This window comes from Ornithorhynchus anatinus, chromosome 3 (genome assembly GCF_004115215.2).
Source record: "Ornithorhynchus anatinus isolate Pmale09 chromosome 3, mOrnAna1.pri.v4, whole genome shotgun sequence".
NCBI classification, from domain to species: Eukaryota; Metazoa; Chordata; class Mammalia; order Monotremata; family Ornithorhynchidae; genus Ornithorhynchus; species Ornithorhynchus anatinus.
In genome coordinates this window covers 18,392,590-18,516,155 of record NC_041730.1, presented here as the reverse complement: position 1 = coordinate 18,516,155, position 123,566 = coordinate 18,392,590, and the positions used below count along the sequence as shown (strand labels likewise).

The following is a 123,566-nucleotide window of genomic DNA, read 5'->3' as shown; positions in this document are numbered from 1 at the left end:
AGCGTGGGCTTGGGAGTCAGAGGTTATGGGTTCGAATCCCGGCTCTGCCACTTGTCAGCTGGGTGACTGTGGGCAAGTCACTTCACTTCTTGGTGCCTCAGTTCCCTCATCTGTAAAATGGGGATTAACTGTGAGCCTCACGTGGGACAACCTTAGAGAAGCAGCGTGGCTCAGTGGAAAGAGCACGGGCTTTGGAGTCAGGGCTCATGAGTTCGAATCCCAGCTCTGCCACTTGTCGGCTGTGTGACTGTGGGCAAGTCACTTAACTTCTCTGTGCCTCAGTTCCCTCATCTGTAAAATGGGGGTGAAGACTGTGAGCCCCACGTGGGACAACCTGATTCCCCTGTGTCTACCCCAGCGCTTAGAACAGTGCTCGGCACATAGTAAGCGCTTAACAAATACCAACATTATTATTATTATTATTACAACCTGATTACCCTGTGTCTACCCCAGCGCTTAGAACAGTGCTCGGCACGTAGTAAGCGCTTAACAAATACTAACATCATCATCATTACTATATGCCAGGTACTGTGCTAAAAGCTGGGGCCATAATAATAATAATAATTGTGGTGTTTGTTAAGTGCTTACTCTGTGCCAGGCACTGTACTTCCAAGCTCAGGTGTTAACGCCCGGCCTCCCCTTCTAGACTGGGGGCAGGGAACATGTCCGTTAACTCTATTGTCTTGCACTCTCTCAAGCGTCATGGGTTCTAATCCCGGCTCTGCCACTTCTCTGAGCCTGTCCTCATCTGTAAAAGAGGGATTAAGACTGTGATCCCCACGTGGGATCACCTGATAACCTCGCACCTACCCCAGCGCTTAGAAGAGTGCTTGGCACACAGGAAGCGCTTAACAAATACTATTAGCGTGGCTCAGTGGAAAAAGCGCGGGCTTGGGAGTCAGAGGTCGTGGGTTCCAATCCCGACTCTGCCACGTGTCAGCTGGGTGACTTTGGGCAAGTCACTTAACTTCTCTGTACCTCAGTTATCTCATCTGTGTAATAGGGATCAAGACTGTGAGCCCCACGTGGGACCACTTGATTACCTCGTATCTACCCCAGCGCTTAGAACAGTGCTTGGCACATAGTAAACGCAAATACCCTTATCCTTATGATTATTATTGTTATTATTATTAATAAACAGACTTGGAGGTCACCGGGGAGGTTTGCAGTGGCCGCCAGATGGCGGTAAAATCTTCTGGGCAGATGCAGGCTTGGCAAGCAGCTTCAGAGAGAGAGACTGTGAGGCGTTCAGTCAATCAATCGTACTTATTGAGCGCTTACTGTGTGCAGAGCACTGTCCTAAACGCTTGGGAGAATACAACACAACAATATCTATATATCTGTAATTTATTTCTTAATCTATCTATTTACTTATTTATACTAACGTCTGCCTCCCCCTCTAGATCGTCAGCTCGTTACGGGCAGGGAATAGGTCTGTTGGTACATTGTCCTCTCCCGAGCGCTTAGTACAGTGATTTGCACACGCTAAGGGCTCAATGAATACGATTAATAATAACAGTAATAAAAATAACAATGAACGGACACATTCCCGGCCCGCAACAAGCTCAGGCGTGGGGGCTGGAGATGCTAACCTCCCGGAGATCGTATGAGGAAATTCATTCATTCAATCATATTTATGAGGGCTTACCGTGTACAGAACATGGTACTAAGCGCTTGGGAGAGTAGAATATATCAATAAGCAGACACGTTTCCAGCCTATAAAGAACTTACAGTCTAGAGGGGGAGATAGACGTTAATAGAAATAGACGAATTACAGATTTTGACAAAAGTGGTGTGGGGCTGGAGGAAGTGCAAAAATGATCAGGGCGAGGTACTAGGCTAGGTCATTTCCATTTCCTGGCTCCACCAGAACTCTTATAAGGCCACCCATATTTGCTGTCCCTTTGAGGCATCCGGGCAGGTAGATGGACAGACTTCAGATAGACACAATAATTCCCACAGACAGTTACTCTCCTTTCCTTCAAAGCCTTACTGAAGACACAGCTCTTCCAAGAGGCCTTCCCACACTAAGCCCCCCTTTCCTCTTCTCCCCCACCCTTCTGTGTCACCCCCACTTGCTCTCTTGGTTCTTCGGTCCCTCCCAGCCCCACAACACTTACGTACATACCTGTAATTTATTTATTTGCATTGATGTCTGCCTCCCCGCCCCTAGACTGTAAACTCACTGTGGGTAGGGAATCCGTTTATTGTTATATTGTGCTCTCCCAAGAGCTCAGTACAGTCCTCTGTACCTAGTAAGCATTCAATAAATGCAATTGAATGAATTAAATGCCCCAGAAAGGGGAGAGGCCAGCCATTCATTCACACAGCAGCGGCAACCCTGGCTAGACCCAATACCGCCCTCTCTTAATAATATTACTTGAGGCGTGTGTTGAGAGTGCACTGTGTGGTGAGCACTGTGCTAAGCATTAGGGTAGATTGAAGACAGTCAGGTTGGACACGGTCTCTCTTGAGAGGTGAGACTCTCGGCTAATCCTAGTTCCGAGGCAGAGGTTCAGCGGTAACTAAACACTGAGTGTCGAACGCTGAAGCAGATGGCAAATAATGGTGTTAGACACAGTCCCTGCCCCACATGGGGCTCACAGTCTAAGGGGGAGGGAGAACAGGTATCGAATTGCCATTATATAGATGAGGAAACTGAGGCCCAGTGCTGCTAAATCACTTGCCCAAGGTCCCACGGGGGCAAGTGGCAGAGTGAGGATTAGAACCCAGATCTCCTGGCTGCCAGGTCCGGGTTCTTTTGGTCGGACCTTCCTTGGTTCTGCTGGGTGTCTCTGCTCCCTGGGGGATTCCCCCCGCCTTCTCCTACCCAGCACCCTCTCACCTTTGTCCAGGCCAAAGGTCTGATTCTCCAAGGGAGGTCCCTGCCGGGGGGCCCTGGGCTGGGGGCTTCTGAGTTGGGCGATGTCTGGAGTCTGTTGGGCCAGATGGTTGCTGGGGGCTGCTGGACCGGATGGCGGGCTGGGGGCCGCTGGGGACCGAAGCAGTGCGGCCTGGTGGAAAAAAGCCTGGGCCTCGGCCCGGGAGTCAGAGGACGTGGGTTCTAATCCCAGCTCTGCCACATGTCGGCTGTGTGAGACCTTAGGCGAGTCACTTCGCTTGTCTGTACCGCAGTTACCTCATCTGTAAAATGGGGATTAAGATTGTGACCCCCTTGTGGGACCGAGATTGTGTCTGACCTGATCTATCTCAAGACTTAGAACAGTACTTGGCACATAGTTAGCGCTTAACAAATACCCTCCCCACTCCAGTTCATACTTCACTCAGCTGCTCAGATGAGAAACGTTGAGGACATGTCGCCCCCCCACCAACTCAAAAATCTCTAATAGTTGCCTATCCACCTCTGTATCAAACAAAAACTCCTCACTCTTGGCTTCAGAGCTCTCCATCACCTCACCCCCTCCTACCTCACCTCGCTTCTCTCCTTCTACAACTCAGCCGACACACTTCGCTCATCTGGTGCTAACCTTCTCAATGGGCCTTGATCGCGCCTGTCTCGCCAACTACCCCTTGCCCACATCCTGTCTCTGGCCTGGAATGCTCCCCCTCCTCAAATCCGCCAGACAATCACTCTCCCCCCGCTTCAAAAGCCTTACTGAAGGCCCATCTCCTCCAAGAGGCCTTCTCAGACTAAGCCCCACTTTTCCTCATTTCCCACTCTCTTCTTCATCGCCCTGACTCACTCCCTTTGCTCTTTCCCCCCTCCCCACACCACAGAACTTATGTATATATCTGTAATTTTATTTATATTGATGTCTGTCGTCCCCCGTCTACACCCTGAGCTTGTTGTGGGCAGGGATCGTCACTCTTTATCGTTGTATCGTACTTTCCCGAGTGTTTAGTACAGAAGCTGCGGGGACCCTCGGGTCAACCCCTTACCGCAGGGGCTCTCCCAGCCAGGGATCCTGGGCCCTGTTTTCTGGGGCAGAAGGGTTCCTAGGCCCTGGAACTGCCTGGCGGGAGGGCAAATTCAGGGAGCAGGGGCTTGGGAGTCAGAAGGTCATGGGTTCTAATCCTCATCCCACACTTTTCTGCTGTGTAACCTTGGACAAGTCATCTCACTTCTCTGGGCCTCAGTTCCCTCAACTGTAAAATGGGGATCGAGACTGGAGCCCCATGTGGGACAGGGACTGTGTTCGACCCGTTTGGCTGAACCTACCCCAGCGCTTAGTACAGTGCTTGGCACAAAGCAAGCCCTTAAAAAATAACATAATAATTATTATTATTATGAAACAGCACGGCTCAATGGAAAGAGCACGGACTCGGGAGTCACAGGTCATGGGTTCTGATCCCGGCTCCGCCACTTTTCAGCTGTGTGACTTTGGGCAAGTCACTTCACTTCTCTGTGCCTCAGTTCCCTCATCTGTAAAATGGAGCTTAAGACTGAGCCCCACTTGGGACAAACTGATTACACGTATCCCCCTCCAGCGTTTAGAACAGTGCTCGGCACAAAGTAAGTGGTTAACAAATACCATCATCATCATCATCAGTACAGAGCTCTGCACGCAGTAAGTGCTTAATAAATATGATTGAATAAACGAATATTATTATTATAATAGATAGCAACGCGGCGTAAGGGATAGAGCACGGGCCAGGGAGTCAGAAAGTCACGAGTTCTAATCCCCGTTCTGCCACCTGTGTGCCGTGTGACCTAGGGTGAGTCTCTTCATTTCTCTGGGCCTCAGTTCCCCCATCTGTAAAACGGGGATGGAGACTGTAAGCCCCACGTGGGGTAGGGACCGTGTCCGACCCGATTTGCTCGCATCCACTCTAGTGCTTAGTACGGTGCCCGGCACAAAGTAAGTGTTTAACAAATGATGATGATAATAATAATGATGGTGGTGGTATTTGTTAAGCGCGTAACTGTGTGCCGGGAACCGTACTAAGCGCCGGGGTGGATACGAGCAAATCGGGACGGACACGGTCCCCGTCCCACGCGGGGCTCACGGTCTCAGTCCCCATTTTCCAGAGGAGGTCACTGAGGCCCAGAGGAAGTGAAGTTTAGACGGCGAGCCCGTCACTGGGCCGAGACGGTCTCTGTCTGTTGCCGAACTGTCCGTTCCAAGCGCTTCGTCCAGTGCTCTGCACCTAGTGAGCGCTCAATTAATACGATTGAATGAATGAATGAATTGACTGGCCCCAGGTCAGCCAGCAGACAAGGGGCAGAGCTGGGAGGACAACCCGTGACCTTCTGACCCCAGGCCAGGGCTCTAGCCACTAGGGCCATGCCGCTTCTCGGATGATGATGATGCCTTCCCAGACCGAGGGCAGAGGCTTTGGAGTCAGAGATCATGGGTTCAAATCCAGGCTCTGCAGCTTGTCGGCTGGGTGACTGTGGGCAAATCACTTAACTTCTCTGTGACTCAGTTACCTCATCTGTAAAAGGGCGATTAAGAATGTGAGCCCCACGTGGGACAACCTGATTCCCTGTGCTCTGCACATAGTAAGCGCTTACAAATACCAACATAATTATTATTATTGTTATTTTCCCTCTGCTCCCTCTACCCCTCCGCCCTTCACCTCTCCTCAGCTAAGCCCTCTTTTCCCCTCTTTTCCCTCTGCTCCTCCCCTTCTCCCCCTCCCCTCAGCACTGTACTCGGTCCGCTCAACCGTATATATTTTCATCACCCTATTTATTTTGTTAATGAGATGTACATCGCCTCGATTCTATTTATCTGCTGTTGTTTTAATGAGACGTTCATCCCCTCGATTCTATTTATTGCTATTGTTCTTGTCCGTCCGCCTCCCCCGATTAGACCGTAAACCCGTCAAAGGGCAGGGACCGTCTCTATCTGTCGCCGACTTGTTCATTCCAAGCGCTTAGTCCAGTGCTCTGCACCTAGTAAGCGCTCAGTAAATACTATTGAATGGATGAATGAATGATGATGGGAGGCTGGGGGGGTGTGTGTGGGGGGGGGAGGGGGGTGTCCCCACGCTGTCCCTTTAAGGGGACATGTGTGGGCAGGTGAGTGGGCGGCCCCGGGGCAGCCCCTCCCCGGCTGGGCCGGGCCGGGCCGGGCCCGCGGGATTAGGCCTCCGCCCCGCTGCGGGACCGGCTGCGGCGCCCCCGGCATTCGGCCCGGACCCCCCGGGCCCCCCCCCCCCCGAGTCAGGATGAAGGACCGGCTGGAGCAGCTGAAAGCTGTGAGTCCCGGCCCCCCCGCCCCCCTCCCGGGCCTGGGGCGGGGGTCGACCTCCGCCCGCTCCGGCCCGCTGCCCCTCTGCCTCCCGCACCCTGTCTTCCTTGTTCCTCTGGCCCTGTGTGTTCCTCTGGCCCTTTGGCTCTCTGACTCTGTGTTCCTTGGCCCTCTGGCTCTCAAGCCCCGTGTCTCCCCGGCCCTCTGTCGTCCTGGCCCACTGTCTCTCTCACCCTGGGTTCCTTGGCCCTCTGGCCCTCTGGCTCTCTGGCCCTCAAGCCCTGTGTCTCCCTGGCCCTGTGTCTTCCTGGCCCACTGTCTCCCTGGCCCTGTGTCTCTCAGTCTCCCTGGCTCTGTGTCTCTCTGTCTCCCTGGCTCTGTGTCTCTCTGTCTCCCCGGCTCTGTGTCTCTCTATCTCCCCGGTTCTGTGTCTCTCTGTCTCCCCGGCCCTGTGTCCCTCTGTCTCCCTGGCTCTGTGTCTCTCTGTCTCCCTGACTCTGTGTCTCTCTGTCTCCCTGACTCTGTGTCTCTCTGTCTCCCCGGCTCTGTGTCTCTCTATCTCCCCGGCTCTGTGTCTCTCTATCTCCCCGGCTCTGTGTCTCTCTATCTCCCCGGCTCTGTGTCTCTCTGTCTCCCTGGCTCTGTGTCTCTCTGTCTCCGTGTCTCTCTGTCTCCCTGGCTCTGTGTCTCTCTGTCTCCCTGGCCCTCTGTCTCTCTGTCTCCCTGGCCCTCTGTCTCCCTGGCCCTGTGTCCCCCTGTCTTCCTGGCCCTGTGTCCCTCTGTCTCCCTGGCGCTGTGTCCCTGTGTCTCCCTGGCGCTGTGTCTCTCTGTCTCCCTGGCCCTCTGTTTCTCTGTCTCCCTGGCCCTCTGTCTCCCTGGCCCTCTGTCTCTCTGTCTCCCTGGCCCTCTGTCTCTCTGTCTCCCTGGCCCTCTGTCTCCCTGGCCCTCTGTCTCCCTGGCCCTCTGTCTCTCTGTCTCCCTGGCCCTCTGTCTCTCTGTCTCCCTGGCCCTCTGTCTCTCTGTCTCTCTGGCCCTCTGTCTCTCTGTCTCCCTGGCCCTCTGTCTCTCTGTCTCCCTGGCCCTCTGTCTCTCCCTGGCCCTCTGTCTCTCCCTGGCCCTCTGTCTCTCCCTGGCCCTCTGTCTCTCCCTGGCCCTCTGTCTCTCCCTGGCCCTCTGTCTCTCCCTGGCCCTCTGCTTCTCTGTCTCCCTGGCCCTCTGTCTCTCCCTGGCCCTCTGCCTCTCTGTCTCCCTGGCCCTCTGTCTCTCCCTGGCCCTCTGCCTCTCTGTCTCCCTGGCCCTCTGCCTCTCTGTCTCCCTGGCCCTCTGCCTCCCTGGTCCTCTGGCCCTGTGTCCCTCTTTCTCTCTGTGTCTCTGTCGCCGCGTGCCTCTGTCCCTCTGTCCGTGTGTCCCTCCGTCCCCTCTGCGAGGCCGCCTCGAGGTCCCGGGGCCCCGGGGCTCCGGGCTGGGGCTCTGGGGTCCCTGGGGGCTGAGGGACGAGAGGGGCCGCTCGGTCCGTCTGTCCGCTGTCCGTCCGAGGAGAAGGATCCTCGAATTCCCCCGCCGTCGCTTCCCGCCTCCTCCCGCTATTGAGCGCTTACTGAGTGCACAGCCCTACACTAAACGCTTGGAAAGTAGGATTCAGCAGTAAAATGAGACAATCCTCGGCCACACCGGGTTGACACCTACCCCCTCCTGCTTAGACCTTGAGCCCCTTGTGTGACAGGGACTCTGTTCAACCTGACAATTTTGTCTCTACCCCAGCGCCTAGAACAGTGCCTGGCACATAGTTACCACTTTAAAAATACCATCAAACAAAGAAAATAAACAGGCTGGTGGTGACTGGTGCCCCCCTCTCCTCCCCTTATTCCCCTCCTCCACTGATTGCCCCCAGAGTTCGGCCACTGAATCAAAATGTGAGCCAGGTCCAGTGCTAGCCAGCTGCCCTGGTCTATTCAGCCGTGCAATATTATTTAGTACTGTATTTTTCTTCTCCCCCTTTTTCTGATGTATTTCCCTCCCTGACCCCAAATCTTGGATAAGACCCTCGCTGCTTTACTGTCTGGTTCCAGATGGAGCGATGCTAACCAAAATGTTTTAGGGGTTTAGTGAGTGATAGGAGATAGGTGATCTTAAGACTGCAGATTCTTGTCTGGGGAGGGGAACTTCTTCTTATAGCTAATACTTTATGTGCCTATGACCAAATTTACACACACAAAGAGAAAGCAGTTAGCTAAAGGATCCGGACTTGGTAGACTGTAAACTCCTTGAGGGCAGGAATTGGGTCTACTTACTCTTTTGTGCTCTCCCAAGCGCTAATTGTGGTGTCCTGAGCACAGTAAGGACTCTCTAAATTCCATCAATTGAGTACAAGCTCTCAAATTATAACACCAAGGAGATGGGAGGAAACTTAAATAGTGGTTTGATCCAGGCCCTCCCCCACCCCCTTTCCTCAATTAATCAGTAGTATGTGCAGAGCATTCATTCAATCCTATTTAATGAGCCCTTGCTGTGTGCAGAGCACAGTACTGAACGCTTGCGGAAGTACACTAAGAGGGTTGGTAGACACATCTCCTGACCACAAGGAGCTTACAGTCTAGAGGGGATTAAACAAGAGCATTTCAAAAGACCTCCAGGAAAAGAGTTGCCCAATTGCCCTGGTTCTTGGTAATTCAGGACTACACAATAAAGAGTGTTGGGCTGAGGAAAGAGACCGTATTCTTGTATTCTACGTATTCTCTCTGACTCAGTCGTTTAGCCTGTGGCACATCAACCCCGGTCTCCTCCATCTATGAAATGTCGGGATGAGCCCTTGTGGCCTTTCCTTCTTTTGGGGAGTGATGAGAAAATAAAAGTGCTTCTAGATTTGAAGAGGTTTGAGCGCTTCAGAAGATTCAATGCTATTATTTATTAGGAGGCTACTGGTGCTATTGATGCCTGATTACTTGTTTTGATGTCTGTCACCCCCCTTCTACACTGTGAGCTCGTTGTGGGCCGGGGATTGTCTCTCTTTGCTGCTGAATTGTACTTTCCAAGCACTTAGTACAGTGCTCTGCACGCAGTAAGCGCTCAATAAATACGATCAAATGAATGCAACGTTAGGGCAAATCTTACCAGTTTGGCTTGAAGTGGAGCTGTTGATCATGTAAAGATTAGGCCAGGATTGTTCTTTTACCAAAGGGGGCAATCACTCCTGCCAGGGCAAATTATGAAAGGGGAAGTAGGTGGGTTTGTGAGGGATGGGGTGAAACATTCTCATGGCGGGGAAAAGTGGTCAGAGTCTTAGCCCCTAGCCTCTGTTCAACCTGATTAACTCGTATCTACCCCAGTGCTTAGAATGGTACTTGGCACAAAATAAACACTTAACAAGTACCATTATTATTATTTTAAAAATAAAGATCACAGCAATGAAAACCTGGATTTCCTTGCTTTTCCCATCTCTCAACTAAATATTTCCCTTATCTGCAATTTATTTCCCTGTCTGTCTGTCTCCCTCTTTAGACTCTTAAGTTCCTTCTGGGCAGGGATCATGTCTACCAACTCTATTGTATTCTCTCCCAAGCCCTTAGTACAGTGTTCTGCACTCAGTAAATACCATTGATTGCAATATTGAGGGAGGTGAGAGGAATTAGGCAATTCTTAGAATTCCTGTTCTTCCTGATTCTGATTCTTTGCTCTAGTTTTGGCAAGGGAGCTTGCCAAATTTATTTCTTCTGAAGCCCCTGGATTTCCTGGCTCTTCCCAGGAGGTAGGGACCTTACCAAGGCACAGCTGTAAGGTCAAGGGTTAAATTCTCCCCAACCCTCCCTCTCCCCAGCAAAACAAAAATGCCGTTTAATCTTCCTGGGATCCAATCTTTTTCGAGCGGGAAGTGCTGCCTTTCAAGTAATTTGTTAACTATTTTCAGGTAAGGGGGTAGGTGTCCTTTGGGTGGGGGAGAGGGGTCTTCTCTTCCTATCTTTTTACCACCCCCCAGAGACTCCAGAGGAGAGCTGATTTGTCTGAGGTGGGGAGGGAGACAAGAGTAGCCGGGGATTGAAAGGGGATTACAAACCCATCAGGCAGAAGGAGAGGAGATAAAAGGCTTGGATGAGAGAGGGGATTAATTTTATTTTTATTTCTCCTGCTGTGGAAGCCGTAGGCCATCACAGAGGATGGGAAGAGCAAGCTGAAGAACAGAGTTGATCTGCACAGACTGGCCTCAGCGCACTTAGATTTACCCCGTTCCCTCTTCCTCTTTCTTTCCAAAGCCCCAAGGGGACTCCCAGCCTCAACCGGAGACATGGAAAAAGAGTGGACATGACCTAGCAATGTTCCCATGGGCATCTCCTTTTATCCTGCCTCTCAATGAGTCTAGAATAATAATAATAATAATAATAATAATGATAAAAATAATAATAAATGGTATTTGTTAAGTGCTTACTATATGCCAGGCAGAGTACTAAACACTGGGGTGAATACAAGCAAATTGGGTTGAACACAGTCCCTGTCCCAAGTGGGGCTCGCAGTCTCAATCCCAATTTTACAGATGAGGCAACTGAGGCACAGAGAAGTGAATTGACTTGCCCAAGATCACACAGCAGACAAGTGACGGAGCTGGGATTAGAACCGATTAGATTAGAAAACATTAGATTAGAAGAGGGGTGCAGAGAAATGCAGTCCAGAGCACCTTAAAGTATAAGAAGGCAGGTATCATGTAATCTGAAGTAATCGATACACTTAGCGAGTACCAAGCACTATAATAACACTTAGGGTAGTTAAGCCTTTTCCATGTGCTAAGTACTATACAAAGTGCTGGATACAAGCTAATCATCAGATCGGGCACAGTTCTTGTCCCATATGGAGCTCACAGTCTAAGTATGAGGGAGAACAGGTATTGAATCCCCAGTTTACAGATGAGGAAACTGATGCCCAGAGAAGTAAAATGACTTGCCCAAGGTCACTCAGCAGGCAAGTAGCACAGCTAGGATTAGAATCCAGGTCTCTTGGCTCCTAATCCTGTGCCCTTTCCACTAGATCAAGCTACTTCTCACTGGACTAAGCGTTTGGGCGAATACAACAGAAGCAAGACACTGACAGGCCCTTGTGCCTTGTGGGCCCTTAATAAATGTGAAATAAGAAGAATCTCATTATTCTCCTGGGTTGGGTGGAGGCTTGGATAAAACCTACCACTCCTACCCCTCAACACCTTTCCACCAAGAGGAAGGATTGCAGGAGCTCCGTGTCGGCTCATGGTTTTGCCAGCTCTGTCCAAGACCTCACGGTTTGGTAGCGTAGCTCCTCCTTCTATCCTCCCCCCACCTGTCTGTGGGTATTGTCCGTTCACGGGGTCCGGCTGTTCTCGTGGCGATGATCAGCTGCACGTCCCTGGATACAGAATGAAATTTAACCTTCACCTAAAGAGATTAGTTTGGTGCTTAAGGCCAGTTTATGCGATCTCTGAATTAACTGTCCCTCCCGGGAGTTAGCCGTGTCAAGGGCATGGCTGATGTCAGGACTCTTTGCCGCAGCTTGCCGGGCTCTGATTTCTGACTGAGGGCCACCTTGTTTTGCTGAGTTAGGTTGGTAGAACAGTGCTCGGCACATAGTAGGCGCTTAACAAATACCATAATTATGATTATTATCTTTGGCATTGTTTTTAGCCACTGGGTGACACCTGATTCTTTGTAGCCAGTTTAGCAGCAATGTGGGAAGAAAAGTGGTTTGGAAGCCACTCCATTTCAGCATATTAATAGTAAGTGCTTCATAAATACCACTGTTATTAATGCACCGGGCTAGTTACGGGGCAATCGGAACACAGTCACCACCCCACTTGGGGCTCATGATCCAAGAGGGAAGAAAAGGTCTCTCAGTCCCATTTTACAGATGAGGAAATGAAGGCCCAGAAATGTTTTAAGCGGCCAGGCCAGGGTCACCCAGCAGGGTCATTAAATGAAAAATGTCTAATAGAGATCGGTCTCCTTTCCGTTTTACAGATGTTGAAACCGAGTTGCACCAAAATAAGGTACTCAGGGTAGCTGAGCTGGGGTGGTGGATTCACTCAGCCTGGCTTCTGTTTAGTATCCAGTCATTTTGTTGGGACTTTACAAGGCGGTTCCGTTCAGCCAGTGAGTTTCCTCCTCATCAGGCAGAGAGCAGCTCTTCTGGGCGGCCCCGTTTGCCCTTCCTTGGCCTTTTAGGGACCTACAAAACTCCAGGTCTCCAGTTAAAATCTGCTCCTGGGTTGTCAAGTCCGTGGGGTATCCTGTGACCTGAATCTATGACTTAGGCTCTTTCAGTTATTTACTCTCTTCCCTTCCTCCTCTGAGGGGGAATCCTGCAGTAGAGAATTCCTCTCCAAACCCCCTCTCCCCGTAATCCACTCGGGATCATTCATTTATTCATTCATTCATATTTATTGAGCGCTTACTGCGTGCAAAATATTGTACTAAGGGCTTGGGTTTCAAATGATTTTAACCTTGCTGCTCATTGGTTTTTATTTCTAAGGAAGGCCAGAATGGATTCCAAGCTTTCTCTTCCCTTAGAAGACAGAGGGCGGGGAGAGTGCTGTATGTATGTGCGGTTCAAGTAGAGCACACAGTATATTCCAAGTCTTTAACCCCCTCCTGCAACTTGCATGTTACCATAATTGTGGTATTTAAGTGCTCACTATGTGCCAGGAACTGTACCGAGCGCTGGGGTAGATACGAACTATTCAGCTTGGACACGGACCCTGTCCCACATGGGGCTCACGGTCTAAATCATCATTTTGCTGATGAGGTAACTGAGGCCGGAGAGTGAAGTGACTTGTCCAAGGTCACACAGCAGACAAGTGGCGGATCCGGGATTAGAACCCAAGTCCTTCTGACTCCCAGGCCCATGCTCTATCCACTAGGCCACCCTCCTCCCTCAGTGGTATTTATTCGGGGAAGCAGAGTGGTTCAGTGAAAAGAGCCTGGGCTTCGGAGTCAGAGGTCATGGGTTTGACTTCCGGCTCTGCCACTTGTCAGCTGTGTGACTGTGGGCAAGTCACTTCACTTCTCTGTGCCTCAGTTGCCTCATCTGTAAAATGGGGATTAACTGTGAGCCTCACGTGGGACAACCTGATTCCCCTGTGTCTACCCCAGCGCTTAGAACAGTGCTCTGCACCTAGTAAGCGCTTAACAAATACCAACATTATTATTATTATTATTAAATGCTTACTGTGGGCAGAGCACTGTACTAAGCACTTGGGAGAGTTTGGTACCACAGAGTTGGTAGAAACATCCCCTGCCCTCAAGGAGCTTTTACAGTCTAAGGGTCTTCCCCATCATATACTTCCATCCCCATTTTGGTTTCCCCCAGTGAGGGACGTGCAAGTCAACAACACACATCAGGAGACCTGAATTCTCATCCCGATATCACTGCTGACTCTCTTAGAGACGAAGGGCCGGCCCTTTAGCTTCTCAGTTCCCCATCTGAAAATGGACATAAGCCCGTCTCTCCCCACTCCACCGGGATGTAGCGATACTAAAACAAATAGCTGTGCAAACACTTTTGGAAACAAAAGTGCTATATAAAGAGAAAGTATTATTATTCTCGATTCCTGTGCAGGTGGAATTGGGAAGTTGTGATGGATCTAAAGAGGGAAGTCCACCATCTGGCTGGGTTTTCATCAAAAGAGAAATTCATTGGTGGAGAGGAACCATTTGTCCTTTTAAATTGGGAACAGAGCGGTGTGTATATTTAGGGAGAGAATTGACACATACCCACAAGGTATTTCTTGCTCTTTTAAATCAAAGAAGGGGGACCGGAAAAACCAGCTGGCAAGGAACACGAATATGGCAGTACAGGAGGTCAAAATCCTTGTACACGGAATCTATTCGGAAAGAAGTGTGGGGTGAGTGTGGGTGCGTTTGTGTAAGTGTGTAAGCCCCTGAATTGTCAGGGTGGCTAGAAAGAGGGTGTGTGTGTGGTGGTGGGGGAGGGTGTCTACAAAAAGGATAAGAAAAAACAGATGTCTTTGTCCCTCGAGATCAAGATCTTTAGAAGAAAAGGATCTGGGAGAGCCCTATCCATCAAATAGTAAGCATTTTGAGATGTCAGTGTTAGTGTCTTTTGGTGGCTTTTTTATTCTTCTCTCCAGTGTGCTTAGCGCAGTGCTCAAGGCAGTATGGATCCTAATTAAAAATGATTGATTGATGCGTTTGAGGTTTAGGCTAGATATCTGGCTATTAAAAGTGTGCGTGTATGTGTGTGTATGTGTGTGTTTGGGGGTGGAGGGAGGGTTCCTCCTCCCAAATGATCCAACAGTTCTATAAACGCGCCTCACTTTGAGGCTGAGGACCAGATGTCATGTTGGCAACTTCTGCTGATTACAAATGGCTGAAGGACCTTTCACCCCTTATTGACCTTGTACCCTCCCTTTTCAATTCTCCTGCAGGTTTCTCCTCACCAGGAAGTGTTTGTGATAGCACTCTGTCACATGAGGTCAACCTCCCCCTCCCGTGGGAGGAGGGCTTCGGGATCATGGGGCCAAACTGGTGGAGGGAGGGGAGCGGCTTGGTTTCCCTCCCCGGCCACCCCCTGCACCTCTTCACTGAACACTCTCCCCCACCCCCACCCCTTGCTCTTGTTGCTCAGTTATTGGTTAATTATTTGTGAGGAAATGGCGATGATTTCACTGGATGGCAGTGGCCAGAAGCCGTTTTGACAGGGGTATGCCACCCCTTCCCCTCTTTTTACTTGCTCCAGGGTGGCACAGAGCCGGAGTTTCCCACCTCCTCTTGTTCTTGCAGATCGCTCAGACAGCTGGTAATCGTTGGGAGAACGAAAACCTGGAAAACGACCCCTCCCTCATGTCACTTGCGGGAGCCCGGGCCTGGAAGCCAGAGGACCTGTGTTCTGATCGTTCTAATCTAATCGCGGCTCTTTCATGTGCCTGCTTTGTGATCCTGGGCAAGTCACTTGACTTCTCTGTGCCGGTTTCTTCAACTGTAAAATAAGGGTTCAATCCCCGTTCTCCCTCCTATATAGACTGTGAGCCTTATATGGGACAAGGGACTGTGTCCGATCCATCAATCAGTCGTATTTATTGAGCGCTTACCGTATGCGGAGCACTGTGCTAAGTGATGACGATGGTGTTGGTTGAGCGCTTACTATGTGCCAGACACTGTCCTAAGCGCTGGGGTGAATACAAGCAAATTCAGGTTGGACACAGGCCCTGTTCCACGCGGGGCTCGCAGTCTCAATCCCCATTTTTACAGATGAGGTAATGGAGGCCCAGAGAAGTAAAGTGATTTGCCCAAGGTCACGCTGCAGAGCTGGGATTAGAACCCATGACCTTCCGAATGCCAGGCCCGTGCTCTATCCACTATGCCACGTTGCTTCCCAAGTAGTGCTTACTAAGTGCTTAGCCTGACCTGATTGACTTGTATCTACCCCAGTGCTTTGAATAGTGTTTGACACAAAGTAAGCGCTTAACGTATACCATACTAATAGTAATATGATAGCACCCCCCTGGCTCTTTCTGCTGGGTCCAAGAGGCACGAAGGAAGGTCTGATACAGGGCAGATTCTGACTGGTGGCAGGGGACGTGGAGATGGTTGTACTGTACTCTCCCAAATGATTAGTACGTTGCTTCGCACACGGTAAGTGCTCGATAAATATGATTGAATGAATGAATAAAGATGGAAGATATGAGCTCCGATCTAGACTCCGAGCTCCCTGGGGGAAGGGATCGTGCCTACCGTCTCTATTGTTTTGTCTTCCAAGCGCCGAGCGTGGTGCTTTGCACACAGCGTGTGCTCGATAAGTATCGTCGCCGAATACCATGGGCCTTGGACATAACCGACCGTTACGAAATTGATCTGAGATGCTGGCTGACTAGTAAAGTGTTTTGCCTAGACTTCGAGCGTCTCAGCTTGCTCTGCAACTTCCCACTCCGAATGCAGCTGGATTCGCTCTCGAGAGCTCAATCCTTTTTTGAGCCCTCCAGCGTCCTGATGATCGGCGTGAGGCAGGAAGCCCGGCAGAAGGTAGGGAGGCTGTCCGGGCAGGGAACCGGGAGACCTGGATTCGGGTGCTGTGCTTAGTACAGTGCCTTGCACGCCGGAAGCGCTCAATAAATACGACTGAATGAGTGTAGTCATTTTCACCCTCCATTTTGTCACTGGAAGGTAGGGTACTGTGACACCCAGAGAAGTTTGAAGGAAGATTCTTTTGGAAGTTGTAACCCAATCATCTCTCGTTGCAGGTTGGCAGCCGTTAAGGACCAGTGTGATAAGGCAACAGGAAGCTGGGAGGGTGAGGGGGAAGTGGTCTTCTCTGATTAGGCCAGTGGTCCCTGGCAACATTTTTGCTGTGGCTACGTTTGCAACGTTCCGATGGCCACCTGTATTGACTTCACTTCTGATGACATTGTGACAATGCCCTCTGGCTTTCCACCCTTGGACCCCAGCCAGGCCACTTTCAAGCAACGATGAGCAGAGCCAGTTCTAGACGCTCTCCCTCTTCCCTGCCCCTCGCCACTGTGGACTCCAGGCTGTTCCTTTCATGTAGGGAGAAGCGCTGTGGCCTAGTGGATAGAGCACGGGCCCGGGAATCAGAAGGTCATGGGTTCTGGTCCCGGCTCGGCCACGTGACGGGCAAGTCACTGCACTTCTCTGGGCCTCAGTGGCCTCATCTGTAAAGTGGGGATTGAGACCGTGAGCCTCACGTGGGACAGGGACTGCGTCCAACCCGATTTGCTTGTAGCCACCCCAGCACCTATTACAGTGCTTGGCACACGTAAGGGCTTAACAGATGCCATCATCATTATAATAGAGCACGGGCCCGGGAGCCAGAAGGGCCTCAGGTTCTAATGCCGGCTCTGCCAGTTGTCTGCCGTGTGACTTTGGGCAAGTCGCTTCACTTCTTTGTGCTTCACCTGTAAAGTGGAATTAAGACTCTGAGCCTCATGGAGGACATGGGTTGGGTCCAACCTTGTATTTACCTCAACTCTTAGAACAGTGCCTGGCGCATAGTAAGCCCTTAACAAATACCATTTTTTTTAAAAAAGGGAGACGTTTGGAACTTGTACAGTTCCCACTTTCGCCAGCACCAAAACTTCTCAATCAGTAGTTTTTGAGTTCTTAGGGTATGCAGGGCCTTTGGGAGGGTGAAATAAAAAAGACGCAAGCCCTCCAGGAGCTTACGATCTCTTCTAGCCAGGAGCCTGTTGGATGTGAAAACCATTTTATCTTCAGAGCTAATTTCTGGCTGGGCTGTCAGTCAGTGCCTAGCTAGCCTGAACAGGTGATCTTGGAGGAGAAACCTGGATTAGCTGCTTGTCTTGGCAATTAGGCTTTGTCACAACTTGTTTTCAGGTCCCTCGAATAAGGCCCCTGAGAGAACGAAACTCCGTATTCATCTCCCTTTTGCTTCTTGACCATGGTAGTATCTAGGGTGGCCAGTTTTGTAGCAGATAACCTGGTTTTCAGCTGGTCTGTTCCAAACCAGTTACAGCAGCAGACACCTTTATGTCAATGTGTTTATTTTTGGCAGTGAGCCTTCTCCTCAGCTCCTGCTGCCGAGCGCTGCAACCTGAAATCAGAGAGACAGCTTTGGAGGAAGTGGGTGGGTGGGTGTAGGCCCCCCTGGAAAAATGCACTAGGTTTGAGCGAACTTGGGGTTCTTCTGGAAAATGGTATATATACAGTGCTTGCGGGCTTAGAACGGTGCTTTGCACACAGTTAAGTGCTCAATAAATATGAATGAGAGGCATCATCACGCTCTGCTGCATGTCGCCATCACACACGTGACATGTATGTCTTGATTGTAAGCTTCTTATGGGCCGGGAACGTGTCTACCATATCTGTTCTATTGTACTCTCCCAGATGCTTAACAGTTTGGGACAGACCAGCTGAAAACCAGACTGTCTTTTATAAAACTGGGTAGCTGGCCATCCTAGAGACTCAGCACGCAATAACTAACTCAATAAATAGCACTGATTGCCTCAGTATTTGGTATTAAGAGCAATTTGTGGCCCCCTTAATAGTTTATTTTTTTTTAAACAATATTTAAGTGTTTACTTTGTACCAGGTACTGTATTAAGAGCTGGGGTAGCTATAGGCTAATTAGGTTGGACACAATCCCTGTGTTCCGCGAGGGACTCACAGTCTCACTCCCCATTTTACAGATGAGGTAACTGAGGCACAGAGCAGTTAAATGACTGGCCCAAGGGGTCACAACAGACCAGTGGCGGAGTCAGGATTAGAACCCAGGCCTCCTGACTCCCAGGCCCTTGCTCTATCCTCAGAAAACCTGAGCTCCTTCTGCCCTCTAAAGAGAATCGGACTCTTCTGGTGTTAGCGATGAGAGCTCTAAGCCAAGGCCTAGCCCGGGCTCAGCAGATTTTTCCGAGAACCGCACTGCCCGCAGGAGGACCTCGGCCCCGGGAAGTAGCTCCATGTGGCTCAGTGGAAAGAGCCCGGGCTTGGGAGTCAGAGGTCATGGGTTTGAATCCCGGATCTTCCACTTGTCAGCTCTGTGACTTTGGGCAAGTCACTTAAATTCTCTGTGCCTCAGTTCCCTCATCTGTAAAACGGGGATTAACCGTGAGCCTCACGTGGGACAACCTGATTACCCTGTATCTACTCCAGCGCTTAGAACAGTGCTGTGCACACAGTAAGCGCTTAACAAATACCAACATTACTATTATTATGAGGCCCTTGCTCCAAGGCCCCAGCTGTGCTTTGAAAGGAGGCCTGGCCCCTTTCTCCCATGTGAGGGGAGAAAGATAGACTACGGCCATGCAGAAGGTGATGGTGGTAACCTCCGGCTTCGAGGCCATCCCGAGACCCTTGAGTGATAGTAGAACTCCAGAACGGATTGAGCCAGCTGTGGTTTGGGAGCCATTTCCAGAAGGTTTGGAGTTGCTTTGGGCCACCGTGGACCCAGGCCTCTGAGTAATGTTAATTACGCTACTTGTTAAGCGCTTACTGTGGGCCAGGTACCGTTCTAAGCGCTGGGACAGGTACAGGTTAATCAAGTTGGACACAGTCCCCGTCTCACATGGGGCTCACACTCTTAATCCTCATTTTTTACAGATGAGGTAAGTGAGGCCCAGAGAAGTGAAGTGACTTGCCCAAGGTCACCCAGAAGACATATTCAATAGTATTTATTGAGTGCTTACTATGTGCAGAGCACTATACTAAGGGCTTGGAATAGGCAATTCAGCAACAGATAGAGATAATCCCTGCCCAGTGACGGGCTCACAGTTTAAACGTGGGAGACAGCAAAGCAAGACAGAACAAAACGGAACAAGACAATATCATCAAGATAAATAGAATCAAGGAGATATACACCTCATTAACAAAATACATAGGGAAATAAATAATATATACAAATGAGCACAGTGCTGAGGGGAGGGGAAGGGAGAAGAGCAGAGGGTGTTGCGGGGGAGGGGCGGGGGGAGCAGAGGGAAAGGGGGGCTCAGTCTGGGAAGGCCTCCTGGAGGAGGTGTGGCGATCCAGAATTCGAACTCAGGTCCTCTGACTCCCAGGCCCGTGCTCTATCCAACTAAGCCAAGCTGCTTCTCGATATAAGGATAGATACAAGTTAATCAGGTTGGACACAGTCCCGGTCCCACACGGGGCTCAGCCGAGGCCCAGAGAAGTGAAGTGATTTGCCCAAGGTCACAGAGCAGACGTGGCGGAGCCAGAATTAGAACCCAGGGCCTTCTGGCTCCCAGGCCCGTGCTCTATTCACTAGGCCACGCTGCTTCTCGGAATGAGCTCCAACGTTGCCCTCAACTCAGCCAGCTCCCTGAGGGGACATGATAAGGCTGCTGGGAGAAGGCCTGAGAGCTTTGCAGACACCCCTAGAGATAGTTCCTCGAGGGGCTTCACATTCCACTGGGACTTTTCAGATTTCAGCCGAGAGTCACCATTGATCTTGACTGAGAAACAGCGTGGCCTCGTGGGAAGAGCACAGGCCTGCGAGTCGGAGGACCTGGGTTCTAATCCCAGCTCCCCCACTTGGCTGCTGCGTTACCTCAGGCAAGTCATTTCATTCCTCAGTTTCCTCATCTGTAAAATGGAGATTAAATACTCGTTCTCCCTCCTACTTAAACTGTGAGCCCCTTAGGGGACAGGGATTATGTCCGACCTGATTGGTTTGCATCTACTCCAGCCATCGGTAGAGTGCTGGACTCATAGTAAGCGTTTAACAAATAGCACAATTATCCTTGCCCCAGAAAAGGGCGGGAGTGAAGCCTGCTCATTAGTGGAGAGTTGGCTAGTTTTAAGGTCCTAGAAACAGTATCCCTTCATAGCCTAGACATCCGAGGGCTAAGAAGCGCGTTCGATGGTCTCCCCGAAGACTGAAAATCAGCAAGCGTTAGGGGTGGACAGGAGATGAATTTGCTTGTGTCAGGAGGAGCAGAAGGCTGGGTAACCATCTGCTCTGGAATAGCAGCTGGGACGGGAAACATTGTTTAGCGGGAGGTGCATCTTTATCAGTTCCTGATGATTGGAGGAGGAGAGGACTTCCTATTCTTGTTGGACATGGTGTGTCTCCCGCGTTAGGTGTGATCAGTCCACATCTTGGGGTGATGGCTTATGATGCTCTTGTGGAGTTGGGGTGGCCAGGGACAGCTCGGCACCGAACGGGCTCGGTAAATATTACTGATAAATGTTACCTGCTCTCCCTCCCTCTCAAATTGTGGGCAGGGACTGTGTCTGTTATGTTTTTCAATTGTACTCTCCCAAGGACTTAATACAGTGCTGTGCACACAGTAAGCGCTCAATAAATCTGATTGACTGAGAGCCCCTTTTGGGTCAAGGACTGTATCTGATTATATTGTATCTCCTCCAGTGCTCAGTGCAGTGGTTGGCCCAAAGTAAGCTTGCCAAGTGGCCTAGTGGAAGGAGCCTGGGCCTGGGAGTCAGAAGGACCTGAGTTCTAATCCCGGCTCTGCCATTTGTCTGCCGCGTGACCTCGGGCCGGTCACTTCACTTCTCTGTGCCTCAGTTACGTCATCTGTAAGATGGGAATTAAGACTGCGTGCCCCATGTGGGACAGGGTCTGTGTCCAACCTGATTTGCTCGTACCCACCCTGGCGTTTAGTGCACTGTCTGGCGAATAGTAAACCCCTAACAGCTACTGTAATTTTTAGTATTCAATACCGCTATTTATATTATCAGTACCGAAGACGGTGAAGCTGATAGATCTCCCGTGCCTTTTCTCTTGCAGAGACAATTAACAGAAGATGACGATAGCGAAGATGTGGAGATCGCCATCGATAACACTGCTTTTATGGACGAGTTCTTCTCTGAGGTAGGACGCCGGATGGCGTTCCTGTCCCCTCCCTTGAATTGGACTTCTTCAACACTCCTGTGGCGCTTCCTGTTTCTATTTAGTAGTTGGCAGAAGGTTTTTGAAGATCAGAAAGTTCTCTTTGTGGCTGTTGAGAAACCAGGAAAGAGCTGAGGCCTCTAATCTGGGTCAAGAATCTGTCCACTTGTCTCCTGGGGAACTTCCAGGTCCTGTCTCTTAGGGTTGAAGCTGGCCTGGGTATCAGCAGATTTGGCTTCTGGGCAGGGAACTTGAGGGTTGGCAGGCTGAGGAAGTTGGGTGAAACTGCTCTGGAGGTTGTACTTCCCGTTTTTAAGAGAAGCAGCCTCTCCTACAGATCTGCAGGATCTGTCAGAGTCCCAGCTGCTCAGGAGGAGATCACATCAGGGGCCAGAAAAAGCAAGGCCCACCCCAGATCTCCCTCAACACCTGGGGCTCCTCTCAGTCCATGAGAGGGGAAAATTCTTCCATCCTTTGAGAAGGACAGAGATCCAGAATGTGCTGAAGAGACATTTGAGGAGCACCGAGCCAATCTATCCTCTCTTCCAACTAGTCAGACGGGTGCTATCCCTGCTTGGAGAAGAGAACTGTCAGAGCTCTCCCTTCCAAGATTAGGAATTACCTCCACTGGTGGACTGTGAGCTAATAATAATAATAATAATTATGATTCTTGTTAAGTGCTTACTACGTACCAAGCACTGTTCTAAGATCTGGGGTAGATACAAATTAATTAGATTGGAGACACTCTCTGTCCCAAATGGGGCTCACATTCTCCTAGTCCCCATTTTACATGTGATGCAACAGGCGCCCAGAAGTGAAGTGGTTTGCCCAAGGTCACAAAGCAGACGTGGCAGAAGCAGAATTAGAACCCAAGTCCTTCCGACTCCCAGGCCCATGCTCTATCCACTAAGTCATACTGCTTCTCGAGCTGCGAGGAGCTTTACATCTCTGGTCCTAGCCATAGTACCTGTCTTTTTTTTTGATGGTATTTGTAAGTGCTTACTATTCATTCTATTGTATTTATTGAGCACGTACCGTGTACAGAGCACTATACTAAGCACTTGGGAGAGTACGGCACAACAGACACGTTGCCTGCCCCTAACGAGCTTACGGTCTAGGCGGGGAAACAGACATCGATGCAAATAAATAAAATTACAGATATGTATGTAATTGTGTCAAGCACTGTTCTAAGGACTGAGGTAAATATGATATAAGCCCAGTGGACACAGTCCCAGTCCCACATGGGCCTCGCAGTCTAAGTAGAAGGGAAATGAGAGATTGAATCGCCATTGTGTAGTTGAGGGAACTGAGGCACAGAGAGGTGAAGCAACTTGCCCAAAGTCTCTCAGCAGGCACATGGTGGAGTTGGGATTACAACTCAGGTCCTCTGGCACCTAGGCCCATGTTTTATTCACTAGGTCACCCTGCTTAGTGTTTTACTGTGTGTTTTCCTGCTTGTCTTTTGTTGTTTTAGTAGTTCTTTAATTGTTTTAAGTTGGTCACCCATTTCTCTCCTCCACCCTCACAAAGGCTTAGGAAGTGAGCTAGACTTCTCTGGTTTCCTTGGACAGGAGGCCATTCTTTATTATGTTTACTCTTTATTATGTTGGCTTTCTTGGCCAAAACCTTTTTTTTTTAAGGTACTAAAAGCTTGCTATGTGCCTGATACTGTATTAAGCACTGGTTTTGACAGGAGATAGGTAGGACACAATCCCTGTCCCACATGGGGCTTTCGGTCTAAGGGGAGTGAGAATAGGTATTTAATCCCCCTTTTACAGATGAGGAAACGGAGGCACAGAGAAAGTAAATAACTTGCCCAAGGTCACACAACAGGCAAGGGGCTGAGCTGGGATTAGAACCCAGGTCCCCTAACTCTCAGGCCCCTGCTCTTCTCATTTGGCCCAGATGTGGAGTGAAGGATTACACTGTCAAAATCTCCATAATGGCGTTGGAGAAGGTACATTCCAGAGCACACATTTTAAGTCTAAATTATAGTAAATTCCTCCCGCTATCTCTGTAGGCAGGTCCCCTCCGTGACTCTTCTAGGCCACTCCCGGGAAGATTCCTTAGACTCATGGGCCACTGCCAGAAACATTCCCAAGATAACACTTACTCTCTGGACTCAATCCACCAGATTACCCAATGATTTTGCGGAAGGACTGAGTGTTTACCCCAGGTCAGACCGGCAAGGGATTTCACCTGCTCCTGCTCTGCAGGAACAAATCAGGAGGACCTGGAAGTAGAATAGGCTAATGGAAAGAGCACGGGGCTGGGAGCAGAGGACCTGGGTTCCAATTCCGGTTCCGCCACTCGTCTGCTTTGTGACCTTTGGCAAGTCGCTTCACTTCTCTGGGCCTCAGTTGCCACATCTGTAAAGGGGAGATGAAGACACTGAGTCCCGTGTGGGACATGGACTGTGTCCAACCTGATTAGCTTGGATCTGCTCCAGTGCTTAGTACAGTGCCTGGGACATAGCAAGCACTTAACAAATACCATATCAAAAAAGGAGACTGAAGAACTCGACAGATCACTTGGTGTGATGACCTGTACTAGAATAAGAAATAAAGAAATGAACACATTCCCTGCATATTGGGCTTGTAGGCACAAAGACTTGGATCTCTTTGGACCGAGTGTGCTTCTGGTGGAACCCCAGTGTTCTCCATTTTGCAGAGTCCAGTGATGATCTGAGTGCTGCTTTCCAGAATGCTCTAGTCCCATCCTCGTGTCTTACCTTTAAGTGGCTCTTTCCACCCTTCCTTGGGAGCCCTTTCCACCTTGATTTTTGGCAGTATTTATCCTGAATGGGTAGATACTCATTTACTCTCAGCCTCAGAGCTCAGGAGGTTTGGGTGTCGTGGAAAGAAAGCTGGCTTGGAAATAGGGAGGAGATACCGCACGTTGTCATCCTGAGCAGTCACCTGACCTCTCAAGGGGTCTGTTCCCGAGCCCAGTAAATCAATTGCCCTACCCGGGCTGTTCTCTAGTTGCTAGATCGAATCTTTGGCCGAGTTATGACTAAGAATGACCACGAATGAAAGTGTTACTTATATGAAGCCGTCGTATACTGTTTTTGATTCAGTTTGGCTCATCCTGGGCAGCTGGGCTTAATTTAGTATTTTTGTGGCACTTCATTCTTCCCTAAAGAAGAAATATAATGTCTGAACTTGGTCTCAGGGTGTTTGATCAATCAATCAATAGCATCTATGGAGTGCTTTGATGTAATCCAATGTCATCAGAGCAATCTTGTGTCTGGATATGGGACCCAATAATGGTAGTAATTATTAAGGGCTTACTTTATCCCAACTTCAAAGCACTTATGTAGATATCTTTGAACTGTGTATTATAAATGATCTATGTTAATGTCTGTCTCCTTCTCTAGACTGTAAGTTTGTTGTGGGCAGGGAAATTGTCTGCCAATTTTGCTATTTTGTACTCTCCCAAGCACTTAGTCCAGTGTTCTGCACATAGTAAGTGCTCAATAAATGCCATACGTCAAGCACTGGGATAGATCCAAGATAATTAGATTGGACTCAGTCCCTGTCCCACATGGGGCTCACAGTCTGAGAGAGGGAGAACAGTATTTTATCTCCATTTTCCTGATGAGGAGATGGAAGCCCAGAGAGGTTAAGTGACTTGCTCAACGTCATACAAACAGGCAAGTGGCAGAGCTGGCACTGGAACCTGTGTTTGGAACCTGCCCTGAACTTCTTCCACCAGACCACGCTACCTCTTCGGTATATCGGCGTTGTTGATAATAATAGTGTTGCCTGGAAGTCAAAACCCATTCCTCTCACAGCAGGATTTTACATGTTGCTATTTGTGGTCTATTCACTCGGCAGTCCTTAGTTGTAGTGTATCTTTGAAGAGGAAGTCTCCCAGACACTGGGTAAAAGGGGAGAAGACTGGGTAGACACCAGGCCAAATTAGTCAGCCCAACTTGAGGTACAAATTCGAGATCACCCCCGCTCGCTTCCTTGCATTTGGGTAAAGTACATAAGAGTGGATTTCTTTCCCCTTGCCAGAAAATCACTGACGGTGTTTCATCTCTAATTCCCCTCCTGTTGGAAGTTTTCCACAGACTTCTGTTGCTTAGGTCCCTAAGGCCATTTCTTTCCTCCTGTTTTATCAAGCTAGTGTACTAACAAAATAAACGGGGCCGAGATCTAAAGCTTTAAGCTGGGAACACGGTGCTATTTTTGTAAAAAATTAAGTCCTCGGAGAACCGTAATGAGATTTCCCATTGCTTTTTAGTGACCTTCCCAACCCGACTGCATTATTGCTCTGGCTCTTTCCCAGGCCTCCTGTTCTCCCCTGGTTTGGGCTTGGAGCCAGAGGTTGACAGCCGCTTGCCTGGGTGGCCTTTTTTTTCCCCTCTGAAAAAACAACCCAATTCTTCGGGACTCTGGGACCGCGTTAGTACGTATGGGATCTCCTCCTTTCCCAAGGAAAGCAGGTTAAACTATGTATTGCGGCAACAAGCCAAGCCTCTACTGAGCAGACGTATCTGAGCACCTACTGTGTGCATAGCACTGTACCGAGCACTTGGGAGAGTTCAGTTTTCTAGAGTTGGTGAACACAGTCCCTGCCCACAAGGAGTTTACAAAGTAAAGGGGGGAATTGAGGCCGTTGCTCTTGCCTGGCAGGAATTCCTCTTTACACTCGGTATCAAGGCCGCCCACAATGTCTAGCCCACTTCTCTCCACAGAGGAGGCGCTCGCTAAATACCGTTGGCAACGAAAACGTAGGCCAGAAGCACTTTCGGACTGAATCATCTGGGTCACTTCATTGTGCCCAGGATTTCTGCATGAATGACCTCACTTCTGGCTTGTGTTGTGCCCGTAACGACCCGTCCGTGGAACGGAGGAGAGAAATATGACCAGGAGCGCAGTCTGGGATGGCGAGTAGGCTACGATGTGTTTGTAGGGGACCGTGACCCTAGTGGGGGAGAGGGCGGTGACAAACAGGTGGTCCTGAGTGGGGAGGGAGAGGGGTGATTGCCAGCTGGAGCGGGGGCTGGGATTGAGCACTGCACGCCTCCCTGACCCAGGGCGACGTGGGCGGATCCGCTGCTGCCATTTCTGAGAAACCTGGAGCAGGGGCCCACTGCTTTCTGTGTGCCGAACACCGTGCAAAACGCTGAGGTAGATATACTACGATCGGATCGGACACCATCTCGGTCCGCCTTGGTGTGCTCAGTCTAAGGAGGAGGAAAACAGATTTTGAATCCCCATTTTAAAGATGAGACAACCGAGAACCAGAGAAATGAAGTGACTTGCCCGAGGTCCCACAGCGGACAAGCGGTGGGGCCGGGATTAATAATAATAACGTTGGCATTTGTTAAGCGCTTACTATGTGCCGAGCACCGTTCTAAACGCTGGGGTAGACACAGGGGAATCAGGTTGCCCCACGTGGGGCTCACAGTCTTCATCCCCATTTTACAGATGAGGGAACTGAGGCACCGAGAAGTGAAGTGACTTGCCCAAAGTCACACAGCTGACAAGTGGCCGAGCCGGGATTCGAACCCATGACCTCTGACTCCAAAGCCCGTGCTCTTTCCACTGAGCCGCGCTGCTGATCTCTTGACTTCCAGGCCGTACGGCTTCCCTAGGCCACACTTCAACCCACCTTCGCAGTGAAACAATCAGTAATGAAGCCGATGAGCTTCGCGAAGCCACGTGTGATTTGTGAGCCTCGGCTTGGCCACCCCTGGACGCCGTGATCAGGGCGGTGAGAGCCAACACTCCGCATCCAAGTTTTTCCTAGTGGGGCTGAGGCCCCGGGGTCAGGCCCGTGGGAATGCCGAAGAGCTGTTGGGTGGCCCCACCACAGACTGTACAAGTGGCATAGTGTAACGGGTAGAGCACGGGCCCGGGAGTCAGAAGGTCTTGGGTTCTAATCCCGGCCCTGCCATTTGTCTGCTGTGGGAACTTGGGTAAGTCACTTCAATTCTCTGTGCCTCCGTTACCTCATCTGTAAAAGGGGGATTAAGACTATGAGCCCCATGTGGGACAGGGACTGTGTCCATCCCAGTTTGCTTTTACCCACTCCAGTGCTGGCACATAGTAAGCGCTTAAACAATACCATAATTCTTATTGTTGTTATTATTAAGTCACTTCACTTCTCTGGGCCTCAGTTCCCTCAACCATGAAACGGGGATTGAGACCGGGAGCCCCTTAGGGGACAGGGACTATGTCGGATCTGATTACCCTGTATCTACCCCGGCGCTTAGAATAGTGCTCGACGTATAGTAAATGCCCAACAGACGCCATCATCGTCTGTTACCCGCCTCAGCTCTTAGGACATAGTAAGCGCTTCACAAATACCACAATTATTATTATTAGGCTGGAGGAACAGGGTTAGCTGGATTTCACTTCCTGGGCTGACACTTCCTTCCAGCCAAGAGGAAGATGAAAAGTGGGTGTGGATGGATGGTGCAGGGACGTAAGGAAGTTTGAGTCCTTCTGCTCCAACTTGAGGGAGACTTGCAGCAGAGAGAAGAAGACAGACCTTCCCAACTATCTTGAAAGAGCTAGTTTTGGTTTCCTTTAGGCTGTCTTAAGACTTGTGGGATTCTTGCTTGATAACGTTTCTTAAGATCTCACCAGATAATGATCTTAGTCTGTTCGTTTCTTTTTTTCAGTTAAGTAGAAATTTCAGCACGTTCACTTCATTATTTCCAGCCACACCCGTTTTAGAAACATGCTTTATGTGAAAATGCTGCCTGACTTGTGGGAAGGGATCATGTCTAGCAGCTCTCGTATGGTAATGATAATAATAATAATGATATTATTAAGCGCTTACTGTGTGCCAAACACTGTTCTAATAATAATAATAATAATGTTGGTATTTGTTAAGGGCTTACTAAGTGCAGAGCACTGTTCTAAGCGCTGGGGTAGATACAGGGTAATCAGGTCGTCCCACGTGAGGCTCACAGTTAATCCCCATTTTACAGATGAGGGAACCGAGGCCCAGAGAAGTGAAGTGACTTGCCCACAGTCACCCAGCTGACAAGGGGCAGAGCCGGGAGTCGAACTCATGACCTCTGACTCCGAAGCCCGGGCTCTTTCCACTGAGCCACGCTGCTTCCCAGAAGGAGATTGGAAAAAAAAAAAAAGACTACTTATATCTTTTTCCCAATCCTCACTGATTAGTTCAGGGACAGTCTTATGACATGGTTCATTTGCCTGTCGTGAACATCTCGTGACCTATCACTCGTGCACTCGGACGTTGCGGAGCGAGCCAAGACTAAACAGTCAGTTAGACTCTGAACCCCTGGGTGCCAATTTCCTTAGAGAGTCGTCTTGTTAGCAGTTCCATCTTCTGGAAAGATGATCCACCTCCTTACGGGCTCAAGGTTCACCGGGGATGGGGCTGACTTTCCAGAACAAGTCGGGCTATTTTTCTCCCCCTCTGTGGCTGTCACATTTGTCTCTTAAGCACTAGCAGAATTTCCTCCGTGTTGCCCCTCTTCTTAGCTTTCTCTGAATCTTCAATTCCAGCTCGCGAACGCCAACCTGAGTTGGAGTTGGTAAAGAAGTTCAGCTTTGCCCAAATCCCTCTCTTCTAAGCTTGTGGTAGAAGCCTGAGGTTTGCTGAAATTGGCATCGGTGGTGGATCACGGTGATGGATTCGGGAATGACGTTTGAACCTCGGTCGTAAAGCGTCAGGCGTACATATTTTTATTACCCTGTTTATTTTGTTAATGAGGTGTCCATCCCCTTGATTCTATTTATCGTGGTTATGTCGTCTTGTTTTTGTCCGTCCGTCTCCCCCGATTAGACTGCGAGCCCGTCATTGGGCAGGGATGGTCTCTATCTGTTGCCGAATTGTACATTCCAAGCACTTAGTACAGGGCTGTGTGCATAATAATATTAATGTTGGTATTTGTTAAACGCTTACTATGTGCAGAGCACTGTTCTAAGCGCTGGGGTAGATACAGGGGAATCAGGTTGTCACGCTCAATAAATACTATTGAAAGAATTCATGAACGCGTGTGGAGAAATTGATTATAGGGTCAGGGGCTGGTGAAATGCCATCCGTACTCTTATCCCTGTCAGTCATGTTCCCTGGGTGTGCCGTGTGTCAGGAAGCCACTGGGAGATGCTGCGTGAAATTGAGATATTTGAATCAGTGGTATTTATTGAGCGCCTACTGTGTGCAGGGCCCTGTACTAAGTGTTTGGGGGAGTTCAGTAGAGCAGAGTTGGTAGACACATTCCCTGTCCACAAACGAGCTTACAGCCGGGAGCTACGATCTATAGTCATTTCTGCTATACTCTGCTTTACATAATTTTGGTAGTAATGGTGTGTTGTTTGTAGGCACTTACTCTGTGCTAAGCACTGTATCTTGTGTCTGCCTCTGCGCTTAATTAGGTCAGACAAGGTCCCTGCCCCACGTGGTGCTCACGGTCTAGGGGGAAGGGAGAACAGGTATTTTATTCCCATTTTACGGGTGAGGAAACTGAGGCACAAAAAACTCCAATGGGTTGCAAGTGACAGAGCCGGGATTAGAACCCAGACCCGTGATCTTTCCACTAGGCCTATAGTAATACATTGGAAATATTAGGATACATTCTTCAATGTGGCCTAGTGGAAAAACCACGGGCCTGGGAGTCAATGAACCTTGGTCCTAACCTGGCTCAACCACTGATCTGCTGTAGGACCTTGGACAAGTCACTTAACTTCTCTGTGCCTCAGTTCCCGCATCTGCAAAATGGGGACTCAACACCCATTCTCCTTCCTACTTCAACTGTGAGCCCCATGTGGGTCTTGATTACCTTAAATCTATCCCAGCTCTAGTATATTGTCCGGCACGTAGTAAGCGTTTAACGAATGCCACAAATATTCCGATGGACATGAGTCCGTTCAGTCGAAATGCAATTTCCAAATGGCGTTAAGTAGATTCAGTGTTGGAAGAAAGAGGCGGGTGTTTCCTTTTCCTGGGGAAGGAGTCGTCATTTATTAAGGATGTGTGTATAGCTATAATTCTATTTATTTATATTGATACTACTGATGCCCGTTTACTTGTTTTGATGTCCGTCTCCCCCCTTCTAGACCGTGAGCCCGTTGTGGGCAGGGATTGTCTCTATTTGTTGCTGAATTATACTTTCCAAGCGCTTAGTACAGTGCTCTGTACACAGTAAGTTCTCAATAAATACGTATGAATGATTGAATGTTTTGTGCGCAATTTCCTTTCTCCTTGCTTCACGTTCCGTGTAGCCTGACGCGTGTGGTCGGAAGGACGTTCCATAATTCCCCACCAACTTTCTGCTCAAAAACCCGTAGCGAAAACAGTCATTATGGTAGAACTGAGTGTTCTCTATAATTTTTGCAACTTTACAGTAAAATACCATGGTGGCAAGGCTGTAAAACATTCTGCTAGTGGAGAATATAATGATAATATAGGAATTTATATCAGCACCATCTATCGTGGGAGTTTGTTCAACCCACCTACCTACCCCTTAGCGTATTAATTCCCATCGACTCGATGGGTACTCTGACGCAATTTCCCCATAAGAGGGACGCCGCTGTGATACAGTGGAATCGAGCACCAGAAGGCGCACACAGTTTGCCAAGAAGACGGGGGTGTAGACTGTAAGTTCCTTGAGGGCGGGAATCATGTCTACTGACTCTATTGTATTGTTCTCTCCCAAGCGCTTAGTCCAGTGCTCGGCACTCAATAAATAGAATTGACTGACCGAGTTGCCCTCGGAGCAGAAGTTTGGAAGCAGTTGAGAGTGGTGTGGAATAAAGAAAAGCAGATTCCCGTTACTTTCAGCACTCCCAGCTGGGTGGTAGGGTGCTTCCAAAAAATCTCTCTCTCTCTCTCCCCCCCCCCCCCCCTCCCTCTCTCCTCCCTCTCTCTCCCTCTCCCCCCTCATCTCTCTCTCCCCCTCTCTCTCCCCCCTTTCTCTCTCTCTCTTCCCCCCTTTCTCTCTCTCTTCCCCCCTTCTCTCTCTCTTCCCCCCCTTCCTCTCTCTCTTCCCCCCTTTCTCTCTCTCTTCCCCCCTTTCTCTCTCTCTCTTCCCCCTTCTCTCTCTCTTCCCCAGCTTTCTCTCCCTCTTCTCCCTCCTTCTCTCTCCCTCTTCCCCCCTTCTCTCTCTCTCTTCCCCCCTTTCTCTCTCTCTTCCTCCTCCCTCTTCCTCCCCTTTCTCTCTCTCTTCCTCCCCTTTTTCTCTCTCTTCCCCCCTTTCTCTCCCCCTTCCCACCCTTTCTCTCCCCGTTCCCCCCTTTTCTCTCCCCCTTCCCCCCATTCTCTCCCCCTTCCCCCCCTTTCTCTCCCCCTTCCCCTCCCCCTTTCTCTCTCTCTTTCCCCCTTTCTCTCTCTCTCTATCTCTACATCCAGCCCTCCATCCATCCCTGGGGAAAGGAAGGCATGTGCCCCATCATGGGGTGTACATAGGAGGAAGGTCTCTTTGGGCCATTGGGGCAGTTCCCCTTAAAGAAATCAAGCCTTTATTGTAATGATCTCTTGTTATGCACCTAAATTCATTCAGTCGTATATATTGAGTTCTTACTGTATGCAGAACACTGTTCTAATTGCTTGGAAAAGTCTTGTCTTATGCTGCCGAGTTGTCTCCGACCCATAGAGACTCCTTGGACACCTCTCTCCAAGAACGCCCCACTCTCCATCCGCAGTCTTTCTGGTAGCGTATCCGTAGCGTTTTCTTGGTGGAAATATGGAATTGACTTCTTCCCGTTCCCTTCTTCCGCTCAGTAAACCTGAGTTTCCGCCCTTGACGCTCCCATGCCGGCACAGGTGAGTTATGACTTGTAGCAGATTGCCCTCCATTTGCTAGCCACTGCCCAAGCTAGGAATGGAACAGGTAGGCCTCTGCTCGACTCTCCCTCCCGAAGTTGAGATTGGTGGAGTACTGGAAACTCTTCAGCTGCAATCTTGAGAGAGGGTGGGAGAGTACAATATGACAACAGACTGACGCATTCCCTGCCCATGACCGGCTTAAAGTTTTACAAAGGGGTGTCTTTGTCTTGGCCTCAGCAACTCTTTGAATTCTGCGTGGAGACACTGAGTCCCAATATGGATCGTGTTCAACCCGATCCTTGTCTTACGCCGAGTCGTTTCCGACCCGTGGCGACACCGTGGGCACATCTCTCCCATCTGCAATCGTTCTGGCAGTGTCTCTCCCATGCCGCCGCTGCCCGGCGTGGGTGAGTTTTGACTTGTAGCAGATTGTCTGTGTAGCAGGCTAGGAATGGAACGGACGGGCCTCTGCTTGACTCCCCTTCCGAAGCCGAGACTGGTAGATTACTGAAAACTCTCCAGGTGCGACCCTGAGAGGGCTCAACCTGATTAGCTTGTATCGACTATAAGCTCCTCTAGACTGTAAGCTCATTGTGGGCAGGGAATATATCTGTTTATTGACATGTTGTACTCTCCCGAGTGCTTAATACAGCGCTCTGCACACAGTAAGTGCTCAATAAATCTGATTAAATGAATGAAATCACCGTTGTCCCTCTTCCCTCTAGACTGTAAGCTCGGGGGCAGGGAACACGTCTGCCAACTCTGTTGTATTCTCTCAAGGACTTAGAACAGTGCTCTGCACACGGTAAGCGTTATGTGAATACCGATGATGATTATGATGTTGATCCCTCTGTAGATCGAGGAGACCCGGCTCAACATCGACAAGATCTCCTCCAGTGTGGAGGAGGCCAAGAAGCTGTACAGCATCATCCTCTCAGCACCGATCCCCGAATCAAGTGAGTCTTCTGCCCAGGACGGGTGACCGTGGGACTGTAAGCTCCTTGGAGGGCAGGGATCCTATCTACCAACTCTATTGTGTTGTACTCCGATCGATAGGACCTCTAACTCCCAAGCCCGGGCTCTTTCCACTGAGCCTCGCTGCTTCACTTCCCTACTGTGTGAACTTAGGCAAGTCACTACTTCTCTTTACCTCAGTTACCTCATCTGTAAAATGGAGATTGAGACTGTGAGCCCCCTGAGGAACAGCCCCGGTTGCTTGTTTCCACCCTAGCGCTCGGTACAGTGCCTGGCACATAGTGAGCACTTAACAAATAGCGCAGTTATTGCCATTATTATTATTATTATTACAATGCAGTCAGATCAGGCACAGTCTAAGGGGGAAGAAGGCTGAGGGGGAGATTAGTTCCTGCTCCCTCATTATTACCTATCATCAGGTGATGTGTGTCTTCAGGGTTGATGAAGATGGGCTGTTACTTGCCCCATTAGAGCTCAGTGAGGTACCTCGGTATTGATGGATTAATCGGGAGGAAAACTGTTGCCCACACCTTGAGCCGCTTAAATTTTTATTATTCTTGCTATGATTAATAATAACAATTGAGGTATTTGTGAAGCACTTCCTATATACTAAGCACTAGAGTAGATATAAGATAATCAGGTCAGACACAGCCCCCGTCTCAGCTGGGGCTCCCGTTCGAGCGGGGAAGGGAGAACAAATATTTCACCCCGCACCACAATTTACAGATGAAAAAACCGAGGCTCAGAGAATAATAATAATAGTATTTAAGTGCTTACTATGTGCCAAGCACTGTTCTGACCGCTGGGGTAGATACAAGCTAATCAGGTTGAACACAGTCCCTGTCCCACATGGGACTCAGGGTCTTAATTCCCATTTTACAAATGAGGGAACTGAGGCACGGAGCAGTGATACGTCTCGCCCAAGGTCACACCGAAGACAAGTGGCGGAGCCGGGATTAGAACTGAGGTCCTTCTGACCCGTAGGCCCGAACTCCATCTGCCAGGTCATGCCGCTTCTGAATTGGATGCAACGTCTGAGAATCACCCCCCACTTTTTCTGCTGTTGCTTGGCTGCTGTGACTTTCCAACCTCTCTCCCTGCTAAATGGCATCTCTTCATCGCGTTTCCACAGAAACAAAGGATGATCTGGAGAAGCTCACAGCAGAGATCAAGAAAACGGCCAACAGTGTCCGCAACAGGCTGAAGAGTAAGAAGGAGAACACCTCCCGGGTTCAACATCAAGGACTCTTTCTATTCCGGGGTTGAACCTGACCGATCTTTGACTGTACTCTCTCCCCGTCCTCTCCTGGCTTACGTCTTCTCTACTCCTCTGCTCGTTTTTCTCTTCTGTCAATGAGTTGCCTTTTCCCAGCTTGGGGATTCCTTCTTCTCCTGAACTCTTGGCTTGGGAAGCGACTCTTTCCCTCCCAGTGAGTCATTCACCCCCGCTTCCCTTCCTGGGGCAAATTATCCATAATCTCTATGGCCCCTACCAGCCTCCGAATGATGGACCTCGTTTGACATGGAGAGGGACAGGTAGTTTCCGGGACTCTCCTGATGGAAGTGAGCAGGAGTGGGATGTGGACTCTCTCACTTCTAGTGCCCGGTGGGGCCGGTGTTTGGAGAGTGTGGTACTCGATACGGGACTTCCTTGGCCTCTAGGCTGTAAACTCACTGTGGGCGGGGAACTTATCGATCAACTGTGTTGCATTGTTCTCTCCCAAGCGCTTAGTACGGTGGTCTGCACACAATTAATACCATCGATGACGATTCTGACCATTCGCCCCTACAGAAACCTCATCCCTCAGTAGCAGGTGGCTACGGGTGGCTTCCCGGAGTTCCGGGCAGTTAGGAATGGGACAGAGGGAGGATGAAGCGACAGTTAGGGACAGGGAAGTCTGGCTGGGTGGCAGCGGGCCTGGGGAAAACCATCACCGTGTCCATCCCGATGGGGAAAAGTTTCAGGAAACTGCAGTCTTACCTCAATCGCTGCCGTAGGCACCGATCTCATCGCAAGGAGACGCCGCTGAACTTCTGTGCTCTTCCGTGTCCCAGGCCTCCCGTTCCAGACTGCTGCTTTCTCCTCACACCCTGTAACTAGCCCTCATTTCAGTCAGTCGATCAATTCTATTTATGGAGTGCTTACTACGGGCTTGGGAGCGTACAGTACAACGGTATTAGCAGACGTGTTCCCTGTCCGTAACGAGCTTACGGTCTAGAGGTGGAGACGGACCTTACTGTGAATAAATGAGTAATTTATCATATATAATTTAAAGATACATTTCCCGTACACTAAGTCCTCCCTTCCCTTCTCTTTTTGTGCGCGTCTGTGACCTTCCCTTTTAAACCAGTTCTGTCTCAGAAGTGATGTAAGTTGTCCTGGTGACTCAGATGGTCTCATCACTAAAATTTACATGACTACTAGGAGAATTTCCTGATATCCCTATAGAATTTATGCCTACTCCCAAACACCCCAACTATTTGGATTCCCATAACACCTTTAGCTATAAGGAGCAAGTCTATAGTTGAAGGCCCAATAAGGGACCCATCCTTCTAGAATAAACCAGTATATACCCGCAGTCGGTGCTGACCTGGTAAACTCTGGCACCCTCTGAGCTTCACTTTCTCCCACCGATCAACTTATTGAGCGCTTACAGTGTGCAGAGCACTGTACTGAGCGTTTAATAGAGTACAGTACAATAGAGTAAGGAGATTTGCTCCCTTTATTCATCCCCCCTTCCCAGCCCCACAGCACTTATATACGTATCTGTAGTTTATTTATTGATTACTTATATTAATGTCTGTCTCCCCCTCTAGACAATAAGCATGTTGTGGACAAGGTCTGTGTCTGTTTGTTGTTCTGGGGAAGAAGCGTGGCTCAGTGGAAAAGGCACAGGCTTAGGAGTCACAGGCCATGGGTTCTAATTCCGGCTCCGCCACCTGTCAGCCGTGTGACTTTGGGCAAGTCACTTGACTTCTCGGTGCCTCAGTCACCTCATCTGTATATATATGTAATCTGGGGATGAAGACTGTGAGCCTCATATAGGACAACCTGATTGTCCCGTAGCTACCCCGGCGCTTAGAACAGTGCTCGGCACATAGTAAGCGCTTAACAAATAAAGCTCTCCAAAGCTCTTAGTACAGTGCTTTGCACACAGTAAGTGCTCAGTAAATACGATTGAATGGACTCTATCCCTGCCCTCAAGGAAAACGGAGAGACTAAATTGACTGTAAGCTCCCTCTGCATGGGGAACATGTCTATCCAATTCTGTTGTATTATACTCTCCCAGTTGCTTAGTACATTGCTTTGCACACAGTAAGGACTCAAAAAACCATTGATTGATTGACTAAATGTCTTCCCGTGGGATGATTCGAGGAAGTGTGCGGGAGTCTCTGCAGATCTGGGAATTCTGTGATCCGAAAGGGACTAACGGTTCCCCCGATTCCCAGGCATGGAGAGGCACATCGAACAGGACGAGGTCCGGTCATCGGCTGATATGCGGATTCGAAAATCCCAGGTGAGGTTGTCCAGATGGGAGGTGGTCTCTGCTAGCTCCTGGTTTCTTCTTGGGTGGGGCTCTGTTTCCTTCTGGCCAATCTGCTTGGTGGGATTTGTGGGCGTTTCGGGTTCGGCCTGACAGAAAGTGTATGGAGCCACTTTGTAAGTGTCCGAGTTGAAAGGGCCTCTCGGGGGGGAGGGTCCCCTAAGCCGGAGTCTTAAGGGAATATATAAATACTGGGGGGCTGGTGGTTATCAAGGGACCCAGGATAGGCAGAGTTGAAATCTCCCATCCAAAGCGGCGTGGCCTAATGGAAAGAGCATAGCGCCGGGAGTGAGGAGACCTGGGTTCTAATCCCGGTTTTGTCACTTGCCTGCTGGGTCACTTTGGGCAAATGTGCCTTCTATTTCTGAACACAGAACTTGGTGCTTAAATGTATTATTTAAACGAATGCTTGTTGATAAAGAAAAGAAATTCACTGTGCCCCTGGGGCCAATACCTGAGGAAATGACCATTTTTGAGGCGTCAGAACTGTGCGCCCCACTTCCAGTGATGATGATGAATTCTTGAGACAAAAATCCTAGTCTTTAGTTTTTGTATAATTAAGAATCATATTTACCACTTACCTCCCTACCTATTAAAATAGTTAATTTTCATTTATATTGGCTACTAAGTGGTCATGTTTTTATCTGTCTCTCCCGATCAGACCGTAAGCCCGTCAATGGGCAGGGATTGTCTCTATCTGTTGCCGAATTGCACATTCCAAGCGCTTAGTACAGTGCTCTGCACATAGTAAGCGCTCAATAAATACTCTTGAATGAATGAATGAATGAAAAATCATTTAACATCTCTGGGCCTCGGTTTCCCCCCTCCCTAAAATGGGGATGCAATACCTGTTCTCCCTCTTACTCAAGACTGTGAACCTCGTGAGGGACGGGAACTGTGTCCGCCCTGATTGTCTCGGCTTAGTACAGTGCCTGGCACATAGAAAGCACGTAACAATAGCCACTACTATTATTATTTTCTGATTCATTCAATCGTACTTATTGAGCGCTTACTGTGTGCATTCTTAATAAGAAACATGATGGAAAAGCCTCGGTCCTGTCCCTTCTGGTGCATTACAAGATGCTCTGTGAGGTGTGCTTAGAGGCTGGGCCTTGTGGTATATGGCTGACCGTAGGCCGGAAATCCACAGGATGTTAATGTCAGCTGAGTTAGCTTTCTTTCTCAAGCATAAGTGACCGCCCGCTTAAGTTGGGGAAACCAGAAAGGGGATAGAAGAAGTAGAAATGGTATTTATTAAACTCTTACAGTAGGCAGAGCACAGTACTAATAGCTGGGAAAGGATGCGCAGGAAAGAATTAGGATGGTATTTGTTATGCGCTTACTACGTGTCAGGCACTGTTCTAAGCGCTGGGGTAGATACAAGCGATTCAAGTTGGACGCAGTCCCTGTCCCACGTGGGGCTCACAGTCTGAATCCCCATTTTACACATGAGGTAAGTGAGGCACAGGGAAGTGAAGTGCCTTGCCCAAGATCATTCAATAGTATTTATTGAGCGCTCGCTATATGCAGAGCACTGTACTAAGCGCTTGGAGTGTACAATTCGGCAACAGATAGAGACCATCCCTGCCCAGTAACGGGCTCACAGTCTAAACGGGGGAGACGGACAGCAAAGCAAAACAAAACGAGCAGTCTAGCGCAGACATCGTCAAGATAAATAGGATCATAGAGATAAGCACATCATTAACAAATAAATAGGGTAATAAATAATTTATACCAATATGCACAGTGCTGAGGGAGCAGACACGTGGCGGAGCTGGGATTAGAATCCAGGTCCCTCTGACCCCCAGGCCCATGCTTGATCAACTAGGCTGTGCTGCTTCTCTGGACATCAGGGGACCCGCAATCAAAGATATAAGAAAGGGAGAGGGACCGGCAACAGACACATAAGGAGTAATGAAACAAAACACTGACAAATACATAAGAAAAGGATCTCGATCTCCCCTAAACCTCTTAAATTCTTGCCCTAAAATGTAATTTCTCTCATTCGGCTCCCACCCTCTCTCACCCCGTAATGCTGTGCGAGGCACCGGTTTCCACGGTATTTTAACAGCGCGGCGCCGGGCTAAGGAGGCTGGGGACCAGTTGAAGGGAAGTCGGAAGCAGAGAGAGCTTCTCAGAAGAAAGATTGGGAGGAAGCTTCTTTGGCACTAAATGTGTCGAGGAACCCGAAGAAAAGTGACCCAGAGGGGGTGGAACGGGGTCTTCCTGGGGAAGGAAGCGAGGGCCGGTTTGCTGGGATAGTTCTTGGTTGCGGAGGCGGGGGGTGGGGAGAAGCCTGACAGGGCTTTGTTTCCTCCTTCCCCACTCCCACAGTTTCTCAGACTTTTGCTTCTCCCCCACAGCATTCCGTTCTCTCCCGCAAGTTTGTGGAGGTGATGACCAAGTACAACGAGGCGCAGGTGGACTTCCGGGAACGCAGCAAAGGGAGAATCCAGCGACAGCTCGAAATCAGTACGTGCTGGGGCCGGCCCTCATCGCGTGACCTCCCGACCCCGACGGTGCCGGCAAGGCTGGCCCTAGCCGCGCATCCCAGCGTGGCCTAGTGGAAAGAGCCCGGGCTTGGGAGACAGAGGTTGTGGGTCCTAATTCTGGCTCTGCCACTTGTCAGCTCTGTGACTTTGAGCGAGTCACTTAACTTCTCTGTGCCTCAGTTACGTCATCTGTTAAATGGGGATTATTCATTCAATAGTATTTATTGAGCGCTTACTATGTGCAGAGCACTGTACTAAGCGCTTGGAATGTACACATCGGATTAAAACTGTGAGCCCCCCGTGGGACAACCTGATTACCTTGTGTCTGCGAGGTTCAGTGGAAGGAGGCCCGGGCTTAGGAGTCAGAGGTCGTGGGTTCTAATCCCGGCTCTGCCACTTGCCAGCTGGGTGACTTCGGGCAAGTCACTTAACTTCTCTGTGCCTCAGTTACCTCATCTGTAAAATGGGGATTAAAACTGTGAGCCCCACGTGGGACAACCTGATCACCTTGTATCCCCCAGTGCTTAGAACAGAGCTCGGCACATAGTAAGCGCTTAACAAATACCACAGTTATTATTATTAGTGCTTAGAATAGTGCTTGGCACAGAGTAAGCGCTTAATAAATACCATTATTATTATTATTATTATCCTGCTCCGGGCTTTGGCGGGTCCCATTCTCAAGTTCCTGTGAGTCCTCCTCTCCCTTTACCTGGCTGAGGGAGAGGTCAGACCCTGGTTTGTGTCAGTCACCTGGTCTTCATCCTCGGGGATCTCAGTAGCTATCACCCTGTATCTACCCCAGCGCTTAGAACAGTGCTCGGCACATAGTAAGCCCTTAACAAATGCCAACATTATTATTATTAGCTCCTGCAGAGCAGAGGGCAATGGGGCTTTGGTTCTTAAAGTTCCACACCTTGAAGGAAAGGAGACTTCTTGGATTAAGAGACTTGGCACTTTGATTTCATTTTTTCAACCCACCCTTACGGCACATCTGTACAGATCCATCTGAAATTTATTTTAATGTCTGTTCCCTCCCTCCCGCACCGTCTAGTTTGTCAGCTCCTTGTGGGCAGCGATTCTGTCTACCTATTCTACTCTATTAGACTCTCCCAAGAGCTTTGAACAGTGCTCTGCACACAGTAAGTGCTCAAATATTTCCCGGGCAGGGAATACGCCTACCAACTCCGTATTGGACTCTCCCAAGCGATTAGTACAGTGCTCTGCACATAGAAGCAGTATGGCCTAGTAGATAGAGCACGGGCCTGGGTGTCAGAAGGACACGGATTCTAATCCTGACTCTGCCACTTGTCTGCTGTGTGATCCTGGGGAAGTCACTTACTTCACTTCTTTGAGCCTCAGTTCCCTCATCTGGAAAATGGGGATTAAGACCGTGAGCCCCATGTTGGACAGGACTGTGTCCAACCTAATTTGTCTGCCTCCCGCCATTGCTTAGTACAGTGCCCGGGACCTAGTAAGCACTTAGTAAATACCACAACTATTCTTCTTATCATTAGTAAGCGCTCGATAAATACTTCCGATTAAGGGCTTCGCAGCACCCTAGCACTAGCCTCTGGGACTCGTTCGGCAGAGTTGATTCTGATCTCTGTGCTTGACTCTCCTTCTCTGGGGTAAAGCCGGCAAGAACACAACCGATGAGGAGCTGGAGGAGATGTTGGAGAGCGGAAACCCAGCCATTTTCACTTCTGGAGTGAGTGCGGAGTGTCGGGGGGTGGTCCCTGCCAGCACTGAGGGGAGGGGCCTTGCGGGAGAGGACGGATGCCAGGATGTACCGAGGGGAGAGAGACAGGGAAGGCTGGTGCCGATATGGCATTTGGGCATCGGGGCGTGGGTGGGTAGGACGGGGCTGAGGGGAGCGGGGAGATGGAATCGGTTCGATTTGGAGTAAACGTTGTCCATTATGCTACAGATCATCGACTCTCAGATCTCGAAGCAGGCGCTCAGTGAGATCGAGGGGAGGCACAAGGATATCGTGCGGCTCGAGAGCAGCATCAAGGAGCTTCATGATATGTTTGTGGACATAGCCATGCTGGTGGAGAACCAGGTAACCTTAAAGAAGGACAGGGAAAAGAGAAAACATTCCTGGGCGGATGGGGGTGTGTGTGTGTGTGTGTGTGTGGGAACTGAACTATTTGTCAAGTACCGTTTTAAGCACCGGGGTAGATACAAGTTAATCAGGTAGGACACGGTCCCTCTTCCACACCGGGCTGACAGTCTAAGTAAGAGGAAGAACAGGTATCGAATCCCCATTTTACAGTTAAGGAAACCGAGGCACAGAAAAGGTCACATAACAGGCAAGTGGCAGAGCCGGGATTAGAACTCCCAAGCCCGTGCCCTTTCCACCAGCCCACGCCGCTTCCAGTCTATCACGATAGGGTCGGCCCGCAGCCGGGTCGCTCCCTGATCGGTTGTCCGTTTCCCATGGGGTCCCTCCTCGTCACTGGTCAAGATGCTGGGGGTCCAGCCCCATTCCTGCAGTTCCGTTGCCCATCTCTCAAGGCCCCCACTCTCTGTTTTCTACCCCTAATGCCATACCGAGGAGGTGGTGTGCGATGCGGGTATCGGTGAGTACGTGTTTTTTCCTCCCTTTATCGTCTTGACTGGGTATGGTGGGGGTGGGGGCGTGGAAGGACACCCCGAGGGGATTCAGTATCTGTCCTGTGGGCCCAGCGATGTTGACAAAAGGTGCAGGATCTTGAGGAGGGAGGGTCAAGGTATTTATTTGATTTAGTGATCCCTGTCGGGGCATAAAGTCCCAATAGATAAGGGGATGATGGCAAAAGTAGATATTTTTACATCCAGGACAAGTTTTTACCAACATTATATGAGTGAGATGGGTCGCCTCTGCCGCTCAACCATTTCCTCCCCCTCCCCACTCCCCCAGAGCCCATAGACTAGAAGTATTCATCTCCTCGGGCCTGCATTAGCAGGGTGGGTGACCTCTGCTCCGTTTAGGGTGTTTGGATAATAAGGAGACTAAAGATAGAAGTGGAATTCAGCTCCACCCTGGTGGGGTAGGGGGGACCTCCTCAAAACCCCACACGGGGGTCCTGCCCTACTCTTTGTGACGTGAGCTGCAGTCACGGCCACACTGGTCCAGAGTTGGGGTCCTGACACAACCTCCCCCCCCCCCCCCGCCCGATTTTCCTCTCTGTCCCTTGCCAGCGATGGGAGAATTAACTGCAAGTCGACCCAGTCTGGCTTGGCTTGCTCCTCGTCTGCACTAGCTTCCTTTTATGTTTGGGGTGTCTGTGACAGCTCTTGCCCCCTCCAGCTACCCAACTGCCCCCGGGCTTGGGGCTGGACTGAGAGCCCTCCCACCCAAACCCGTCATTCCGAGTCACGGGGTTAGCTTGCTGCCGCTTCTGGGGAGGAGCAGCCCTCGTGGAGCAAAGCCAGCGTTGATGACCCCGGCCCTCCTCTCCCTGCCCACCCGCCGTGTTGAAGTGATTTGTGGCACACTATGGGGACCGCTCGAGGCAGCGGGAGTGTCTCTTCAATAGCTGGCCCTCTCTGGATGGTTCTCGTGGCCATTCTGCACCCTCCCACGGCTACCTGCGGAGCGGATGACCCACCTAGTTTGGGCTCTGAAGGAAACCCGGGTTCGTTCCTCATTTGCGTCACCGGCCTAGTACCGTCATGGCTGGACAAGGTCTTCGTCGGGGGCCGATCGTATTGTCCAAAGCTGAATGAATCGGGGGGACGACGACGCGCGTCAAGGGAAGAGTGGGCCTCGTGTCGGGAGATAGGTATCCTAATGGCCAGGGTGCAAGGTTAGGGGGTCAGGACTGCCGGGTTGATAAATCGGTGGCATTAAGTGCTTACTGTGTGCAGAGCACTGTACTCAACCCTTGGGAGAGTACAGAGCAACGGAGTTGGTAGGAATATTCCCTGCCCACAGTGAGCTTATAGTCTAGCGGGCCAGAATTCCTCTGCTGGACCGGGAGAAGGACGTCGCATGGGTGATCTGACCTTCGTATCCCTCCTTTGCAGGGTGAGATGGTAGATAACATAGAACTGAACATGATGCATACGGTGGATCATGTGGAAAAAGCCAAGGATGAGACCAAGAAAGCTCTAAAATACCAGAGCCAGGCCCGAAAGGTGAGTCCCCCCAGCACCTTTCCGAGGGGTTGCCCGCAGTGCTCGTCCTCTCTTCTCTTCCTTCTCCTGTTTCTACTGCTGCCGCCTCACTCCTCCTCCGAAAGGGAGCCATGATAGACCGCATTGAGAACAACATGGACCAGTCGGTGGGCTTTGTGGAGCGGGCCGTGGCTGACACCAAAAAGGCCGTGAAATACCAGAGCGAAGCCCGAAGGGTGAGACCCTCACGGCCTCTGTTTAGCTGTGGCCCACCGTGCCCCCCCCGCATCTCCCCACCGCCCCGTCTCCATCCCGGCCGCGCTCTCTGGTCAGCCCACGATGGCTCCTCTCGGCCTCCTCGTGTCCTGCCCCGACCTCTGCTTCACCGCTCCCGGTGAACCTTGTCCCGCCCATCCGTACCTTTGTTTCCAATTTGGACTGGTTTAATTTGCCTGCGTCTGAATGCCAAGCACCCCAAAGGACGATTCTTTGTTCCGCATTCTGCGAATACGTGTGTGTGTTTTTATTTCTGTGGTATTCAAGTGCTTACTCTGTGCCAGACACCGTACTAAGCACCGGGGCGGATGCAAGTTAATCAGGTCGGACACCCGAGGCCTTGTCCCGCGTGGGGCGCGCGGTCTTAATCCCCATTTTAGGTACGAAGGAGCCGAGGCAGAGAGAAGTAAAGTGACTCGCTCAAGGTCCCACGGCAGACGAGTGGCAGAGCTGGGATTGGAACCCGAGTCATCTGACTTCCAGGCCCGTGCTCTTTCCACTAGGCTACGCTGCATCTCATGCTAAGTGCCGGGCTAGATAGAAGATTATCTGATTGGTCTCAGACCCTGCCCCCGTGTATATTCCCGTTTCTCAGTCCTGCTTTCTTCACCCACCTACCGTAAGCCCTTCCCCGTTCCGCTGGCCGGGCCCTGCCCCTTTCTTGCCCCCCGACCCAGCTCGTTCAGGACGTTAAACCCTTGGGTTAAACTCGAACTCTGCGTTGTGTTGCCCTCTCTCTGGCAGGCCTGACTCCCACTTCTTGGACTGTCTCTCTCAGCTCTTCTTTGGCTTCTGGTCCGCTTCTGGAGTGGTTTGGTTTTCTTCGAGTTGGAGCAGTTGTATGGGCGGAGATTGAGGTAGCTGGGAGTCTGCACCACAACAAAGCTGCTTTTTTTCTTTGGCGGGGGGTATTTCATTCAATATTATTTACTGAGCGCATACTATGTGCAGAGCACTATACTAAGCGCTTGGAATGTACAAATGGGCAACAGATAGAGACAGTCCCTGCCCTTCGACGGGCGCACGGTCTAATCGAATGTTGGTATTTGCTAAGCGCTTACTACGGGCAGAGCACTGTTCTAAGCGCTGGGGGAGATACAGGGTAACCGGGTTGTCCCACGTGAGGCTCGCAGTCTTCATCCCCGTTTTACGGATGAGGTAAGTGAGGCCCAGAGAAGTGAAGTGACTGGCCCACAGTCACACAGCTGATGGGGGGGGGGGCAGAGTCGGGATTCGAACCCATGACCTCCGACTCCCAAGCCCGGGCTCTTTCCACTGAGCCACGCTGCTTCTTTAATTTAAGCGTTTACCCCGGGCCAAGCACTGTATTAAGTGCCGGGGTAGTTTCAAGGTGATCAGGCTGGACACGGTCCCTGTCCCATCTAGGGCTCACAGTCTTCATCCCTCTTTTACAGATGAGGTAACTGAGGCGCAGAGAAGTTAAGTGACTTATCCAAGCTCTCTCCCTTCCCCCGAAGCCCAAATAGAAATTTGTCGTGGTCTTCTAACACCTCCTGCTGGCAGACAGCGGAGTGTCAGTAATTAATAATGTAACGTTGGTATTCGTTAAGCGCTTCCTATGTGCAGAGCACTGTTCTAAGCGCTGGGGGAGATACAGGGTCATCAGGTGGTCCCACGTGAGGCTCGCAGTCCTCATCCCCATTTTACAGATGAGGGAACTGAGGCACCGAGAAGCTTTTGTTTTTGTCTGTCTCCCCCGATTAGACCGTAAGCCCGTCGAAGGGCCGGGATAGTCTCTATCTGTTATCTTTTTGTACATTCCAAGCGCTTAGTACAGTGCTCTGCACATAGTAAAGCACTCAATGAATACCGTTGAATGAATGAAAGTGACTTGCCCAAAGTCACACAGCTGCCAGGTGGCGGAGCCGGGATTAGAACCCATGACCTCCGACTCCCAACCCCGGGCTCTTTCCACTGAGCCACGCTGCAATAATGCTGGCATGTGTTAAGCGCTTACTATGTGCCGAGCACTGTTCTAAGCCCGCCATATCCATCAATCCATGGTATTTATCGAGGACTTCCCGTGTGCCGAGTACTGAGTGCTTGGGAGAGTGCAATACAACAGACTTGGTAAACATACTCCTCACCCACAACGAGAATATAGGCTAATATGGAAAGAACCCGGGCTTGGGAGTCGGAAGTCGTGGGTTCTAATCCCATCATTTGTCAGCTGGGTGACTTTGGGCAAATCTCTTAACTTCTCTGGGCCTCAGTTCCCTCATCTGTAAAATGGGGATTAAGACTGTGAGCCCCACGTGGGACAACCTGCCTACCTTGTGTCTACCCCAGCGCTTAGAATAGTGTTTGGCACATAGTAAGCGCTTAAATAATGCCGTAATTATTATTACTTTGTTTCAGTGGATGAAAAAAGATTAGAGATCTTATGAATTCCCCTCTAATGTTCCTATTCCCTTCCCCCCGTCCACAGACCTTTACTTCCAGTTGAGATTTGTCTGAAAGGAAGCGGCCGATTAAGACATATAAACCTCCCTTCGTGACCGTTTTTAGGGGTGTGAAAAATGACCAGGGTGGCACCCCCTCAGTAGTTGTGTGAGCAGGGACGTATTTTAGAGTAGAGCAGAACAAGACCTCTGTTGACTTGGCGGGGGGATCTGGCTCCTAATGTTGTTCGTAATGATTTTTTTTTTCATGTCTCTTATTCTCCCTCCAGAAAATGATAATTATCATTGTGATAGTGGTTGTGTCGCTATGCCTTTTAGCTCTGATTATCGGACTTTCCGTTGGGCTCAAGTAAGAGTGGCCCAAAGAGGCTGCTGGCACTGAACTGTAAGTAGTGTGAAAGAATTCCCTGGGGGCAGTCGATCCACCTCCCTGGGGATTGTCCGAGGAATCGGATTCCTCCGGCTCGGATGGAGGCGGAGGGATGAACCGACGTTGACCTTCACCCCCGTGCCGGTCTGGGGACGGTCGAGCCTCTTGGTGCCTTGTCGGGGCCGAGGACTGTCGTTACCTCCTATGTCTAGACTATAAGCTTGTTGTAGGCAGGGAACGTGTCTGTGATTTTGTTGTATTGCGCTCTCCCAAGCGTTTAGTACAGTGCTCTGCATAGAGTGAGCGCTCAGTAAATCTTTTCCCTTGACTGAGCTCTTAAGGGATGCAAGAGACTGACCGCCCTAGGGTCTCCCTGCACTTGCTGTGAACTCTGGATTTATATAATAACTGTGGCATCTATTAAGCGCTTACTATATGCCAGGCACTGTCCTAAGTCCCGTGGTGGATACAAGCCAGTCAGGTTGGACGCAGTCCCTGTCCCATGAGGGGCTCCCGGTCTCAAACCCCATTTTACAGATGAGGTCACTGAGGCCCAGAGGAGTGAAGTGACTTGCCCAAGGTCCCTCAGCAGACAAGTGGTGGATCTGGGATTGGAACCCGTATCTAGGAGTCCGGAGGGCCGGGAGACTCTTGGGTTTTAGAGATTCTGCGGATTGGCTGTGGTGTGAGGGGCTGAAGGTTTTGCCGGTGGTGGTGTGTTCCGGGCTTGGTTTTTTGGACTCCTTCTTTTCTTTATAAATAGATCCAGGACTTGGAGTTGGGGACTCGCTCAGTCAAGCTGCGGTAGTTATTGAGCGCTTACTACGTGCAGAGCACTGTCCTAAGTGCTTGGGAGAGTCCAATCCAAAATAACTGTGATATGTAAGTGCTTAACATGTGCCGGGCACTGTAATAATAATAATAATAATAATGTTGGTATTTGTTAAGCGCTTACTAGGTGCAGAGCACCGTTCTAAGCGCTGGGGTAGACACAGGGGAATCAGGTTGTCCCACGTGGGGCTCACATTCTTCATCCCCCTTTTACAGATGAGGTAACTGAGGCACAGAGAAGTGAAGTGACTTGCCCACAGTCACCCAGCTGACAAGTGGCCGATCTGGGATTCGAACCCATGACCCCTGACTCCAAAGCCCGGGCTCTTTCCACTGAGCCACGCTGGGGGAGCTGTACTAATCGCTGGGGCGGATACAAGGTCATTGGGTTGGGCACAGTCCCCGTCGCACGGCGAACCCCATATGGGACAGGGACTGTGTCTAACCTGGTTACCTTGTATCTAATTCAGCGCTTAGAACAGTGCTTGGCACATAGTAAGTGCTTAAAAAATGTGATGACGACGATTGTTCGGGGTAATTTCTGCTTGCACATTTATTGTCTCCCTTTTCCCTTTTCTCTTCCCCAGACACTCCCGATCATTCCCTTCCGCCTCCCGAGTCTGTGGCAGAATCCTGTCGATCCCACTCGTGTCACCCTGTGCACTGACCAACTTGTCCTCCTCTTCCTCCTCCTCTCCCGGAACTCAGTCCAGCTCGATCCACATCCGGGCTTGGATGTGGCTCCGAATGGCTTCGCTGAGCGGAAATGGGAATCCATTCGTTTGCCTCTCTCCAGCCACCCCGGGATCCGACCTACCACTTGACGACGCCCAGAAGAGTCCAGTCCGGATCGATTCCGAGGGTCACCGGGTTTGGAGAGCCCCCACCCGAGAGCAGATCGGCATCCTTCGAACCCATTCCCCCACCCTGCTTTTCCCTCCCCTTAGCCGTTCCGCCCCGTCTCCTGGTGTGTGATATTAGGTCCCCCGCTCCCTGTAGCTCTCCAGACCCTCCCAGGATGCTGTTTTCTACCTCACGGAGCCCTCTCCTCTCAGGAATTGTAATAACTTGTTGGTGCACTCTCTTGGGAGACGGGAGGAAACGGACTTTGCAAGAATCGGAATCACTCCTCGAAACGCAATTCGGGTCATTCAGGTGCTCACTCTGACCTGAAGCACTCCGGGGCCGTACGGAGATTTGGAAATTTGAACGCCGTTCTCTGGAAAGGTCGTCTGAGGCTCATTTCCAGGTCGGCTCTGTCGGTCGTCTCCTTCCCTTTAGGAGAGCGAATCCAGATTGGATTTTTACCTCTGCAAATAAGGTGTGTTTGTGTGGGCGTGCGTTTCCTTATATGCCTGTTTACCGAAGGAGGGTTGGGAGTGATCCTTTCGCCCGATTCCTCCTGATTCAGCCGCAGCAGAGGCTGAAGGTGCAGGACATTTGGGAACCTAAGCCCTGGAGAACGGCAGTTCTCCGAGAGCTGCAGTGCAGTACGAGGGCCCCACTCAAGCCAATTCAAGGCACCAACCCAGGACCGGGAGTTGGGGGTGGCCGGCCGGGGCTTGGGGGGCGACCCCAATTGCGGCGGATAGGATGGGGCCGGAGGCAGAGCTCCATTTCCTTTCTGGGGGATGAGCCACTCCTTTGGGATTTTGACCCGTCGGTGTCCTCGGCGCTGCCGACGGCGTACGCTCCGGGACGAGGTTCTCGGAAATGTCCGTGAGGCAGGAGGAAAGGAGATCTTCGGGCATTCCGCCGGAGAGCGGCCCCAGCCAGGCTCGGCGTGGCAGGAAAGCTGCTCTTTACAAGAGCCCTGGGGCGACTAGATTGGGGCGACTCCCATTGCTTTGGTGGGGGGTGTTGCGGGCGACCTTTCCTAGGGTTGCCCAAACCGGGCCTGCTTTAAGGATAATCTGCCCTTTGAGATGACCCGGTCTGAGCTGGCTTCTCGGGCCGAGCGTGCTCCCTGGGGTTTGGCTAGGAAGGCGGGGGGGATTCCGGGTCACGGGTTTTCACGCAAGGGCTTTGAGATGGGGATCCCAGTCCCCTCCGTCTTATGAGGGTTTGCCCCAGATCTGTCCGGCCCGTCGCGGACGGGAGACCGGAGGTGGGGTTTCGAGAGGGAACGTCAAGTCTGACCGGCCCTACTGGACTTCTAGAGACCCTCCCCTCGTCCACGGTGACTTGTGTATCCTTCCTCCGCCTCCCTGAGCTGTAGCGAGGCACTCATCACCAACGGGCTTAACTTTCGATCCCAGCTGCTTTTTGGGTGCGGAAAGCGGGCTGCCCCGAGCATCTCCCAGCGTAGAGATGGAACCGCAGGGGTTTTGAAGTCTCACGTTGGAAAGGAGGCCCTGGCGGAAGCGAGGGTGGGGAAACCAACCCCAGTCATGTGTTCGCCCCCGAAAAATGAAGTGTTTTTGGTGCGTTTATTTTTTTTTCTAATGGCGAGTTGATTATTTTATCGTTAATTTAAAGAATAAATGAGTTTCTATCGATCGGGAGAACCTCCTCTTTCTCTCTGTCTTGCACCCGGGGTTCAGGTGGACGCCGTTTGGTACAACCACTCTGAAGTTGGGGGGACATGGTTGTCCCTCTGGTCTTGCGCTGACAAGGGTGGAGTGGGATTGGAGGTCGTTCTCCCCCTCAGGCACTAGGACCTTCTGGAAATGGGAGCCGGGATTCTCCCGTTCCAGTCCGTACATTGGGGATAAGATACCTTTTCATTCATTCATTCATTCATTCATTCAATAGTATTTATTGAGCGCTTACTATGTGCAGAGCACTGTACTAAGCGCTTGGAATGAACAAGTCGGCAACAGATACAGTCCCTGCCATTTGACGGGCCTACAGTCTGATCGGGGGAGACGGACAGACGAGAACGATGGCGATAAATAGAGTCGAGGGGAAGAACGTCTCGTAAGAACGATGGCGACTAAATAGAATCGAGGCGATGTACATCTCATTAACAAAATAAATAGGGTAATGAAAATATATACAGTCGAGCGGACGAGTACGGTGCCGAGGGGATGGGAAGGGAGAGGGGGAGGAGCAGAGGGAAAGGGGGGAGAAGAGGGTTTAGCTGCGGAGAGGTGAAGGGGGGTGGTAGAGGGAGAAGAGGAGCTCAGTCTGGGAAGGCCTCTCGGAGGAGGCGAGTTTTAAGTAGGGTTTTGAAGAGGGGAAGAGAATGAGTTTGGCGGAGGTGAGGAGGGAGGGCGTTCCGGGACCGCGGGAGGACGCGGCCCGGGGGTCGACGGCGGGACGGGCGAGACCGGGGGACGGCGAGGAGGTGGGCGGCTGAGCCGAATATGGGACAAGGGTTATGGTGACCTTGAATCTGTTCTGGTGCTTGTGGCACATCTCAACTGTTTCATAATAATAATATTAGTATCTGTTAGGAGTTTACTAAATGTCGAGCGCTGTTCTAAGAGGTGGGGTAGATACAAACTATTCAAGTCGGACACAGTCCCCGTCCCACATGGGACTCACTGTCTTAATCCCCATTTTACAGATGACGTGACTGAGGCACAGAGAAGTCAAGCGACTTGCCCAAGGTCACAGAGCAGACAGGCGGAGGAGCCCGGATTAGAACTGAGGTCCTTCGGACACCCAAGCCCCTGCTCTGCCCACTAGGCCGTGAAATGAATTCCATCGTCATTCCCCCAAGGATCCTGCGGTCCTTGTCGAGCGGTTTTTCAGAACTCTCGGGTGGATCCCTGCAATTTTCCAAGTATGGCGAGCGGGGTACTGGCTCTATGGGATCAGCTCTGCGCCGAGTCAGGTTTCATCCGTGGCTCCTCATTGTGACCCAGCCCGAAACTCTTCATCCCTTCACACGTGAAGCTCCTGAGCTTACCTGGCTTTTCGGCTAGTTGCCAGATGTTGAAACTCGGAAATTTTCCTTGTTTTCTTGTTAGTGACCTGGAACCAGATGGAGCAAGCTTGAGGCGGTGGATCCTAGGGAAAAAGGAATGGGATTGGGAGCCAGGAGACCTAGGTTCGAATCCAACTCTGCCACTTGCCTGCTGTCCTTCCTTTCCTCCTCCATAAAATGAGGGTAAAATCCCCACTCTCCTTACGCCCCTCGGAGCCCTGTGGGTGTCAGTCAGTTGTATTTATTGAGCACCCAGTGCAGAGCGCTGTTCTAAGCGCTTGGGAGAGTACAGTATAACAGTGAGCAGACACATTCCCTGCCCACAACGAGCTTACAGTCTAGTGGGGGAGACGGACATTAATATAAATAACTAAATGATAGATACGTACATAAGTGCCGTGGGGCTGGGATGGGGGATGAATAAAGGGAGCAAGTCAGGGATATGCAGAAGGGAGTGGGAAAAGGGGAAATGAAGGCTTAAGGAAGGCCTCCTGGAGGAGATGTGCCTTCAGTAAGGTTTTGAAGTGTGGGGAGAAGAATGATCTAATTGTAACTAATTGAGAGGGACTATCTGAGGTGATTGTCTTGTATCCCAGGGTTTAGCACAGTTGCTTGACCCGTTTGGACTCCCTCCACTGGGTGATGGGTGGAGCCGGGCCATCCCGGCCCTGGGTCATCCTCAATCCTGGAGATTTGGCACAGGCCAGATGGATTTCGTGGCTCAGTGGAAAGAGCCCGGGCTTGGGAATCAGAGGTCATGGGTTCTAATCCCATCTCCACTGCTTGTCAGCTGTGTGACTTTGGGCAAGTCACTTCACTTCTCTGTGTCTCAGTTACCTCATCTGTAAAATGGGGATGAAGACTGTGAGCCCCACGCGGGACAACCTGATCACCTTGTATCCCCCCCCCCCCCAGCGCTTAGAACAGTGCTTTGCACATAGCAAGCGTTTAACAAATGCCATTATTCTTATTATTCTCATTTCTTGGGGTCTTGGTTCATCGTTCATTAGGAGGAGGCATCTGATAGACGCTAAGCCCCTTGCGATGCCCAGGACTGACCCCTGATTCCTTAGGCCCTGCAAGTTGGGGAAGCCAGACTGGGATTGCTCCAAAGGGGGTTTAACAGGAGCCAGAATGACTGTGGGAACACGGGACGTTGAGATAACTAGAGAAGCAGCGTGGCTCAGTGGAAAGAGCACGGGCTTTGGAGTCAGGGCTCATGAGTTCGAATCCCGGCTCTGCCACTTGTCGGCTGTGTGACTGTGGGCAAGTCACTTAACTTCTCTGTGCCTCAGTTCCCTCATCTGTAAAATGGGGATGAAGACCGTGAGCCCCACGTGGGACAACCTGATTCCCCTATGTCTACCCCAGCGCTTAGAACAGTGCTCGGCACATAGTAAGCGCTTAACAAATACCAACATTATTATTATTATAACTGTTGGTTGCACTGTCATCGACAATGTTTTGCTTCTTTTAGTTTCTCTGGACCACATCCCACTAAAAACAAGGCCTCATCTTCTGTTCATTCTCTGGTCCCTTCGGAGATCAAGGACGTGCCATTTTGTCTGCTCATTTAACGTTGCCAAGGGTCCTAGACATTGTCCATGCGACCTCAACACCGTCAACATCCACCGTTCCTTCCCTCCAGAAGTTTGTGTGCTAAAGAAGTTTAACTCAAACAGGATGGGTAGCTCTGAGGCCCAGAGGAGACTGGAAATGAAATTGATTTGAATTTGGCCTCAAATGGCCATCGTAGAGTAGTTTCGCTCCACCCTGGATGGCCATGGCCAAGTTTCTTCTCTAGGCTGGAGAAGCAGGGAACCGAAGATGTAGGGGATTTTTCTAATGGGACGTTAAATTCACTTTGGCTTTTACAATTTGTTTCGGGGGCAGAGATCACGTCTCTTTTATTCGTACGTGGTATTTGCTAAGCACTTACTATGTGTCAAACACTGTTGGAAATGCTGGGGTAGATACAAGTAAATCCAGTTGGACACAGCCCCTGTCCCGCTTGGGGCTAGCAGTCCAAGTCGGAAGGAGAACAGGAGAACTGAGGCACGAAGAAGCTAAGTGACTTGCTCAAGGCCACACAGCAAACAGTTGACAGAGCTGGGATTAGAACCCGGGTCCTTTGACTCCCAGGTCCGTGTTCTTTCCACTAGGCCAGGTTGTTTCTTTTAAATCTCTTGTACTCTCCTAAGCACTTAGTGTTCTGCATTCATTCAGTAGTATTTCAATAGTATTTATTGAGCGCTTACTATGTGCAGAGCACTGTACTAAGCGCTTGGAATGAACAAGTCGGCAACAGATAGAGACGGTCCCTGCCGTTTGACGGGCTTACGGTCTGATCGGGGGAGACGGACGGACGAGAACGATGGCGATGAATAGAGTCGAGGGGAAGAACATCTCGTAAGAACGATGGCAACGAAATAGAATCAATAGATAGATTCTGCACTCTGCTAATCCTCTTGAGAAGCAGCTTGGTTTAGTGGAAAGAGCACGGGATGGGAGTCGGAGGTCGTGGGTTCTAATCCCGGCTCCGCCACCTGTCAGCTGTGTGACTTTAGGCAAGTCACTTAACTTCTCTGTGCCTCAGTTACCTCATCTGTAAAATAGGATTAAGACTGCGAGCCCCACGTGGGACGACCCGATTACCTTGTGTCTATCCCAGCACTTAGAACGGTGCTTGGCACATAGTAAGCGCATGACAAATACCATCATTATTATTATTATTTAATGATCGACTGTTTGGGCTGCTAATAATCATGGCAATAGTAATAATAATTATGGTATTTGTGCTTTCTATGTGTCAAGCAGTGTACTAAGCAATGAGGTAGATACAAGATAATCAGATCCCACATGGGGCTCACAGTCTAAGTAGGAGGGAGAACAGATATTGGGCAGGTATTCATTCAATAGTATTTATCGAGCGCTTCCTATGTGCAGAGCACTGTACTAAGCGCTTGGAATGTACAATTCGGCAACAGATAGAGACAATCCCCGCCCAATGACGGGCTCAGACTTATCGTAGAAGCAGCATGGCCTAGTGGAAAGATCGTGGGTCTAGGAACCAGAGGACCTGGGTTCTAATCCCAGCTCTGCCCCGAGTCTGCCCTGTGACCTTGGGCAAGTCACTCAACTTCTCTGGGCCTCGGTTACCTCATCATCAAATTGGGGGTTAAAGCTGCGAGCCCCATGTGGGACATAGTGTCCAACCTAACTTGTAGATACAGTGTAGATATGTTTCTCAGTTCAGTGCCTGGGATATAGTAAGTACTTAACAAATACCATAAGCAAACAAACTAAAAAAAAATCCCCATTTTTCAGATGAGAGCACTGAAGCACAGAGAAGTTAAGTGAATTGCCCAAGGTCACATAAACAGCCAAGGGGGCAGATCGGGGATTGGAACACCGGCCTCCTGACTCCTTCCCAGGATCTGTTTTGGGGGCAGAGATAAATTTCTGCTCCACAGTCGAGGAGCTCTCCCCTCTTCTGTCGACTATGCACGTGACTGTGTAATAATGATAATAATGTTGGTATTTGTTAAGCGCTTACTATGTGCAGAGCACCGTTCTAAGCGCTGGGGTAGATACAAGGTGATCGGGTCGTCCCACGTGAGACTTACGGTTAATCCCCATTTTAAAGATGAGGGAACTGAGGTACCGAGAAGTGAAACGACTTGCCCACGGTCACACAGCTGACAAGTGGCAGAGGCGGGATTCGAACCCATGACCTCTGACTCCCAAGCCCGGGCTCTTTCCACTGAGCCACGCTGCTTGTGTAGTGCTTAAACACTTTGATACTCACCCCAGCCCCACAATACTTCTGTATATCTTCTTATGCTCTACTATTTCCTCTACCCCTAATCTATTTTAATGTCCGTCTTCCCCCTTAAAGTGTAAGCTGCTTGGGGACAGGGATTGTTTCGACCAACTCTGTTTTATTTTCCCAAGCATTTAGTACAGTGCCGTGCCCCGCAATAGGCCCTCGATTATTGACTGAGAAGCAGCATGGCTTAGTGGAAAGAGCACAGGCCTGGGAGTCACAGATCCTACATTCTAATCCCAGCTCCGCCACTGGGCCTTAGTTTCCTCCACTTTAAAATGGGGATTCAATACCTATTCATTCATTCATTCATTCATTCAATAGTATTTATTGAGCGCTTACTATGTGCAGAGCACTGTACTAAGCGCTTGGAATGGACAAATCGGTAACAGAGACAGTCCCGGCCCTTTGACGGGCTCACGGTCTAATCGGGGGAGACGGGCAGACGAGAACAGTAGCAATAAATAGAATCGAGGGGATGAACATCTCATCAAAACAATAGCAAATAAATAGAATCAAGGTGATGTACAGCTCATTAACAAAATAAAATTCTCCCTCCTACTTTGAGTGTGAGCTCCGTGTGCGACAGGGACTGTGTCTGACCTGATTATCCTTCTTCTAGACTGTAGCTCCTTGTGGGGAGGGAACATATCTACCGACTCCTGCTGTATTATACTCTCCCAAGTGCTTAATACAGTGCCCTGCACCCAGTAAGCACTCAGTAAATATGATTGATCAGGCCCGAGTCTCTAAATGTTCTCACTGCCTCAGGGAGCGTAGGAACGTGAATTCTTCCCCTCCAAATGGTCACACCATTAATGGTATTTATTGAGTGCTTATTGTGTGCAGAACACTGTCGCTTTAGATTCCATGGGTTAGACAACCAAATGCAATTAAATCCCATCATTATTCCCCCACCCCGCTGCTCAGTATTAATCCCGGCTCTGCCACTTGTCAGCTGTGTGACTGTGGGCAAGTCACTTCACTTCTCTGTGCCTCAGTGACCTCATCTGTAAAATGGGGATTAAGACTGTGAGCCCCATGTGGGACGACCTGATTACCCCGTAAATCTACCCCAGCGCTTGGAACAGTGCTCTGCATATAGTAAGCACTTAACAAATACCAACATTATCATTATTATTAGCCCAACCCGCGGCTGCAGACTGGGAATTTATAGGATTGCCACCAACTGACGAGTGGTCTGGTTAGTTGGGCAATTATGGAGCGGCTCCAAAACTCGGAATGAGCCTTGCTTCAGAAGTTGTGGTTTTCATCACCAGAGACCTGGCCACACTCCTTAGGAAAACCGATTGAGGTTTTGGGTGTGTGATGGGGGTTGTCTGTGTAAGATAACTTGGACAAAAGCTGGAATTCCTGTGTTTATTCCTAGAGAGGATTTAAAGGGAGTGGGCAGAGATCAAAGGTTCTGGATATGCTGCCTATTAAGATTTGGAATGGATGGAGCCTCTAGGAGGGAACCGGCTCTTATAGATGAGATTCACGATATTAACAAGAGGGATTTTTCAGGTTAATTTGGGGAGAATAATTGGGGTTTATTGCAGGTAAAATCAGGGTTTTTCAAAAATTACTCCTTTCTTTTAGCTTTTCTTATTCACACATAACACCAGCTGCGTGATAAATGTTTCTTCAGGAAATGACCCTCCTTTCAGTCATAGAAAAATGTCACAAACAGACACTTCACATTACGCCAGTGTCAAGCCAAAGGTTAATAACCAGATCTTGTTCTTTGCAGTTGAGCTCCACATTGGTGCAAGAAGAATGAATACACTCTAGAGATAAGGAAAAATGACGTATATACCTATTAGTAGTGGAAATTTCAGCTTATTTACAGAGCAATAATCCATTATTATTAATAATCATATTTATTGAGCACTTACTGTGTGCAAAGCACTGTACTAAGCACTTGGGAGAATACAATATAACATCAAACACATTCCCTGCCTACAACAAGCTCACAGTCCAGAAGAGGAGACAGACATTACTATGAATAGTAATAGTAATAGTAATAGTAATAGAGAAGCAGCGTGGCTCAGTGGAAAGAGCACGGGCTTTGGAGTCAGAGGTCCTGGGTTTGAATCCCTGGCTCTGCCACTTGTCAGCTGTGTGACTGTGGGCAAGTCACTTCACTTCTCTGTGCCTCAGTTACCTCATCTGTAAAATGGGGATTAAGACTGTGAGCCCCATGTGGGACAACCTGATTCCCCTGTGTCTACCCCAGCGCTTAGAACGGTGCTTGGCACATAGTAAGCGCTTAACAAATGCCATCATTATTATTATGAATAGATAGATGAATTCATATTCCATTTAATAGTAATATTGGTATTTGTTAAGCGCTTACTATGTGCAGAGCACCGTTCTAAGCGCTGGGGTAGACACAGGGGAATCAGGTTGTCCCACGTGGGGCTCACAGTCTTAATCCCCATTTGACAGATGAGGTAACGGAGGCACAGAGAAGTGAAGTGACTTGCCCACAGTCACCCAGCTGACAAGTGGCAGAGCAGGGATTCGAACCCATGACCTCTGACTCCAAAGCCCGGGCTCTTTCCATTGATTACCAAGCTCCTGGAAACCATGAGAATACCTGGTATGGTGGTATTGCATGAGAGAAGCAGCGTGGCTCAATGGAAAGAGCACGAGCTGGGGAGTCAGAGGTCATGGGTTCGAATCCCTGGCTCTGCCACTTGTCAGCTGGGTGACTGTGGGCAAGTCACTTCTCTTCTCTGTACCTCAGTTCCCTCATCTGTAAAATGGGGATTAAGACTGTGAGCCCCACGTGGGACAACCTGACCACGTTGTATCCTCCCCAGCGCTTAGAACAGTGCTCTGCACATAGTAAGTGCTTAACAAATACCAACATTATTATTCTTATTATGAGATGGCTGATGTTCTGAGAGCAGCAGAGACTGGTGTTTAATCTCATGACTGGCAGTAGCTACTTCAAGGCAAACGAATTCATCTAAGGTATTATACTCCCCCAGGCACTTAATACAGTGCTCTGCATACAGTGAGCGTTCAGTAAATACCACTGGTACTGCTGATGTAGTCTCAACTCCACTGGATGCAGGTTAACTTGGTGAATTAGCATTTACAACAGAGGTACAGTTGGATGGTGGTTAATTTGACTTTTCATTGCCTGCTTATATTTGCATAAATTTCTGCATCACTTGGGGGTGGGGGGGATGTATTCCATGGTTACTGGAAATTATCTGTGGACATAGCCTATTAGTGCTACTCCTATACATCAAGAATATTCTCAATTTTTTTTTTATTGGAAAGAGAAAAAAGAGAGTCTTGTGATAGTGAAGTGGAAATTGGAAGTCTCTCATTGGATTGGAGTTGTCTCTCTGGACTTTCTGGGTTTTTGAACGATCTGGTTGTGTCAATTTGGATATTTAAAGTGCTATTATCTCTGACCCATTTAGGGGTTGTGTTTCTTCAGCTGGCCCCCGTGTCAGAGATAATTCAAAGTTCAGGAATGAATTTTGAAGTTTCTACAAAGGAAGGAATCCCTTTGATTTCAGCCTTTTGGATTTCAAGCCAGCCTTATATTGTGCTCCTTTCTATCCTACCTCCTTTTCTTCGCCTCCTTCTTGACCAGAGAGATCCCTTTCTTCCCCACCCTGCACCTATGGAATTCACCTAGTATGGTGGTATTGCATCTCTCGTATGTGCTTTCTTTCGCTGTCCGGACGAGCAGAAGAAGATCATGGTCATGATCTGCTGTGTTATTCTTGTCATTATCCTGGCCTCTACCATCGGCAGCATTTTTTCCTGAAGGCCCATCACTTTCACCTGCCTCAGGTGAGTTAAATGCGGGAAGACCGAGAGTGAGCCACCCTGAGCCAGCTGTGATTTGGATTGTCTACCTTTGAACGGGAAGGGATTGGAAATCAACCTTCTGTAGCTAATCGACAAAGAAAGCTCATTATAGGAAAAAAAAAAGTCACCCACCCCACTTCAGCTGTCTTAAAGAGTATTCACAATCTCCACTGTCCTCAGTTATTTTCCTGGGCTAGGACAGAGATCATTTCCCCGAAACCCACACGGTAGGAAGAGTCCACTGCCCTTCATTTTAGTTTGAAATCCTCTTGAGAAGAGAAGTATTTTTGGTTTATTGATTTGATCACTTTACCCTTTAAGCACTTGATAGTCACCCCACGCTCAGCCCCACGGCACTTCCATACCTATCTGAAATTTATACCAATGTCTGTCTCCCGCTATAGGCTGCAAGTTCATTGTGGGCAGGGCACGTGTCTAACAACTCTGGACTGTATTCTCCCAAGTGCTTACACTAGATCAATCGATAAATACCATCGGTTGATTCATAATCACTAACCTGCCCAAAATATACATCCAATCGAGTTCTGGGTAGAACCTTGTTCACTTATAAAGTGGAGATAATCCTGCAAGAACCAATCAGCCAGCACTTAGAACGCTGCTCGGGACGCAGTGCTTAACAAATACCATAATTATTATTCTCTTTTGAGTGCCTTCCATGTGTCCATCACTGTACTAGGGGTTTGGTAGAGTACACTAAACACAATCCCTCGCCTCAAGCTTACCGACCAGGGAGGAAGACAAACATGAAAATGACTCACGGATCGGGACAAACGATCCGGCAACGTCTGCACGAGCAAACCCAACAACAGACTGAAAAATGTGTCACGTGTGTAGCCTTTCTGAAAGGCACTAGGGATTACTGGTTAGCGGTAAGCGGGAGTTGGGGAGAAGCTCAAGGCAAGCCGGAGCAAATTTTGGGTCATGGTTCGGTTGACCCAACCGAAGGGTTGGGAGGGTTGGGAAACTTGTGCAGGCCAGTCCTTTTTTTCCCCATTTTTCTCAGATCTACTAGAAGGGACCCCTGGGGAATCACTCAAATAGCAGCAGCTCTGGCCTTTTTATTCATTTTGTCACTGGCCTGCCTGGTTGATGAGGGAGGGCTGGATGAGGGGTAAATAACCAAAACAAGAAGCCCTGAAATGTAGTCAGGGACCTTGGGGTAGCCTCCGAGTCAAGAATGGCAACTCAAAGACTCCAACCCCCCCATGATCTCTTCCAAAGAGGCCTTCCCTGACTAAATCCTCCATTCCTCATCTCCCACTCCCTTCTGCATTGCCCTGACTTGCTCCCTTTATTCATCACCCCCTCCAGCCCCACAGCACTTAGGCACATATCTATTTATATTAACGTCTTTCTCCCCCCCCCCCCCCCCGGTCAGTAAGCTCACTGTGGGCAGGGTTACGTTTCTTTTTATTGTCGGGGATAAGGGTTATTTAGCCATGTTTTAAGGAAGAACCTTATCTGCAAAAAGATACCTCATTGTCCTGATTCCACAGGTTTGTATTGTCTCGTTTCTCTCCTCTTCCCAGGTGGCGCTTCAATGGGCATCGCCGTTCCTCTTTATGGTACCACTTGGCTCCTGCAGATCTCTCATCATCACCTCTTTTCCTTGTGAAATCTGGTTTGTGAACCTGGACGCTGCCAGGGAATTCAACTTTCAGATGGCACCCTTCTGGACCCAAGATGCAGGGGGTAGAAAGAGAGCGGAGGCACATGGGAGCCCATAAAGGGAACCGGGGCAGATGCAGCCAAGCAAGTCAGGATGGGCAGTGGGTGGAGGGAGGGGTATAATTGGAATAGGATGACAGCTGAAAAGGAAGTCAGCACACAAATGAGATTGGGAAGTCATTTGCCTCAGCTCAAGCTCTAAGGAAATCTCCACCAGCCTATCTGATCCAAATGATCCAGAGAATTTGCTACTCTTTAATGGTTCCTTTTGTCTGTCCCCCTCCTGGATCAGTGGAAGCCAACCTTCTCCAGTAGGGTGGAAAGGGATCCCCTCTTTTGGCTGTTCGTTTTCCCAAATGGAGGACTCGGTCCCCTTCTCCCTCCCCTTTGGGTCACCGTCAATGGGTTTCCTTTACAAAGTTGGGGCGTATAATGAACCCCGAGCAGATAGTTGCAACCTGAAAGAGTGAGATGTCACTGCTCTGAGGGAATGTTGCCTCCCTCGTTTTCAGAAGTATTGATTCTCTAGTCTTTGTGTGGCAAAATGGGTGTATTGAAAGGGGATAGTTGGTTCCTATTCCTGCTTGTTCCCCACATGAGCAAGTGTTAATTTATATTCCTGTCTTAGCTTCCCTCCTTGAGTGTTTGGAGGAATCTTAGCCACGTCTTTAAAAAAAAAAAAACCCATCGCTTCCTTTGACTGTGTTTTTCCCTCCCTGCAGAAGCGGGTGTGTGTGTGTGTTGGGGGGAGGAGGGAGAGGATACTGATGTGTGCTCCTCTCTCTTCCCCTGCCCCCGGATTAGAGCGGGGGATGGCTCTAGTTAAGAGCCAAGGATGAGCAAACCGGAAGGAGCTGGAGTGGTGGAGCCTTGTGGCCCGAGGCCTGACCGTTCCTGCTTCCCGATCAGACCAAATATTTGATATCACATGAGGTTCCTTGCCCCAGCAGCCCAAGATCATCGGCAAGAGGTGCGAAGGGGGCCCGAGTTGGGGGCGGGGGGGGGGGGTGGTCTGCAAACCGGCTTCGCTTTTTCTGTGGCTGCGTAGGGATTCTGCCGTACCAAAAAGACCAAGTCACGCGAGAAACTTTTTAACCAATAAAACCGTTTCAAGTGAATCCACAAGCATCTACTTGGAACAGCTCTCCTTTGGGAATGCCTTTATTTTCGGACCTCCTTCCCCAGCCCCTACAAGCTCTGTAACTGTCGGTTAGATGGCCCGCCCTCTCGTCAGCCAATCGGAGTTGGTCTTCTTTCGAACTCACCCAGAGGGTGAGGATTAGGGCGCTTTATTAATCAGGAAAGAGGCGGTCGACACTCCCTAACCTCCCAGCACCGGATCCATCCGTTCTACGGCTTCCTTCGCCGCTGTGGCTCTGCAGCTGCGCTCAAGCCGGGGCCCCGGGCGATCCCCTCCTCGAAGGGAAAGGGTGGTGGCGAAGAAGAGTCAGAATCCTCGCCCCCGTAGGCAGCTCTCCGCCCACCACATCCACTCCCGCCCCCTCCCTGGCCGTTACACTCGTTCGGGCATGTAGAAACAGCCCCAGTACTGTCCCTTATGAGTCAGGTCGTACGGGCTGAGCACCTTACGCATCCCCAGCATATTGGAGGTAATGACCCGCTCAAAGGTCCAGGGGTTCTGGTTGTTGAGCTTCCGTTCCTCGTGCGCCTTCCGCATGTTGGCCAGGCTCTCGCGGCTCACGGCCTTGGCCTCGAAAGGCAGCTTGTGGGCCACCTTGTTGAGAAACCATTCCACCTCGCCAAACTCGCAGCGCCCGCCCACCTCCACGATGAGGCGGCCCGCCTTCACGGCGGACACGTAGTGATCGATGGCGCCTTTGCCGCCTCCCATGCGCTGCCCCACCCCCTTGCGGGTGATGGGTTTGTAAGGGGCAGGCACCCGCCATATGGCAAACATGTTCTTGGGGTCCAAGGATCGGTTGATGGTGAGCCGCATCATTTCAAAATGGCCCCAGCGAAGGTATCCGCCGCCCAGGGCCTGAAGACGAGACCGGCCGAGTTAAGAGGAAAAACGTGATTCTCTTCCCTCACCCTTCCCGAACTAAAAGATGGTAAAACGACAAGTACGACCCACTCCGGATTGTTCCGGACCCCTCATCCCCCACTCCCGCTTCTCCCTCCGGGCGTTAGTTTTGTCTATCACCCCCTCCGACAGACGGCCGGCAGGGGAAGATGAAACTAAAACCAAGTGCTGCTAACTTGACGTCATTCTGGTAAAAGATGTGCTGAAGAGATTACTACTTAAACAAAAGGTGGTTGGGGATTAACTGTGAATTTCCCTTACCCACATGGTCCGCTACTATGGTTGACGGAGAGTCGAGCACCCCCAGTCCCAATTTCCCCTCTCACCAGAATGCCAAAGTCGCCCTCGGTAAACTCAGTGGCTTCGGTTGATGGCCCTCTGATATCACTCAAGTTCCTGGGCTCCCGGCGAGTCTTGGGGACGAGCGGCATCCTTTCGACAAATTTCAGCTTAGGTTTATCAGGAATGGAGATATCTGAGGGAGAGAGCACAAACAGGAGGTCGCCAACGTTTCCGGGCCCGGTCGACGATATCTCTAGTAACCCCATCCCGTTCTCCATCAACCACGGCCTCGCCTTTGATTCCTCCCCGTTTCCTAAACCCCCAAGTCCTGCCAGTTTTTCCTCAACTTTACTTCAGGGGCCCCCCCTCCTTCCCCTCCACTTTTAACATCCCCACTTGGGCTCAAGGCCTAATCACCACGTAGTTCCATTTCTCTGAACTGGTTTCCCTGCCTCCAATCTCTCCCCAGCTTCGATCCATCCTACATCTAACAGCACGAATCATTTTCTACTCCGTCGACACATCGAGGAAGTTGGGTTACCTGAGACTCTTGAGAATTTTTGGCTAGTCGGCCCTCGAGGGCACAAAGATGGGGGGGAGCCTTGAGGAACGGCAGCAGGCGGAGTGAGACCCCGGCCCAGCTTAGCCTCTCCTTGGTTCTGATTTTCGTCCAGGCAATCGTACTTACTAATCGTACTGAGACTCCGACTGCCGCTAGCTACATCCTGTCCATCCTGCACTGGGCCTTTAAGCCAGCTTTCTAAATGCAGACTAGGACACATCTGCTCAAAAGTCTGTCCCTACACCTTGCTAGACAACAATTAGTGCCAAGGCTCTTCATTAGCTGGCTTTTTCCCTGCTAGCTGACCCTCTTACTCTGCTACACCTCAGCTTGTGGTCTCCCTTCAAACTAACCTCACGACTCTTCCCCTCTCTTACTGTTCACGCCACTTCAGCAAAACCCCAACTCCTATGCGAAACGCTTTGCTTAATCCCCCCATCCTAGCACAACCCCTTCGGTCCGCAGTACCACTGTTTACGCAGCCTTATTTATGCTCCTACATTCTTTTCACCCGCTATTTATTGTTCACCTACCGAAGGCAGAGCACTTGTACGAAGTACTTTGGGCCCCACAATGAAAGAGAATGACAAGATCCTTTCCCTCACCGAGCTTACAATCACGTGGTGGTGATAGGGGATAAAGGAGAAATCTAAGTAAAAATGGTAGCAATAATGTCAAAAGAATAAGGCGATCCACAAATAATAAGCTACGGGGGCTATTGGGATGATATAATCAAATAGTAATAATAATGTTGGTATTTGTTAAGCGCTTACTATGCGCAGAGCGCCGTTCTAAGCGCTGGGGTAGATACAGGGTAATCGGGTTGTCCCGCGTGAGGCTCACAGTCTTAATCACCATTTTACAGATGAGGTAACTGAGGCCCAGAGAAGTTAAGTGACTTACCCACAAACAGCTGACAAGTGGCAGAGCGGGGATTCGAACCCATGACCTCGGCCTCCCAGGCCCGGGCTCTTTCCGCTGAGCCACGCTGCTTCTCAAAAGGGGAGAGTGGCAGACAGGGAGTGTGATCTAACCGCTGTCTATCATCTAGACTGTAAGGTTCCTACGGGCAGGAACCGTCTCCCCAACGTTTGAATTGTACTTACCCATTCATTCATTCAACAGTATTTATTGAGCACTTACTATGTGCCGAGCACTGTACTAAGCGCTTGGAATGGACAAATCGGCAACAGACAATCCCTGCTCACTGACGGGCTTACAGTCAAGTGCTAGGTACCCTGCCCTGCACACAGTAAGTGCTCAATAAATACGACCGATTGTTCATTTATATTCTTGCAGTTAAGCTTGTCTTCCACAAAAGCTTTTAGGTCAGGAATCTTGGTTTTCCCTTCTCGTATCCATTTTCTTGGTTTTTACTACACAGTTCCTGAAATACGTGCACTCTATACTGCTCACGATGCAATGACTACAGACCCAAGGTCTGGCTGCAGCCAGTTGGACAAAAGCAAGTATTATCGTCTGAGAAGTGGGGGAAATGGAAAGTTGGGTTATAAAAATACCCCTTTCCACCTTCTGCGCATCCTCTTCACTCCATCCTATTAAGTGGCTGCTGTGTGCGGAAGACCGTACTAAGCGCTCGGGAAAGGACAACACAGCGAAGTTCTCACCTTCATAAGCTGGCACGGGCAGGAAAGTCTTCATGCCGGCGAGGGGCTGGGTCAGCCCGGAACCTGAAAAGCAAAATGGGGGAGGCCAGTGTGGAGGGAAGGGGTCGGGGAGGACCGGGGCGCTGTCCTGTGGATTTCCCAGGAAAGGGAAACACTCTTGGATGTCAACGACACGTCCTTCTACCTCTGGACCGGCCCCTGAATGACGACGACGGCATTGGCGAAGCGCTCGCTACGAGCCGGGCGCTGTACTACGCGCCGGGGTGGATACCAACAAATCGGGTTGGACACGGTCCCCGTCCCACACTGGGGGGGGTCCCAGTCTCGATCCCCATTTTACAGATGAGGGAACTGAGGCACAGAGAGGTGATATAATCATCACGGTATATGTTGAGCGCTTACTTCGTGCCAGGCACCGTAACAGACTACAAGAGAAGCGGCATGGCTCCGTGGAAAGAGCGCAGGCTTGGGAGTCGGGGGACATGAGTTCTAATTACAGTTCCACCACTTGTCTGCCGTGTGACTTTGGGTCTCAGTTGCCTCATCTGTAAAATAGGAATTAGGACAGGGAGCCCGAAGTAATAATGATAATTATGGCACTTGTTGAGCCCTTACTATGTTCTAAGCACTGGGGAAAACACAAATTAGTCGGGTTGGGCACAGTCCCTGTCACACATAGGGCTCAGAGTTTTAATCCCCATTTTACAGATGAGGTAACTGAGGCCCAGTGAAGTGACTTGCCCAAGGTCACGCAGCTGACACGGTGGAGCCGGGGTTAAAAGGCTTCTAGGCCCGTACTCTATCCACTAAGCCACGCTGCTTCTCCATTATTATTATATTATTATTTATGACTATTATTATCATTAATTATTCATTATTATCAGGACAACCTGATTATCTTGTCCCTAACCCCAGTGCTTAGAAGAGCGCTCTGCACATAGTAAACGCTTAACAAACACCATATTTCTCACTAAGCACTGAGGTAGACACATGGGGCTTCCAGGCCCGATCTCCATTTTACAGATGAGGAAACTGAGGCCCAGAGAAGTGAAGTGACTAGTCTAAGGACATCCAGCAGACAAGTGTGGGAGCCGGAATTAGAACCCATGACCTTCCGACTCCCAGGCCGGGCTACCTGAACTCGCCTGCCCCGAAGTCCCGAGGCATTTGTTCAGCGCTAAGCGCTGGGGTAGACAGAAGCTAAGCAGGTTGGACCCAGTCCCTCTCCCACACGAGGCTCATAATCCTTTTACATTTTACCCATTTTACAGATAAGGGAACTGAGGCCCAGGGAATCGACTTGCCCAAGGTCACACAGCAGGCGAGGGCGGAAGCAGAATTAGAACCCATGACCTCGGGACTCCCAGGCCCGCAGTCCAGCCACTAAGAATAAGGCTTACAGAAGCAGTGTGGCTTAGTGGAAAGGGCCCGGGTTTGGGAGTCAGAGGTCAGGAGTTCTAATCCCGGCTCTGCCACTTATCAGCTGTGTGACTGTGGGCAAGTCATTTCACTTCTCTGGGCCTCAGTGACCTCGTCTGTAAAATGGGGATTAAGATGGTGAGCCTCTTCATTTCTCTGTGCCTCAGTTCCTTCATCTGTAAAATGGGGATTAATTTGAGCCTCACATGGGACAACCTGATTCCCCTGTATCTCCCCCAGCACTTAGAACAGTGCTCTGCACAGAGTCAGCGCTTAAGAAATACCAACATTATTATTAAAAGTGCTTGGCACATAGTCAGCACTTCACAAATACCACGATTATCATGCTGGTATTTGTGAAGCTTTTACTATGTGCCAAGCACTGTTCTAAGCGCTGGGATAGATAGAAGATGATGAGTTAGTCCCCCGTCTGAATCCTCATTCTGCAGATGAGGAAACCGAGGCCCGGAGAAGCGACTTGCCCAAGGTCACCCAGCGGGCAAGGGGCGTGGGCGGGATTAGAACCCATGACCTTGGGGCTCCCAGGCCTGGGGCCCAGCTCCTACTAATAATGCGGGTATTTGTGAAGCGCTTAGGGTGTGCCAAGCACTGTTCTAAACGCTGGGGGGGGGGGGGGAAATAGAAGGTAATGAGGTGGTTCCCCGTGGGGCTCCCAGTCTTCATCCCCTTTTAATAATAATGTTGGTATTTGTGAAGCGCTTACTAGGTGCCGAGCACTGTGCTAAGCGCTGGGGGAGACGCAGGGCCATCAGGTTGTCCCACGTGAGGCTCACAGGCTTCATCCCCATTTTGCAGATAAATAATAATAATAATGTTGGTATTTGTTCAGCGCTCACTACGTGCAGAGCACTGTGCTAAGCGCTGGGGAAGACAGAGGGGAATCAGGTTGTCCCCCGTGGGGCTCCCAGGCTTCACCCCCATTTTGCAGATAAATAATAATAATGTTGGTATTTGTTCAGCGCTCACTACGTGCCGAGCACTGTGCTAAGCGCTGGGGAAGACAGAGGGGAATCAGGTTGTCCCCCGTGGGGCTCCCAGGCTTCACCCCCATTTTCCAGATGAGGTCACTGAGGCCCAGAGAAGCGAAGTGACTCGCCCACAGTCACCCAGCTGCCAAGGGGCGGAGCCGGGATTCGAACCCACGACCTCTGACTCCCAAGCCCGGGCTCTTGCCACCGAGCCACGCTGCTTGTCCTATGGATAATGTTGGTATTTGTGAAGCGCTGACTGGGTGCCGAGCACTGTGCTAAGCGCTGGGGGAGACGCAGGGCCATCAGGTGGTCCCACGTGGGGCTCTCAGTCTTCATCCCCATTTTACAGAGGAGGTGACTGAGGCCCGGAGAAGGGGAAGGCCTTGGCCCAGGTGAGGCGGCTGCCGGGGGGGGGGGGGGCGGGATTCGAACCCAGTCCCGGTGAGGGCATTTGCGGGGTGGGAGTGGGGGGGGTTCTGACCTGCGGGGCGGCCCGAGGGCCGAAGCCCCGGCGCCTGCGCCAACCGCCGCCACATGCCGGCCGCACGGAAGTGACGTCAGCGCCTCCGCCCCCGCCGCCCGCTCGGGGGGAAACACATCCGGTGTCCGGCGGCGGGGCCGGGGGAAACCTGCGCCGGAAAAGACCGTTCCGCCACTCAGCGACTCTTTGGTTCCGGAGGTCGGCGGCGGCGGCGGCCGCACCGCACCGCTCCGCTCCTCCTTCCTTCCCTCTTTCATCCGTCCATCCATCCATCCACCCACACAGCCGTCCGTTCACTCGTTCGTTCATTCATCCACCTATCCATTCGTTAATAATAATAATAATAATGTTGGTATCTGTTAAGCGCTTCCTCTGTGCCGAGCACTGTTCTAAGCGCTGGGGGAGACACAGGGGAATCCTTCCTTCCTTCCTTCCTCCCTTCCTCCCTTCCTCCCTTCCTCCCTCCCTCCCTCCCTTCCTTCCTTCTCATTCATTCAATAGTATTTATTGAGTGCTCCTTCCTTCCTCCATTCATTCATATTTATGGAGCACCTATTGGTTGCACAGCACTGTACTAAGCACTTGGAATGTACAATTCGGCAACCCAGAAAGACAACTCATTCATTCACTCATTCAATCACATTTATTGAGGACTTACTGTGTGCAGAGCACTGTACGAAGCAATTGAAATGGACAACTCGGCAACAGAGAGAGACCAGCCCTGCCTAAGCAACGGGCTCACACATTCATTCCTTCATTCGCATTTATTGAGCGCTTACTGTGTGCAGAGCACTGGACTAAACACTTGGAATGGATAATTCGGCAACAGAGAGAGACCATCCCTGTCCAACAACGGGCTCACAGTCTAGAAGGGGGGAGACAGACAACAAAACAAGTAGTCAGGCATCCATACCATCAAAATAGACAAATAGAATCATAGATAGATACACATCATTAATAAAATAGAGTAATCAATAATATATACAAATATACACAAGTGCTGTGGGGAGGGGAAGGAGCTATTCATTCAGTTGTATGTTTTGAGCACTTACAGTGTGCAGAGCACTGAACTAAGCGCTTGGAATGTACAATTCGGCAACACAGACAATCCCTGCCCGATGACGGGCTCACAGTCTAGAAAGGGGGAGACAAGGCAACAAAACAAAACAAGTAGACAGGCATCAGTACCATCGAAATAAATAAATAGAATCATAGATACATACACATCATCAATAAAATAGAGTAATAAATAATATATACAAATATACACAAGTGCTGTGGGGAGGGGAAGGGGGAAGAGCAGAGGGAGGGAGTCGGGGTGATGGGGAGGGGAGGGAAGGGAGGGCTCAGTCTGGGTGGGCCTCCTGGAGGAGGTGAGCTCTCAGTAGGGCTTGGAAGGAGGAAAGAGAGCTAGTTTGGCAGATGTGAGGAGGGAGGGCATTCCAGGCCAGAGGTAGGACATGGGCCATGGGTCTGATGGCATTCGTTAAGCGCTTACTCTGTGCCAAGCACTGTTCTAAGCACTGGGGTGGATACAAGGTAGTCAGGTTGTCCCACATAATAATAATAATGGTATTCATTAAGTGCTGACTATGTGCCAAGCGCTGTTCTAAGCACTGGGGTGGATTCAAGGTGATCAGGTTGTCCCTCATGATAATAATAATAATAATGGTATTTGTTAAGCACTTACTATGTGCCAAGCGCTGTTCTAAGCACTGGGATGGATACGAGGTGATCAGGTTGTCCCACATGGTAATAATAATAATGGTATTTGTTAAGCACTTACTATGTGCCAAGCGCTGTTCTAAGCCCTGGGGGCTATACAAGGCAATCGGGTCATACCACGTAGTAATAATAATGATGGTATTTCTTAAGTGCCAAGCGCAGTTCTAAGCAGTGGGGTGGATACGAGGTGATCAGGTTGTCCCACGAGGGGCTCACAGTCTTAATCCCCGTTTTACAGATGAGGGAACTGAAGCCCAGAGAAATTGAGTGGCTTGCCCAAGATCACACAGCAGGCAAGTGGGAGCGGGATAAGAACCCACATTCTCCAACTTCCCAAGCCCGGGCTCTTTATGCTAAGCCACGCTGCTCTTCAACCGGCCCTGGCCGTGTTTGCTGTCCCCGTCCCCACCGGGCCTGAGAGTCAGAGGACCTGGGTTCTTATCCCGCTCCTCCACTTGTCTGCTGGGTGACGTTGGGCAAGTCACTTCACTTCTCTGGGCCTCAGTTACCTCATCTGGAAAATGGCGATTGAGACTGTGAGCTCCACGTGGGACAGGGACTGTGTCCAACCTGATTTGCTTGTATCCACCCCGGCACTTAGTCCAGCGGCCGGCACATAGTAAGCGCTTAAATACCACTTTATTATTATTATTACCGCACTCCTCTAGACTGTAAGCTTGTTATGGGCAGGGAACATGCTGTATTGCCCTTGGTCCCTTTGTTTCCTCACCTGCAAAATGAGGATTAAACACCTGTTCTCCCTCCCCGTTAGACTGTGAGCCTTGTCTGGGGTAAAGACTGCGTCAGGTCGCAGTATATTTTTTTCGCCCCAGGTCTCGGCACAGAGCGAATCCTACTAATACTAATAATAGTAATGTGGGATTCCCGGCCCCTATTTGGCCGAGCTTTAATCCACTTAAAATAGAGCAGTCGGAGTTTAGTTTCACGCAGCGCTCTGTGCACAGTTAGCACTCAATAAATCCCCTCGATTGATTGCTGGTGTTTTTCAAGGAGATAATCACAGTGTGAATTTTGGCCCTGATGAGCATCAGCTCCTCTTACCAGCATCATGGCATAGTGGTAGAGCACGGGCCTGGGAGTCATAAGGACCTGGGTTTTAATCCCTGCTCTGCCACTTGTCTGTTGTGTGACCTTGGGCAAGTCACTTCACTTCTCTGGGTCTCAGTTATCTTACCTGTAAAATGGGAATTAAGCCTGTGAGCTCCATGGGGGCCAGGGACTACATCCATCCCAATTTGCTTGTATCTTTCCTAGTGCTCAATCAGTGCTTAAATACCACGATGATGATGATGATGATGATTATTACCACACTCCTCTAGACTATAAGCTCATTATGGGCAGGGAAAGTGCTGTATTGCACTCTCCAAAGCGCTTAGTACAGTGTGCTCTGCACCTAGGAAATAATAAATATCACTGATTATTTGATTGATTGATTGAGGGCTCCCCACCTCAAAGGAATATTACGAGGGTAAAACGAGATGGCTGAGGCGAAAGCGTTTTGGAAAAATAAAGGTGCCGAACAAACGCGAGATTTTATTCTCCTTCCTGTTGTCGTTACTACGGTATTATCCTGATTGACTCGAGTGGCAGGAATCACTTTCTACCATCAAATCCTCCAGGGCCCCAGTGGCACTCTTTCTGATGAGTTGGGCCCAGCTGTTATATGAAAATTGGTCTGAAATGGCCCTCTGACATAAGTGGTTCTGGTCGTTATGCTTCTGTTCGTCTTACTGTAGCTCTATTGTACTCTCTTGGCTTCATCTTGTGGTTGGAGACAAACGCAGAACACACCCAGAAACATGCGTCACTGGTTTCTTTGCTGCTAAGGTATTTATTGAGTAGGAAGTGAAACTCTTCCCTAAATTGGAAGGACGCGGGTATCATTAGAGACACGAGGAAAGAGAAAGAAGAGTCATGGACAAGGGAGAGGTTACCATTCATTCCCAGGGAGAAGAGTTTCAGTCGCCAGTACGGAAAATTACTTCATCCAAATAGGATGAGACTAAATCGTTCCTTCCGACGGATGGAATTTTGGCTACAAGTCTCCTGAAGAGGGGCCCTGTTCCTCTTTGATCTGACACTGTGCCAGAATGTATAGTCTTCCACCACTTTTCAACTGTCCGGGTACATAATACCCATTTTGCAGATTACTTCTGTTGGCATTTAAGCGCTTACTATGTGCCGGGCACTGTTCTAAGCGCTGGGGTAGACACAGGGGAATCAGGTTGTCCCACGTGGGGCTCACAGTCTTCATCCCCATTTTCCAGATGAGGTCACTGAGGCACCGAGAAGTGAAGTGACTCGCCCACAGTCACCCAGCTGACAAGTGGCAGAGTCAGGATTCGAACCCATGACCTCTGACTCCAAAGCCCGGGCTCTTTCCACTGAGCCACGCTGCCTCTCGTAATGAAGATAATTTAACGTTCGCTCGTTCGGGTGAACAATCAGTCACACAAAAGTGCTGTGTGTATGATGAGTGTAAGTAAATTGATTAGGGCTAGAGAAGGCTGTGGGTTTAGGCAATTTAGGGTGCCGGGGCAGGGTCGCTGGGGGGCGGGGGATTTTAGGAGGACTTGGGATTTTAGGAGGGCTTTGAATACGAGGAGAACTGTGTCGGTTCTGTGGAGGAGGGGGTTCTTAACTGGGAAGGAGTGTGAACCAGGGGAAAGAGAAGCGCTATCTGCCTGTGGGGGATCCTCACCCTACCTCCTGCCTCAGAAAAAGCAGCCGCGTGAGAGGTAGCGTGGCCTAGAATCCCGGCCCTGCCGCCTGTCTACCGTGTCTCCTCCAAGCAGCGTGGCCTAGTGGATAGAGCACGGGCCTGGGAGTCAGAAGGACCTGGGTTCTAGTCCCGGCTCTGCCCCTCGACTGCTGTGTGACCTTGGCCATGTCACTTCACTTCTCTCTGGGCCTCAGTGCTACCTCATCTGAAAAAGGGGGATTATGACTGTGAGCCCATATGGGCCATGGACTGTGTTCAACCTGACATCTACCCCAGCTCTTAGAACAGTGCCTGGCACAGAGTAAGTGCTTAACAAACACCATAAAAAAATTTAACTTTTCTGTGCCTCAGTTACCCCATCTGTAAAATGGGGATTACTACTGTGAGCCCGATGTGGGATATGGACTGTGCCCCAAATCTAAGATCTTGAGGTCTTGGATTCTTTATTTCCTTATTCCTTATATTATTATCTCCTTATGTTATTATATAATAATCCTTATATTATTCTATTATATAATAATCCTTATATTATTATCTCCTTATTTCCCACTGATTCAGTGATCCGGTAGAAATTTTCATGAAACAAGCTGTTCTCCGTGACCGCATCTACCGTACTATGTGGGGATTTTTGCTCCTGAACCTTTGGACTTTTCATTTACTTTTTAGCACCCTTTCAGCTTGTATCTACCCCAGGGCTTAGTACAGTGCCTGGCTCACAGGAAGCGCTTAAGAAATACCGAAAAAGAGAGAAAAAAAAGCGCACCGTCTTGGGAGGAACAAAGGAAAAGAGGTGGGGAATAGGGGGTGAAGACCGCAGTGGAGAAAGGTGGGACCAGAAGAAAGGTGGGACCAGATGGTGAAGCCTTGTAGCTGACGGTGGGGAGTTTTTGTTGGTTATGGAGGGACACAGGAAGCCACTGGGACACTTGGAGGAGAGGAGAAATGGACGACAGTGGCAGTCAAGTAATTCTTCAAGCTGATCCAGGTCACCTGAGCTTGATGGATCCGTTATTCCAGATTTGAGCTCATTTGGGATTGAGGACCTGCCTGACTGGGACAAGACTTTAAAGAAGTAGTGTGGCTCAGTGGAAAGAGCCCGGGCTTGGGCGTCAGAGGTCGTAGGTTCTAATCCCGGCTCTTCCACTCGTCTGCTGTGTGACTGTGGTCAAGTCACTTCACTTCTCTGTGCCTCAGTGACTTCATCTGTAAAATGGGGATTAAGACTGTGAGCCCACCGGATTACCTTGTATCTACCCCAGAGCTTACAACAGCAACTGGCACATAGTAAGCGCTTAACAAATACCACAACTATTATTATTATCATTATTTAAATTCATTCCTTTAGATATGTTCCTTCATAAGAAGAGGGTAGCTTGAACATACTTGATTCTATTCATTGCTATTGTTTTTGTCTGTCCGTCTCCCCTGATTAGACTCTAAGCCTGTCAAAGGGCAGGGACTGTCTCTATCTGTTACCGATTTGTACATTCCAAGCGCTTATTCCAGTGCTCTGCACATAGTAAGCGCTCAATAAATACTATTGAATGTATACTGTTTAAAGGTTATCTTTTTTTACCAGGACATATATGTCTTGTTTACTCCTTTAGGTGGGGAGCTCACTGCATTTTTCTTTATAACTCTAAGTGTCTAGCGAAACACGTTGTGGTCCTCTAATATGGTAAATACAGCAAAGCCTCTCGTAGATATTCACAATATAAATAAAAGTAATAATAATAATAATGTTGGTATTTGTTAAGCGTTTATTATGTGCAGAGCACTGTTCTAAATGCTGGGGCAGATACAGGGTAATCAGGTTGTCCCACGTGAGGCGCACAGTCTTAATCCCCATTTTACAGATGAGGTAATTGAGGCCCAGAGAAGTGAAGCGACTTGCCCACAGTCACCCAGCTGACAAGTGGCAGAGTCAGGATTTGAACCCATGACCTCTGACTCCCAAGCCCGGGCTCTTTCCACTGAGCCACGCTGCTTCCCTAATCCGGGTATTCACAATATAAATAAAAGTATATGCTTGTGTATCTGCAGAACTCCATGAGATTCAGTAATTTACCCACTGAAACATAATCTGACAAGCAAAATTCAAATCGTGCTTGGTCAGAACATTAAAACCCCTAAATAGTCATGACGGTATTTCTCATCCATCAACAGTCTGTGTGTACTTGAGAAGCTCATTTCCTTCGAACAGTGTCTCCCCTCCAGCCTGGAACTCCATCCCCCTCCACAGACTCCAGATCATCACCCTCTCCACCGTCGAAACGTTATTAAGGTCACATCTCCTCCAAGAGGCCTACTGAGTTTAAGCCCTATTTTTCCCTGGCTCGTTCTCCCTTCTGCGTCGTTCTACGCTCTTGGATCTGTGACCTCTGGGCACTTGATATTCGACCCAGCGAGTCATGTGCTAGGATAGGTAATGTTTATTTCTCCTTCACCGGGACTGTGCGCAAAAGCACCTGACCTTCCCGCGATCCAACTGCTAAGAGCAATGTCGCACTAGCTTTTATTTTCCCGAGGCCTTTACTGCTGGACCCTAAAATCAAAATGATTTTGGTCTAATCTGGATCAGTTAAGACTTCGGGGAGCCTCTGAAGTGCTTGAAAGACCACAGCCATCTGTTCTTGTCCCGGCGAAGGAATAAGCGTGGAACGCAGGTTAACCACTGAGAGGCCGGCTGAGGGCGATTCGTGCGATTAGAGGCAACTTTGAGAGATGAGGCATGGCCTAGTGGATAGACCCGTGGGCCTGGGAGTCAGAGGGACCTGGGTTCTAATCCCAGCTCTGCCACTTATCTGCTGTGCGACCTTGGGTATGACATTTCACTTCTCTGTGCCTCAGTTACCACATCTGTAAAATGGGGATTAATACTAGGAGTTCCATGTGGGACAGGGACTCTGTCCAACCCAATTACTTTACATCCACCCCGGTGATCAGTACGATGCCCGACACATAGTAAGCTCCTAAACATACTAAATGTGAGCTTAGTAAGCTCAATGTTTATTATTACATTGTACTCTCCAAAGTGCTTAATATAGTACTCTGCACCCAATAAGTGCTCAATAAATGTGATTGACTGACTGACAGACTGATAATTACTGCCCAAACCCAGTGTTTTTTATTTCTCCGCTTAACCAAGACCTAGTGATAGGTTGGGGCAGCACTGAAAGTGGGTAGACCCAGGTTGGGTGGACCACAGGTGGGTGGGGGGAAAAGTCCAGCTGGGGGCCGTCAAATCGCCCGGCAGGTGGCCGCAAAATATCTCTTTCTGGCTGACCGAGGTTGTTCCTTCGTAGTCCAATTGGAGCAACTCTCCCAGGCCTTGTGCCTCGGTGGCCACGTCCCTTCCGACATGAGTGACTGAGCTATTTGGTCTGCGGTAAATCAGCTGGACAAATTGGCTAGACCTACCGGCTCATGGGCGTCACATGACAGGGAAGGGAAGGGGTTTAAGGAATGGAATTACTGAGCCTCCTGAGGGTGATCAGCCTTACGGCTCTGCTCCCTAAATCATCTGGGACCTGAGCTTGAAATTAGTAGGGTGGTTGGGGGAGAGGTGAAGAGAAAAAAGCAGGAAGACTGTCGGGGACCTGGCATGGCCAGCAAACTTGGTGGGCTCTTGGCCTCTGCCATCTCTCTGCCTTTCTTGACTCTCTTTCCCCTCTTTCTTCCCTTTGTCCTTCTCTCGACTCCTCCAGCTCCCTGCTCCTCCTCCCTCCCACCCTTGCTCTCCCTTCTTCCCCACTGTCCCTTTTTTTCCTTCTCTCCCTGGCTCCACCCCTGCTCCTGTTTGCTACCAATTGAAATCTCAAGCCTTCAACAGCCTCCACGACACAGAGTGGTTGCTTTCCGTGCCCCTCACGGTTCCGAGGGAAAGCCCTCTCAAGTCAGTCAATCGATAGCATTTATTGAGAACTTACCTTGTGCAGAGGACTGTGCTAGGCGCTAGGGAGAGAACACTGCGGAAGAGTTGGTAGGAATGGTTCCCTGTCCCCAAGGAGCTTACAGTCTAGAGGGGGGAGATAGGCGTTAAAATGAATTACAGATATGTATGTACACAGGTGCTGTGGGGCTGAGGTGGGGTGAATATCAAGTGCTGAAAGGATACAGATCCAAGTGCTTTGGCGATGCAGAAGGGAGAGTGAGTAGGGGAAACGAGTCAGGGAAGGCCTCTTGATGTGATTTTAGTAGGGCTTTGAAGGTTGGGAGAGTGGTGGTGGACTATCGGGTATTAAGGGGGAGGGAGTTGCAGGCCAGAGGGAGGATGCCTCGTTCTCACCTGTCCCGTTGTCGTCGTCGACCCCTGGCCCACGTCCTACCCCTGGCCTGGAATGCCTCCCTCCTCACATCTGCCAAACAATCCTACCTCCTCCCTTCAAACCTTCAAAGAAGGTTTACCTCCTCCAGGAGACCTTCCCAGACTAACCCTCCCTTTTTCTCTGCCCCCCCCCCCCCCATCGCCCCTACTCGCTCCCTTTGTCTACCTCTCTCCCCCGACAGCACTTGGGTATATATGTACATATTTATAATTTTATTTATATTAATTCATTCAATAGTATTTATTGAGCGCTTACTATGTGCAGAGCACTGCACTAAGCACTTGGAATGTACAAATCGGTAACAGAGACAGTCCCTGCCCTTTGATGATCTTACAGTCTAATATGACGTGTATATATCTATAATTCTATTCATTTATATTGATGCTACTGATGCCTGTTTACTTGTTTCGATTCCTGTCTCTCCCCTTGTCTCTGTTGCTGAATTGTACTTTCCAAGTGCTTAGTACAGTGCTGTACACATAGTAAGCGCTCAGTAAATATGATTGACTGACTGACTGAATGAATGACATGGACAATCGATCCATCAGTCAGTGTGCTTGGTATGCTGGCTGTGTGACCTTTGTCAAGTCACTTCATTTCTCTGTGCTTCAGTTACCTCATCTAGAAAATGGGGATTAAGACTGTAAGCCCCATGTGGGAAAGGTACTGTGTCCAACCAAATTTGCGTGTATCTACCCCAGCGTTTAATACAGTACCTGGTGTGTAATAAGTGCTTAACAAATACCATTATTATTATCATTATTGCTACCATTATTACATTTATAGTAGAGAAGCAGCAGGACCTAGTGGATAGTGCATGGGACTGGAAGTCTGCAGGACCTGGACTCTAATCCCAGCTCTGCCTCTTGTCTGCTGTGTGACCTTGGGCAAGCCAATTCACTTCTCTGAGCCTCAGTTACCTCATCTGTAAAATGGGGATTAACACTGTGAGCCTCATGTGGGACATGGGCTGGGTCCCACCTGATTAGCTCCCCTCCCCCCCACCCTCTGCTCCTCCTCTTTCCCCCTTCCCCTCCCCTCAGCACTGTGCTCATTTGTATATATTATTTATTACCCTATTTATTTTGTTAATGAGGCGTACATTGATTCTATTTATCTTGATAATGTTGTCTTTTTGTTTTGTTCCGTTTTGCTCTGCTGTCTGTCTCCCCCGTTTAGACGGTGAGCCCGTCACCGGGCAGGGATCGTCTCTGTTGCTAAATTGTACATTCCAAGCGCTTAGTACAGTGCTCTGCACATAGCAAGCGCTCAATAAATACTACTGAATGAATGAGCTTGTAACTCAGTACCTCAGTACTTAGTACAGTGCCCGGCACATAGTTAGCACTTGACAAATTCCATTTTTAAAAAAGTGAAAAAAAAAAAAGAATTAAACTCACACAAAGCGGGAAAGGGAGATGGAAGCTGCCAGGCTTAGAAAATGGACTCCATTCACTCACAAAGGCTCTGGTGATTCTATCTCAGAGGAAATAGGTTGTTTTGGGTAAAAGTAAGAAGTGAGGGTGTTTTTCTCACCTTTCCATAGTCCGTAATGAATTCAGAAGGAAAACGCGATGTTGTGTTTGCCCTAGAGAAAGCTAGGCCCAAGGAGAAATAGAAAATTAAGGACAAAGTAGTCCAGGTGACAAATGTGATCTCTTACCCAGAAAGCAGTAGAACTAAGGGAGAGCCTAAGCAGACAAAGTCGCTCCAGAAGAGAAGGACTAACCCTAGCTCTTCTGTTGGGACTAAATCTGGGGCAACCTGACCTTGGCTTCAAAGCAATAGGTTGAAAGAATTTTCCTGGGTCCTGAGCCAGAAGGGAAACTTATTTAAAATGGAAATAATACACTCTAAGGAAATGATGTGAGAAATGGGGACATTTTAGCCCAGGGCCTCTCCCGGCACTTCCAAACCATGAAGAAGTTCAAGAGATTTTCAAAAGCCTCGTTAGATTTTATTTCTCCGTGAGACAAGTGGCTAAATTCTAATGATTCCGAGGGCTCTGGGCCAGGGAGAGGGGAGGAGTGCACTCTTAGTGTCGAAAAGAACACTTCCCTGCAGAAGGAGGCGACGTCTAGATTACTTAGTACTGAGTGAAGTTGGCCATGATGTGTTCGTTGTTGAAGGGAACGTAGAAGGAGACACCTGGAGGGAAAGGAGAAGGTGGGTGAGAAGGCAGCGGACACGGTGACTCGTCCCATCTCCTTCCCTCAAAGGAGGGGATTAGAACTTTCCTTTGGAAGCCTTAGCCCTTCCGGGTCAAGATTTCACTTGAATTATTTAAACCCCCATCTCCCACATTCCCCTTCCCGCTCATCCACACCCCTCCTCAAAACCCAGACCGTTTGAACATACACTCCTCCTTCCTCTTCTACCCCCTTCCTCTTCCCCCACACCTGCTCCAAAACACGGCACTTACTCGAGTGCATCTGTCTAAGCTCTCTTAAATCAATTAATCAGTCAATGGTATTGACCGATCGCTTACCGTGTGCAGAGTACTGTGCTAGGCACTTGGGAGAATACACTATAACAGAGTTCATTCATTCAGTAGTATTTATTGAGCGCTTACTATGTGCAGAGCACTGGACTAAGTGCTTGGAATGGACAATTCAGCAACAGATAGAGACAATCCCCGCCCAATGAACGGGCTCACATGTCCCCACCCCCAATGAGTTTATAGTCCAGAGGGAGTTCTATTTAATGTTTTTATTACCCAAGTATGGTACGTGATTTATTTTAATTTAGCCCTCACAAAACCCTGCAAGGTAAGGTAATATTATCTCCCCCTTTCCCTCCGCTCTTCCTCCCCTCCCCTTCCCCCTTCCCCTCCCCTCAGCACTGTGCTTATTTGTATATATTATTTATTACCCTCTTTACTTTGTTAATGAGGTGTATATCTCCATGATTCTATTTATCTTGGTGATGTTGTCTTGTTTTGTTCTGTTTTGCTTTGTTTTCTGTCTCCCCCGTTTAGACTGTGAGCCCGTTATTGAGCAGGGATTGTCTCTATCCGTTGCCGAATTGTACATTCCAAGCGCTTAGTACAGTGCTCTGCACATAGCGCTTAAAAATACTATTGAATGAATGAATCCCCATTTTATAAATGGGAAAACTGAGGCACAGGGCAGTTAAGTGACTTGTCTGAAGTCATACAGTAGTCAAGGGGCAGAGTCAGGGCTAGATCCTGGGTCCTCTGACTTTCAGGGCTGGAATTCTTCCAACTCGCCACCCTATCTCTCCAGTAGAGCGGAGAACTCCAGCGACAGGAAAGGGTGACAAATGAAAACTGCTCCCGTCACGCCTCAAAGCTTTGAATAAAACACCCTCTTTTCATCCGGCCCCGAGGAAACTTCTCTCACTGGAGAAAATATCATAAGTTTTAGGGAATGGGGTGAGAAAATCCAGTGAGTTCTAGGAGGGCTGTTTGTCTGGAGTTGCTATGTTTCCGTTAGCTCCAGTGTTCACAGGAAAATATAAGATGCTTTATTTCCTCAAATCAATTTCACTGTCTCATCTCATTTCTAGACAAGGCCCCAGTGCAGTCATCCTGATTTTGAGGAAACCAAGGGTTAAGGAAGGGACAGAAGAGCGGTAGCGAACTGTCTCAGAGAAGAAAGCAGAAGAGGAAGGAGCTTAGTACAGCACCTGGAACGTAGTAAGTGCTTAACAAATAGCATTAAAAAATAAAGAAGGGAAAGGAACAAATGAGGGAGAACCTGAATGAGGGAAGTGAAGAATGGAGAAGAAAGCAGGGTTTACTGGCTCTCCCCGGCCCTCAGCGTCCCCTACCACACCGACTCCCTCACCCCCGAAGAAATGCCCCACTTCTTTATTTCTCCCACCTTGATCCAGTGGGGTTTGGCCACTGAGGAACTGCCAGTACGTCCTCTGGTTGGCGTTTTCAGTCAGGTTGTTGATGGACGAGATGAAGATCCCCCAGGATGTCACCGAGTATTTAAAGCTAATAGAAAGAGGAGATCTCAAAACATTGGAAATCTCTGGATCAATTTGGCACAATCACAGGGCACACGGAGAACGGAGGGAAGGGGAGACACCAAATGGAGAAGAGGCGAGGAAATACAGAACTAGACAAGATGAGGGAAACTCGAAAGTGGGGAGGGAGAGGAAGACTTCAATCAATCCATTAACGGTATTTATTGAGCGCTTAGTGTACTGAGCGCTTGGGAGAGTGCAATGCAGCAGAGCTGGTAGACACATTCCCAGATGGTTGGCGAATGAGAGGGAAAGAGCATATATCAAGGGGATTTATTCATTGTCAGTCATGTTTATTGTGAACTTACTGTGTGTAGAGCACTGTACTGAGCCCTTGAGAGAGTATAACGCAACGACGGACATATTCCCTGCCTACAACGACCTTACAGTCTAGAGGTGGGGGATGCAGACCTTAATATAAATAAAAAAATTACAGATATGGACATGAGTACTATGGGGCTGAAACGGGGGAAGAACAAAGGGAGCAAGTCAGGACGAAGCAGAAGGAAGTGGGAGAAGAGGGAAGGCGGGCTTAATAATGTTGATATTTGTTAAGCGCTTGCTATGTTCAGAGCACTGTTCTAAGCGCTGGGGTAGGCACAAGGGAATCAGGTTGTCCCACGTGAGGCTCACAGTCGTAATCCCCATTTTACAGATGGGGTAACTGAGGCACAGAGAAGTGAAGTGACTTGCCCACAGTCACACAGCTGACAAGTGGCGGAGCCGGGATTCGAACCCGTGACCTCTGACTCCAAAGCCCGGGCTCTTTCCAGTGAGCCACGCTGCTTCTCTAAGGGAAGGCCTCTTAGAGGAGATGTGCCTTCAATAAGGATTTGAAGAGGGGGGGGAGAGTAACCGTCAGATTTGAGGAGGGAGGGTGTTCAAGCCAGAGGCAGGACATGGGTGAGGGGTCGGCGACGAGCTAGATGAGATTGAGGCACAGTGAGAAGATTAGCATTAGAGGAGTGAAGTGTGCGGGCTGGGTTGTAGTAGGAGAGTACGAGGTGAGATAGGAAGGGGCAATTTGCAGAGGGCTTTAAAGCCAGTGGTGAGGGGTTTTTGTTTGATGCGGAGGTGGATGGGCCACGCTTGAGTTTTTTGGGGTCCTCACTCACCTGAACATGGAGTTGATGCGCTGGGCTTCCTCGAGAACAGTAAGCAAGACCGAGCCCTTGCGCACGCTGACCGCCAAAGTGGCTTTAAAGAGGAGCTCCACCCCTCTCAGCTGATTATTGATGGTGTAGTGCACTGTAATATTTGAAGGTGAGGTTGGAAGAGGACAGGAAGAGGAGGAGGAGATGGTCTTTCCCTCATGATCTATGGAGACAAAAGAATTAGAGTGGAAAGGTACCGATCGAGGATGTGCAAGAATTTCCATGTCCCCTCCCCAGGGGTTGGAAGTGATTGAATCACCCTGCGGAAATTTTCTGAACACCAGGTATCCTTGGAAGCTTCCATTTTCATTCTAGGGGCTGCTTAAAGGCTTGGAAAACTTTCAAAATTTAAAATCAGCTTTAACGTGGCCATTAGACACTGTCCAGTTTAGGTGAGTAGCTGTTCAGCCTTGCCTGTGTATTCTAGATTGACCCAGAACACAGGCGCTTAACCCATCAGTGGTATTTATTGAGCCCTCCTGGGTGCAGAGCACCTGTACTAAGCACTTGAGGGAGTGCACTACATGAGAGTTGGTAGACATGCCCCCTGCCCACGACCTCACAGTTTGGAGGGAAAGAGGTGAGACAAGGATTCATTCAAAGCCCAGCGCAATTGCATTTATTAAGCGCTTACTGTGTGCAGAGCACACTTTTAATTGCTTGATTGAACTTTCCCAAGCACTTAGTACAGTGCTCTAGTGCTTGGGAAAGTACAATAAGGCAATTAAAAGTGATAATCCCTTCCCACAGTGAGCTCACAGTCTAGAGGGGGGAGACAGACATCGATGCAAATAAACAGACATCAATAGAAATAAATAAAATGACAGATATATACATAAGTGCTGTGGGGCAGAGAGAGGGAGGAAGGGCAAAGGAAGTCAGGGTGATGGGAGATGAGGACAGAAGGGTAGAAAGAGTGGGAAAGGGAGGATGGAGGTGGGAGTGGGCAGGGGAAGGATGGGGGGAAGAAGGAGCATGGGGGAAGGGGAGGATGGGGCTTAGATGGGGCAGGGGAATGGGGAAGTGGGAATGGATTACCAGTCCATCGCCTGAACTCAGCTATCTTGTCTCTCGTGAGAGAAAACACCAGAAAAGCAAATCCGGAGAGCCTGGCTGCTATTACATCTCCAGCCCTGATCTCTCTCCCTCTCTGCAGTCTCACATTTCCTCCTGCCTACAAGACATCTCTCTTTGGATGTCCTCCCATCACCTCAAACTTAATATGGTTAAAACCCAACTTCTTAACTTCCCACCCAAGCCCCGACCTCCCGTTCACTTTCCCGTCACTGTGGACGGCACCGCCGTCTCACTGTCTCATAAGCCCTTAACCTTGGCATTATCCTTGATTCTTCTCTCTCGTTCAACCCGTATATTCAAGCCATCACTAAATCCTGTCCGATCTACCTTCACAACATCACCAGAATCCACCCTTTCCTCTCCATCCAAACTGCTAACCCGTTAATACAGTCACTCATCCTACCGCACCTGGATTATTGCATCAGCCTCCTTGCTGACCTCCCTGCCCTCCTGTCTCTCCCCACTCCAGTCCCTAATAATCTATTCTGTCACCCGGATCATTTTCCATCAAAAACATTCAGACCACATTTCCCACTCCTCAAGAAACTCCAGTGGTTGCCCATCCGCTTCCACATCAAACAAAAACTCCTCACCGTTGGGTTTAAAGCACTTAATCACCTTGCCCCCTCCTACCTCACCATGCTACTCTCCCCCTACAACCCGACCTGCACACTTCATTCCTCTAATATTAACCTTCTCACTGTACCTCAATCTCGTCTATCTTGCCGGCGACCTCTCATTCACCTCCTACTTCTGGTCTGGAACGCCTTCCCTCCTCATATCAGACAGATAATTGCTCTCTCCCACTTCAAAACCTTACTGAAGGCACATCTTCTCCAAGAAGCCTTCCCTGACTAAGCCCCCTGGCTCAGTGGAAAGAGCCCGGGCTTGGGAGTCAGAGGTCATGGGTTCGAATTCCGGCTCTGCCCCTTGTCAGCTGTGTGACCGTGGGCAAGTCACTTAACTTCTCTGGGCCTCAGTTACCTCATCTGTAAAATGGGGATGAAGACTGTGAGCCCCACGTGGGACAGCGCTTAACAAATACCAACAGAACAGTGCTCTGCACATAGTAAGCGCTTAACAACTACCAACATTATTATTCTCCCCAGCCCTTCTGAGTCATCCTGACTTGCTCCCTTCATTCATCCTCCCTCCCATCCCCACAGCACATATGTATATATCTGAAATGTATTTATTTACTTATTTATTTATGTATATTAATGTCTGTCTCCCCCCCACCCTCCATCCCCAGACTGTGAGCTCGTTGTGGGCGGGGAATGTATCTGTTGTTATATTCTACTTTCTCAAGCACTTGGTACAGTGCTTTGCCACAGTGAGTGCTTAATTAAGTACGATTGAATGAACGAATTCATCAGGGACACCTCTGCCAGCCAAGGAGTCATGCAGCAATCGAGCAAGAGCATTCCAGAATATTTGACTTGGTTACCATGGCAAGATGTCTAGAGATTCCTGGAACACTTGAGACCCCACAGACGGAGCAGGAACGGGGCGGGTCAGTGAAACCAGAACCACAAATCTGGATCTTTTTGGATTTTGCTTTGGGTCTGAGAGCTGAAGGAGAAACACCTCCTGCCCATTTTAATTCCTTAATGGATGGTGGATTTGGGGAAATTCTTACCGGAACAACACGTGACGTGGACCACATCCAGGTAGGTTTTGCCTTTCAGGGAAGGCAGGATCTGAGCAATGGCCATGGGGTTGTTGAATTTCTCCTGTTCGATCTCCAGGAGTACAGTATCCATAGTCTTCTTGCAGTCCCATTTTCGGTTAGGCTGCACAGGTGAGACAGAGAGGGCCTGGGACGCAAAGAGAGATTCAGCATTGGAGAGATTCCGCAGTGCAGACGAAAGCCTGCAGCAGCGGGAGTTGATTCGTTATTATTCATTAATCATCTGCCAGGATGCTGGACCCCCAAACCTTGAGGGTGGCCATCATCCTCATCATCATTACCATCATCACCACCACCATCCCCTCATCATCCTCTTCATGGTCACCATCAACGCCGTCATTATCATCACCATCACCCTATCATTTTCAGTATCATCACCATTATCCTCACCCCCCTCACCATCATCATCATCATCATCACCACTGTGCTGAGAAACAGCGTGGCCTAGTGGATAGAGCCTGGGCATTGGGAGTCAGGAGGACCTGGGTTCTAATTCTGGCTCTGCCACTTGTCAGCTGGGTGACTTTAGGCAAGTCACTTTCCTGTGCCTCAGTTACCTCATCTGTAAAATGGGAATTAAGACCGTGAGCCCCAGTGGGACGGGACTGTGTCCAACTGTATTTGCTTGTATTCACTCCAGTGCTTAGTACAGTGCCTAAGTACTTAACAAATACCACAATTATTATAATTCTTAGGACCATTTATGTTCCAGGCTTGGATGTTCCTTCTACATCACGAGTCACTATATACTCCTACGTTCAGTCAGTCAGTCAGCAGTATTTATTGAGCACTTACCGTATGCAGAGCACTGCTCTAAGCACTGCGGGGGAGTACAATACAACAGAATTGGTAGGCATGTGTCCTGCCCACAGTGAGCTTACAGTCTAGCGGGGGGGAGAGAGACAGTAATATAAACAATTTGTAGTATACGCTTAAAAGATATGTATAGAAGTGCAGTTGGGCCAGAAATTCAAGTGCATTTACGCACTTGACAACACGGAAGGGAGAGGGAGTTGGGGAGAAGAGGGCTTAACCAGGGAAGGCGTCTTGGAAACATATTTCAATATGAGTTCATTAAGAGGGGAGTGATGACCTGGTTGTGCTTAGCATTTAACCTCAGAATTACCCCTAAAATCCCTGGGAGCTGAGACAAGTTGACAGGCAAACTCCCAGCAAGTTCTGGACCAGTTTTCCCCTTCCCACTGTGACAATACTGCCATAATTCATATTATCACCGGGTATCCAATCAGTAGAATCTCTCAAAATCACAGGAGCTCTGGATTCCAAGGAGCATGGCCTAGTGAAAAGAGCACAGGTACGGGAGCCCCAAGACCCGGGTTCTAATTCTGCCACTAGTCTGTTGGATGACCTTGGGCAAGTCATTTACCCTCTTTGGGCCTCAATTTTCTTATCTCTAAAATGGAGAAAAGACACCTGCTCTGCTTATTTCTTAGACTGTGAGCCTCATGGGGGACAGAGACTGTGTCTGATATAGTAATAACGATAGTTATTATGGTACTCGTTAAGTGCATACTAAGGGCCAACCTCTGTTCTAAGCGCTGGGGCAGATACAAGTTAATCAGGTTGGACACAGTCCCTGTACCACCTGGGACTCACAGTCGTAATCCCCGTTTTACAGATGAGATAACTGAGGCCCAGAGAAGTTCAGTAATTTGCCCAAGGTCACACAGCAGACATGTGGTGGAACCGGAATTAAAACGTAAGTCCTTCTGACTCCCAGGCCCATGCTCTATCCACTAAGCCACTTTGTGTCTGAGCTTGGCACCTTTAGGCTTCATCAATACCATTAAAAAAAGGGAAAAGAGTTTCCGTTTTGGAGAAGAGGCTGGAAATTGTCATTTTGGCTGAGCAGGAGAAAAGGATTCAGAATCAGATGAAAACAAAAGTATGAATCATTCCATCAATATGTAATACTCTGATCACGATTAGACAATCATTCCTTGATTCATGCTGCAATTTCTGATCAAGAAGTTCATTTTTCCATGTATATTTTCTCATTCCTCCTCAAAAAGGCCCTACAAAATCTAATATTAGGTTACCCCCCCCCCCCATTCAGGATCTCTCTCTAGCCCCATTTTACCATTGGAGAAACTGAGGCCTGGCAATATGAAAGGACTTTAACTGAAGTCAACTTGGCAAGTGCAGAAGTTACAACTAGAGTCCAGGTGTCCTGACCCTCAATACTATGATTATGGTATTTTGTTAAGCACTAGAGAAGCAGCGTGGCCGAGTGGATAGAGCACGGGCCTGGGAATCAGAAGGACCTGAGTTCTAACGCCTGTTCCGCCACTTGTCCGCTGTAAGACCTTGGAGCAGTCACTTCATTTCTCTGGGCCTCAGTTACCTCATCTGTAAAATGGGGGTTAAGACTGTGAGCCCTCTGCGGGACAGGCTGATCCCTTGATTAACTTGTATCTACTCCAACGTTTACTACAGTGCCTAACCTCTTACTACGTGTCAGTTACTGTTCTAAGTGCTGGGGTGGATACGAGTTGATCAGGTCCGACACAGTCCCTATCCCACTGTGGAGCTCACGGTCTAAGTAGGAGGGAGAACAGGTTTTGAATCCCCATTGTACACTTGAGGAAACCAAGGCACAGAGCAGTAGCAGCGTGGCTCAGTGGAAAGAGTCCGGGCTTGGGAGTCAGAGTTCATGGGTTCGAATCCCGGCTCTGCCCCTTGTCAGCGGTGTGACTGTGGGCAAGTCACTTCACTTCTCTGTGCCTCAGTTCCCTCATCTGTAAAACGGGGATTAACTGTGAGCCTCACGTGGGACAACCTGATTACCCTGGATCTACCCCGGCGCTCAGAACGGTGCTCTGCACATAGTAAGCGCTTAACAAATACCAACATTATTATTATTATTGAGTGACTTGCCCACGGTCACGCAGCAGACAAGTGGCAGAGTCGGGATTAGAACCCAGATCCTTTGGCTCCCCAGGCCACAGGCTTTTTCCAGTAGGTCACGTTACTAATAATGTTTGACCCAGCGGACTCTCTAAGGGGAAGCCACCGATTTACCTGCACTGTCAAGCTGATTTACCTGCATCGCCAAGCCGGTGCTGTAGATGTTGCCTATGAGACCATTGTCCTGGATCCTGCTGCTGAGGTTCTCGACCATTTCTTTCAGAACCTGCCCGAAGAGTTCTCCGAAACCGTCCTCCACGCCTATGGGGATCTTACTGTACATACAGGTCAGAGCCAAGGTTGCTACGGCGCCCGTGTCTGCACATCACTCATGCGGGGAATGAGAACAAGAGTTAGATAATAATAATGACGTTGGTATTTGTTAAGCGCTTTCTATGTGCAGAGCGCTGTTCTAAGCACTGGGGTAGAGACAGTTGTCATCATCAACTGTCAGGTTGTCCCACGTGAAGCTCACATTCTTAATCCCCATTTTACGGATGAAGTAACTGAGGCCCAGAGAAGTGAAGTGACTTGCCCACAGTCACACAGCTGCCAAGTGGCAGAGCTGGGATCAGAGCAGATGCGGGAAAATTAAATTTGCTCAATAGGAACCCTGGAAAAATCTGGCCACGGGGGACCCTCTCTCCATCCTCCGGCTAAAAATCGGTGTCTCTTCCCATGCTGAAATTATTGTTTAAATACTAATGACTTTGCTCCTCTAATGCCAACTTTCTCACTTAACCCCTATCTTGTCTAACTCACTGCTGACCCCTTGCCCGTGACCTGCCTGTGGCTTGAAGAATAATAATAATAACGTTGGTATTTGTTAAGCGCTTACTGTGTGCCGAGCACTGTTCTGAGCGGTGGGGGAGATCCAGGGTCATCAGGTTGTGCCACGTGAGGCTCCCAGTTTTCATCCCCATTTTACAGATGAGGTCACTGAGGCCCAGAGAAGTGAAGTGACCCACAGTCACCCAACTGACAAGTGGCCGAGCTGGGCTTCGAACCCATGACCACTGACTCCCCAGCCCGGGCTCTTGCCACTGAGCCACGCTTGAAACACCCTCCCTCCGCAAATCTGACAGACAATTCTCTCCCCTGCTTCAAATCCTTATTGACGGCGCATCTCCTCCCAGAAGCCTTCCCTGACTGCCTCCCTTTCTTCTTCTCCCAGTCCCTTCTGCATCGCCCTGCCTTGCTCCCTTCATTCGTCCTCCCTCCCAGCCCCAAGGCACTAGTGTATATATCTGTAATTTATTAATTTATTTTTATTAATGTCTTTCTACCCTTCTAGACTTTGAGCTCGTTGTGGGCAAGGAATGAGTCTCTTTACTGTTATATTGTACTCTCTTGAGCGCTGCTCTGCCCACAGTAAGCGCTCAATAAATACAACTGAATGAATGAAGGCACCCACTCGGTATCCAAGTACTGCAGGGTGGCCTAGTGGAAAGAGCACTGGCCTGGGACTTGAGTTCTAATCCTAGCTGCGCCACTTGTCTATTGAGTGACTATGGGCAAGTCACTTGACTTTTCTAGCCCTCAGTTTCCCCGTCTATTAAATGCCTGGCTCTCTCCCCCTTAGGCTTTGATCCCTGTGTGGGTCTTGGACTGTGTCCAATCTACTCATATTGTATCTACCCCTGTTCTTGACACTTAGTAAACACTTAAGAAATGCCATTATTATTATTATTTATTGTTATTACTTCCTCTTTGGGGCTAAGATATCTGGTTTGGCAATTTCCCCTTCACTCTGCGGGGAAGGTCCATCTGGAAGTTGGATACTCTTTCCCTCTGAATTGTGAATGGGGAATAGTGTCGAATAATAATGATGCTTGTGGTATTTGTTAAGTTCTAACTATATGCCAGGCACTGTACTAACCGCTGGGGTGGATCCAACCAAATCAGGTTGGACACAGTCCCTGTCCCACGTGGGGCTCCCACTCTCAATCTCCCTTTTACAGATGAGGTAACTGAGGCCCAGAGAAGTGAAGTGACTTGCCCAAGGTCATACAGCAGATAAGCGGCAGAGCCGGGATTAGGAGACATGACCTTCTGACTCCCAGGCCTGTGCTCTATCCACTGTGCTGTGCTCTCTCCATTATGCTCAGCAGAGAGAAAAATTAGCATCAGGAGAGTTTTTTTAGGTGGTATTTGTTATGCCCTTACAGTGAGCCCATCATTGGGCAGGGATCGTCTCTCTCTGTTGCCTTATTGTTCATTCCAAGCGCTTAGTACGGTGCTCTGCACATAGTAAGCGCTCAATAAATACTATTGAATGAATGTGTCAGACATTGTATTAAGCTCTGGGCTAGGTGACAGTTAATCAGATTGGATACAGTCCCTGTCCCACACGGAGCTCACAGTCTTAATCCCCATTTTACAGATGAGGCAGCTGAAGTCAGGTGATTCGGCCAAGGTCATACAGCAGACCAGCGGCAGAGACGGGATTGGAAACTAGGTCCTTCGGACTCCCAGCCCCTTGTTCTATCTAGAGTTGGGGATGAATACTCGGAAGAGGCATCTGAAACCTTACGAAGATGACCCCCAGCCAGGTGGTAGGCACTTCCTCCAGAAGCGGGATGGCCTAGTTGAAAGAGAACGGGCCTCCAAGACAGAGTAGTATTATTAATATTTACTAAGCGCTTACCGTATGCAGAGCACTGTAATAAGTGCTGGGAGAGAATACAGAACCTGGGTTTCCATCCCGAGCCTTTTATAACCCTGTTGTCTGACCTTGGGGAAGTCACTTAACTTCTCCATGCCTCAGTTTCCTCACCTGTAAAATCAGGAGTAACTACCTGGTCTCTCTTCCCCTCCAACTGTGAACCCCATGTGGGTGAGGGATTGTGTCCGATCAGCACGTTAGCGTATCGATCCTATCGCTCAGTGCAGTGTCGGCAGAGGGTAACCACTTCATAAATACCTCAGTTAGTATTATTATTTCAAAAGACTAAGAAGAGTCCTTATTCCCCTCCAGTGAAGGTGAATATCTATGGGACAAATATCTTCCAGCCCAGTGAAAAGCATCCCTGGGTGAGGAAAGGAGAGGGTGATTTAATCTTGTAAAAACACGAGACTACAGGTCTGAATTCCCTCCTACAGGGATCTACGGATCGAAACTCACTGGAGCAAGGAGGGGCTTTTCGGGAATTAGTAGATTAATGTGTAGAGATGTCAGGGGTCAGACTGCAAGGAGGGAGGGGTTTCAGCGGAGGAAGGGAGGAAGAGCAATTGTTAGAGAGAAGAAAGAAGAGGAGATGGCAATTTTATTGACTTGTGTTGTTTTGGTTTTGCAGAGGAAGTAGATGGTTCCGGGAGGGGGACAAGTGATGAGGAAAGGCAAAGGCTGGATGAGTCTAAGAAAAGGAGAAGAAATGAGCAATCCAGGGACAGACAGAAAGTGTGTGGAAAAGGGAGTGGGACCATGATTTCATTTATTTGCCTGGACTAGTCCCAGTCAGGAACTGAGATTTCCCCATTTGAGGTCTTCTGCATAGCTCTATGTTTCTGAGTCCTCACAGGAGACAGCGTGGCCTAGTGGATAGAGCACGGGCCTGGAGGTCAGAAGGACTGGGGTTCTGATCCCCGCGCCACCATTTGTCTGCTGCATGATCTTGGGCAAGCCATTTCGCTTCTCTTTGCCTCAGTTCCCTCAACTGTAAAATGGGGATTAAGACCGTGAGCCCCACGTGGGACAGGGATTGTGTCTGACCTGCTTATCTTGAATCTATCCCAGTGCTTAGTTCAGTGTCTGGCATATAGTAAGCACTTAACAAATACCACACACAAAAAAGAAGACCCCCCCGGTCTCGTCCTTGATGCGCACCCCCACTCCACCTCCACCTCCCACCTTTCCAAGTTTCCACCTTTCTGTGACCACCTCTTGGAGTTCACGCAAGTGGCCATGGTTTGGCACAGCCTCTGCCTTACCCACACTGAAGGGCGATGTATTGACCAACAGGGTTTTGGCAAAGCGGGCTGCCAAGGGCAAGATGTCTTCTGGACTCTTCAGGCACAGGGCTAGGATTGCCAGACTCGGCTGGTAGAAGGTTATTTTGCTTTCCGTCTGGCCTGTTGCGGTGAACCAGAGAGCACGAGATGGGTCATCTCATTGCCTTGATTCTGAGGGAGAAACTTCAGGGCCCCTGTTGTTTCTGGAAAGGAGCATTTGGGAGCAAGAGACGGCTTCACTGTTCCCCCAGGGTAAGTAGGAGAATGGAACTTACTTGAAATAAAATGGAGTGATGGGATGAACCCTCAGGATCCCTAGGGAAAGTGGGGATTGTTCAACTCCAGGGCTGAAGAGAGTGAATTCTCCACTCATGGAATTTTCAAAGGGAAATTCCTACGTCCTGTGAGGATGGAATGACCCAGGCCAGAATCCCCGAGAGAAATTCATTTTGGGAGAATCGTTCTCAAGATCCTTTCTCGGGTGAATACCCTTCCCCTCAAGGTTTAAACCTCCCAGGGAGGACAGGTCGACACGCTCCTCCTCCTCTCTCCCTCCTTCTTACTTGTGGGTGCCCAGTTCTCCATTTTCTTTTGCAGGGATGAGAGTCGGTTCCCAGAATGCCGGCAGGATGAGGCGAGGGCCAGAACGTCGAGGGCCAGTTGGCCGATGGTATGTTCTGGGGAGATACAGGGAGGGAGGGTGAGACGTGGGTCTCCTTCCTTCGAGCCCACAGCTCCTCTGCTTGGAAATTCAGGAAGAGTGGTTTTGTAAAATGTTTTTCCTTAGGGACCGGGGGGACCATTCACTTAAATTACTACTCTGTGGTGCCCTGACGTTCCAGTGCAATGGGGCCAAGTGCCTTGTGGCTTTTATGGGCCCGTCCCTCTTCCGAATTATCTCCAGCTCCATGCAGGATAAATCATGGAGCTGGACTGGAAGATGACTGGACTCAGCAATTGGACTTGAAATGTGTAATCGATCAATCAGTGGTACTGACTGAGCACTTACTGTGTGCAGAGCTCAGCACTCAGCCCTTTGGAGGATATAAAACAATAGAATTGGTAGACACGATCCCTGTCCTCAAGGATCTTGAGGTGTTGAAGGTTCTTAGTGGTCCATCTTCTGTGTGGAATACAGGTGTGAGGAACACTTGAGGGATATCTCCATCTCTCTCTCTCTTTATCTCCCTCTCTCTCTCCCATTTTCTCCATTAAAGTATAAGCTCCTTGAGAGCAGGGAGCCCAACACTTTGTTATTCAGTACTCCCCAGCACCTAGTACAGTGCGTTGCACCGAATGGTTGCTCAGTAAACGCTACTATTATCTCTACTACTCTCCCCTTTCCCCACCCATCCCCTTACTGATGATACCAAATCCCATAGTTAGAACTCTGTACCAGGGACCATAATTCTGTTGTTCCTTCCCTGGTCTCGCTCATCAGTCAAGCATTGGGTAAGAAACGACATCTGGTCAGATAAATATCATCAGCAACGGTTTTTATTTAAAAGCCTACGGTGCGAAAAGCACTGAATTTGTTGCTGTAAATACTGCAATTACAAAGGAAGAAGGCGGCATGGATACTAAGGGCTTCCATGAATTATTTTCACTGTTTTTTAGAGGATGCATTATTTAGGGAAGTGTCTGTGTGTGTGGGTGTATGTGTGTGATGGAGAAGGGGGAGGCAGGGAGGGAAAGGAAGGGTCACAGGCAGGTTTAGGGGAATTTTTAAGAGGGAATTATGAGTTGGTAGAGTCAGTCTCTGAGCTGGGAATGTCTCACCTGTGGTATCTTTGGCTAGGATCTGTTCTGTCAGGAGCTTCTGGGCCTCTGTGTTTTCAGTGTCAGCCAAGTTCATGGCAATCAGGATGCTGGGGTTGACGAAGGAAGATGGGGTCACGGAGTTCTCCATGATGTCCTGGAGGCCAGTAACCAAGGCCTGCTTTGCTGCGGGGACAGCTGAAAACAAGAAAGCAGTAGACCAGTTATTCAGGTATTTGGCCCCAGAGAATCCTCTTCCCTGACCTTTCTCTGACTTTCAGACCATGAGTGAGTCACTAAACTTCTCTAGGCCTCAGTTTCCTCAGCTGCAAAATGGGGATTCAGTATATTCATTCAATCGTATTTATTGAGCGCTTACTATGTGCAGAGCACTGTACTAAGCGCTTGGAATCTACAATTTGGCAACAGATAGAGACAATCCCTGCCCAGTGATGGGCTCGCAGTCTAATCTATGTTCTCCCTCCTACCTAGACTGTGAGCCCCATGTGGGACAGGACCTGGATCCAACCTGATGAACCTGGTTCTACCCCATTGCTTAGAACAGTGCTTGACACCTAGGAAGTGCTTAACAAATACGCAAATTATTATTATTTCAGCAGATTCAGTAGATTCAGAGGTTCAGTATGGTGGTATCCTGAAAGAAGCCATTTTTCTAGTTGCTGTTAAGGGGTGTGGAACGGAGTACCTCATAGTTCTGCTATTTTATTTCTCTCTTTAAAATATACCTAGACTGTAAGATCTCTGTGGGCGGGGATCCTACCTACCAACTCTATTCTATTTTTCTCTCTCAAGCCTTTAGAATAGCGCTCTGTACACAGTTTAAGTGCTCAATAATGATTAATAGATTAATGTTCCACTGTAAAATGAAAAGGAAAGCAGTCTTTGCCAGTTTGGGGGCTAATTAGCATTTGTAACAGCTGTGACATTCATTTATTCAATCCTATTTATTGAGCATTTACTGTGTGCAGAGCACTGTACTAAGCACTTGGAAAGTACAATTCAGCAAAAAAGAGAGACGATCTCTGCCCACACGGGGCGGCCCTTAAGTCCCAGCGGAAGGTTTTAGTGGCTGGTTTAGAGAAGCAGCATGTTGTGGAGGAGAGAGTACAGACCTGGGAGTCAGAAGGTCCTGAGCTCCAACCCCAGCTTGCCTACCTGTCTGCTGTGTGACCTCGGGCCAGTGGCATCACTTCTCTGTGCCTCAGTTACTTCATCTGTAAAATGGGGATTGCCCCTCTCAGGATCGCACCTGGAGAGTTTGCAGTAGTCCACCAGTCTCAACCCCGGGAGGGAGAGTCAAGCAGAGGCCTACCCATTCCATTCCTAGCTTGGGCAGTGGCTAGCGAGCGGAAGGCCGCCTGCTACAAGTCAAAACTCATCTGTGCTGGATAGCGGTGGCGTGGGAGAGAGTCAAGAGTGGAGGCTCAAGTTTACTGCGTGACGGAAGACAAAGGTAAGCCACTTCTGTATTTTTACCAAGAAAACCATATGGATCCACTTCCCGAACGACTGCAGATGGAAGTGGGGCTTTCTGAAACAGATGAGTCCACGGAGTCGCTACGGGTCAGCGACGACTCGACAGCATAAGAAAAGACAGATCTGAGCCCCACGTGGGACAGGGACTGTGTCCAACTCAATTTGCTTGTACCCATCCCAGCGCTTAGTACAGTGCCTGGCACGTAGTCAGCGCTTAACAGATACCATCATCATTGTTATTATTATTACTATGAATGTGTATGTTTAGCAAACCCAGTCAAGGGGACCTGCAGGAGCCTTCCCTATGTCAGTGAGGTGACCAAGAAGTCGCCAAGTTTGCCGGGTCGATTCTGAATCGACTACTGTTGGCGATACAGTCTGACCCTTTCGAACAGAGCGGTGCTATGAAAGTGTAGCGTTTTCAGGATTGTAATCAATCGATCAGTGGCATTTACCGCGTGCAGAGCAAATGGTTAGTAATAATGATAATTGTGGTAGCCACTGAGTGCATACTAGGTGCCAGGCACTGTTTGGAGCGCTGGGCTAGATAAAAGATAATCAGGTTGGACACAGTCCCTGTTCCACATGGGCTCACTTTCTTAATCTCCATTTGACAGATGAGGGAACTGAAGTTCAGAGAAGTGAAATAATAATGTTGGTATTTATTAAGCGCTTACTGTGTGCAGAGCACTGTTCTAAGCGCTGGGGTAGATACAGGGTAATCAGGTTGTCCCACGGGAGGCTCACAGTTAATCCCCATTTTAATAATAATAATAATGTTGGTATTTGTTAAGCGCTTACTATGTGCCGAGCACCGTTCTAAGCGCTGGGGTAGACATAGGGGAATCGGGTTGTCCCACGTGGGGCTCACAGTCTTAATCCCCATTTTCCAGATGAGGGAACTGAGTCACAGAGAAGTTAAGTGACTTGCCCACAGTCACACAGCTGACAAGTGGCAGAGCTGGGATTCGAACTCATGACCGCGGACTCCCAAGCCCGTGCTCTTTCCACTGAGCCACGCCGCTTCTCATAAAGCGCTTACTATGTGCAGAGCACTGTTCTAAGCTGCTGGGGTAGATACAGGGTAATCAGGTTGTCCCACGTGAGGCTCACGGTCTTCATCCCCATTTGACAAATGAGGTAAGTGGGGCCCAGAGAAGTGAAGTGACTTGCCCACAGTCACAAAGCTGACAAGTGGCGGAGCCGGGATTCGAACCCATGACCTCTGACTCCCAAGCCCGGGCTCTTTCCACTGAAGATGGTATGTGTTAAGCGCTTACTATATGTCAAGCACTGTTCTAAGCACTGAGGTAGATACAACACCATCGGGTTGGACACAGTCCCTGTCCCACTTGGGGCTCACGGTCTTAATCCCCATTTTACAGATGAAGTAACCGAGGCCCAGAGAAGTGGCCTGCCCAAGGTCCCGTAGCAGACAGGTGGCGGAGCCGGCATTAGAACCCACGTCCTTCTGACTGCCATATTATCTCCCCATCGATTCCCCGGCGGAACGAGTCTGTACTCACAGCATGTTTGTCCACCTCCAGCCGAAGTCCAGGAAAGGCTCAGGAGAAAGAGAATGAACTGAAACTTCTTCATGTCTGTCTCGTTGCCACTTGACCGATTAGGAGGCGTTGGGCTTCTACGTCCTCCTTTATATGCTCTCCTTTTGAGTCGCTAACTTGGGAGTTCCCCTCAGCCTCCCTGATACGATTCGTTCCTTCCTATTTGCATATCCCAGGTGACAACATGCAACATTTGGTGAGGTGGAGTTTGGGGGTCGGGGATTAGGCGGTTTGGCCTCTGGGAAATCCAGACCCAGAACATATGTCGAGAGTTCTTTGTCTTTTAGAGTTGTACAAACATAAACCTGGGGCTACCATTGCCTTGTCTTACTTTTAGAGTTGTACAAACATAAACTCTGGGGCTACCCTTCCTAGGATCCTCTGGAGCCGAGGCATGTGCGCTCATTCACACAGGCTTCAAGCCCAAACAAAGAAACGCCGGGATTAATCAAGGCCTACCTTGGGCCTTGTTGTTCAGGAGCTTGGGGTTCCCACTTGGTTCTGAGACTGGCTGGGAAAATCTGGGATTGACCCAGCTGCTGCTCATTGGTCCTTCCCAATCTGGTGCTGCCCCAGCTAGATCAGGATGTTTGGTCAGCCTGGAATTTTTTTCTAATGGTACTTGGTAAGTGCTTACGATGTTCCAGGTACCGTACTGAGCACTGGGGAAACATGAGCTAATCGGGTCGGACACGGTTCATATCCCCCATGGGGCTCAAAGTCTCTTAATCTCCATTTCACAGATGAGGTAACTGAGGCATAGGGAAGTTGATTCATTCATTCAGTAGTATTTATTGAGCGCTTACTATGTGCAGAGCACTGCACTAAGCACCTGGAATGTACAGTTCGGCAACAGACAGAGACAATTCCTGCCCAATGACGGGCTCACAGGCTAATCGGGGGAGACAGACAGAAACTAGACAACATAATCACGATAAATAGAATCAAGGGGATGGACACCTCATTAACAGAATAAATAGGGTAATAAAAATATATACAAATGAGCACAGTGCTGAGGGGAGGGGAAGGGAAGTGACCTGCTCATGTTCAAACAGCAGACAAGTGGTGAGGCGGGAATTAGAACCCAGATCCCTCTGACTCCCAGGCCCGTGCTCTATCCACGGGGCCATGCCACTTCCTATATCTTCCAGAGATTCCTCCAATAAATGTGGTATTTATTAAGTGCTTTTTATGTGTCAAGCACTGGGCTGAGCACTGTGACAGATACAAGATAATCAGGTCAGACACATCCCTTCATCACATGGGGCTCACGGCCTGTTTTCCTTCTGGCTAGTTGTTTCTAAGCCTCTGGCCGGCCTGGCCACCGCGACCCTCACTGTGGGCAGGGAATGTGTCTGTTTATTGTATATCCTCCTCCCCAAAGGGCTTAGTACAGTGCTCTGCACATAGTAAGCACTCAATAAATATGGTCGAATGAATGAATGATTATCGGATGCTCCTTTGCTATTTGGAAGTGACGGACTTATTTTATGTGTAATGTGTGGGAAATCGATCAATCAAATCGATGCTACTGAACTCACCCCTGTACATCCCCTCCCAGGGAGAAATGCAGCAAATGATAATGTTGGTATGTGTTAAGCGCTTACTATGTGCAGAGCACTTTTCTAAGCGCTGGGAGAGATTCAGGGTCATCAGGTTGTCCATTAGAGAAGCAGCGTGGCCTAATGGCCCGGGCGTCAGAGGACCTGGCTTCTAATCCTGGCTCTGCCGCTTGCCTGCTCCGTGACCTTGGGCAAGCCCCTCCACTTCTCTGTGCCTCAGTCGCCTCATCTGTAAAATGGGGATCAAGACCGTAAACCCCATGCGGGACAGGGACTGGGTCTACCCCAGAGCTTAATACAGTGCCTGGTACACAGCGCTTAACAAATGCCATTAAAAAATGATGCCGGCAGACATAACCCCAACCCAGCTCAGAGAGCTTCTTTAGCAGCCTGGCACCGGGGGCTTTCAACTCCTTTGGCCGATGCTGCCAACCGGGCTGGAATGCTGGCCTACATCTGGAAGGAGCTAGTGGAGGAACAAGATCAGTCAAATTCACGGGGGAATTCAGGGCTGAGGTCAGGGTTTTATTTTACCTTATTTATTTATATTATTTTCTGTCTCCCCCTCTGTAAGCTTGTTGCGGGCAGGGAATGCGTCTACTTATTGTTCTTTTGCACTCTCCCAACTGCTTAGTACAGTGCTCTGCACACAGTAAGCACTCGATAAATACGATTGATTGACTGACCAATGGGCTACCATTGGTGCCGGGCTGCTGGCAGAGTTTCCGTACTGGCTGTTGCCGGGATTTTACCCCAGCCAGGAGCACTGACCAGAGAAGGCAGTGACCCTCACACTTTTCTTTTCCTCACTTCGGGCTGCAGGACCTTTCTGTGCAGGGAGAGCGATTGTGTCTCTAAATTCTTACTTCCTTTGTTCGTATGTGTCTAGGCCTGCATTCTTGAGTGTGTGGACCTTTGAGAGGGTTTGGTTTAGCTAAGGAGCTGATAAGAGGAAGCAGAAGGAAGGAAGGTGACCCAGCAGAATAATGGTAATAATAATTATGGGATTTGTTAAGTGCTTACTATGTGCCAGGCACTGTACTAAGTGCTGGAGTGGATACAAGCAAATCGGCTTGTCCCTCATGGGGCTCACAGTTTTAATCTCCATTTTGCAGATGAAGCGACGGAGGCACAGAGAAACGAAGTGACACTGTACTAAGTGCTGGAGTGGATACAAGCAAATGGGCTTGTCCCTCGTGAGGCTCACAGTTTTAATCTCTATTTCGCAGATGAAGCGACTGAGGCACAGAGAAATGAAGTGACTTGCCCAAGGCCACACAGCAGACTAGTGGTGGAGCCAGGATTAGAACCTATGACCTTCTGATTCCCAGGCCGGGGCTCTATCCGCTACGCCATGCTGCTTATCCAAAGGGGGACTTGGAGGAATGGGAGCAGCATGGCCTAGTGGAAAGAGCACGGGCCTGGGACCGGGAGGATCTGGGTTCTAATCCTGGCTCTACCGCTTGTCTGCTATGTGACCTTGGGTAAGTCACTTCAGTTCTCCAAGCCTCAGTTTCCTCATCTGTAAAATGGGAATCCTCTATCTGTTCTCTCTCCTACTTAGATTGTGATCCTCACGTGGGCCAGGGACTCTGTCCAACCTGATTATCTCGTATCTACCCCAGTGCTTAGAGCAGTGCTTGGCCCAAAGTAAGTGCTTAATAAATATAATAATAATAACGATAACGATAACGATAACAGTAATGGTCTCTGGTGCTCTGGTGCTTTTGGGCTTGGTCTCTTTCTTGGTGACTTGTGGAATATTTCCCGTCCCTTCTGGGTCAAGAAGAACCCCGAGTCTCAGGTGTCAGCTGGGGAGGGAGGATCCCCAATACCTCTGGGTCCTCTAGATGGTATTCATTCAATTGTATTTATTGAGCGCTTTCTGTGTGCAGAGCACTGGTTTGGTCCCTTCACCTCTTGTTTTATTCTTTGGCTAACTGTGTTGGGCTGCTGGGGAGGAGTTTGGGCAGCGTGGCCTAGTGGATAGAGCCCGGGCCTGAGAGTCAGGAGCACTTGGGTTCTCATCTCGGCTCCACCATTTGTCTACTATATGAACTTGGCCAGTCACTTCACTTCTCCGTGCCTCAATCCCCTCATCTGTGAAGTGGGGTTTATCACTTTGAGCCCCATGTGGGACATGGACTGTGTCTGACCTGATTAACTTGTATCTACCCCAGTGCTTAATACAGAGTCTGGCTCGTAGTAAGTGCTTAATAAATACCATAAAAAAGGGGGAAAGGGTGGGTTTTGGGGTGACAGGGAACACTGTTGACGGAGGAAGGCTTTTGGCAACACTTTTAATTTGACACATCCAGCTCAGAAATGCAAGGTGGTTGTATCCGATCCTGCTCTACCCGTAGCTCTTTATTGTAAAGGCCCAGAGAGGAAACGGGCTCCCGTATTTCACTACTACGGTTGAGATGGAGAAGAGGGGAGAAAGGCCCATTGGTCTTCAAGGAGGCTCTGAAAGTGTTATATGAGATGGGTATTTCCAGCCGAAAGAGGCCTGGGCTCGGGCTCCTTGTCGTCTTTCCTCCCAAGACTTCAGTAGTTGGTGAATTTGACTTCCAGGATCTCTCCGTCAGAGACCACGTAGTTCCCGGCACCTGGAAGAAGAAGGAAAAAGGATGAAGACTCATCTCCTCCAACCCGACTCAACTCCTACCCGCTGTTTTGATTCAGATAGTCCTAGAGTGTCCGGCCCCTAGAGGTTTTCAGTCCTCTACCGGTCTCGGCTATCGAAGGGAGAGTCAAGCAGAGACCTACCCATTCCATTCCTTGCTTGGGCAGTGGCTGGTGAGTGGAAGGCAAAACTCACCCATGCTGGGCAGCAGCGGCATGGGAGAGAGTCGAGGGTGGAGACTCAAGTGGACTGCACGGAACCGCTTCCATATTTTTACCAAGATAACTCGATGGATACACTACCAGAACGCTCGCAGATGGAGGTGGGACATACTGGGAGCGATGTGTCGCTATGGGTAAGAGATGACTCAGTGGCATAAGACAAGAGTGTCCAGAGCCAGGGGAGCATGTGAGTGTGTGTGTACATCTTTGCGTGCGCAGCTGTTTGTCCTTTGCTTTAGAAGAAGATGTTGACGTTCACCTACGAGTATGTGTGTGGCTGAGAAGGTCACTGTGGGATCCACAGCCCTGAAAACATCAGTCACACAAAAACGTTGTCCCTTGTTGTGTTTAATATTTGCAAGGGCCTGGGGGTTGTCTTTCTTATGAAGGGGTTTGATGTGGGGGGGCTTCAGGGTTGGTTTCAGGCTCCGGTGGGCTCACAGCTGTGGAAGGCAGAGAATCCCCCAGAATAAAGAGCTCTCGCTTCTCATCTTCCTTAGAGCACAGCCAGCTCTTCCTGAGCTTCAACTCCCGTTTCCCCCATACTCCGTGGGTGCCTCCTCCAGCACGTGTGCGTATGTACACTCGGGCATGTGCCCCCATTTGTACCTGGCACAGAAGCCAGGCAACCTCCTGACACTCCCCATAAGATGATCAGTTCCAGGTCTCCCGTGACAGTCTCCGACTGGTTTCCTCTACTATCCCGACATCACAGGTCCCCACTGACCTCTCCTGGCTACCTCACCTGAGGCTAAAAATGAGAAAGATGGAGAAATCAGGCTGGGAAAGCCAAGGCTGAGGCTAGCAGTGACCTCAGTCACTAATTTGGTGGCCAGAAGACCTGACAATAAGGTCACCAGATGAAGGAGAGATTCTCTCCCCGACAAGTGCCCATGTTTTCCTGTTCCATCCATGCTTTGTGGCTGTACTTCTCATCCTTTCCCTGCAGACACAGCACGGAGGCCCAGGGCTCTGCCTCCTGTCTTCCCCCCTTACCTTGGCTCAGAGGTTCGTCTCCACTCAGAAGCTGCCAGTAGGTTCTCTGGTTATTGTCTGCTTTTAGACCCCGCACCGAGGTGATGTATGGGCCCCAGTCACTGGGTTTCTGGGTGAAGCTGTAGAGATAGTAGAGATGGGGAGGGAGATTTCAAGGTAACCGTTTAAAATGGTATCTGTTCAGCACTTACCATGTGCCAGATACTGTACTAAGCCTTGGGGTAGATACAAGCTAAGCGGGTTGGACTCAGTCCATGTTCCACATGGAACTCACAGTCTTAATCCCCGTATTACAGATGAGGTAACTGAGGCCCAGAGAAGCAAAGAATTTGGCCCCAATCCCCTTAACCCTGGTTCTTGGGACGTGCCCAGACAGACGTACCCAAACCGAGTCTGGTCCTGGTCCCGGGCTGCCTCCATCACCTTCAAGAAGACAGAGCCCTGAGGTACCGAGACGACGATGGAGTCGGCGAAGGTGTTACTAATGCCATCCGTGACCTTGTAGGTGACCGTGATGGTGGACGGGTTGGTGGGAGCGGTGGGCGAGGGGGAAGAAAGGGTCAGATTATCTGCGGTAGACAAGGACGAAGAGATTACAGCGTGAGGGGGACTCTACCTTCCTTTGATTTGGGTCAAGCCTACCGGTCTGGTGACTGTAGCGGAGGTAGAGGGAGGTGCCATGCAGCTAATCTGACTTTCTGGACGGAGATCCCCGTGTTTGGACAATTCCCCCGAGGATGATTGGGGCGGCTCTACAGAGCAATTCATTGCGGAGGGAGTTGCAGGTTAGTCAGCCGTGGCCCTGTCATGCTCTGGAAAGTGAACAGCTTCTCCCTTGAGATCAAGGGAGAAGCAGCGTGTGGATAGAGCATGGGCCTGGGAGTCAGAAGGCCCTGGGTTCTAATCCGTCACCTGTCAGCTGTGTGACCTTGGATAAGTCACTTCACTTCTCTGAAGTGAATTATTTTGTTAATGAATTGTACATCGCCTCGATTCTATTTAGTTGCCATTGTTTTTACTGGATGTTCTTCCCCTCGCCTCTATTTATTGCCATTGTTCTCGTCTGTCCGTCTCCCCCGATAAGACCGTAAGCCCGTCAAAGGGCAGGGACTGTCTCTATCTGTCGCCGACTTGTTCATTCCAAGCGCTTAGTACAGTGCTCTGCACATAGTAAGCGCTCAATAAATACTATTGAATGAATGAATGAATTCTCTGTGCTTCAGTTCCCTCATCTGTAAAATGGGGAAAAAGAGTGTGAGCCCCATGTGGGAAAGGGACTGTGTCCGACCTGATTAACTTGTATCTACTCCAGCGCTTAGAACAGTGCTTGGCACATACTAAGCGCTTAACAAGTACCACTATTATCATTATTATTAATGATAAAGAGAGAAGACCATCAGATAGATCCCAGTTGGTTGTCAGCTCAAATTAAGGTTTTAGTTTTAGGCCTACCCTTCCAAGATCACATAGAGAACACTCGGCATTAAGAATAAGATGACATGGGGAAATAGCGTGGTCTGGGATCGATAGGAACAGGGTTCTCATCCCGGCTCCGTCACTTGTTTGCTGTGTGGCCTGGGGCGAATCACTTAACTTTTCTGTGCCTCAGTTATCTCATCTATAAAATGGTGATTAAGACTTTGAGACCCATGTGGGACATGGACTGTGTCCCACCTGATTATCCTGTATCTACCCCAGAGCTTAGAACAATGACTGGTACATAGTAAGTGCTACTAGAAATTAGAAAAAAATTTAGAATAAAAAGAAAGTTGAATCCCGCAAGCTTTGTGGGATCGACTTGTGGATACTTTTAAATGAAAACTCCGACTACTAAAAAAATTGGCCGAATTATCACAGGCGACCACTTTGAAGCATATTTCGTATGACTCTAGAACCACTTAATGATCTCATCCAGAGAGTCAGAGCATGGTACAGTCTGAAGAATTCTGACTTAATACAGTGGAAACAGGAAGTCATATTCTCTATAGCGACTAGTTCTTCGTAGAGCCTACAGCGTATGAAGTCAGTAATATTTGTCTCACCTTCGCTTAAGGGAGGTAGAAACCTGTGTGTGGGGAGAGAAAAAACCCTTCTCTCGTCCAACCTTGACTTTCCCCATGGTCACCGGACAAAGCGGAGAACTGATCAACCGATCAATCATATTTATTATGATTACTACTCTGTGCAGAGCACTATACTAAGAGCTTGGGAGAATATGATGTAACAATCTAACAGACATTTCCTGCCCACAATGAGCTTACAGTCTAGAGAACACAATATAACAGAGTTACGTTGTCACGTTTGACGTTTGTGGTGCTAGTAGCGTGGCTCAGTGGAAAGAGCACGGGCTTGGAAGTCAGAGGTCATGGGTTCGAGTCCCGGCTCTGCCACTTATCAGCTGTGTGACTGTGAGCAAGTCACTTCGCTTCTCTGTGCCTCAGTGACCTCATCTGTAAAATGGGGATTAAGACTGTGAGCCCCACGTGGGACAACCTGATTACCCTGTATCTACTCCAGGGCTTAGAACAGTGCTCTGCACATAGTAAGCGCTTAACAGATACTAACATTAATATTAGACACCACTTGCCTCCTGGTCTCCCGTTCCTTATGAAGCTACAAAGCTTCTGCTCAAGAAGTTCACTATGGACAGGGAATGTGTTCACCGAATATGTTGTATTGTACTCTTGCAAATGTTTAGTACAGTTCTCTACACGGTAGCGTCAATAAATACCAGTGATGACGAAGAGCCGATCCTTTCTTGCTAGCGCACTATCCTTGACTAAGGGTACCATGAAGCTAGTCTGACTTTAGGGACAGAGAGCGCTCAACGGGCAGATGGGCCTACCAAGTAGATCCTCCCTGGGGGAGCAAGTCAGAGGAGGGGGGCTAGAGGGACCCCTGCTAGACCAATGTTTTCATTGGAGGAATCCAAAAAAAACAAAAACTGCCCGGAAGCCCTTCGTTATTGAGGGAGTTGTGGTTTAGTAAACCGCACCCCTGTCCTGTACTAGGCTGAAACTCTCCTCAGAACGGGCCCCGGGAGGGTGTGTGGACGTTACCTTTTCTTCTCCCTCTTCTCGCTTCAAGGCTGTAGTGTTAGCGTTAAAGCTCGGTAAATAACCTGGACTAGAAACTCGGAACTGTTCCCTCGTGTTATTCTGTAGAACTAAGTCAGAGACTTTAGGGCCCTGGAGATTTCTGCTTAAACAGTTCTGAGAAGCCCCTTCACCTCCTCTCCAACTGATGCGCTTGGGGGCGCGGGCCCAGGAAGGAAAAATGGGAACGGTCTGGTTAAGGGGTCCATACCTGGATCCGAGTCGCAGCATCCTCTGGTCACATCCAGATAGGTCTTGCCCTCCAGAGCTGGGATGAGCTGGGCTGCAGCCGTGGGCTGTTTGAATGTTCCCAAGGGAATCTCCTTCAGCATCCTCCTCAGGGATAGGTTACAGTCCCAGTCTTTATTCTCATAATAGTCTCCACTTACAGACAGGGCCTGGCGGGGAACCCAAAAGAGTCCATGAATCTCCCATCGGAGAACCTGGATCAATCAGTCGATCGATCGGTGATATTTCCTGAGAGCCTACTGTTTGCTGAGAACTGTACTAAGCACTGGGAGAGTACACTATAACACGAGCTGGTAGATATGTTCCCTGTCCTCAAAGAATTTCTCCATCTCCCCTTGAACGTATGATGATGACGATGATATTGGTTAAGTGCTTACTATGGCAGGCACTGAACTAAGCGCTGGGGTGGAATCGAGTTGGACACAGTTCCTGTCCCATGCGGGGCTCACAGTCTCAATCCCCATTTTACAGATTTTACATCATCCTCAGGTTCAACATTCATTCATTCATTCATTCAATCGTATTTATTGAGCCCTTACTGTGTGCAGAACACTGTACTAGGTACAATACAACAAGAAACAGTGACAGTCCCTGCCCACAGTGAGCTCACAGCCAGGGGCCCCAAGAGAATCTGAAAGCTCTAGTGGAAAGAGCACGGGGCTGGGAGTCAGACGACGTGGGTTCTCATTCTGGCTCTGCCACTCATCTGCCGTGAGACCTTGGGTGAGTCACTTAGAATTCAACTAGGGGTCCCTGATGAATAGCGGCTGTCCTTCAGCTCCACAAAGGAGATTTTACAGTTCTCAGATCCTTCTCAGGACCCTGCTCCAGAGGGGAGCATCCTGTCAGAGAAAACTTATGGCTATTCAATAATAATTATGGTCTGTTAAGCACTTACTATGTGCTAGGCACGGAACTAAGCACTGGGATAGATACAGGCAAATCAGGTTGGACACAGTCCCTGTCCCACGTGAGGCTCACAGTCTCAAGTCCCCATTTTACACATGAGGTAACTTGAGGCACAGAGAAGTGAAGTGACTTGCCCAAGGTCACACAGCAGATATGTGGTAGGGTGGGGATTAGAACCCATGACCTTCTGACTCCCAGGCCCATGATCCATCCACTACGTATGCTGCTCCTCACTACGCCATGATACTCCATCCCTGGCTGGAAAAAAGGCCAAGGAAAATGATCATCATCATCGTAATATTTGTCAAGAGCTCACTAGGTACCAAGCACTGTACTGAACACTGGCAGAGATACAAATTAATCGAGTTCCACATGGGGCTCACAGTCCAAGCGGGAGGGAGAACAGGTTGTTGAATCCCCATTTTTGCAGATGAGGGAGCGGAGGCAGAGAGAAGTGACTTGCCCAAGGTCTTAGAGTTAACAGCTTGTTATGGGCAGAGAACGTTTCTGCTAATTCTGTGGTACTCTCCCAAGGGCTTAATAATGTTGGTATCTGTTAAGCGCTTACTATGTGCCGAGCACTGTTCTAAGCACTGGGGTAGATACGGGGTCAAAGTATAGTGCTCTGCACATAGCAAGCACTCAGTAAATATCACTGATTGATCGATTAATTAATAGAGAATTGAACCCAGGTCCTCTGACTCTCAGTTCTCAGCTCTTTCCACTAAGTCATGCTGCTTCTCTTAAGCCCTTGCTATGTGTAAAGCACTGAGATACATACAAGGTAACCAGGTCTTTTGACCCGCGGTCTAACTGGAAGGGAGAATGGGTGTTTAATCCGCATTTTATAGATGAGGAAACCGAGGCCCAGAGCGGAGTGACTTGCTCAAGGTCACAGAGCGAGCAAACGGCGGAGTCAGGATGAGAATTTATGTCCTCCGACTCTCAGGCCCGTGATCCTTCCATTAGGCCGTGAGGAGGACGATATGGGAATAAGGATGGATTTTGAAAAGCAAATAAGCGGAAAGAGGATAAGGAAAAACGAGAGAAGGAAAGGAGATGGGGGCAGAAGAGGGATGGTATTCTCCCCAGTTGCGGCTTCCCCTTTCGGACCACCTCGCTCTCTCCTAATCTCACCTGCATAGCCAATCCGGTGCTGTAGAGGTTCCCAATGATGCCACTTCTGTCTTCCGATTCCAGGATCTTCTCGGTCAGCTGCCGGATGTTTTTCTCAATCTTCTCATCCTTGTTAATCCTCTGCACACAGATCTGAGCCAGGACTGCCACGGCCCCAGTGTCTGCCGAGAGACCCACCGATTAGTGGGAGCTTTGGGAGGGGAAGGACTGGAGAATTCAGGAATCCTCCCTTGGTCCACGGTCCGCTCATGCTGGACCTTAGAAGGCCGCGGTCAAGCTGGGGCCGACTTGGATTTGCAGCAGTTCCCAGCAGGCTCTGCAGCGGTGGCCGCGTCGGGCACGTGTTCAAGAACCGCTCACGCACCGAAGACCTTCCAAGCCCTTGAAGCTCCTTGCAGACTTAATGTACAACCAATTTCTACTGCTCCTGTGTGGACCTGTTCCCATCTAGAGAATAGGGGAGCCACGTGGCCTAGTAGAAAGAGCACTGGCCTGAGAGTCAGAGGACCTGGCTTCTCATCCCGGCTCCGCCACTCCTCTGCTGTGAGACCTTGGGCGAGTCACTTAGTTTCTCCGTACCTCAGTCCCCTCATCTGCAAAATGGGGACTCGATACCCGGTCTCCCTCTTCCTCAGACTGTGAGCCCCAGGTGGGACCTGATGATCTTCAGCGTGGCTCAGGGGGAAGAGCCCGGGCTTGGGAGTCCGAGGTCATGGGTTCGAATCCTGCCTCTGCCACTTGTCAGCTGTGTGACTCTGGGCAAGTCATTTAACTTCGCTGTGCCTCAGCGACCTCATCTGTAAAATGGGGATGAAGACTGTGAGCCCCACGTGGGACAACCTGATGACCCTGTATGTGCTCCAGTGCTTAGAACAGTGCTCTGCGCATAGTAAGCGCTTAACAACATTATCTTGTATCTACCTCAGCTCCTAAGACAGTGCTTGGCAGATAGGAGGTGCGTAACCAATATTATTATTATATTGTTGTTGTTAAAGGGGACCAGGGATCCGTCAAGTCTGGCTGGAGCATCTGAAGATTGAGCCGAGGTCCAGGATTTAGGATTTATCACTTAATCAGTCCGTGGTAATTATTGAGCGCTTACTGTATGTGGAACACTGGACTAAGTGCTTGGGAAAGTACAATATAGTAGAGTTAATGATAATAATAATGACGGTATCTGTTAAGCACTCGCTACGTGCCAAGCACTGTTCTAAGCGCTGGAGTAGATACAGGGTAATCGGGTTGTCCCACGTGGGGCTCGCAGTCTTAATCCCCATTTTACAGATTAGGCAACTGAGGCACGGAGAGGTTAAGTGGCTTGCCCAAGGTCACACAGCAGACAAGCGGCGGAGTCGGGATTAGAACCCACGTCCTCTGACTCTCAAGCCCGTGCTCTTGCCGCTAAGCTACGCTGCTTGGTAGACTCGATCCCTCCCCTCGAGGAGTTTACAGTCTACAGGGGGAAAAGGACATTAAAATAAATTATGAATAGGAGAAAGAGAATATAAGAATATTTAGACAAGTCCTGTGGGGTTAGGGTGAATATCAAAGTGATTAAGGGGTACAAAGGCATAGTCGACTCACAGGGGAGGGTGGATAAGGGAAATGAGGCCTTCCACTTTTCCACTTCCACTGGAAAAATCCCTCCTTCAATCCCTGACAAACACAGTTTCCCTCCTGAATGACTCAAAAGTGTTGGGCCGTGGGGATGGAGATGGGTGGACATCTGAGTTCTCTTCCTAATTCTTTTTTCATGGTATTTGTTAAGTGCTTACTATTGCCAGGCACTACATTAAGCCCCGGGGTTGATACGAGATAATCAGGTCGGACAGAGTCCATGAGGCTCACAGTCTTAATCGCCTTTTTACAGATGAGGTAACTGAGTCCTAGAGAAATGAAGTGACATGCCCCAGGGCTCGCAGCAGACGAGTGGCAGAGCTAGGATTAGAACTCAGGTCCTCTGGATCCCAGGTCCTTGCTCTTTCCATTAGGTCACTCTGCTTTTCACATTGATTCCACCTTTTCTTTTCTATTTGTGGTTTTTCAATCAGCCCTTTTTGCATATGAGGAGTTTATTCCTGTCCCCTCCCCTCTATCCTGGGATGTTGTGAAAACCAAGAATTGCGCTTTGAGTTTCCTTTTTTTTTTTAAAAATGGTATTTGTTAAGCACTTACTATGTGTCAAGCACTGTTCTAAGCACTAGGGTAGATTCAAGTTAGGCTGAATACAGTCCCCGTCCCACATGGGGCTCACAGTCTACTTAGGAGGGAGAACGGGAAAAAGGTGGAGAGAGTGAATGATTATTCTAATTCTTTCCTCTAGCCCACATAGTCCCACTCCACGTCCATTCCAGGGGCCACTCCACCTGCAAAGAAGATACTTACCCACAGAGAACTGGCTGCCGAAAGTGTACTTTTCCCACCCGGGAGAGAAGAGGTTCGCGATCTTGGAGGGTGAATAATCTCCCTTCAGGAGGCAGAGGGCCATGACATCCAAGCTGAGCTGGAAAAAGTTAGTCAGGGGATTGCCTGTTTTCTCTGATGAAAAAACAAAGAGGAAATGCTTTAGCCATGAAATTAAACAACAATAATAATGATGACAGTGGTATTTGTTAAATGCTTATTATGTGTCAAGCACTGTATTATAAATGGCATTCGTTAAGTGCTTACTATGTGCCAGGCACTGAGGTAGCTATGAGGAAATCGGATTGGACACAGTTCCTCTCCCATAATAATAACGTTGGTATTTGTTAAGCGCTTACTATGTGCACAGCACTGTTCTAAGCGCTGGGGTAGACAAAGGGAAATCAGGTTGTCCCACGTGGAGCTCACAGTCTTAATCCCCATTTTACAGATGAGGGAACTGAGGCACAGAGAAGTTAAGTGACTTGCCCAAAGTCACCCAGCTGACAAGTGGCAGAGCCGGGATTCGAACCCATGATCTCTGACTCCAAAGCCCGTGCTCTTTCCACTGAGCCACGCTGCTTCTCTGTGAGGCTTCCTATGTGAGGCTCACAGTGTTAATCCCCCTTTTACAGATGAGGAAACTGAGGCTCAGAGAAGCGAAGTGACTGCCCAAAGTCACACAGTAGACAAGTGGTAGACCCAGGATTAGAACCCAGGTCCTTCTGATTCCCAGGCCCCTGCTCTATCCGCTAGGCCACGCTGCTTCTCTATTCACTGGCAAAGTGCAAGATAGTCAGGTCCCACCTGGGACTTACAGTCTAAGCAGAAGGGAGAACAGGTATAGAATCCCCATTGTGCAGATGAGAAAACTTAAGAACAGAGAAGTTAAGTGACTTACTAAAGTCACACAGCAGTCAAATGGCAGAGCGGGGATTAGAACCCAGGTCCTTCGGACTATAGGCCACGCGGCTTTATTTATTGAGGTCTATCCTTAAAGGGAGGTGGGAAGGGTGAGAGGCAGGGAATTTATTGAGCTCCTACTGGGATGTGTGGTATTAAGAAGTTGGGAAAAATATAGCATCATGAAATGAAGCTGTCTGCTTCCTGCCCACAGTACCTTACCTTCTAATGGGAAGACTAACCTCAAAATGTTTGTAAAAAGGGTGAGGGTGAGAGTCAAAAAGTAGATGAAGTAAAGGAGTAGGGGAGAGGTGACTTGGGGCAAGTCACTTCACTTCTATGTGCCTCAGTTATCACATCTGTAAAATAAGGATGGAGACGCTGAGCCCCACATGGGAAAGGGACTGAGTCCAACTTTATTTGCTTCTATCCACCCCAGCACTTAGCACAGTGGCCGGCACTTAGTGAGAGCTTAACAAATACCATCATCATCATCATCGAATGAATAAAAAAGAGAAGGAGAGACGGGGTTGAGGGAGGGAGGGAAGATATTTTGGGGGGAGAGAGCGAGAGTTAGGGAGAAAAGAGCGTCTTAGGTGGGGTAGAAATGGGGTCCGGGACCTCCAGGCCTTTGACTCTTACTTATGTTAGCCAGTTCCTCTTGGAACTTCTTTTCCAAGAGATTAATCAGGTTAGAGCCAGATGAGAAGACCACCCTGGGCTCTTGGCAGGCGGCTTTTAGAGCCAGGACATGCAGGGCCAGTTTTCCGGAGGTCATTGACGTCCCTGGAAGAAATCAATAGTCAGGCTAGAGACTACAGTTAGATCTCGGTTGTGTAATGTCACTCTGTCTCTAACCCCCTTTGTTCATCGCTGCCTCACTGTTTTCTCTCCTTACCTTAGTCACTTTCATTATGCACCCCTTCTTTCTCTCTCTGTCTCTCTGTGCCTCTTTTTCTGGGAGTGCCTCTCTCTCTCTCTGTCTTCGAACCTCTCTGCCTCTGTTTCTCTCTATTTCTCTTTTTTTGTCCCTCTCTGCCTCTGTTTCTCTGGTTCTGTGTTTCCCTCCTCTTTCTCTCTGTATCTCACCCCTCCTTTCTCTGTCTCTCTTTCTCTGTGTCTCTGTCTTACTCTCTCCGCTCCTCCTTTCCTCCACCTGAAGGTTAATTCTTTGCTTCGCCCAGAGTTTTTTTGTGTGTTCTAATATATTAAATGTTAAACTATTAAGCAGTAGTAATGGGCTCTGATCATAAAAGCAGAGGCCTCTTTGGCATTCCGCCTTCGAAATCATGGAAAGGAACTAAACATTTGGGCAGATATTAGTGCTAAAATAAGAATTGGAATTTGAAATTATTGTGGCAATTGTTCTAAGATAGCATCAAGGGGGAAAATGTCCGCTAGAGGAACTCCGGACCGAACTGGTGCCCAGTGGAAAAAAATCATCCCTGCATCTTGGTTTTGAAGAACGGGAACCATACATCCAAATAAGTACAGCCAGTTTTACGCTCCATTACTACGACGATTATTCTATTACAGGGCCCCCGTCTAGATGGGCTGTGGTGGCCATATTTTTTTGGAAGAGGCTGAGAAACCACATCCTCTGATTGGATGTTTGGATTTGGGTGGGCATCGTGAGTTCCTTACCATTGTCTTTGGCATTTTCTACGAGCTGGGCCAGCAGGGTCTTCTCTGTGGTGCGGCTGTGGTCCCGAGCCAGTCTCAGAGCCAACAGGACGTTGGGATTAGGGATTGCGCTGCCGTCGTTAGACTGGATCATTGTGTTCAGCAGAGAGGTCACCAGGGGACGTTGCTCCTCATTGACGGCTGAAAGAGAGATGGCAAAGTCCAAGGGATCCAAAGTCTTTTTTATCTATTCTTTTTTAAACACAAACTGGGCATAGATTTGGGGGCAGTTATCCAGACACACACCCCGGATGAGCCGCCGGTCATTCAGTCACATTTCCTGAACGCTTACTGCGTGCAGAGCACTATACTAAGCGCTTGGGAGAGTAGAATACAACAGAACCATTCCCAGCCCACAGTGAGCTTACAGTCTAGAGAGACAGACATTGATAGAAATAAATAAATTACAGGTATGTATATAAGTGCTGAAGGGCTGGGAGGGGGGATGAGTAAAGGGAGCGAATCAGGGCGAGGTAGGAGGGAATTGAAGAAAAGGAAAAGAGGACTTAGTCAGGGAGGCCTCTTGGAGGACTTCGATTAGGCTTTGAAAGCAGGGAGAGTAATTGTTTGTTGGGTATGAGGAGGGAGGACGCTCCAAATCAGAAGCGGGACGCGGGCGAGAGGTCGACGGCGACATAGGCGAGATCGAGGCACAGTGAGAAGTTTAGCATCAGGGGACCGAAGTGTGCTGGCTGAACTGTGAGAGTACGAGTAGTGAGGTGAGGTAGGAGGCGGCAGAGTGATTGAGTGCTTTAAAGCCAAGGGCGAGGAGTTCTGTTGGATGCGAAGATGGTTGGGCAACCAACTGGAAGTTCTTGAGGAGTGGGAAAACATAGCCTGTACATTTTCATAGAAAAATGATCGGGCAGCAGAGTGAAGTATGGACTGAAGTGGGGAGAGACAAGAGGCTACATCAGTGCCTCTAAACCAGCCGGGTGCCAGGAACATGGAAGCCATCACACCGGTGGTCGTTGAAGCGCTGTGGGGGCCTGAAGCACATGACGTCAAAGTCAGGTGATTTGATTCTCCGCTTTAGGAGGATGGGTCACCTTTCTGAGGGGCTTTGTTGTGGTCACCCAAGACCTACATGTATGCGGCCACTGATGAAGAGTAAAAGTTAATAATGATAATAATAATATTGGTATTTGTTAAGCGCTTACTATGTGCAGAGCCCTGTTCTAAGCGCTGAGGTAGATTCAGGGTAACCAGGTTGTCCCACGTGAGGCTTACAGTCTTCATCCCCATTTTACAGATGAGGGAACTGAGGCACAGAGAAGTTAAGCGGCTTGCCCAGGGTCCACAGCGGACAAATGGCAGAGCCGGAATTCAAACCCATGACCTCTGACTCCCAGGTCCGGGCTCTTTCCACTGAGCCACGCTGCTTCTCTAAAAGTTGTGGTAGTACTAGCGGCAGCAGGTGTTACGTGCCCACTTGGTGCCATGGCCTACACCAAGGTGCTGGGGAAGTGCAGAATGACAAAGTGCCACTTCTGCTGCCTGCAGGGAGTTTACACTTGAACTGAGTTGAATCTCCTATTCTAGGCCTGGAAGGGCCAGTTTGGGCAGCCCGTTACCGCTCTTATCTTGCCTCTATCTGCTTCCGCCTGCTGCCCTCCCAGGATGGGTTCCGATGGGCACTGGGAGACAGTGGAGTAGGGTCATGGGAATGGAGGCTAGGAACCGGTTAATCTCCCTCCATCCTGCTCCTACCCTCTTCTTCCCTTTCCCCCCTTTTTTAATGGTATTTGTTGAGGACTTCCCATGTGCCAGGCACTGTGCTAAGTGCAGGAGTAGAGACAAGCTAATTCATGTCTCACATGGGGCTCGCAGTCCTAATCCCTATTTCTCAGATGAGGAAACCGAGGCACGGAGAAGTGAAATGCTTGCCCAAGGTCACACAACAGACAAGTGGTGGAGGGGAATTAAAACCCAGGTCCTTCTGATTCCCAGGTCTGTGCTCTATCCTCAAGGCCACCCTGCTTTTCTTTCTCTTTCCCTTTCTTCTCTTTTTTCACCCTCCTCCTTTTCTCCTCTCTCTTCCGCCTCCTTCATTGCCATCTCTGATCCCTTCACTTTTGGCTCTGGCTCCTTTTTTAGGTTCCACCCCTATCTCACTTTAGGGAACCACCTCTCTAGTCCCCGTGTTCCCAGGAAACTGTACATTTTTCTTCGGTCATCCACTTAAGAAGAGGAAGAGCCTCTGCCTTCTCCAGTTTAGCCGATGACTCCACCCAGACATGTGCGAGAAATGGGAGTGAAAAAGCGTATCACTCGTTTCCTGGCAGAGGGGTGGCTTCTTCCTAACCTTCGCCCCTGAGAGTTTACTATTTTGGTCCTGTCTATTGCCCAGTTCCAATCAGTCAAATTTTTTGAGCACTTACTGCGTGCAGAGCTCTGTACTAAATGCTCGGGAAAGTGTAACAAGAGTTGGTAGACATGTTCCTTGCCAACTTGGCTTGAGGATCAGCCCAGGCCTCTTCCTCTGTCATTTCCTTGAGAGGACCGGTGAATACCCAGATGTTCCCCACCACATCCATGAGAAGGAAGGAGCATAAAGGAACCGCATAGCTGTGGCCTTGACCTTCCTGGTTCCGGGCACAATGAGCCGATTGTGATGTCTCCGCCCAGCTAGGAAATGTCAAGGTCAGGAACTTAATTGGAACAGAAATGTCCTGATCACAGGTCCGACCAGATTCTCTAGGTTTACCTCAAAATGGAACTCCTCTAGCTGTTTTTTTTTTTTTAAAATGGTATTTGAGGGAAGCCGGATCGGTTAAAGACCAACGGGGAGAAAAGATTGGAGGAAGAAATATAAACGACCTTCGTTATGCTGATGATAGTTCCAGAAGGGGAAGAAGATTTGAAAGGCTTATTATTAAAAGTTAAGGAGCAGAGCAAAAAGATGGGCCTGATTTTGAATGTTAAGAAAACAAAGATAATGACAACTGGAAGCTTTAACATGCTTATGGCGGATGGAGAGAAGATTGAAATAATTGACGGTTTTTCTCTCCTGGGATTACTAATCAATAATAAAGGAACTAGTAGTCAAGAAATATGCCAAAGATTAATGTTAGGAAGATTTGCTCTGAAGAGCTTGGAAAAAATCATGAAACACGTAACAATTGCCACAAAAAAACAAATTGTCAGTTCCATGGTGTTTCCAGTGACAGTGTATGGATATGAAAGCTGGACAGTGAAAAAACAGGATAGAAAGAGCATCGATTCTTTTGAAATGTGGTGTGGGAGAAGGCTTTTGCGAATACCATGGACTGCCCGAAAAACAAACAGATGGGTTTTGGAGCAAACTAAACCAGTTGTGGTCTTCGGAAGGCCAAATGACTCGACTCAGATTAGCATATTTCGGACACATCACCAGGAGGACTAATTCTCTGGAGAAGACACTAATGCTAGGAGAAGTCCAGGGAAAACATGCAAGAGGCAGACCAGCAGCTAGATGGATAGAAACCTAACAACGATAACAGAAGAACCATTAGCAAGGTTACAAATGATGGCAGAAGATAGGGTGTTCTGGAGAAAATATATCCACAGAGTTACTATGAATTGGAAATGACTAGATGGCATTTGATAATAATAATTGATAATTTGTTAAGTGCTTACTATACCCCAGGCACTGTTCTAAGCACTGGAGTAGATGCCAATTAATCAGATTGGACAGAAGCCATGTCCCACAGGGGCCTCCCAGGCTTCATCCCTGTTTTACAGATGAGGTCACTGAGGCACAGAGAAGTGAAGTAATAATAATAATAATAATAATAATAATAATGGTGGTATTTGTTAAGCATTTACTCTGTGTCAGATACTACTGTACTAAACGCTAGGATGAATATGAGCAAGGCGAGTTGGACACAATCCTTGTCCCACATAAGGCCCCCAATCTTAATTCCCATTTTACAGATGAGGTAACTGAGGCCCAGAGAGGCCAAGTGACTTGCCCAAGGCCACGCAGCAGACAAGTGGCAGAGCAGGCATTAGAACCCGAGTCCTTTCCTTCCCACTGCTACCCCTCAGATGGGATGCCCTCTCCTGAGGAATGTGCATATCCATAATTCATTTATTTATATTAATATTTATCTCCCCCTCTAGATTGTAAGTTCACTGTGGGAAGGGAACGTGCTCTCAACTCTGTTATATGGTACTCTCCCAGGCATTTAGTACAGTGCCCTGTATACAGTAAGTCTTCAATAAATACAATAAAAAAGGGTTAGGGGAGGTGTGAACTCTGTGTGGGATGGGTTTCATCCCATCTGATTATCTTGTATCTACCACAATACTTGGCATGTAAATACTATCATTTTTTTATTTAAAGATGAATCCCCTAACAGTGATATTTAGATAAGCAGCATGTCCTAGTGGAAGGAACCTACACTGGGGGTCTAATCCTAGCTCTTCCATTTTGCCAGATGCGTGACATTGGGCAGGTCGCTTAACTTTACTGTGCCTCAGTTTCCTCGTGTAAAAATGGGGACAAGATACCTATTCTCCTTTCCCCTTAAATTGGGAGGGTGTCTGATCTACTTGTATCACATCTACCCCCATACTTAGTATAGGGCTTTGTACGTGATTTCTTAAAAAAAACTTATTATTATTTTTTAAAAATATAAGGGTGTTGTTCAGCCTGCATGACAATGGGAAAATGGTGAACTATCACATCTTCATAGACAAAGTACGGAAGAGAGTCACTGTCAATCCTAGGTGCTGATTGTTCATTTGGAGCACTGGGGCGAAAGGGGTGGCAGGGATTGTGTGGGGGAATAAGGCTTGGGAGGAGAACAAACAGTTAATAGCTGAGATACAATTGAATAAATGAAAGATAGCCACCATTTTGGGTTATTAACCATGATGAGAAATGTTGAAGCCACGGTCCGGTGGCCTACTGGAAAGAGCACTGACCTAAGAGTCAGAGGACCTAGGTTCTAATCCCGGCACCGCACCTTGTTTGCTTTGTGACTTTGGGCTTAACTTGAATTGCTTAACTTCTTTGTGCTTCAGTTTCCTCATCTGTAAAATGGGGATTAAATACCTGTTCTCCCTCCTACTTAAGCTTCTTGTGGGCCGGAAAAGTGTCGGGTTGTACTCTTCGAAGTGCACAGGACAGTGCTCTGCACAAGGAAAGTACTTAATAAATATGATTGACTGACTGATTACTTAGTCTGTGAGACCCATGTGGGAGAGGGGCTGTATCCGGCTTGATGATCTTGCAGCTAAACCCAGTACTTAGTTCATGGCTTGGCACATAGTAAGCGCCTAACAAATATATTGATAATAATAATAAGAGGCTGGGAGTCTTTGTCCAAAAGCTGAGGGGGCCATTCCCCCCACTGCCACTGTGGAGGGGAAACCTGTGTCGTCAGTGACCAGGACTCTCGGAGATGGAAATAGTCTTGCAGTCTTGGAACTGAAGGACAACTCAACTTTCTTTGGGTATGAAGATGCTGAGCGGGTGGAGGTAGACGGATGTTTCCAAGCACGTGGAAGCGGCGAGGCCTAGCGGAAAGACCGTGGCCCTGGGGGTTAGAGGATCAGGGTCCTAATCCCAGCTCTGCCACTTGTCTGCTGTGTGACCCTGGGCAAGTCAGGGTGGGCTATGGAAAGAGGCCGGGCCTGGTAGTCAGAAGGACCTGGGTTCTAAACCCGCCTCTGCCACTTGTCTGCTATGTGCTCTTGGGCAAATCACTTAACTTCTCTGTGCCTACATTACCTCAACTGTAAAAATGGGATTAAGACTGAGGTCTAAGCGGGACAGAGACTGCGTCCAACCCTATTATCTTGTCTCTAACCCAGTGCTTAGAACAATGCCCGACACATAGTAAGTGCTTAACAAATGCTACAGTTATTATTATTATTCTCTGTGCTTCCGTTTCCTCATCTGTAAAACGGGGATTAAGACTGTCAGCCCCATGTGGGACAGGGACTGTGTCCAACTCGTTTAGCTTATATCTACTCCAGTGCTTAGAATAGTGCCTGGCACATAGTAAGCGCTTAACAAATACCACGATTATAATCACGATAATAAGCGCTTACTGTGTGCCAAGCACTGTTCTAAGCGCTGGGGGGATAGACGGTGATCAGGTTGTCCCACGTGGGGCTCACAGTCTTAATCCCCATTTTACAGATGAGGTCACTGAGGCACAGAGAAGTTAACAGACTTGCCCAAAGTCACACAGCTGACAAACGGCGGATCCGGGATTCGAACCCATGACCTCTGACTCCCATGCCCGGGCTCTTTCCACTGAACCACGCTTGATTATTCCCCGTGCCTCCGTTTCCTGATCTGGAAAATGGGGATTAAAACCGTGAGCCCTGTGTAGGACAGGGATGGGGTCCAACCTGTCTTCTATCTATCTCAGCGCTTCGTACAGTGCCTGTCACATTGTAGGCACTTGACAAATACCTCAGTTGTTTCTATGATTATTACATCACTCTCACGGTCAGCTTACCCCTGTTTCCTGCAATTCTGGAGTGGAGAATACTCACCACAGGTCTCGCAGAGCTGCCCAGGGCTGAGGCAAAGCAGCAGGAGCCCTATCAGGGCCAGCTGATGGAGTCTTCCCATCACTCTGCGGGCAGCCACAGTTCCACCTTCTCCGCTCCTGTCTGTACTAGGACACAGAAGCTCCTCCCTGGTATTTATCGTGAGGCGAGGGGTGTGCTGCCAGGACTCCTCCCCGAGATTTCTTCACTCTTTTGCTTCTCTTCTGTGACCAGGAAACGCTGAGCGATGCCAGGAAATGTGACCGGGCCCTGGTCTTCTCAGGGAGGTGGTGAAAGGATGAGATTCAGCCCCGTGCGCTACCGGCCTCCTCCCTCTGGCACCACTGACGAACCCTCGGGGCAGCAATTACTTGCCCGACGGTGAGAGGTCCGAGGCCTGCGCAGCCTCTTTCTGGTTCAGTTTTCTCTTTTTTTCATTCACGTAACTCAGTCCCGGGTGGGTGGTTGGGAGTGATGAGGGATGACTTGTCCTTGGAGAGTCAGCTGGGGCTAAAATTCAATCCTAAAAACTGGACCTCTTTCTTTCATCAGGTCCACTGTTCTCCTGGTTCTACACAGTTCATCCAGCCCCTCTTTTTTATGGTATTTGTTAAGTGCTTATAATCAGTCATTGGTATCTATTGAGCACTTACTAGATTCAGAATAATAACAATAACTGTGGTATCTGTTAAGTGCTTACCATGTTCCTGGCACTGTAGTAAGTGCTGGGGTGGATACAAGCAAATCAGGTTGACACAGTGTCCCACGTGGGGAACCCAGTCTCAATCCCCATTTTACAGATGAGGCAACTGAGGCCCAGAGAAATGAAGTGACTTGCCCAAGATCGCACAGCAGACAAGGGGAAGAGATGGGATTAGAACCCATGAACCAAACCCTGTCCTCTCCCTGACTTCCCCATCACCGGAGACGGCACCACCATCTTCACAGCATAGCTAAAATCCACCCTTTTCTCTCCATCCAGACGTCTACCATGTTAATACAATCATTCATACTATCCCGCCTAGATTACTACATCAGCCTCCTTGCTGATCTGCCAACCTCCTGCCTTTCCCCACTCCAGTCCACACTTCAGCCTGCTACCCAGATCATCTTTGCACGGAAATGTTCAGGACATGTCACCCCGCTTCTCAAAAATCTCCAGTGGTTGCCTATCCACCTCGGTATCGATCAAAAACTCCTCGCAACTGGCTTTAAAGAATTCCATCCCCTTGCCGCCTCCTACCTCTCCTCACTAGTCTCCTACTACAATCTAGTCTGCACACTTTGCTCTTCTGATGCTAACCTTCTCACTGTGGCTGGATCTCACCTGTCTCACTGCTGACCCCGGCCACCAGAGTCCTGCCTCTGGCCTGGAATGCCCTCCCTCCTCAAATCTGCCAGACAGTTACTCCCTCCCAACCTTCAAAACTTTATTGAAGGCACATCTCCTCCAAGAGGCCTTTCCAGACTAAGCCCCACTTTTCTTCATCTCCCACTCCCTTCTGCCTCGCCCTGACTTGCTCCCTTTGCTCTTCTCGCCCCATTCCCTGCGCTTATATATATATATATATGTAGATGTCATTTTATTTATTTGTACTGATGTCTATTTATTTGTATTGCTGCCTGTCCCCTTCCTCTAGACTGTGAGTTCGTTGTGCGTAGGGACTGTCACTGTTTACTGTTGTAGTGTACTTTCCCAAGCGCTTAATACAGTGCTCAGCATACAGTAAGCTCTTAATAAATACGATTGAATAGATACAAGTCAATGAATGAATGGCCTTCTGACTTCTAGGCCCATGCTCTACCTGCTACACCATGCTGCTTTGTATTCAGAGCTTGGGAAAGTGCAATATAACAGAATTAGCAGACATATTCCCTGCTCATAACGAGCTTATAGGGACCATACTAAGCACTGGGGTAGATGCAAACTAATCTCGTTGGACACAGTCCCTGTCCCACGTGGGTCTCGGGGGCTTAATCCCCATTATACAAGTGAGGTAACAAGCACAGAGAAGTTTAGTGGCTTGCTCAAGGTTACACAACCGACAAGTGGTGGAGCCCAAATAAAAATCCATGTCCTTCTGACTCCCAGGCCTGTGCTCTATCCAGTAGGCCACACTGTCCTGCATCTTTTTTTCCTTCTCCCCATCACAGCCTAAAGTAGTTTTTGAGGGTTACTTAGTGGAAAGAGCATGGGCTTGGGGGACAGAGGACGTGGGTTCTAATCCCGGCTCCAGTGTGACCTTGGGCAAGCTGTTTAACTTCTCTGTGCCTCAGTTACCTCATCTGTAAAATGAGGATTAAAATTGCGAGCCCCATGTGGGGCAGCCCTATTACCTTGTATCTACCCCAGCATTTAGAACAGTGCTCGGCATCTAGTAAGTGCTTAACAAATGCCATAATAATAATAATAATAATGATAATAATGTAGTGGACCCCTTTTTAAGCACCTGGAGGTCACACAATAGACATGATTACTTTCTTCAGTAATTAAGGTCCCATCTCCTCCAAGAGGCCTTCCCTGAGGAAACCCTCTTTTCTCCTGCTCCCTCTCCTTTCTGCGTCATCTATGCATGTGGATCTGTGACCTTTGGATATTTGATATTTGCCCCACCCCAGCCCCCCAGCACCTATGTACATATCTTTATATTTTATATGATAAATTACTTATTTATTCATATTTAACGTCTAGATTCCTCTCTAGACTGTAAGCTCATTATGGGCAGGGAATATGTCTACGGCTTCTGATGTATTGTTTTCTACCAAGCTCTTCACGAACTAAGTGCTCAATAAATACCACTGATTGATTGATTGACTGATTGACTGATTGATCTTCAGTAGCTCATACTCTAACAGGAGAGACAAGGAGACATACTTTTGGGTTTTTGTAACTGGTGTATAAATACATTCCCGGTACAGCAAGCTCTATGGAGAAATAAAGAGTTGAAGCTTCAGTCACTCAATTAATTGGTCTCATTTTATTGAGCGCTTACTATATGCACAGAATTGAACTAAGTGCTTGGAAGTGTATAGTATAACAGAGTTGGTAAGCATGATTCCTGCCAATAAAGAGCTTACAGGAAAATCTGACCATGTGCAGTAATGGAGGCAAAAGGTTTATGAATATTTGTGATATTTGTTAAGCTCTTTCTGTGTCCCAAGCATTGTACTAAACTCTGAGGTAGATTTAAGATAATCAGGCTAGACGCAGTTCCCATGAGATATTTATTATCTGGAGTGTGCCAGGCACTGTACTAAGAACTTGGACCTCTCCTTTGGGCAAGTAATTGCTGCCCCGAGGGTTTGTCGATGGTGCCAGAGGGAGGAGGCCTGTAGCTGACAGGGCTGAATCTCATCCTTTCACCACCTCCCTGAGAAGCCCAGGGCCCGGCCATATTTCCTTAGTACAGTGCCCGACACGCAGATTTAAGATGATCAGGCCATCCCGGAGAGGGCTAGTAAGAACCAATATTGAAATCCCATTTTGCAGATGAGGAAACGGAGACACAGAGAAGCCAAGTGACCTGTCCAGGGTCACTCTGCAGACAGGTGACAGAAATGGGATTAGAACCCAGGTCCCCTGACTTCCCAGGGATGCCAGACTGGAAGAGAGAAGGGACCGGGGTAGGGGAAAGAGCTCTAAAGTTCATTAAATCACATTTATTGAATGCTGTGTGCACAGACTGAACTAGGTGCTTGGGAGAATACAATATAATAATAAGCGGTCACATTCCCTGCCCGCAATGGAGGTGTCAGTCTGAGGTGAGTGTCTAGCTTATTTCGTGGTCCAGAAGAAAGCCGAGTCATACTGCTATGACATCCCAACCCGGAACGTTTTAGAACTTGTTTGACTGGTTGCCTTGGCTCTATGTTGAGAGGTGGCACACTCTACTATGGCTACTAAGAGAAGCAGTGTCTCCGTTCCTTCACTTCTTCCCAAACCGGACAGCTATGGAGAGGATTTATTCATTCACAGGGCACTGAAGAACCAGGGACATCCAGGTAGGTGGAAATCAGAATTGATTGAATCGCGACACACATAGTGAGAGACAGGACATATATACATATATATATATATAAATAAATAATTTATTTTACTATTTATTTTGACCACCCTTGATGTAAACGTGGCTCAGTGGACAGAGCCTGGGCTTTGGAGTCAGAGGTCATGAGTTCGAATGCCGGCTCTGCCACTTGTCAGCTGTGTGACTGTGGGCAAGTCACTTAACTTCTCGGTGCCTCAGTTCCCTCATCTGTAAAATGGGGATGAAGACCGTGAGCCCCACGTGGGACGACCTGATTCCCCTGTGTCTACCCCAGCGCTTAGAACAGTGCTCTGCACATAGTAATAATAATAATAATAATGTTGATATTTGTTAAGCGCTTACTATGTGCCGAGCACTGTTCTAAGCACTGGGGTAGACACAGGGGAATCAGGTTGTCCCACGTGGGGCTCACAGTCTTAATCCTCATTTTACAGATGAGGTAACTGAGGCACCGAGAAGTTAAGTGACTTGCCCAAAGTCACACAGCTGACAAGTGGCCGAGCCGGGATTCAAACCCATGACCTCTGACTCCCAAGCCCGTGCTCCTTCCACTGAGCCACGCTGCCGCTTAACAAATACCAACATTATTAAATACTCCTACGTCTTCCCCATTAGAATGTAAGCTCACTGTGGGCATGGATCACATCTCTTCTTTATTACTTCTTACTTTATTACTTTATTACTTCTTTATTACTATTATAATTACTTAAAGAGAAATAAGTTATAGACCCTCACCCCATTGTATTGACTTCAGAGGGAGTTTGGGTTGCTTTAAAATAAGAAGTTTGGAACTATTGAAAATAAAATGAAAAAATGATACAAAGAACATTCATCCTCCATCATCATCATCGTGTTACCAGTATCAAGTATTATTTGCAAAACACTCAGATTTTGCAGGAGTTCCCGCCTTCTAGGAGTAGGATTGCGTTGGTTAAAAAAAAGACATATATGACACAGATGAAATGAACAATC

The 123,566-nt window shown here is 49.1% G+C and overlaps 4 protein-coding genes and 1 non-coding gene across 8 annotated transcripts; 1 reads left to right on the top strand and 4 right to left on the bottom strand.

Moving 5' to 3' along the window:
* Nucleotides 1-6,068: 6,068 nt before the first annotated feature.
* On the top strand, nucleotides 6,069-49,727 carry STX3 (syntaxin 3). 4 transcript variants are annotated; one of them, XM_029059829.1, is made up of 11 exons: nucleotides 6,069-6,165; nucleotides 21,348-21,431; nucleotides 33,067-33,166; nucleotides 34,318-34,392; nucleotides 36,636-36,703; nucleotides 39,094-39,202; nucleotides 40,857-40,930; nucleotides 41,150-41,284; nucleotides 43,234-43,344; nucleotides 46,292-46,407; nucleotides 47,811-47,900. In XM_029059829.1, the coding sequence occupies exons 1-10, from the start codon at nucleotides 6,136-6,138 to the stop codon at nucleotides 46,373-46,375; spliced, it is 870 nt and encodes a 289-aa protein (XP_028915662.1). In that variant the 5' UTR covers nucleotides 6,069-6,135; the 3' UTR covers nucleotides 46,376-46,407; nucleotides 47,811-47,900. The 4 variants fall into 4 exon arrangements, with proteins under 4 accessions (XP_028915662.1, XP_028915660.1, XP_028915659.1 ...); XM_029059827.2 differs by lacking the exons at nucleotides 43,234-43,344; nucleotides 46,292-46,407 and adding an exon at nucleotides 43,449-43,559 and having other exon boundaries at nucleotides 47,811-49,727; XM_029059826.2 differs by lacking the exon at nucleotides 46,292-46,407 and having other exon boundaries at nucleotides 47,811-49,727.
* An 11,858-nt stretch (nucleotides 49,728-61,585) lies between these two features.
* Nucleotides 61,586-67,935, bottom strand: MRPL16 (mitochondrial ribosomal protein L16). The gene is made up of 4 exons (XM_029059835.2): nucleotides 67,861-67,935; nucleotides 64,969-65,031; nucleotides 62,823-62,971; nucleotides 61,586-62,451 (listed from the first exon to the last, which is right to left on the bottom strand). Exons 1-4 carry the CDS (start codon nucleotides 67,913-67,915, stop codon nucleotides 61,966-61,968), a joined length of 753 nt encoding a protein of 250 aa, XP_028915668.1. The 5' UTR covers nucleotides 67,916-67,935; the 3' UTR covers nucleotides 61,586-61,965.
* Nucleotides 67,936-78,591: 10,656 nt separating this feature from the next.
* Nucleotides 78,592-96,819, bottom strand: CBLIF (cobalamin binding intrinsic factor). The gene is made up of 9 exons (XM_039911294.1): nucleotides 96,732-96,819; nucleotides 93,232-93,408; nucleotides 92,016-92,129; nucleotides 91,432-91,572; nucleotides 87,638-87,819; nucleotides 84,523-84,700; nucleotides 81,768-81,969; nucleotides 80,502-80,620; nucleotides 78,592-78,804 (listed from the first exon to the last, which is right to left on the bottom strand). The coding sequence occupies exons 1-9, from the start codon at nucleotides 96,817-96,819 to the stop codon at nucleotides 78,743-78,745; spliced, it is 1,263 nt and encodes a 420-aa protein (XP_039767228.1). The 3' UTR covers nucleotides 78,592-78,742.
* A 3,298-nt stretch (nucleotides 96,820-100,117) lies between these two features.
* Nucleotides 100,118-118,691, bottom strand: TCN1 (transcobalamin 1). Its single transcript, XM_039911403.1, has 9 exons — nucleotides 118,552-118,691; nucleotides 112,018-112,197; nucleotides 111,016-111,159; nucleotides 109,453-109,605; nucleotides 107,068-107,228; nucleotides 104,984-105,170; nucleotides 102,060-102,246; nucleotides 101,678-101,796; nucleotides 100,118-100,443 (listed from the first exon to the last, which is right to left on the bottom strand). The coding sequence occupies exons 1-9, from the start codon at nucleotides 118,628-118,630 to the stop codon at nucleotides 100,382-100,384; spliced, it is 1,272 nt and encodes a 423-aa protein (XP_039767337.1). The 5' UTR covers nucleotides 118,631-118,691; the 3' UTR covers nucleotides 100,118-100,381.
* On the bottom strand, nucleotides 118,549-118,676 carry MIR1402 (microRNA mir-1402). Its single transcript, NR_034870.1, has one exon. It is a non-coding gene; the product is annotated as a microRNA mir-1402 (primary transcript).
* Nucleotides 118,692-123,566: the final 4,875 nt, after the last annotated feature.

Excerpts from the sequence above, each read along its gene's own strand:
- STX3 (XM_029059827.2), top strand. The coding sequence starts at position 6,136 with ATGAAGGACCGGCTGGAGCAGCTGAAAGCT. Across the intron at positions 39,203-40,856 it reads CCAGCGACAGCTCGAAATCA|CCGGCAAGAACACAACCGAT; the intron begins GTACGTGCTGGG and ends TCTGGGGTAAAG. Across the intron at positions 40,931-41,149 it reads CAGCCATTTTCACTTCTGGA|ATCATCGACTCTCAGATCTC; the intron begins GTGAGTGCGGAG and ends ATTATGCTACAG.
- TCN1 (XM_039911403.1), bottom strand. The coding sequence starts at position 118,630 with ATGGGAAGACTCCATCAGCTGGCCCTGATAGGGCTCCTGCTGCTTTGC. Across the intron at positions 102,247-104,983 it reads ATGCTGCGACTCGGATCCAG|ATAATCTGACCCTTTCTTCC; the intron begins GTATGGACCCCT and ends TGTCTACCGCAG. Across the intron at positions 100,444-101,677 it reads AGACGAACCTCTGAGCCAAG|GTGCCGGGAACTACGTGGTC; the intron begins GTAAGGGGGGAA and ends TTCTTCTTCCAG.
- CBLIF (XM_039911294.1), bottom strand. The coding sequence starts at position 96,819 with ATGAGCAGCAGCTGGGTCAATCCCAGATTTTCCCAGCCAGTCTCAGAA. Across the intron at positions 92,130-93,231 it reads CCTAGCCAAAGATACCACAG|AACATACCATCGGCCAACTG; the intron begins GTGAGACATTCC and ends GTATCTCCCCAG. Across the intron at positions 91,573-92,015 it reads GGAGAACTGGGCACCCACAA|GCCAGACGGAAAGCAAAATA; the intron begins GTAAGAAGGAGG and ends TCACCGCAACAG.
- MRPL16 (XM_029059835.2), bottom strand. The coding sequence starts at position 67,915 with ATGTGGCGGCGGTTGGCGCAGGCGCCGGGGCTTCGGCCCTCGGGCCGC. Across the intron at positions 65,032-67,860 it reads GCCCTCGGGCCGCCCCGCAG|GTTCCGGGCTGACCCAGCCC; the intron begins GTCAGAACCCCC and ends TTTGCTTTTCAG. Across the intron at positions 62,972-64,968 it reads GCCCGTGCCAGCTTATGAAG|ATATCTCCATTCCTGATAAA; the intron begins GTGAGAACTTCG and ends TCTCTCCCTCAG.